This window comes from Coregonus lavaretus (genome assembly GCF_964263955.1).
Source record: "Coregonus lavaretus genome assembly, chromosome: 40".
Taxonomy (NCBI): domain Eukaryota; kingdom Metazoa; phylum Chordata; class Actinopteri; order Salmoniformes; family Salmonidae; genus Coregonus; species Coregonus lavaretus.
Genome location: NC_140027.1, coordinates 13,796,799 through 13,940,977, shown reverse-complemented (window position 1 = coordinate 13,940,977; position 144,179 = coordinate 13,796,799). Strand labels below are relative to the sequence as shown.

The 144,179-nt window shown below is 42.8% G+C and overlaps 2 protein-coding genes across 2 annotated transcripts; both read right to left on the bottom strand.

Moving 5' to 3' along the window:
• Nucleotides 1-28,100: 28,100 nt before the first annotated feature.
• Nucleotides 28,101-94,286, bottom strand: nudcd1 (NudC domain containing 1). Its single transcript, XM_084156540.1, has 10 exons — nucleotides 94,067-94,286; nucleotides 90,625-90,779; nucleotides 81,896-82,081; nucleotides 77,950-78,142; nucleotides 71,456-71,647; nucleotides 62,139-62,346; nucleotides 52,616-52,763; nucleotides 51,869-51,994; nucleotides 32,380-32,539; nucleotides 28,101-29,234 (listed from the first exon to the last, which is right to left on the bottom strand). The coding sequence occupies exons 1-10, from the start codon at nucleotides 94,179-94,181 to the stop codon at nucleotides 28,948-28,950; spliced, it is 1,770 nt and encodes a 589-aa protein (XP_084012666.1). The 5' UTR covers nucleotides 94,182-94,286; the 3' UTR covers nucleotides 28,101-28,947.
• Nucleotides 94,287-115,759: 21,473 nt separating this feature from the next.
• Nucleotides 115,760-128,161, bottom strand: LOC311113576 (T-cell differentiation antigen CD6-like). The gene is made up of 14 exons (XM_084156823.1): nucleotides 128,012-128,161; nucleotides 126,599-126,664; nucleotides 125,710-125,991; nucleotides 125,157-125,474; nucleotides 124,751-125,062; nucleotides 124,393-124,467; nucleotides 124,134-124,274; nucleotides 117,859-117,978; nucleotides 117,577-117,696; nucleotides 117,161-117,235; nucleotides 116,938-117,018; nucleotides 116,555-116,608; nucleotides 116,251-116,346; nucleotides 115,760-116,078 (listed from the first exon to the last, which is right to left on the bottom strand). Exons 1-14 carry the CDS (start codon nucleotides 128,061-128,063, stop codon nucleotides 115,942-115,944), a joined length of 1,929 nt encoding a protein of 642 aa, XP_084012949.1. The 5' UTR covers nucleotides 128,064-128,161; the 3' UTR covers nucleotides 115,760-115,941.
• Between the last annotated feature and the right edge of the window lie 16,018 nt (nucleotides 128,162-144,179).

Here is a 144,179-nt window from a genome sequence, read left to right as displayed (position 1 = left end):
ATTATGGGGTGACTTAATGGGGTTGGTGTTGTAACTCATTCCGGTTGCTAGTAGCGACTTTCTTCTCAATTTTAATTTATTTATTTTAATTTATTTTATTTCACCTTTATTTAACCAGGTAAGCCAGTTGAGAACAAGTTCTCATTTACAACTGCGACCTGGTCAATGTTCATGGCCAGCATCTGGCTCCTGGACGACAGGCTCTTGTTCTCAATCACTTGCTGGTACGGCGACACCACAGTGTTCCCCATCACCACATGACCCTGAAGTAGAGAAAAACACCAATGAAGTCAAAGCCCGTGTTCAAAAGCATCAAATCCGTGATGCATTGTGGGTAAATTATGAATGACTGACTGATCTACAAATAAAAATGAGTAGTTACTTATGATGCAAGGGGATTTTGTAGATCAATCAGTCGGCAGTCAGTCGGGCACTGTCTGCTGCAATGTCGAACAGGCCCAATGTCTGCTTTTTTTACATCCTGATACCATGCAGTATCTTGTCTGAATAAACAGTAACACCTGTGGAGCTTGGATAAGTATTTCATTTGATGAGAAAACATATTCAAGCATTGAAAAAAAAAATCAAGATGGAGTGCTGAAAAGTTTCCTACTGGCGAATCTCACACTCCAATGGTCTCACCAGTTTGGAGTCGATCTTGGCGTCTAGTCTGGCGTTGCGAATGAGGTTGACGATCCACCACTCCGTCTCCTCAGGCGCTATGTTGAGCTTGTCTACCAGCATGCTGAGAGGAGAGAGAGTGCGAGAGAGGAGAGAGAGAGTGAAAGACAAAGACAGAGAGCGAGAGAGACAGAGAGAGGCAAGTAAAAGGCTCTGCATGGTCAATCCGACATCTGCAGTGGCCATACAGCATTAAGTCAGGGCATTCATAGTTATTGCGCTTCGTGGAGCTGAGCAGAGCTATTGTGAAGGAAGATGTCAAGGAAGTGAGTTTGTGTTTATACAGAACCCCCACCTACCGTCAACCAATCATGTCAATGCGGAGCTATACAGAGCTACTGTATATAGAGCCCTCTGCATTGTTACAACATTTGGGAGGCGCATGGTGATGTGGTACGGAGCTCGATTTGGCCTCTGCAAGCCTCCGGAGGCTCAGCAATTGTGTCTCACCCTCTGTATGGAGCCTCCAGAATGTAAGCATATATTGGCTTTAAGAGAGAGACCGAGAGACAAGTAAAAGGGGGTGCAGGGTAGGCCAGGAATACATGTACCTTTACAATTAATGCACTATAGCAGGGTTCTTCAATTCCGGTCCTGGAGGGCCGAAACACTTCTGTTTTTTATTTCTACCTGGTAGTTAATTGCACTCACCTGGTGTCCCAGGTCTGAATTAGCCCCTGATTAGGAGAGGATGAAAAACAGAGGTGTTTCGGCCCTCCAGGACCGGAATTGAAGAACCCTGCACTATAGTATAGTATTTGTAACAATAAGGCCTACTTATTTGCTATAATTAATATTTTTTATAATTACTGCCCTCAGAGGAGAACTCGCAAGTAAGCATTGTACTGTGTAAACCTCTTGCATATGACAAATCAACTTTGATAGGAAATTGTCTCAGTATAAACTTTTATTACTTGAAGAGTCATTGAGACACCCTTTTCATCCTCTTATCCCAGAGTATTTACTTACCTGCTGAGAATAAGAATATAAAAGTGGTTTTGAGAGCCTCTAAGCCGTAGTGCTCAAGTGAACAGCTATCAAAGATTCTGCCTGATGCTAATGCACTGATGCATTCGACAGAAGGTCTCCAAGATGAAGAGGCGAGTGTTTTCAGTTAAGTCCTCTAGACAAGCCACCAGGAAGAAGTCAATCACCAGGACCTGCAGACAGACGTAAAAACAAAATCACTGTCAGAGGCTGACATACTCGTAAATGAACCATCACTGCCACCGGGTAGGAATTTCAGGGTTGCAGTCCTAGCAAAACAACATTCAAGATTAATGGGCAACTCCGCCACTTTTAACATTTGGGTTGTTATTATGAAGTATTTAGTGATGTCCTATACAGTTTTAGTGTAATTTTATGATTTTATGTCTATTGACTGTTTAATGTTAAGCAAAACTGGAAATTGCTTCTCTATGACGTTTTCATGTAGGATCCCTGAGATGACTAATCAAATAAATTATGTACAGTTATTTTCAGCTATCTATATAACCTGTCTGTAATTTTCAAAATGTTTGTCATTTAGCAGACGCTCTTATCCAGAGCGACTTAAAGTATTGAATGCATACATTTTTCATACTGGTCCCTCATGGGAATCAAACCCACAATCCTGCCATTGCAGGTGCCATGCACTACCAACTGAACCACACAGGTTTTCTGATCATGTTGGAATGCCCTGCTATATGTTGTCTTCGTTTAATACTGATATTGCCAACAACTTTAATGATTATATATATATTTGTTGGTTTTATAAAATATTTTTTTAGGGGGTAGATCAGCTTTAATAATGCAGATAGATTGTAACTTCCATCAATGTAATTATCTGCATCACTTCCAATCCCCCATATGTTTTTTTTCTTGCAAATATATATATATATATATATATACACACAGTGGGGAGAACAAGTATTTGATACAGTGCCGATTTTGCAGGTTTTCTTACTTACAAAGCATGTAGAGGTCTGTAATTTTTATCATAGGTACACTTCAACTGTGAGAGACGGAATCTAAAACAAAAATCCAGAAAATCACATTGTATGATTTCTAAGTAATTAATTTGCATTTTATTGCATGACATAAGTATTTGATCACCTACCAACCAGTAAGAATTCCAGCTCTCACAGACCTGTTAGTTTTTCTTTAAGAAGCCCTCCTGTTCTCTACTCATTACCTGTATTAACTGCACCTGTTTGAACTCGTTACCTGTATAAAAGACACCTGTCCACACACTCAATCAAACAGACTCCAACCTCTCCACAATGGCCAAGACCAGAGAGCTGTGTAAGGACATCAGGGATAAAATTGTAGACCTGCACAAGGCTGGGATGGGCTACAGGACAATAGGCAAGCAGCTTGGTGAGAAGGCAACAACTGTTGGCACAATTATTAGAAAATTGAAGAAGTTCAAGCTGACGGTCAATCACCCCTCGGTCTGGGGCTCCATGCAAGATCTCACCTCGTGGGGCACCAATGATCATGAGGAAGGTGAGGGATCAGCCCAGAACTACACGGCAGGACCTGGTCAATGACCTGAAGAGAGCTGGGACCACAGTCTCAAAGAAAACCATTAGTAACACACTACGCCGTCATGGATTAAAATCCTGCAGCGCACGCACGGTCCCCCTGCTCAAGCCAGCGCATGTCCAGGCCCATCTGAAGTTTGCCAATAACCATCTGGATGATCCAGAGGAGGAATGGGAGAAGGTCATGTGGTCTGATGAGACAAAAATTGAGCTTTTTGGTCTAAACTCCACTCGCCGTGTTTGGAAAAAGAAGAAGGATGAGTACAACCCCAAGAACACTATCCCAACCGAGAAGCATGGAGGTGGCAACATCATTCTTTGGGGATGCTTTTCTGCAAAGGAGATGACTGCACCGTATTGAGGGAAGGATGGATGGGGCCAAGTATCGCGAGATCTTGGCCAACAACCTCCTTCCCTCAGTAAGAGCATTGAAGATGGGTCGTGGCTGGGTCTTCCAGCATGACAACGACCCGAAACACACAGCCAGGGCAACTAAGAAGAATCTCAAGGTCCTGGAGTGGCCTAGTCAGTCTCCAGACCTGAACCCAATAGAAAATATTTAAAGGGAGCTGAAAGTCCGTATTGCCCAGCGACAGCCCAGAAACCTGAAGGATCTGGAGAAGGTCTGTATGGAGGAGTGTGCCAAAATCCCTGCTGCAGTGTGTGCAAACCTGGTCAAGACCTACAGGAAACGTATGATCTCTGTAATTGCAAACAAAGGTTTCTGTACCAAATATTAAGTTCTGCTTTTCTGATGTATCAAATACTTATGTCATGCAATAAAATGCAAATTAATTACTTAAAAATCATACAATGTGATTTTCTGGATTTTTGTTTTAGATTCCGTCTCTCACAGTTGAACTGTACCTATGATAAAAATTACAGACCTCTACATGCTTTGTAAGTAGGAAAACCTGCAAAATCGGCAGTGTATCAAATACTTGTTCTCCCCACTGTATATATACATACAATTGAAGTCGGAAGTTTACATACACTTAGGTTGGAGTCATTAAAACTCCTTTTTCAACCACTCCACACATTTCTTGTTAACAAACTATAGTTTTGGCAAGTCAGTTAGGACATCTACATTGTGCATGACAAAAGTAATTTTTCAAACAATGGTTTACAGACAGATTATTTCACTTATAATTCACTGTATCATAATTCCAATGGGTCAGAAGTTTACATACACTAAGTTGACTGTGCCTTTAAACAGCTTGGAAAATTCCAGAAAATGATGTCATGGCTTTAGAAGATTCTGATAGGCTAATTGACATAATTTGAGTCAATTGGAGGTGTACCTGTGGATGTATTTCAAGGCCTACCTTCAAACTCAGTGCCTCTTTGCTTGACATCATGGGAAAATCAAAACAATCAGCCAAGACCTCAGAAAAATAATTGTAGACCTCCAAAGTCCGGTTCATCCTTGGGAGCAATTTCCAAACGCCTGAAGGTACCACGTTCATCTGTACAAACAATAGTACGCAAGTAAAGTGCAAATAAAGTGCAAATCAATCCCAGAACAACAGGTACAAAAGTATTTATATCCACAGTAAAACAAGTCCTATATGGCCAATCAGCAAGGAAGAAGCCACTGCTCCAAAACCACCATAAAAAAATCCAGGCTACGGTTTGCAACTGCACATGGGGACAAAGATCGTACTTTTTGGAGAAATGTCCTCTGGTCTGATGAAACAAAAATAGAACTGTTTGGCCATAATGACCAATCTTATGTTTGAAGGAAAATGGGGGAGCCGAAGAACACCATCCCAACCACGAAGCACGGGGGTGGCAGCATCATGCTGTGGGGGTGCTTTGCTGCAGGAGGGACTGGTGCCCTTCACAAAATAGATGGCATCATGAGGAAGGAAAATTACGTGGATATATTGAAGCAACAACTCAAGACATCAGTCAGGAAGTTAAAGCTTGGTCGCAAATGGGTCTTCCAAATGGACAATGACCCCAAGCATACTTCCAAAGTTGTGGCAAAATGGCTTAAAGACAACAAAGTCAAGGTACTGGAGTGGCCATCACAAAGCCATGACCTCAATCCTATAGAAAATGTGTGGGCAGAACTGAAAAAGCGTGTGCGAGCAAGGAGGCCTACAAACCTGACTGAGTTACACCAGCTCTGTCAGGAGGAATGGGCCAAAATGCACCCAACTTATTGTGGGAAGCTTGTGGAAGGCTACCCAAAACGTTTGACCCAAGTTAAACAATTTAAAAGCAATGCTACAAATACTAATTGAAAAACTGTGTATGTGAACTTCTGAACCACTGGGAATGTGATGAAAGAAAGAAAAGCTGAAATAAATCATTCTCTCTACTATTATTATTCTGACATTTCACATTCTTAAAATAAAGTGGTGATCCTAACTGAGGGAATTCTTACTAGGATTAAATGTCAGGAATCGTGAAAAACTGAGTTTAAATGTATTTGTCTAAGGTGTATGTGAACTTCCGACTTCAACTGTATATGCCAATTATATGATAGTCAGACCACATTCTGTCCCCTATCAACACTTTTTAAACTTTTGGTATCAACGAGAACGACATAAGAAAGAAGTCAAGACGACTAGCTTGATTGAGTCTCCGCCATGTATATCTCACTAGATCAGGATATTTAACCCTCCATATATCTACTAGTTCTAATGTATCCATGATATTCACGATTTCGTTAAGAGCATGAGGGTGATAGTTTGTAGTGTGATTTCCTTTACGGTCCATTGAGCTATTTAAAACAGTATTATAATCTCCGACCATAATAATAGAGTATTATATTGCTTGCAGGGTTGATAATTTATTATATATATTGTCAAAAAAGTGTGGATCATCATTATTTGGTACATAAAGGTTAATGAGCCATTTCTGTTTATGGTCCAATAACATATTTAAAGTAATCCATCTACCTTGCGTATCTGTTTGGACAATTTGCACATTCGGATCGAAATTACTGTTATTTAACATCATCACCCCTTTTGAGTTTCTGCCCCCATTCCTTTTCTCACGCAACTTCATCTAGAATTGTTGAATGAGTTTCCTGTAAACAATATATATTATATTCCTTCTCTTTGAGCCATGTAAATATTGTTCTTCTTTTGTTGTTATCTGCTAAGCCATTACAATTATAACTGGCTATACTTATTTCACCACATACCATAATGAGATACAATTTCAAATCTATTTATCGTTATATGTGTTTGTAAATGTACCAATAAAAAATACCATAGTGATTGAGTGTCCATGTAGCTGTACCATGATATTTGCATTGCTACTAAGTTACCCTCCAATTGTTCTCCACTATTCCCCCCGCTAAAGCCCCTCCCCATCCCAAGTTGGGCCGTCATCCCAGTGATCGGTATACCACCCCTGTCCCCCCGGATCCCTAGGCCCTCGAGAGGCCAGGATCCATCCATCGAAAACAGCACACAGTGCCACCCACAAAACAGAAGCAGGTCAACTGCCAAAAGCATTTCCAATGCTTTCACCTCAATATATATATATATAGCTATTTATTCAAATATCTTGCACATCTTAATTTCCATCATTATCAATTAAAATGCGTAACAATGTCGGCAGTTCATTCATGGGATTGTTACCTATAACCCGGATTGCCATTGTATTACATTACATTTTTGTCAAGCAATTATTATTTTAGCAAACAATTAGTGGTTCATCCTAAATTCTCCCTAACATCCTTACCCCCTTGCAACAGATGTGGGATAGACACACATGCACATACTCTAACACATTCAACCCCTTTCCTCCACAATCAACCATACGATCAGATGCTCAACGGTTGTTACATCCCAGAGCCCAAGGAGAAAGAGAAAGGATCTGATTTACGAATGCATATACAGTTACAGCTGTTTGAGAAAGCATGCAAGATTGAGCAAAAATTGACAACAATATGAGTTTTGATTAATCTATGTAAAGTCCTAGGTGATGGAGATCAGATCCACCCTCTTCCCCTGGGACACAAACACTCTGGTCCCTCGTTGTAACCATTTTCCCCATGCATCTCCTTGCAGTCAGACCTTTGATTATTTTGCAGTCAGACCTTAAATAAAGTTGTATACTTTATTTTTTAAATGTATATCCCTCATCTGCACAACATTTTAAGCTCTCTCTCACAACCCCTGCTCACAGACACACGTTGGTTCTGGGATATGCAACCATTTCCTTTCTCGCTCACTTAACGCCACACTTTTTCTAACAAATAAACGCACACCACACCTTCCATCAGAATACATCCACACATACTGTGCCTTCTATGTCTTCTGTTTGCTATATTTTTATTTCCACTATGTTGATTGAGTACTTGTGTTCTAATTAGTGGTATTTGAACATGCATTATTTTGCATGTTATCTTTTCTTGTAATACAGTCTTATCCCTTTATAAAATACTATAAATACTATAAATGTGCTTTATTATTACAATCCCTACCATGGCTAGTATTGGGTGTTCCATTATTCAACTCTATTAGAACTTTCAGAATAGCCATTGAGTAGTCTTTGTGTCGCGGAACATTTGGTTGTCAGTTTATCGTCAACGAGAGCAACACGCTTCCCTTTTAATCAATTTCCCTTGAAGATTGGGTACAGAACTTTGCGTCGTTCTGCAATCTCCCACGGGAACTGATCGTTCATGCCTATTTTTGTGCCAGCAAGTCTTTTACCTCAGCTTTCAACTATTACTTTATCCTTAAAAAAAGCACATTTGGCAATGATTGGCATATCTCTGTCCTCTTTGTCTGAAACGGTGTACACATTCGAGTTTGATTTTCTCGACACCCCTCGAGTGGGATTTGAAGCGCTGTAAGAAAGAAGTCGTTCACAATTTTTTGGGTGACCTCTCCTTCTTTTTCTTGGATACCCGTAAGTACTAGATTTTCTCTCATCAATCTAGTTTGTATGTCTAGTAAGGCTTCTCTCAGAAAGTTGTTCTCCTTTTTAAGTTCCTTAACGTCCGTTTCTATCTTAGTGACTGTCTCTTCTAGTTTTTTTGTATCGTTCTCCATTATCGCAGCTTTTTCGTCAATCATTTCCAGACTCGCCTTCAACTCTTTTACATCGTTACTGACCACCTCTAGTATGCCCAGTTTGTCATTTATTGACATCAACAGATCGCTTTCCACACTTACCAGTCCCAGTGGTGAAAAGTATAAATCATCTGTATCAGTCGAGGAGTTGCGTTTTCTCTTGAAGATTTATTCTCCCCGTTTATCCTCAGTCATGTTTGAGTGTTGCTTCTTGTTGTAATATTTGTCAATACATTTCTCTAGCCTTATTATTTGTTTTGTGTTATTATCCAGATTGAATGTTATTACCCGCAAATATATGAAGTGCTAATATTTAGTTTAACTTACTGATATTGAATATTATGTTTTTATCTTGAGGTGATTCGCACCGCTGTGTATTCAATACGCCATCTTGTCTACCGGAAATCCAATGACTGATTGAGGAGCATTTTAATGGCAAGATTAGCAAACTTAGGCATGACATGCCAGCAACAAACGCTGACACTACACATCCAAGTAAATCTGACCAAATTATGAAAGACAAGCATTGTAATTTCAAATTCCGTAAAGTAAGTGTGGAAGAGGTGAAAAAAGTATTATTGTCAATCATCAATACAAGCCACCGGGGCCTGACAACTTGGATGGAAAATTACTGAGGATAATAGCGGACGATATTGGCACTCCTATTTGCCATATCTTCAATTTAAGCCTACTAGAAATGGTGTGCCCTCAGGCCTGGAAGGAAGTAAAAGTTATTCCCCTACCTAAGAATAGTAAAGCCCCCTTAACTGGCTCAAATAGCCAACCATTCAGCCTGTTACCAACCCTTAGTAAACTTTTGAAAAAAATAGTGTTTGACCAGATAAAATGCTATTTCACAGTAAACAAATTGACAACCGACTTTCAGGATGCTTACAGGGAAGGACATTCAACAAGCACAGCACTTACACAAATGACTGATGATTGGCACAAATAGATGATAAAAAGATTGTGGGGTCTGTTTTGTTAGACTTCAGTGCTGCTTTTGACATTATCGATCAAAATCTGTTGCTGGAAAAACATATGTGTTGTGGCTTTACACCCCCTGCTATATTGTGGATAAAGAGTTATCTGTCTAACAGGACACATAGGGTGTTCATTAATGGAAGCCTCCCCAGGGCAGCTGTCTTGGCCACTTCAATTGTTCAATCTTTACTAATGACTCAACACTATACACGTCAGCTACCACTGCGACTGAAATGACAGCAACACTTAACAAAGAGCTGAAGTGAGTTTCAGAGTGGGTGGCAAGGAAAAAGTTAGTCCTAAATATTTCAAAAACTAAAAGCATTGTATTTGGGACAAATCAATTACTACACCCAAAACCTCAACTAAATCTTGTAATGAATAATGTGGAAATTGAGCAAGTTGAGGAGACTAAATTGCTTGGAGTAACCCTGGATTGTAAACTGTCATGGTCAAAACATATTGATATAACAGTAGCTAAGATGGGGAGAAGTCTTTCTATAACAAAGCGCTGCTCTGCATTCTTAACAGCACAATCAACAAGGCAGGTCTTACAGGCCCTAGTTTTGTCGCACCTGGACTACTGTTCAGTCGTGTGGTCAGGTGCCAAAGAGGGACTTAGGAAAATTGCAATTGTCTCAGAACAGGGCAGCACGGCTGGCCCTATGATGTGCACAGAGAGCTAACATTAATAATATGCATGTCAATCTCTCCTGGCTCAAAGTGGAGGAGAGATTGACTTCATCACTACTGCTATTTGTGATAGGTATTGACATGTTGAATGATCCAAGCTGTCTGTTTGAACTACTGGCACACAGCTCGGACACCCATGCATACCCCACAAGACATGCCACCAGAGGTCTCTTCACAGTCCCCAAGTCAAGAACAGACTATGGGAGGCGCACAGTACTACATAGAGCCATGACTACATGGAACTCAATTCCACATGAAGTAACTCATGCCAGCAGTAAAATTAGATTTAAAAAACAGATACAAATACACCTTATGGAACAGCGGGGACTGTGAAGCAACACAAAGATAGACACATGCATACAAACACACAATGTACATATGGATTTTGTGTTATAGATATGTGGTAGTAAAGTAGAGGCCTGAGGGCACACACTTAATATGTTGTGAAATCTGTTATGTTAATGTAATGTTTTTAAAATATATAACTGCCTTAATTTTGCTGGACCCCAGGAAGAGTAGCTGTTGCCTTGGCAGCAGCTAATGGGGACCCATAATAAATACAAATACAAATACCATCTGTAAATATTTTAAATAGACACTCAAAACCCAACTGAATGATACTGTATTGATAGTCAGCTTACTCCAATATTTTTCTGTTATGCAAGGCTCAAACTCCCATGATTCAGCAAAGCCACTCCCACAATCCCTGTCGAAGTTGCAGCTCCGGCAGCCTTTGCGCCATTTTCAAATAGCCTATATTTTCATAGTGAATTAATTGTTGTTGGATGGTTGCTTGGACAGTCGTTAATGCTGTTATAAAAATAAATAAAAACTTATTTCAGATGCAGCAGGGTTAGCAACTTGGACTGTTGTTGAAAACAGTCGCTAAGATTAAACTTGGCTGTTGTTGCAGACACTATTATTTCAGATGTAGCAGTCGGGCTAGCTAGCATGCTAACTTATGGTTAGCATTTGTTAGCATCTGATCTCAATTTGTTTTGTGTGGTGACAATGACATGTACATATATTCCAGCATGACATTAATGCAAGCATTATAATATGATTACAACCCAAAGGTAATGTGAAATGCACTCTTAATTTATGACATAAGCTTAATCTTGGCTTGCTAGCCAGCTAAGCTAACTGCAGGCTAACTAGGCGGAGCATTGCATCATGGGAGACGAAATGCACCCTGGGAATTATAGTGTACTGTAGACGAGGTCAATGCAAAAGCTTCCAAAATGACAAAAACGAGGAATCGAGTCGTGGCTGAACGTCGACACGGATAATATATAGTTGGCTGGGTTTTCCGTGCATCGGCAGGACAGAACAGCTACGTCTGGTAAGACGAGGGGTCAAGGTGTGTTTGGTGCAATGTCTAATATTAAGGAAGTCTCGAGGTATTGCTCGCCTGAGGTACCTCATGATAAGCTGTAGACCACACTATCTACCAAGAGTATCTATCAACTATATATTTTGTAGCAGTCTATATACCACCACAAACAGATGCTGGCACTAAGACCGCACTCAACGAGCTGTATAAGGCCATAAGCAAACAAGAAAATGCTCATCCAGAAGCAGCGCTTTAATGCAGGCAAACTTAAATCCTTATTACCTAATTTCTACCAGCATGTCACATGTGCCACCAGAGGAAAAAAAAACTCTATACCACCTTTACTCCACACACAGAGACGCATACAAAGCTCTCCCTCGCCCTCCATTTGGCAGATCAATCCATAATTCTATCCTCCTGATAAACGAGGAGAATAAATCTCCAAGAGAAAACGCAACTCCTCGACTGATACAGATGATTTATACTTTTCACCACTGGGACTGGTAAGTGTGGAAAGCGATCTGTTGATGTCAATAAATGACAAACTGGGCATACTAGAGGTGGTCAGTAATGATGTAAAAGAGTTGAAGGCGAGTCTGGAAATGAGTGACGAAAAAGCTGCGATAATGGAGAACGATACAAAAAAACTAGAAGAGACAGTCACTAAGATAGAAACGGACGTTAAGGAACTTAAAAAGTTTTTTTGTTTTACTTTCTGAGAGAAGCCTTACTAGACATACAAACTAGATTGATAAGAGAAAATCTAGTACTTACGGGTATCCAAGAAAAAGAAGGAGAGGTCACCCAAAAAATTGTGAAGGACTTCTTTCTTACAGCGCTTCAAATCCCACTCAAGGGTGTCGAGAAAATCCAACTCGAAGGTGTACACCGTTTCAGACAAAGAGGACAGAGATATGCCAATCGTTGCCAAATTTGCTTTTTTTAAGGATAAAGTAAGGGTTAAAAGCCGAGGTAAAAGACTTGCTGGCACGAAAATAGGCATGAACGATCAAGCAAAAACTAAAGCAGGAAGTACCAGTGACTCGCTCAATACGGAAGCGGTCGGATGACGCGAAAGCTACGCTACAGGACTGTTTTGCTAGCACAGACTGGAATATGTTCCGGGATTCATCCAATGGCATTAAGGAGTACACCACCTCAGTCACCGGCTTCATCAATAAGTGCATCGACGACGTCATCCCCACACTGACTGTACGTACATTTCCCAACCAGAAGCCATGGATTACAGGCAACATCCGCACCGAGCTAAAGACTAGAGATGTCGCTTTCAAGGAGCGGGACAATAATCTGTATGCTTATAAGAAATCTTGCTATGCCTTCAGACAAACCATCAAACAGGCAAAGCATTATAATATATAATATAATATGCCATTTAGCAGACGCTTTTATCCAAAGCGACTTACAGTCATGCATGCATACATTTTTGTGTATGGGTGGTCCCGGGGCTCGAACCCACTACCTTGGCGTTTCAAGCGCCGTGCTCTACCAGTTGAGCTACAGAGGACCACAGGACTAAGGACTAAGATTGAATCCTACTACACCGGCTCTGACGCTCGTCGGATGTGGCTTGCAAACTATTACGAACTACAAAGGGAAACCCAGCCGTGTGCTGCCTAGTGACGTGAGCCTACCAGACAAGATAAATGCCTTTTATGCTGGCTTCGAGGCAAGCAACACTGAATCATGCATGAGAGCACCAGCTGTTCCGGACGACTGTGTGATCACGCTCTACGTAGCCGATGTGAGCAAGACCTTTAAACAGGATTACCAAGACGTGTACTCAGAACATGCTCGGACCAACTGTTAAGTGTCTTCACTGACATTTTCAACCGCTCCCTGACCGAGTCTGTAATACCTAGATGTTTCAAGCAGACCACCATAGTCCCTGTGCCCAAGAAAGCGAAGGTAACCTGCCTAAATGACTACTGCCCTGTAGCACTCACATCGGTAGCCATGAAGTGCTTTGAAAGGCTGGTCATGTCTCACATCAACACAATCATCCCGGAAACCCTAGACCCACTCTAATTCGTATAATGCCCCAACAGATCCACAGAATGCGCAATCTCAATCGCATTGAACACTGCCCTTTCCCACCTGGACAAAAGGAACACCTACAGTACCTGTCAAAAGTTTGGACACACCTTCTCATTCCAGGGTTTCTCTTTATTTTTACTATTTTCTACATTGTAGAATAATAGTGAAGACATCAAAACTATGAAATAACACATATGCAATCATGTAGTAACCAAAAAGTGTTAAACAAATCAAAATATATTTTCTATTTCAGATTCTTCAAATAACCACCCTCTTGCCTTGATGGCAGCTTTAAACACTCTCGGCATTTACTGTTAATTTACTACAGCTCAGTATTCAACACCATAGTGCCCGCAAAACTCATCACTAAGCTAAGGACCCTGGGACTAAACACCTCCCTCTCCAACTAGATCCTGGACTTCATGACGGGCCACCCCCAGGTGGTAAGGGTAGGCAACAACACATCTGCCACGCTGATCCTCAACACGGGGGCCCCTCAGGGGTGCAAGCTTAGTCCCCTCCTGTACTCCTTGTTCACCTACGACTGCGTGGCCAAGCAAGACTCCAACACCATCATTAAGTTTGCTGACGACACAAATGTGGTAGGCCTGATCACCGACAACGATGAGACAGCCTATAGGGAGGAGGTCAGAGACCTGGCAGTGTGTCTTGCTCCCTCAACGTGAGCAAGACAAAGGAGCTGATCGTGGACTACAGGAAAAGGAGAGCCGAGCACTCCCCCATTGACATTGACGGGGCTGTAGTGGAGCGGGTCGAGAGTTTCAAGTTACTTGGTGTCCACACCACCAACAAACTATCATGGTCCAAACACACCAAGACAGTCGTGAAGAGGGCACGACAACACCTTTTCCCCCTCAGGAGACTGAAAAGGTTTGGCATGGGTCTCCAGATCCTCAAAAAGTTCTACAGCTGCACCATCGAGAGCATCCTGGTATGATAACTGCTCGGCATCCAACCGTAAGGCGCTACAGAGGGTAGTGCGTACTGCCCAGTACATCACTGGGGCCAAGCTTCCTGCCATTCAGGACCTATATACTAGGCGTGTCAGAGGAAGGCCCAAAATATTGTCAAAGACTCCAGTCATCCAAGTCATAGACTCTTCTCTCTGCTACCGCATGGCAAGCTGTACCGGAGCGCTAAGTCTAGGTCCAAAAGTCTCCGTAACAGCTTCTACCCCCTTAGTTTGTAAGTCGCTCTGGATAAGAGCGTCTGCTAAATGACTTAAATGTAAATGTAAATGTAGTAATTCATCAAATGGCCACCCGGACTATTTATCACAATTCCAGTGGGTCAGAAGTTTACATACACTAAGTTGACTGTGCCTTTAAACAGCTTGGAAAATTCCAGAAAATGATGTCATGGCTTTAGAAGATTCTGATAGGCTAATTGACATAATTTGAGTCAATTGGAGGTGTACCTGTGGATGTATTTCAAGGCCTACCTTCAAACTCTGTGCCTCTTTGCTTGACATCATGGGAAAAATCAAAAGAAATCAGCCAAGACCTCAGAAAAAAAATTGTAGACCTCCAAAGTCCGGTTCATCCTTGGGAGCCATTTCCAAACACCTGAAGGTACCACGTTCATCTGTACAAACAATAGTACGCAAGTATAAACACCATGGGACCACGCAGCCGTCATACCGCTCAGGAAGGAGACGTGTTCTGTCTCTTAGAGATTAACGTACTTTGGTGCGTAAAGTGCAAATCAATCCCAGAACAACAGGTACAAAAGTATTTATATCCACAGTAAAACGAGTCCTATATCGACATAACCTGAAAGGCCGATCAGCACGGAAGAAGCCACTGCTCCAAAACACCATAAAAAATCCAGGCTACGGTTTGCAACTGCACATGGGGACAAAGATCGTACTTTTTGGAGAAATGTCCTCTGGTCTGATGAAACAAAAAAATAACTGTTTGGCCATGATGACCATCGTTAAGTTTGGAGGAAAATGGGGGACGCTTGCAAGCTGAAGAACACCATCCCAACCGCGAAGCACGGGGGTGGCAGCATCATGCTGTGGGGGTGCTTTGCTGCAGGAGGGACTGGTGCACTTCACAAAATAGATGGCATCATGAGGAAGGAAAATTACGTGGATATATTGAAGCAACAACTCAAGACATCAGTCAGGAAGTTAAAGCTTGGTCGCAAATGGTCTTCCAAATGGACAATGACCCCAAGCATACTTCAAAAGTTGTGGCAAAATGGCTTAAGGACAACAAAGTCAAGGTATTGGAGTGGCCATCACAAAGCCCTGACCTCAATCCTTTAGAAAATGTGTGGGCAGAACTGAAAAAGTGTGTGCGAGCAAGGAGGCCTACAAACCTGATTCAGTTACACCAGCTCTGTCAGGAGGAATGGGACAAAATTCACCCAACTTATTGTGGGAAGCTTGTGGAAGGCTACCCGGAACGTTTGACCCAAGTTAAACAATTGAAAGGCAATGCTACCAAATACTAATTGAGTGTATGTAAACTTCTGACCCACTGGGAATGTGATGAAATAAATAAAAGCTGAAATAAGTAATTCTCTCTACTATTATTCTGACATTTCACATTCTTAAAATAAAGTGGTGATCCTAACTGACCTAAGACAGGGAATTTTTACTAGGATTAAATGTCAGGAATTGTGAGAAATGTATTTGGCTAAGTTGTATGTAAACTTCCGACTTCAACTGCATACATAGTCACTTTACCCCTACCTACATGTACAAATGACCTCGACTAACCTGCATCCCCGTACGTTGACTCAGTACCAGTACCCCCTGTATATAGCCTCATTATTGTTATTTTATTATGTTACTTTTTATATTATTTTTTACTTTATTTAGTATATATTTTCTTAACTCTATTTCTTGAACTGCATTGTTGGTTAAGGGCTTGTAAGTAAGCATTTCACGGTAAGGTCTACTACACCTGTTGTATTCGGCGCATGTGACAAATACAATTTGATTTGATTTGATTTGGAACTACTAACAAAATGATAAAACATTCAAATGTGTATCAAATCATACAGTAGTGGATATATACTAACAGCATAAAATCTGGTTATAAAATCCACGGTTACTCCAAGCAGTTTAGTCACCTCAACTTGCTCAACTTCCACATTATTTATTACAAGATTTAGTTAAGGTTTAGGGTTTACTGAATGATCTATCCCAAATACAATGCGTTTAGTTTTTGAAATATTTAGGACTAACTTATTCCTTGCCACCCACTCTGAAACTCACTGCAGCTCTTTGTTAAGTGTAAGGGTTGGTGTGAGGTGTGACCCAGGTGCGGTGCAGGATAGACAGTAGGCAGTAGGCAGAGATGGTGAAACAAGGATACAAAATAAGTCACAAAAAAAACGTCTGACAGCCAAAATATGAAATACTACCTACGACTGAAACAAATTATGAAACAGGGAGAACACTTCTCAAGTACCTGTACATAGGTCTCCGATCAGACACTTAGTAGTACTGATGGACATAGAGAAACTAGCAGAGAAAACTGAGCAAGGGAACACAGGGAAGTGAGGGCATAAATACACAGGTGAACAGGTAGACACAGGTGACACCAATAGGATACTGATTAGTCCAGACTGTGAGTGAGGAGGTGCCTATGGTTGTCGGAGGATGACACCTAGTGGGTCGCTCCGGAACTGCGGAGCGACCCCCTCCTGTAACAGTTAATTGTTGCAGTCATTTCAGTCATTTTAGTAGCTGAGAAGTCTGTCCATAATAAAGCTATTTCTTAACAACACCATCAACAAGGCAGGTCCTACAGTCCCTAGTTTTGTTGCACCTGGACTACTGTTCAGTCATGTGGTCAGGTGCCACAAAGAGGGACTTAGGAAAATTACAATTGGCTCAGAATAGGGCAGCACAGCTGGCCCTTAAATGATAGTGTGGTGAACAGGCTGTGGCTCGCGTGGTTGTTGTCCTTGATGATCTTTTTGGCCTTCCTGTGACATCGTGTGTTGTAGGTGTCCTGGAGGGCAGGCAGTGTGCCCCCGGTGATGCGTTACCACCCTCTGGAGAGCCCTACGGTTGCGGGCGGGGCAGTTGCCGTACCAGGCGGTGATACAGCCCGACAGGATGCTCTCAATTTTGCATCTGTAAAAGTTTCTGAGGGTCTTAGGGGCCAAGCCAAATTTCCTCAGCCTCCTGAGGTTGGAGGTGCTGTTGCGCCTTCTTCACCACACCGTGTGGGTGGACCATTTCAGATTGTCAGTGATGTGTACGCCGAGGAACTTGAAGCTTTCCACCTTCTCCACTGCGGTCCCGTCGATCTGGATAGGGGTGTGCTCCCTCTGCTTTTTCCTGAAGTCCACGATCAGCTCCTTCGTTTTGTTGACGTTGAGGGAGAGGTTATTTTCCTGGCAGCACTCCACCAGGGCCCTCACCTCCTCCCTGTAGGCTGTCTCGTCGTTGTTGGTAATGATATGCATGTCAATCTCGCATGGCTCAAAGTGGAGGAGAGACTGACTTCATCACTACTTGTTTTTGTAAGAAATGTTGACAACCTGAATGCACCGAGCTGTCTGTTTAAACTACTATCACACAGCTCGGACACCCATGCATACCCCACAAGACATGCCACCAGAGGTCTCTTCACAATCCCCAAGTCCAGAACAGACTATGGGAGGTGCACAGGACTACATAGAGCCATGACTACATTAAACTCTTTTCCATATCTGGTAACTGATGCAAGCAGTAGAATCAGATTTTAAAAAATATAAAAATACACCTATGGAACAGCGGGGACTGTGAAGAGACACACAGGTACAGACACACGCATACGCACACAAACGCTAGCACACGCACTCTACATACACTTACATTGTAATATTTTTGAATTGTAGATATGTGGTGGTGTAATAATGTTATATGATGTACTGTTTTATGTGTAATGTAAGTGCCTTAATGTGTTTCAACCCCAGGAAGAGTAGCTGCTGCCTTGTCAGTAGCTAATGGGGATCCCTAATAAATAAAAATAAAATACGGAACAAACTTTGTTCCTGACCGGGACATTTGGAATGCAACTCGAGGTAATCAACCTGTGTTCAAAATCATGCTGCGGTTATAGCTGATAAGAAGCAAATTATAGTTGCATGTAGGTTTTAATAGCGCAAATTATTACACACAAAGTTATCAATGCAGGGCTGCCAACTTTTGAAGAAAGTTTGGAGTGAGATTTGCTTTATGAATTTCATTGCCCCCTGGCACAACCCCTAGATGGGGGCCAGGAAAATGGTACTGTTTGACATATTCATTTAAAATGAATACAAATCCACAGGTCAGGGGTATTCAGGATGCTTTGAACATTAAATGAACACTCAAAATTCTACGTCTTTGTTACTTTGAGATTTTTGGGGGATGAAATTTAAAGTTTGCTAATATTTGTTTTAAACAATCTCTTTAAAATAGGACTGGAAGAAAATCCTGCTTGCTCTCCAGGAGGGTTAGACACCCCTGATCTATGTGTCCCAAGTGCTGGGTGTTTTAAAATGTTCTTGTTATAACAATTCATTTCTCAAAATCACCCAGCCTTTAAGAAAATCTAGTGAATATCAATATGCAGATGGTTTATGCCTACTAGTTGAAGATTATTGCCATTATCTTACTCTACATAGACAAAGAACATGACGTGTTTATGAGTTGTGAGTCCCCCTACCATCTGCCTAGCATACTAAAATACTAAAATGTAAAAAATTATATTTGATTCCTAAAGCATTTAATATCCAATGCTTTTGTGTACGACTTATTCAAAACTGTCCATGAATTGCTGCAAAAATACATAGCCTCATATAATTCATTTTCAAAGACACAAGTAGACATATCAGATCTCAAATATGTGAATAGACTGGCAAAATTGTGAAGAAGTGAAATAACAAAAAAACAAGTGTGGGGAATAACAGGAGTGTACTTGCTGACAAGCACAGTAATTACCCTATATTTTAGCCCATTGTTAACCTCTATGGGATCGGTGTCCCGTATACGGGGTCGGTTGTGCTAACGTGTGCTAATGTGATTAGCATGACTATTGTAAGTAACAACAAACTTTCCAGGACATAGACATGTCTTACATGGGCAGAAAGCTTAAATTCTTGTTAATCCAACTGCACTGTCCAATTTACAGTAGCTATTACAGTGAAAAAATTATTTGAGGAGAGTGCACAACAACAAAAAACGTATCACAGCAACTGGTTCGATACATTCACCTCGGATCAAACCCCAGGCTGTAGTGACGCCGCAACACTGCAATGCAGTGCTTTACACTGCAGAGCAACCTAATTTTGTTGACAACATTGTACATGAAACAGCGTTATCGTGCTGCTCTTTTTACAGTTTTATATACTCCGCGGAGAACGTTCTCTCTCTCCATTCAGCTAATCTTGAGAGGCGTTTCTTTAAAAAATGCATCCAATCCCCTTGATCCCTTACATAAAACTAGACCAATCATATGCTTCAATGTGCCGCAGTTCGCAGCAAGACGGGACCAACGATAGAGGTTCCGCTCGTAATGTTAAACTGCAGGCACAGATGCTCCGATTTAAAAAACTGTTGAAGCACAGTTGTAAAGTTAACACACTAATTAGAACAATAAAAGCAGTACTTTTCAATGCGTGAGATATGAGGTGTGCCGTGTGAGTGTGAGAAGAGGGTGAAATGCTTGTCTCACGGCCAATGCGTGAGAGTTGGCAGCTCTGTTAACGTTAGCTAGCTAGCTACGTTAGCGTTTAAGCTGGCAAGATAAGATTACCACCTGCCAATGAATAATGGTGTATGTTTCTCATATCGAAAAGAATAACTGAACACAGAATGCGTCCTACAAATAGAATATCAGAGTTATAATAATAATAATAATAATATGCCATTTAGCAGACGCTTTTATCCAAAGCGACTTACAGTCATGCGTGCATAATTTTTGTGTATGGGTGGTCCCGGGGATTGAACCCACTACCTTGGCGTTACAAGCGCCGTGCTCTACCAGCTGAGCTACAGAGGACCACAGAACGTGATGACAGATATGTCATATCAGAATGAGTGCTTCATCCAATAATATGACGTGTGAGCAGGCAGCCGCTTCCCCTAACCAGCCTTTAGCCTACTCAGCTGCTTCTCTCCAGACCTGGCGCCAGGATAAAGGGGGCAGTTGAAATCGGTGAGGGGGCACAATTTTGGGGGGTTCATGTATTGGAATTATATTGAATTCTGCTTATATCACGCTAAACCACAATAAACATAAAGTTCAAATGCCGAAACTCTGAGACCATTGATTGAGTGCTTTTGAAGTCATAGGTTGGTGCGATATCTGTAGCCTATCCACGGCGCTGTATCAGCAGAATGGACAGCGCCATACACATAATCAATATAGGCCAGTGGCGTGTATTCATGAACGCCAAGGGAAGCCAGTCTTCCCCAAATATTTGATCTCTTTCGTCTCTCTGAATTTTCAGTCAATTTTCAAGAGTCTGAATCTCACCTGAGAAATCATCATAGCGAGGGAAACAACGCCCCTCTGTCTCAGTATGTGTAGCCCATGTATCTGATGCTGTCTGGAACAAAAGAGCATGCCATGTGTCCGCCGTAGCATTTGATTGATTGATGCCAGCAAGCACTTTGCTTCCCTTCATAAAAAAATATAAAATAATTTGCCAGTCAGCGTTGAGCTGAGCTCAACAGTGGGTTGTCCTGGCACAGCAAAATGCCCCCCAAGGGAGGTCAGTTTGTATTTTATTTTATTTTATTAAGATCCCCGTTAGCGGTTGCAAAAGTAGCACCTACTCTTCCTGGGGTCCACACTAAACATGAAACATGACATAATACAGAACATTAATAGACAACAGCTCAAGGCCTACATATCAATACATACAAACAAACTATCTAGGTCAAATAGGGGAGAGGCGTTGTGCCGTGAGGTGTTGCTTTATCTATTTTTTTAAACCAGGTTTGCTGTTGACTTGAGCAATATGAGATGGAACGGAGTTCCATGCAATAATGGCTCTATATAATACTGTATGCTTTCTTGAATTTGTTCTGGATTTGGGGACTGTGAAAAGACCCCTGGTGGCATGTCTGGTGGGGTAAGTGTGTGTGTCAGAGCTGTGTGTAAGTTGACTATGCAAACAATCTGGGATTTTCTTATAAAAAGAAGAAGTGAGGCGGTCAGTCTCTCCTCAACTCTTAACCAAGAGAGACTGGCATGCATAGTATTTATATCAGGCCTCTGATTACAATGAAGAGCAAGACGTGCCGCTCTGTTCTGGGCCAGCTGCAGCTTAACTAGGTATTTCCTTGCAGCATTCAACCACACGACTGGACAACAATCAAGATAAGACAAAACTAGGACTTGCTGTTTGGAGTGTGGTGTCAAAAAAGCAGAGCATCTCTTTATTACGGATTTTGCTTCACACCAATTAAATCACATCCTGAGCAAAACGTCATCATTGTCAGAAAACGTGACTGTTTCTGGTCTGCTTGTGTTGATGTCTTCCAGTAGCTAGCTTGCTAAAATCGGCCCTTTCCTAAGCCATGGATGGAGATGCGGATTTTGACTTTTGTCTTAATTCTCTGTACAGGCCAATGATTATGACGGCGATTCTTATCTAACCATTAATTCATATATTCTGCCACTGGCCTGAGACGATTGAAGTTCAATATGTAGCCTAGTAGGCTTATGTTAACTAAATAGCTAACTTATGTGGTTTATTGTTGCCCATGCAAGGAAGTTAAGCTAGCAAGCATTTAGCTAGGCAGCCTATGAAAACAAAAACTGTAGAGAGCCATAGACCGTTTTGCCAACATGAAAAATAGGAGGACGGCATTGGCGTTCAACTAGTCTAAAAGTAGGGCGAGTCCCCCTCAAAAACGTTACTTGCGCGCGCACGCACGCACACACACACACACACACACACACACACACACACACACACACACACAGACAGAAATCAGTACCATGGACAGCCACATGATATTGAGCAACATTGATTGGACTAAATAGTTTTTGATATCTTTAAGTTTGTTTTCAGTGTATTAAACTAAGCATACAGTGGGGAAAAAAAGTATTTAGTCAGCCACCAATTGTGCAAGTTCTCCCACTTAAAAAGATGAGAGAGGCCTGTAATTTTCATCATAGGTACACGTCAACTATGACAGACAAAATGAGATTTTTTTTCTCCAGAAAATCACATTGTAGGATTTTTTATGAATTTATTTGCAAATTATGGTGGAAAATAAGTATTTGGTCAATAACAAACGTTTCTCAATACTTTGTTATATACCATTTGTTGGCAATGACACAGGTCAAAAGTTTTCTGTAAGTCTTCACAAGGTTTTCACACACTGTTGCTGGTATTTTGGCCCATTCCTCCATGCAGATCTCCTCTAGAGCAGTGATGTTTTGGGGCTGTCGCTGGGCAACACGGACTTTCAACTCCCTCCAAAGATTTTCTATGGGGTTGATATCTGGAGACTGGCTTAAAAATGCTTCTTACGAAGCCACTCCTTCGTTGCCCAGGCGGTGTGTTTGGGATCATTGTCATGCTGAAAGACCCAGCCACGTTTCATCTTCAATGCCCTTGCTGATGGAAGGAGGTTTTCACTCAAAATCTCACGATACATGGCCCCATTCATTCTTTACACGGATCAGTCGTCCTGGTCCCTTTGCAGAAAAACAGCCCCAAAGCATGATGTTTCCACCCCCATGCTTCACAGTAGGTATGGTGTTCTTTGGATGCAACTCAGCATTCTTTGTCCTCCAAACACGACGAGTTGAGTTTTTACCAAAAAGTTCTATTTTGGTTTCATCTGACCATATGACATTCTCCCAATCCTCTTCTGGATCATCCAAATGCACTCTAGCAAACTTCAGACGGGCCTGGACATGTACTGGCTTAAGCAGGGGGACACGTCTGGCACTGCAGGATTTGAGTCCCTGGCGGCGTAGTGTGTTACTGATGGTAGGCTTTGTTACTTTGGTCCCAGCTCTCTGCAGGTCATTCACTAGGTCCCCCCGTGTGGTTCTGGGATTTTTGCTCACCGTTCTTGTGATCATTTTGACCCCACGGGGTGAGATCTTGCGTGGAGCCCCAGATCGAGGGAGATTATCAGTGGTCTTGTATGTCTTCCATTTCCTAATAATTGCTCCCACAGTTGATTTCTTCAACCAAGCTGCTTACCTATTGCAGATTCAGTCTTCCCAGCCTGGTGCAGGTCTACAATTTTGTTTCTGGTGTCCTTTGACAGCTCTTTGGTCTTGGCCATAGTGGAGTTTGGAGTGTGACTGTTTGAGGTTGTGGACAGGTGTCTTTTATACTGATAACAAGTTCAAACAGGTGCCATTAATACAGGTAACGAGTGGAGGACAGAGGAGCCTCTTAAAGAAGAAGTTACAGGTCTGTGAGAGCCAGAAATCTTGCTTGTTTGTAGGTGACCAAATACTTATTTTCCACCATAATTTGCAGATAAATTCATTAAAAATAATAATAATAATAATAATAATAATAATAATAATAATATGCCATTTAGCAGACGCTTTTATCCAAAGCGACTTACAGTCATGCGTGCATACATTTTTTTTGTGTTTGGGTGGTCCCGGGGATCGAACCCACTACCCTGGCGTTACAAGCGCTGTGCTCTACCAGCTGAGCTACAGAGGACCACAATGCTACAATGTGATTTTCTGGATTTATTTTCTCAATTTGTCTGTCATAGTTGACGTGTACCTATGATGAAAATTACAGGTCTCTCATCTTTTTAAGTGGGAGAACTTGCACAATTGGTGGCTGACTAAATACTTTTTTTCCCCACTGTATATACAGTTTCATTTTTGCTCATAGTACACACCTTTTTAGCTTTATCCCTCCCTGTTTAGTTTCTCCACCATTGTTTCCAATAAACACTTGACCGCTCCGCCTACTTCCTTATTTTATAATAATAATATAATAATAATAATAATATGCCATTTAGCAGACGCTTTTATCCAAAGCGACTTACAGTCATGCGTGCATACATTTTTTTTTGTGTATGGGTGGTCCCGGGGATCGAACCCACTACCTTGGCGTTACAAGCGCCGTGCTCTACCAGCTGAGCTACAGAGGACCACATAATAGTGGCGCAATCTGACTTCTCCTCCTTCTATTCATTCCGTTTTTGGAAACAATAGTGGCGCAACCAAACCTTATTATATAAAAACTGACAGAGCCATTTCCTGGCTCTGTTTTCGCTTTAATTCTTTAATTGGTTTTACTTAATTAGGCATGATCAAATAACTGAGTCTCTTCCTCCATAAGCATAATGTAATAACAGGCTCTCTGCTCTGTTTTAGGCCTCTTCCTTTTGCACCATATTTGGCTTGTCATTTCCGTCCTTGTATGAGACAGAGTGGTTAACTGTGATTAACTATGAGATTTAACGATGATTAACTATCCAACTGAAAAATCTCCAATAATACTGTCGCAAAGCTAACTAAAAAGCAGCATTCCCCAAGAGTGGTTGGCTTTCACTTCAGCAGTGAAGAATTCATGAACTTCGACGAAAAGATCATGATCATATTAAAAGGAAATGACGGACTCCTCTTTGAATCTGCGCATTTCTCCAAAGCTTAGTTGTCCTGAGTCTACACAGAACTGCCAGAAGTTTTTTTTATCCTGTAGCTCTTGACACATTCATGAAAATAGTCATGGCCTCTAAACCTTCCAGCTGCCTACTGGACCCTATTCCAACGAAACTACTGAAAGAGCTACTTCCTGTGCTTGGCTCTCCTTTGTTAAACATAATAAATGTCTTCCTATCCTCCGCATGTGTACCAAACTCACTAAAAGTGGCAGTAACAAAGCCTCTCTTGAAAAAGCCAAACCTTGACCCTGACAATGTAAAAACTAAAATCGGCCTATATCGAATCTCCCATTCCTCTGAAATTTTGTAGAAAAGCTTTTGCGCAGCAACTCACTGCCCTCCTCTAGATGTATAATGTATACAAAACGCTTCAGCCTGGTTTTAGACCCAATCATAGCACTGAGACTGCACTCGTGAAGGTGGTAAATTACCTTTTAATGGCGTCAGACCAAGGCTCTGTATCTGTCCTTGTGCTCCTAGACCTTAGTGCTGCTTTTGACACCAATGATCACCACATTCTTTTGAAGAGACTGGAAACCCTAATTGATCTACACTGACAAGTTCTTGCCTGGTTTAGATCTCATCTGTCGGAAAGATATGTTCGTTTCTGTGGATGGTTCGTCCTTTGACAAATCAATTCTAAGTTTCAAGGTTCCGTTTTAGGATCACTTGTTTTCACTATATATTCTACCTCTTGGTGATGTCATTTGGAAACACAATGTCAATGAAGCTGTTTAAAGTCTTTATCCGGTCCGGGCTTCCCACCGCCAAGGAGGCCCTTAGGAACATCAACTAAGTCATCCAAAAGCATCCTACAAATTCAATTTTCCAGGGAAGGGGGAGACCCCTTCGGGGAGGGATCCCTGCAGAGCACCGGCCAGTCGGTTATGGAGAGACGACACGGCGGCGACACTCCCATCATCAGGTGAGATCGGCGTTCAGCTACTGGAGTAGAAGAGAAAGTAGGCGGACGTGGAATCCCCAGTAGCTTGTGTAAAGTTGCTACTCGTTTGCTAAGAGTAGCCACTTCACCTCTATAGTCCTTTGTGAACAAACATTTGCAACATTGAAAATCCGGACGGTCCACATTGTCCCGGAATAAATATGTAAATATCACCCCCACGTGTGTGTGATATTTACATCCTGGTGTGATTTTCAAATACTTGCCGGAAGTCCCGCCCCCCTCATAAATAACAGATTTGATTGATAGTTTGACAGAAGCCATCCTATATAACCTTACTGATGCCGTTCTGCAAACTACTGTTGTATTGCGCCGTTATTTGCCTGTTTGCAGCCCGCCTGTTAGCTTGCACGATTCTTGCCATTATCCTTCGACCTCTCATCAACAAGCCTTTTTCGCCCACAGGACTGCATGTTTTTTGTTTGCCGCACCATTCTGTCGTGCGTGAAAAGCCCAGGAGGACGGCTGTTTCTGAGATACTGGAACCAGCGCACCTGGCAACGAAAATCATACCATGCTCAAAGTCGATTAGGTCACTCGTTTTGCCGATTCTAATGTTCAATCGAACAGTAACTGAATACCTCGAAGCCTGCTTTATATAGCAAGCCACGTGACTCACTGTCTGTAGGAGCAAACCATTTTCGTGAACAGGGTGGTGTACCTAATAAACTGAGTGTATATGGGCACATCCTACACTGCTCAAAAAAATAAAGGGAACAATTAAACAACACAATGTAACTCCAAGTCAATCACACTTCTGTGAAATCAAACTGTCCACTTAGGAAGCAACACTGATTGACAATAAATGTCACATGCTGTTGTGCAAATGGAATAGACAACAGGTGGAAATTATAGGCAATTAGCAAGACACCCCCAATAAAGGAGTGGTTCTGCAGGTGGTGACCACAGACCACTTCTCAGTTCCTATGCTTCCTGGCTGATGTTTTGGTCACTTTTGAATGCTGGCGGTGCTTTCACTCTAGTGGTAGCATGAGACGGCGTCTACAACCCACACAAGTGGCTCAGGTAGTGCAGCTCATCCAGGATGGCACATCAATGCGAGCTGTGGCAAGAAGGTTTGCTGTGTCTGTCAGCGTAGTGTCCAGAGCATGGAGGCGCTACCAGGAGACAGGCCAGTACATCAGGAGACGTGGAGGAGGCCGTAGGAGGGCAACAACCCAGCAGCAGGACCGATACCTCCGCCTTTGTGCAAGGAGGAGCAGGAGGAGCACTGCCAGAGCCCTGCAAATTGACCTCCAGCAGGCCACAAATGTGCATGTGTCTGCTCAAATGGTCAGAAACAGACTCCATGAGGGTGGTATGAGGGCCCGACGTCCACAGGTGGGGGTTGTGCTTACAGCCCAACACCGTGCAGGACGTTTGGCATTTGCCAGAGAACACCAAGATTAGCAAATTCGCCACTGGCGCCCTGTGCTCTTCACAGATGAAAGCAGGTTCACACTGAGCACGTGACAGACGTGACAGAGTCTGGAGACGCTGTGGAGAACGTTCTGCTGCCTGCAACATCCTCCAGCATGACCGGTTTGGCGGTGGGTCAGTCATGGTGTGGGGTGGCATTTCTTTGGGGGGCCGCACAGCCCTCCATGTGCTCGCCAGAGGTAGCCTGACTGCCATTAGGTACCGAGATGAGATCCTCAGACCCCTTGTTAGACCATATGCTGGTGCGGTTGGCCCTGGGTTCCTCCTAATGCAAGACAATGCTAGACCTCATGTGGCTGGAGTGTGTCAGCAGTTCCTGCAAGAGGAAGGCATTGACTCCCCAGACCTGAATCCAATTGAGCACATCTGGGACATCATGTCTCGCTCCATCCACCAACGCCACGTTGCACCAGACTGTCCAGGAGTTGGCGGATGCTTTAGTCCAGGTCTGGGAGGAGATCCCTCAGGAGACCATCCGCCACCTCATCAGGAGCATGCCCAGGCGTTGTAGGGAGGTCATACAGGCACGTGGAGGCCACACACACTACTGAGCCTCATTTTGACTTGTTTTAAGGATCAGCCTGTAGTGTGGTTTTCCACTTTAATTTTGAGTGTGACTCCAAATCCAGACCTCCATGGGTTGATACATTTGATTTCCATTTATCATTTGTGTGTGATTTTGTTGTCAGCACATTCAACTATGTAAAGAAAAAAGTATTTAATAAGATTATTTCATTCATTCAGATCTAGGATGTGTTATTTTAGTGTTCCCTTTATTTTTTTGAGCAGCATTACTGCATTATGCAAGCAATACTTTCTCAATTTAACTTTCTCTTACCCAGGCATTCAAAATAGGAAAGGAGTGAATAGAAAAGCACAGGTGGATATGATGACACATTTTGGGCATGAGCTGATTAGACAATAGGTCAAAAGGAGGGGGGTCTTTCAGTGCTTTTACATCTGATACAGGAAGTCTGAGCTCAGAGGCTCTGGATACGTGCCTACTGGGCCTGGTCAAAAGTAGTGCACTATAAAGGGAATAAATAGGGTGCCATTTGGGACTCAGCCTCTGACATCACAAGGCTTCCCACAAGCCCGCTCCTTCCTTGTTCTTGATTGATCAATTAAGGTAATTGATTAGTTATCAACTCCCCTCAGCTGGTTGACTAGGTCTTAATTGGACACAAATTGAAAGGAAATAACACATGGCCCTATTTTTGACAACAAAATTGTTTTGGTTTTATTGGAATATTTTCATCACATTCTGCTTCTATTGGTCAAGGTTTCTGAGGGCATAATTTACTGTGAGAACATGAATCATACTACATTTGAGCTCCTATACAGTGTTAACACCAGTAGGATATTCACAGAATAACATAAAAAAATATGAGGACAGATATTTGAAAGTGTAGACACACATCAAACCCCTACCACAAATTAAATTACACTTACTGTAGGTTCTAGATAAACTCCTTTTAATTTGTCGAATGGTATAGCTCTGTCTCAGGGGTAGACAGTGTGAATGGTGGATGGAAACATTCTATGGGGCGGTTTCCCGGACACAGATTAAGTTTAGTGCTGGAAAACTGGCCATAAAAGTAGTCCCAGATCTAATTGTTGATCTTCAGAACAAACAGGTTGTTAGAGGTCAGGACGAACAGTCTCTCATTGGTGGCTCTGAAGCCTAGGACAATATTGTTTGACTCCAGGCTGGCCACCTGTTGCTTAGCGACCTGGCCCACCTGACGACCCTGCATCCTGTTGAACAGGACTGTGTCCACTGGCGACGGCTGCCGGTAGATGAACACCCGGCGAAGACACTCCCCCAGAGCGGCGTAGGAGAAGTTTGGGGGGCAGGTGGCAAATTTCTTGTCACGTTTCGACGCCTGGACGTAGCCTAGGAGATCCGAAAAATGAGAAAGACAATGAGTAAGTTGAAAGGAAATGCAAAAATGTTTGGTTGCACCTCGTGTCATGTTGGTTGAGTACCTTCTACTCATCCCCAAAGACACTGAGAAATACAGGGCTTGTTGTGACAAACACCAGCCACACGTGAACTAGCATTGAACTAGCTCAAGATGGCGCTGACAGACATGGCAGCTCTGCTTCTAGCGCCTAAGCAACTTTGCAGTATTTTGTTTTTTTGTGTGTTATTTCTTACATTATTAGCCCAGAACGTCTTTTTGTGTTATTACATACAGCCGGAAATAACTTCTGGATATCAGTGCAGCGCTAACTCACCAGCATTACGACCAGGAATATGACTATCCCGAATTGGATCCTTGTTTGTACCCCCCAGGGCAATTGAACTTATCCCAGAGGCTGCTCCAAGACACCGCCGGCAGAGAAGAGGTATTCGGAGCGGACTTCTAGTCCGACTCAGGAGGCGTGCACACCATCCACCGCTTCCGAGTATATTACTCGCTAATGTTCAGTCTCTGGACAATAAAGTAGACGAGCTCAGGGCGAGGATCTCCTTTCAGGGACTGTAACATACTCTGTTTCACAGAATCATGGCTCTCTCCAGATATATTGTCCCCGTCCATACAGCCAGCTGGGTTCTCAGTACATTACGCAGACGGGAATAAAGAACTCTCCGGGAAGAAGAAAGACGGTGGTGTATGTTTCATGATTAACTACTCATGGTGTGATTGTGATAACATACAGAAACTCAAGTCCTTTTGTTCACCCGACCTAGAATACCTCACAATCAAATGCAGACCGTATTACCTCCCAAGAGAATTCTCTTCGGTTATAGTCACAGCCGTGTATATTCCTCCTCAAGCCGATACCACAACGTCCCTCAAGGAACTACACTGGACTTTGTGAAAAGTGTAAACCGCATATCCTGAGGCCGCATTTATTATAGCTGGGGTTTTAACAAAGCAAATTTGAGGAAAACGCTACTGAAGTTCTACCAACACATTTACTGTAGTACTCGCGGACCACCGCATTTACTGAAAGCGCAAACCACCGCATTTAACCATGGTAAGGTGACTGGGAATATGGTAAAATACAAACAGTGTAGTTATTCCCTCCGTAAAGCAACCAAACAGGCAAAACGTCAGTACACAGACAAAGTGGAGTCGCAATTAAACGGCTCATACTCGAGACGTATGTGGCAGGGTCTACAGACAATCACGGATTACAAAGGGAAAACCAACCATGTCGCGGACACTGACGTCTTGCTTCCGGACAAGCTATACACCTTCTTCGCACGCTTTGAGTATAACACATTAACACCGGCGCGGACCGCTCCCATGAACTGTGGGCTCTCGTTCTCCGTGGCCGACATGAGTAAGACATTTAAGCGTGTTTACCCTCGCAAGGCTGCCGGCCCAGATGGCATCCCTAGCCGCGTCCTCAGAGCATGCGCAGACCAGCTGGCGGGAGTGTTTACGGACATATTCAATCTCTCCCTATCCCAGTCTGCTGTCCCCACTTGCTTCAAGATGTCAACCATTGTTCCTGTACCCAAGAAAGCAAAGGTAACTGAACTAAATGACTATCGCCCCGTAGCACTCACTTCTGTCATCATGAAGTGCTTTGAGAGGCTAGTTAAGGATCTTATCACCTCTACCTTACCTGTCACCCTAGACCCACTTCGATTTGCATACAGCCCCAATAGATCCACAGACAATGCAATCGCCATCGCACTACACACTGCCCTATCTGGACAAGAGGAATACCTATGTAAGAATGCTGTTCATTGACTATAGGTCAGCCTTCAACACCATAGTACCCTCAAAGCTCATCATTAAGCTTGAGGCCCTGGGTCTGAACCCCGCCCTGTGCAACTGGGTCCTGGACTTCCTGACGGGCCGCCCCCAGGTGGTGAAGGAAGGAAACAACACCTCCACCTCGCTGATCCTCAACACAGGTGCCCCACAAGTCCCCTCCTGTAGTCCATGTTCACCCATGACTGTGTGGCCTCCAACTCAATCATCAAGTTTGCAGCTGGCACAACAGTAGTATGCCTGACTACCAACAATGACGAGACAGCCTACAGGGAGGAGGTGAGCGCCCTGGCGGAGTGGTGCCAGGAAAATAACCTCCCCCTCAACGTCAACAAAACGAAGAAGCTAATCGTGGACTTCAGGAAACAGCAGAGGGTGCACCCCCCTATCCACATCAAAGGGACCGCAGTGGGGAAGATGAAAAGCTTAAAGATCCATGGCGTACACATCACTGACAATCTGAAATAGTCCACCCACACAGACAGCGTGGTGAAGAAGGCGCAACAGAGCCTGTTCAACCTCAGGAGGCTGAAGAAATTCGTCTTGGCCCCTAAGACCCTCACAAACTTTTACAGATGCACAATTGAGAGCATCCTGTCGGGTTGTACCACCGCCTGGTACGGCAACTTCACCGCCCGCAACCGCAGGGCTCTCCAGAGGGTGGTGCGGTCAGCCTAACGAATCACCGGGGACATCCACAGTACCCGGTGTCACAGGAAGGCCAAAAAGATCATCAAGGACATCAACCACCCGAGCCACGGCCTGTTCACCCCGCTACCATCCAGAAGGCGAGGTCAGTACAGGTGCAGCAAAGCTGGGACCGAGAGACTGAAAAACAGCTTTTATCTCAAGGCCATCAGACCATTAAATAGCCATCACTAGCCGGCTAACACCCGGTTACTCAACTCTGCACCTTAGAGGCTGCTGCCCCATATACATAGACATGGAATCTCTGGTCACTTTAATAATGGAACACTAGTCACTTTAATAATGTTTACATACTGCTTTACTCATTTCATTCATTTCACAAAGAGGACATTGCAATAATGGCATCCTGCAATCACTCCTGACACATCCAGCAAGTATTGCTCCTAAACAAATCTTGACGTTAATGCCGATTTCAATGGTTGTTTTGTCGACATTTTCAGCAAGTTACATAGACTCATACTGAGGCAATGCCTAGCACAAAGATGCCACCTGAAAACAAATTTGTTTCCCTGACTTAGCGTTTTAAGAGGTTTGTCTGAGGTGTTGACAGAACTGCCAGTACTAGTAATTATTAACCTAAAAAGGTTCTACACGTACCGAGGGCGTTGAAGGTGGCGATGTGTTCCCACATTTCGCTGGGCTGGTCAGGACGGGGCTGCCACAGCAGGGCGTCCACATCGTGACGCAGGCAGAAACTGGGCATCTCAGATGGGTTCAAGTCCACCGTGAACAGGTACTGATGGCTCCCCAAGTTCACCTGGAGAAAGAGATATGGTAACACTTTACTAGTCCCAAATAGATGGTTTGTAGATGTAGACATTTCAACTAACTTTCCATTATCCCTAACCCTTATCCGTAACCTAAAGATATGCAGTTCTACATCTGCCATTGAGTGTTGAAGTTAGTTTCTGATGTAAGGTCTCATCCCTTCAGGTCTCTCTCCCATTATAGCTTTTAGAGCCCAGTGAATCTCGACTCAGTAAGAAAAAGAAAAAAAGAAAGTAAAATGGCTCCCTCAAACAAAACCAGAGAATATTATGGTTCCTTTTAATCAAATTGTGCATAATCATCATCCATAAATCACGTACACAACATTCCAAATCAATTGTCTATTAACTGAGGACAGAAAAACAATCTTAATAAATGGGGACAGAGAATCAAAGTATTCTAATCAGGAGAGGACATGGAACCAGGACATGGAAACAGGACATGCAACCAGTTTTTCAGAACGCATCAGGCTGCCTTCATTATTCCTCCAACAGTGGAGGGAGGAAGAGAGATGGCGAGAGAAAGAAAGAGAGAGAAAAATAAAGATTGAGTGACAGAGAGAGAGACAGAGATAGAAAGAGAGTAAAAGAGAAATTGAGAAAGACAAAGATTGAGTCCCATTTTGAATCACAATGTATACCATGACGTTGTTCTCTTCATACACAACCTTGTGCAATTATTGTATTAAAGGTCTGATCAGTGACGTCCTCATACATCCGGTGTTTCACATGTGAATCTCTTTGCCAACAAGTTGTACTGGTAGACAGTTCTCCCCTCCAAATTCCATGCTCACTTGACATCTATTGAGAATTTGTATCATAAACGGGCCTGTATGTGATTGATAGTTGGCGGTTGGTGACAGTTCCACACACTTAGGACGTCAACAATCCTCAAAGCTACAGCTCACTTTCCTCCCACTTTTCTGTCACCCCACACTACGTGACATCAGCCAATTAGGCTTTCAGAAGTCTTGTTTGTGTAAATAGAATGACAACGAAAGTTGTCAATAACAACTTTGGCCATAATTTACAGTCTGCAACGATGTGCAAACATAAGAAATTATATTAGAGTACACAACGGTAACATTTTATAATATTCAGTAATAAACCATTTGTAAGGCATTTACAAACAGTTTGCTCACCATTTAGTAATTACTCCCACATATGTAAACGTTAGTAAGCAAGTTATTCACACACTTAAAACAGCTTTTAAATGATGTATACTGAACAAAAATATAAACGCAACATGCAACAATATCAAAGATTTTACTGAGTTACATACATGTACCCAGAGGAGGATGGAAGCTAGCTGTCCTCCGGCTACACTATGGTGCTACCCTACAGAGTGCTGTTGAGGCTACTGTAGACCTTCATTTCAAAACAGTGTGTTTTAATCAATTATTTGGTGACGTGAATATATTTAGTATACTTTTATCTAAAAAGGACAACTTTTTAAATGTTTACTAATTTAAATTTCACTGAGAATGTTGGTCCTCCCCTTCCTCCTATGAGGAGCCTCCACTGCGCCATACACGTGGTCTGCGGTGTAAGGCCGGATGAACGTACTGCCAAATTCTCTAAAACGATGTTGGATGCGGCTTATGGTAGAGAAATGAACATTAAATTATCTGGCAACAGCTCCGGTGGACATTCCTGCAGTCAGCATGCCAATTGCACGTTCCCTCAAAACTTGAGACATCTGTGGCATTGTGTTGTGTGACATAACTCCACATTTTAGAGTGGCCTTTTATTGTCCCCAGCACAAGGGGCACCTGTATAATGATCATGCTGTTAAATCAGCTTCTTGATATGCCACACCTGTCAGGTGAATGGATTATCTTGGCAGGAGAAAGGCTCACTAATAGGGATGTAAACAAATTTGAGAGACATAAGCTTTTTGTGCATATGGAACATTTCTGGGATCTTTTATTTCAGCTCATCAAACCAACACTTCACATGTTGCGTTTATATTTTTGTTCAGTGTATTAGTGATTCATAAGATAATTAATTAGATGTTTAATATAGATCCTTATAAACCATTTCCTAATCATTAGTAAAAAGTACTTTTGCAGGGCCTTATCTAAAATGAGGGCTATTTATATGTATTGGGTGCTTGTTCTTTAACTATTGATATAGGTTGGAGTCATTAAAACTCGTTTTTCAACCACTCCACACATTTCTTGTTAACAAACTATAGTTTTGGCAAGTCGGTTAGGACATCTACTTTGCGCATGACACAAGTCATTTTTCCAACAATTGTTTACAGACAGATTATTTCACTTAGAATTCACTGTATCACAATTCCAGTGGGTCAGACGTTTACATACACTAAGTTGACTGTGCCTTTAAACAGCTTGGAAAATTCCAGAAAAGGATGTCATGGCTTTAGAAGCTTCTGATAGGCTAATTGACATCATTTGAGTCAATTGGAGGTGTACCTGTGGATGTATTTCAAGGCCTACCTTCAAACACAGTGCCTGTTTGCTTGACATCATGGGAAAATCAAAAGAAATCAGCCAAGACCTCAGAGAAAAAAAAACTGTAGACCTCCACAAGTCTGGTTCATCCTTGGGAGCAATTTCCAAACGCCTGAAGGTACAACGTTCATCTGTACAAACAATAGTACGCAAGTATAAACACCATGGGACCACGCAGCCGTCATACGGCTCAGGAAGGAGACGTGTTCTGTCTCCTAGAGATGAACGTACTTTGGTGCGGAAAGTGCAAATCAATCCCAGAACAACAGCAAAGGACCTTGTGAATGTGCTGGAGGAAACAGGTACAAAAGTATCTATATCCACAGTAAAACGAGTCCTATATCGACATAACCTGAAAGGCCGCTACGCAAGGAAGAAGCCGCTGCTCCAAAACCGCCATAAAAAAGCTAGACTACGGCTTGCAACTGCACATGGGGACAAAGATCGTACTTTTTGGAGAAATGTCCTCTGGTCTGATGAAACAAAAATAGAACTGTTTGGCCATAATGACCATTGTTATGTTTGGAGGAAAAAGGGGGCTGCTTGCAAGCCAAAGAACACCATCCCAACCGTGAAGCACGGGGGTTGCAGCATCATGCTGTGGGGGTGCTTTGCTGCAGGAGGGACTGGTGCACTTCACAAAATAGATGGCATCATGAGGAAGGAAAATTATGTGGATATATTGGAGCAACATCTCAAGACATCCGTCAGGAAGTTAAAGCTTGGTCGCAAATGGGTCTTCCAAATGGACAATGACCCCAAGCATACTTCCAAAGTTGTTGCAAAATGGCTTAAGGACAACAAAGTCAAGGTATTGGAGTGGCCATCACAAAGCCCTGACCTCAATCCTATAGAACATTTGTGGGCAGAACTGAAAAAGCGTGTGCGAGCAAGGAGGCCTACTAACCTGACTCAGTTACACCAGTTCTGTCAGGAGGAATGGGCCAAAATTCACCCAACGTATTGTGGGAAGATTGTGGAAGGCTACCTGAAACATTTGACCCAAGTTAAACAATTTAAAGGCAATGGTACCAAATACTAATTGAGTGTATGTAAACTTCTGAACCACTGGGAATGTGATGAAATAAATAAAAGCTGAAATAAAGAATTCTCTCTACTATTATTCTGACAATTCGCATTCTTAAAATAAAGTGGTGATCCTAACTGACATAAGATAGGGAATTTTTACTAGGATTAAATGTCAGGAATTGTGAAAAACTGAGTTTAAATGTATTTGGCTAAGGTGTATGTAAACTTCCGACTTCAACTGTATGTCAGATACTCCAGTGTGTGTAATTGGCTCTAATAGGTGTAATTTGCTCAATATTAGGAGTTGAGAAATAAAGTAGAAATCATTAGAAAGAAAATATGATCTACTGTAGGTATGTAATTTCCACATTTGTTTATTCTGTTGTTAGCAATATTCATAAAACTATTGGGGGGAAAATCTACTTTTAAAGTATTTATAAAGTATAAATAGCCTTCACTTTACATGAGTCCCTGCAAAAATTCTTAATTATTAGTAAATGGTTTATAAGGACCTAAATTAAACATCTTAAGAATTATCTTATGAACCATTAATACATACTTTAAAAGTTGTTTATAAATGTGTGAATAACTGGCATACTAGCATTTACAAATGCTGGAGTAATGATTAATACATTCGAAAACTGTAAATGCCTTATAAATGTTTTATTGCTGAACCTTATTATAAAGTGTTACCTACACAACTTGTAGAAGCAGTTCTAGGGAGAAACAAAATAGTGAGGAATACATCAACTACAGTATTTCTTAAAGAACTAGTAGATCATTTTAACATGTTATCAATTTATGACAACGTATCGGAAGCCCATCTGATTTGGGGAAAGGTTGAGGACATGGTAAGTCTCAGTCCTTAATCAAGATCTTGTCAGCCTGTTGCCAGGTGATGAGGGAGACTGACATGACAGGTCATTGTAGAAGCTGCTTACACATCATGTTGTCTCTAACCTGGGAGGGAGTGAGTAGTCTGACTGGGTCTGCTTCCCAAATGGCACCCTATTCTGTAGTGCACTATATAGGTAATTTAGGAAGAAACCTGAGAGGCGCCACCTTCCCTCCATCATCTAACCTATCCCAATAATAACACAGCAACCCTTCACCTGCTCCTCATCTGACCCTGGCTGTCACAGTAAAATCAATAAGGCAATGACTGGACCACAACCCCACTCTAAAATAAAAACAGCGGCAAAAACAGGCAGAGATCTGTAAGGCTGACGACAAGGGCATCTTAGAGCAACCTAAATAAATATGGTATGGTACTTCTTGTGTGTGACTTGACTGCTGTATACTCATTGGCACAAGAATGGTTTGGACTAGAGCAATGTTTCCCAAATCCAGTCCCCGAGTACTCCCAACAGCACACATTTTTGTTGTAGACCCGGGCAAGCACACCTGATTCAACTTGTCAGCTAATCATCAAGCCCTCAATGAGTTGAATCAATGAGTTGGTCCATGGCAACAACAAAAATGTGTGCTTTTGGGGGTACTCGAGGACTGAAGTTGGGAATCACTGGACTAGAGAATGAATCCTTCAACAGGAGTGAATTACCGTTATCATGACTTCCTGTGTAGTCAAAGCAGCATAACACCATTTACTCTACTGATCTGTGATGTTTAAACCTTTATACAGCAGTGATTGTGCATCATCACCATATCCTGTTCATTCACTAGACTGACTGACCTGTAAAACAGTACATATGCAGGGTGCCAAAAGTAACTTCACTGAAAATGAGTCGGCTTGATAATGAATAACATCTCAAAATAAATGGCCTTGGTACATTTGCCTAATTATTTTCCATACTCCCCTCTCACTCCTCTCCAGGCTACTCACTACATTACTGAAATGCAAGGTAATTGGAGTTTGTTTTGCAATCAAATAGCTACTGTTAGATTCAAACCTGTAGCGAACGGAAGAAGTGGGAAGCAAACCTGGGTCTCCGGCGTGAAAGGCAAACACCCTACACATCGCACCAATAGGGTTAACCCACTTGGTAAGAATTGTAACGTTGCTCATTTGGCAAGGATAGCTACACTGCCCCCACTGAACGGGAAGGCACATCCCCCTGCTTCGTCTTTCTTTCAAGGCCATTCACACGTCCAGCCGTGTGTTCTGATGGCCTCAAGCCGCCATCCCACTTCTGATCTATTTAAGGTCATTGGAGTTTGTTTTGCAATCAAAAAACCAAGCTGTCTAAATGGTTTTACATGCTAGATATATTGGCACGGTTTCCCAGAGACAGATTAAGCCTAGTCCTGGGAAATCTCCATCGAAAATGCTTTTTAGTCCAGGACTTAATCTGTGTCCGGGAAACGACCCCTAAAAACACTACCTTCTGTTTCCCAAAAGTGCCAGTACTGTAATTGTGTTTAACCACAATCAGAAATAAAGCTTGAGGATTCATCTGTTGGAGCCAGAAGCTTGGGGTCTTCCATTAGTGTTGATCCTGTGTGGCTCAGTATGATCCCATGTGGCTCAGTTGGTAGAGCATGGTGCTTATAACACCAGGGTCGATTCCCACGGCGGACCAGTATGAAAAAGTACAAAACATGTATGCACTCACTACTGTAAGTCGCGTCTGCTAAATAACAACAAATAAATGAAAAAAATTTAAATGACAGAAGCTACTACAGCGACCTAAACACAAGTCTTAATCTGAGTCCCAAATGGCACCCTATTCCCTATATAGTGCACTCCCTTTGACTGGAGTCCTATGTTCCCTGGTCAAAGGTAATGCACTATAAAGGGAATAGGGTGCCATTTGGGACTACAGTGAGCTGAAAACAAGTCATAGGTGCTTCCCAAATGGCACCTTATTCCCTAAATAGTGCACTACTTAGTGCTCTGGTCATAAGTAGTGTACAATAAAGGGAATAGGGTGCGATTTGGGACACAACCTTATTTACCTGGGAATCCTATCTGATTGACCACAGAGGTTTCACTGCAGATGGAAACAAAGACAGGGAAGCATTAAAAGGAGCACAGATGCCCTGGCTCAGAAATGCCGATGTCACTAATGAGACCCTAAATGCCAGCTCCTTTTCCTGCCCGAGTCATCAGTTCCCTCAGGTTGTTGCTTCTTCTCACCTTTCAATGTTTCTTTTATTAATGGATAAACTTTGCTTTGCTTGACTGCTAAGTAACCTCTTTAATCAATACTTGAACTTTCATGTGCCATAATAACAAACTTATGTCATGACTTGCCCTCATGGGTTGAGGATCAAACATGCCAGCCAGGCAAAGGTTTGAACACCCCCTTTCCTGGGGGCTAGTTTTATGACCAGTTCGTAAATACCGTGGAGACTTTCTCTTCCTTGCCATGAAGTATTGGGAAAAGGACCCCTTTGTTAACAAAGGAAGTCTTCCCGCCAAGACTCCAACATCCAAAAGTGGATAATGAAACAATATTCCTACTTAAAAGAATGTGGGAAATGGTTGGTGGGGACTTAAAGAACAATCATGTCAAATTCGTTACTATGTTGTGATGTCATTAAAGACGGTGGAACAACATAACTGTATCTCTGGGGGGTACACTTCCCAGTTATGAGGTTTGCATCTAATTGTTGTATATAACGAATGATTAAGTATAATAATACTTTTGTGAAGATAACAATGTGCTTTTAGCTTTCTAGATGAGATTATTGTTTTCCATTTTGATTTGTTCTCAGTCAGTGGCCACGCCCAGATGAGCACAAACATGATGGAACGCCCCTTTTACCCTGAGTGCATAAAAAGCCTTGTGACGAAATTCACCTCAGACCAGCAGACGTGAAGCGTGAGCTAAACGTTACAAAATTGTTTCAAACTACAACTCCATTCCCAAAGGAAGACCAAGCAGATTACGGTATAAGCCGGATGTTGCAAATGGTTGTATTTCTATTAGACCAGGAAGCGTGAAGCTGAAGCTACACGGCTTAAAATGGTTAGACCAAGAAGACAAGGAAGCCCCACGGCTTAAAATGGTTGAAACTCTACAGACCAGCCAACATGCAGCGCGAGCTGAATATGGCAAAATGGTGAAACTCTGAAACTCTCAACCTCTACACGAGGTGAAGAAGAAGACAATGCACTAGACCTTATCATCTCAGTCTGCAGCTGGCATGTATAGTCGTCTAGAGAACTTTCACTACAGACACGGGAGGAGAGGACAATCTCTCTCAGACAACCACATGCACATCTGAAGTATCCATTCTAACCACTACTACAACCAGAAACTCTAACAAGGACATTGGGATCTGTGGTAGGCAAACCAGAGTCCTACATCATCAACTCAACTATCGAGGCCAGCTACTTGTAAATGCATGTTGCATTTCTAATCCGAATGAGCGTTATTAGGGTGCATAAGTATTATGATTTCCGTGAGCGTAGTTTCCAAAGTAAACACGATAGTTTGAAACTCTGTCTCTCCCTTCCACTCTGACCATCCTTCTACCCAAGCATTCATGCTATTGTTAGTTGTTAGTTAGTTAGTTTTCATTGTATTACGTTAGTACTCAATAACCTATGTGTGTGTGTGTGTGTTTGTTTTGTGTTATCATTTAGTTAGTTAGTAAATGAATAATTAAGCCAATTTGTGAATTGCTGATTCATCAATAAGGTTAGGGTTCTTGCAGGTTCAAGGATTTAGCGACGTTCAGAATGAGACTGATATATATATATATATATACTAAGAGTTTAATTCGGGAAATGGTAACTCGTTAAACAACTTCCTCCATGGTGCCCCAAATTCCTAATGAGTTAATTGTTACATTATTAATTTAATCGAGTGACAATTAAACATAGTTAGGTGATTCGATAAATAACAGTCATACATTAAAGTAAGTCACGTCACGACACTTGTTTGCCATCTGTAAATACGAAATAAATGGTTAAATTATGAGCCTAGTTGGTTTAGCCATGGAAAAAGACAGGAACGTTCCCGCTAGTCATGATTGGCTGAGATAATGAATGGGCTGGACATGCCGAGTGATGAGTTGGTCTGCCATGTAGCAAGCTTCTGTCTATAACATGAGCTGATCAGTATGTGTAGATAATCCTTACTACCGCAGCTTTTTTGAAAGATATAACGTTAGCCATGGAGAACTGCAAAAGTGTTGCTACTGCTCTCAACAACATTGCTGCCCAGAATTTAGCAGGCGCTACTGACAAAGATCAGTGGGAAGGATGGACTACTTTCTGCACACGGTCAGTGTGAACCGGAGTGACTTGACACAACAAATGGGCCAAACGAGCTGTAGCTAGCTACAAACCAAACGGAAAAGACACGCTGCTGTGAAGCGTTCATCCATGTATATGGGTAAGAGTATAGCTACATTTTCAGATATTATACGTTTCTAATTTTGTCAAAATGATTTTCATTGCAAGTTAAAGCATACTGTTAGCTAGGTGGCAAACGTTAGCTTGCTGGCTCGCTTACTAACGTTACGTGTATGATGTGTAGTAATATTATTCGTATCTCAGAAAACTATTTGCATTGCTAATTATAGCCTAATGTTAGCTAGCTAGCTTTAGTTACCTGCAGATTCATACTACAGCATTTCATGGACATCTATTGTATTTCATGAACATGTGTACATGTTTACACAACAGTGACTCATCCACTTAGCTAGAAGTTGGGAGTAGTTATAGCAATTTCTTTCACATGACCCATCAATTTAGACAAGTGTGTCTGGTAGGGGTATGCCGACATGGCCATACTCGTATTCGTAATCGTATCCATAAATTGACAGTTGATAGTCGGATCGGACGATACTCGTGATCGGAAAAAATGGAAGTGTTTTAATATGCCTAAATAGATGATGATGAAAATATCTCACTGCAAAAAGCTGCAGATTAGGAGCAGAGCGCGGAGGGGTGGGTGTGTCCTCAATTTGCAGCGGGCAGCCAAGGTGGCTGTCACTCATTCAGAATGCGCATTAGCGTTTAATCTTTTTCCCTACCCTTTCCCCACTTGTTAGATATTATGCACATTGATAGCTTGATTGCAAACATCCTTGCCATGTGATTTATCATAGTAGCAGGCAGATGCAATCTAAATGATCAGTCCGAAAACATGCAAGGAAAAGTGATCGTGTGAAATTATGAAGCGAGTGGTAGGAGAAATACAGCGTCACTCTATCCAATCAGAGCAGCATAATCAACGTAAAGCCCGCCCTTCTCTTTACAGACAGGCAAACTAGCCAGTTGAGTTAGACCACGCACATGAATGATTCAAAAAAAGAAAAGTATGGTTTAGAAACTCTGTGCCTGATAAATGACAAACATGCTTGCTGGCACAATACTTTTATCTGGACACTTTCTATTTTTGATATTGCTACTATGCAAATATGCAAGTATCCATTTCACTGTACCGTTTACACCTTCTGTATCCTGTGCATGTGACAAATAAACTTAGATATTATTTGATATAGTGTGTGTTTACCAAAGACGGTAATGTGAAGAACAACATGACCTGCACCAAAGTCAGATTAGGATATAGGCCAAGGACTAGGTAAGAGTATTTTTACCTGGATTTGTTCTTTTTTGTAGGCTACTACTTTCATCACTTTTAGTCTTGACATCTTTGGTTGCTTACTACACTACCTTACTCACTATGTTTAGCACATGGCCTCACATGTGAATCCTTAAAGAGATGGGTGGGGCTAAAACTTAAGAGGGTGTGGACGATGCTGAATAGGTGTGGAAGCCTCTCCAACATAATCCTGGTAGAATCAGGAATTCCCCAGGGCAGCTGTCTAGGCCCTTTACTTCTTAAAATCTTTACTAATGACATGCCACTGGCTTTGAGGAAAGCCAGAGAGTCTATGTATGCAGTTGACTTAACAGTATACACGTCAGCTACTACAGTGAGTTAAATCACTGCAACAATTAAGGAGCTGCAGTTAGTTTCAGAATGGGTGGCAAGGAAAAAGTTAGTCCTAAATATTTCAAAAACTAAAAGCATTGTATTTGGGACAAATCATTCACTAAACCCTAAACCTCAACTAAATCTTGTAATAAATAATGTGGAAATTGAGCAAGTTGAGGTGACTAAACTGCTTGGAGTAACCATGGATTGTAAACTGTCATGGTCAAAAACATGTTGATACAACATTAGCTAAAATGGGAAGAAGTCTGTCCATAATAAAGCGCCACTCTGCCTTTTTAACAACACTATCAACAAGGCAGGTCCTATAGGCTCTAGTTTTGTCACACCTGGACTACTGTTCAGCCGTGTGGTCAGGTGCCACAAAGAGGGACCTCAGAAGATTACAACTGGCTTGGAACAGGGCAGCACGGCTGGCCCTTAAATGTACACGGAGAGCTAACAATAATATGCATGTACATTTCTCATGGCTCAAAGTGGAGAAGAGATTTACTTAATCACTACTTGTTTTTGTAAGAAGTGTTGACATGCTGAATGCACCAAGGTCTCTGTTTAAACTCGTACACCCATGCATACCCCACAAGACTTGCCACCAAAGGTACCTTTACAATCCCCAAGTCAAGAACATAATATGGGAGGCGCACAGTACTAAATAGAAACATGGCTACATGGAACTCTATTCCACATCAGGTAACTGATGCAAGCACTAGAATCAGATTTAAAAAACAGATAAAAATGCACCTTATGGAACAGTGGGTACTATGAAGAGACACATACATACACAGACACACGATAAAGACATGAACGCTACACACACGTACACATGGATTTTGTATTGTAGATATGTGATAATAGAGTAGAGGCCTGAGGGCACACACTTAACTTGTTATGAAATGTAATGTTATGTAATATTTTAAATTGTATATAACTGCCTTAATGTTGCTGGGCCCCAGGAAGAGTGGGGATCCTTAATAAATACAAATAAATACAAAGACAAGAAGAGTTCTCCAGTAGGTGTACCAAAACATTCAAGGGCCATTTTCTCAAAAGAGGGGTTGCAAGTTTATCAACCTTCAAAGCAGAACTACTTTCTCATTGTTCCTCAACTGCAGTGTATGATAAACATTTTCGTAGAACTGAGTCATTACCTTTATCCAATGTAAAAAACAGCATTTCATATTTTGCTAAATTAGACCAAATCGAGGCGGTGGGTCATATATACACTACCGGTCAAAAGTTTTAGAAAATCTACTCATTCAAGGGTTTTTCTTTATTTTTACATTGTAGAATAATAGTGAAGACATCAAATCTATGAAATAACACATATGGAATCATGTAGTAACCAAAAAAGTGTTAAACAAATGAAAATATATTTGATATTTGAGATCCTTCAAATAGCCACCCTTTGCCTTGATGACAGCTTTGCACACTCTTGAAATTCTATCAACCAGCATCACCTGGAATGCTTTTCCAACAGTCTTGAAAGAGTTCTCGCTTATGCTGAGCACTTGTTGGCTGCTTTTCCTTCACGCTGATGTTCGACTCGTCCCTAACCATCTAAATTTGGTTGAGGTCGGGGGATTGTTGAGGCCAGGTAATCTGATGCAGCACTCCATCACTCTCCTTCTTGGTCAAATAGCCCTTACACAGCCTGGAGGTGTGTTGGGTCATTGTCCTGTTGAAAAACAAATGATAGTCCCACTAAGCCCAAAAAAGATGGGATGGCTTATCGCTGCAGAATGCTGTGGTAGCCACGCTGGTTAAGTGTGCCTTGAATTCTAAATAAATCACAGACAGTGTCACCAGCAAAGCACCCCCACACCATAACACCTCCTTCTCCATGCTTTACGGTGGGAAATACACATGCAGAGATCATCTGTTCACCCACACCGTGTCTCACAAAGACACAGCGGTTGGAACCAAAAATCTCCAGGACACATTTACACTGGTCTAATGTCCATTGCTTGTGTTTCTTGGACCAAGCAAATCTCTTCTTCTTATTGGTGTCCTTTTGTAGTGGTTTCTTTGCAGCAATTCGACCATGAAGGCCTGATTCACATAGTGCCCTCTGAACAGTTGATGTTGAGATGTGGCTGTTACTTGAACTCTGTGAAGCATTTATTTGGGCTGCAATTTCTGAGGCTGGTAACTCTAATGAACTTATCCTCTGCAGCAGAGGTAACTCTGGGTCTTCCATTCTTGTGGTGTTCCTCATGAGAGCCAGTTTCATCATAGCGCTTGATGGTTTTTGTTACTGCACTTGAAGAAACTTTCAAAGTTCTTGAAATGTTCCATATTGACTGACCTTCATGTCTTAAAGTAATGATGGGCTGTCATTTCTCTTTGCTTATTTGAGCTGTTCTTGCCATAATATGGACTTGGTCTTTTACCAAATAGGGCTATCTTCTGTATACCATAAATTACTGGTAGTGTATATACACAGCTCTTTTATAAGGAACAACATCCTGTATCCACACCCTAAGGGTCTGACTCAGACCCTCCTTCTGAGGGACACAGACATAAGCTCCATGTCACCACTCAGGACTCAGGAGTGGATACCACGGGAGCAGACATAGAAATATAATTATTCAATTTCTATGAGAGAGCAGATTGTCGAGGAGCCTTGGTGACAAAAAAAAAGTATACCAATTTGAGGCAGAATGGAGGGGAAGGGGTGGAGGAGAGGGCTCCCTGTGGGGAGAGGTGCAAATAAACACTCCAACGTTTCCTTTTAATGTTCTCCTTGTTCTTCCTTAATAAAAACAAAGAACATAAAAATACAAGTTCATTGGTTGCGTACACAGATTTGCAGATGTTATCGCAGGTGCAGAGAAAAGCAGATGTTTCTACCTCCTTAATATGAAATAACATCTTTAATATGATATTACAAAACATCAATATAATTCATTTTTTGCTGCTTTCACTGTCTTCATTTGGCCGGTCAAATCCTAAATCCCAAGGTTTAAAATGAAAGAAAGGAAATCTGACTTTGTCTGGAGCAGACAGCAAATCCCTATAAAGAATGGCGCCGGAGGGGATGGCTGCCGTTTTACGGGCTCCTACCCAATTGTAATATTTTGTGTGTTTTTTCACATTGTTTGTAACTTATTTTGTACATAATGTTGATGCTACGGTCTCTTATGCCCGAAAAGAGCTTCTGGATATCAGAAGAGCGATTACTCACCTCGAACTGGATGAAAATATTTTTTTAATGAGTCTGACGCGAAGGATAAAATGTTGCTCCCGGACAAGGCCCAAATCCCCGTCATTCGCATGAAGATAAGGAAATACAGGGGGCGCAGATTCATCCAATGGCATTGAGGAGAATACCACCTCAGTCACCGGCTTCATCAATAAGTGCATCGACGACGTCGTCCCCACAGTGACCGTACATACACATCCCAACCAGAAGCCATGGATTGCAGGCAACATCCGCACCAAGCTCAAGGCTTCCACTTTCAACGAGCTGGACACTAATCCGTACGCTTATAAGAAATCCCGCTATGCCCTCAGACAAACAATCAAACAGGCAAAGCGTCAATACAGGACTAAGATATAATCCTACTACACCACCTCTGACGCTCGTCGGATGTGGCTGGCTTCCAAACTATTACGGACTACAAAGACATGCGTGGACCAACTGGTAACTGTCTTCACTGACATTTTCAACCTCTCCCTGACCGAGTCTGTAATACCTACATGTTTCAAGCAGACCACCATAGTCCCTGTGCCAAAGAAAGCGAAGGTAACCTGCCTAAATGACTACCGCCCCGTATCACTCACGTCGGTAGCCATGAAGTGCTTTGAAAGGCTGGTCATGGCTCACATCAACACCATCATCCCGGAAACCCTAGACCCACTCCAATTCGCATACCGCCCCAACAGATCCACAGATGACGCAATTTCAATCGCACTCCACACTGCCCTTTCCCACCTGGACAAAAGGAACTGTCTGTGATTTATTTACAATTCAAGGCACACATAACCAGCATGGCTACCATAGCATTCCGCAGCGATACGCCATCCCCTCTGGTTTGGGTTTAGTGGGACTATAATTTGTTTTCAACAGGACAATGACCCAACACACCTCCAGGCTCTGTAAGGGCTATTTTACCAAGAAGGAGAGTGATGGAGTGCTGCATCAGATGACCTGGCCTCCACAATCCCACGACCTCAACCCAATTGAGATGGTTTGGGATGAGTCGGACTGCAGAGTGAAGGAAAAGCAGCCAACAAGTGTTCAGCGTATGTGGGAACTCCTTCAAGACTGTTGGAAAAGCATTGCAGGCGAAGCTGGTTGAGAGAATGCCCAGAGTGTGTAAAGCTGTCATCAAGGCAAAGGGTGGCTATTTGAAGAATCTCAAATATATTTTGATTTGTTTAACACATTTGTGGTTACTACATGATTCCATATGTGTTATTTCATAGTTGTGATGTCTTCACTATTATTCTACAATTTAGAAAATAGTACAAATAAAGAAAAAAACCTTGAATGAGTAGGTGTTCTAAAACTTTTGACCGGTATTGTATGTGAGAATGCTGTTCATTGACTACAGCTCAGCGTTCAACACCATAGTGCCCACAAAGCTAATCACTAAGCTAAGGACCCTGGGACTAAACACGTCCTTCTGCAACTGGATGCTGGACTTCCTGACGGGCCACCGCCAGGTGGTAAGGGTAGGCAACAACATATCTGTCACGCTGATCCTCAGCACGGGGGCCCCTCAGGGGTGCGTGCTTAGTCCCCTCCTGTGCAACCTGTTCACCCACAACTGCGTGGCCAGGCACGACTCCAACACCATCATTAAGTTTGCTGACGACACAACTGTGGTAGGCCCGATCACCGACAACGATGAGACAGCCTATGGGGAGGAGGTCAGAGACCTGGTAGTGTGGTGCCAGGACAACAACCTCTCCCTCAACGTGAGCAAGACAAAGGAGATTATCGTGGACTACAGGAAAAGGAGGGACGAACACGCCCCAATTCACATTGACAGGGCTGTAGTGGAGCGGGTCGAGAGTTTCAAGTTCCTTGGTGTCCACATCACCAACAAACTATCATGGTCCAAACATACCAAAAAAGTTGTGAAGAGGGCAGGACAACGCCTTTTCCCCCTCAGGAGACTGAAAAGTTTTGGCATGGTTCCCCAGATCCTCAGAAGGTTATACAGCTACACCATCGAGAGAATCCTGACCGGTTGCATCACCGTCTGGTATGGAACTGCTCGGCATCTGACCGTAAGGCACTACAGACGGCAGTGCGTAAGACCCAGTACATCACTGGGGCCAAGATTCCTGCCATCCAGGACCTACAGTGCCTTTGGAAAGTATTCAGACCCCTTAATTTTTTCCATATTTTGTTACGTTACAGCCTTATTCTAAAATTGATTTTTTTTAAATAATAATCCCTCAGCAATCTACACACAATACCCCATAATGACAAAGCTAATTTATTAAAAATAAAAAACGGAAATATCACATAAGTATTCAGACCCTTTACTCAGTACTTTGTTAAAAGCACTTTTGGCAGCGATTACAGCATCAAGTATTCTTGGCTATGACGCTACAAGCTTGGCACACCTGTATTTGGGGAGTTTCTCCCATTCTTCTCTGCAGATCCTCTCAAGCTCTGTCATGTTGGATGGGGAGCGTTGCTGCACAGCTATTTTCAGGTCTCTCCAGAGATCTTCGATCGGGTTCAAGTCCAGGCTCTGGCTGGGCCACTCAAGGACATTCAGAGACTTGTCCCGAAGCCACTCCTGCGTTATCTTTGCTGTGTGCTTAGGGTCATTGTACTGTTGTTGGCAGGTGAACCTTTGCCCCAGTCTGAGGTCCTGAGCGCTCTGGAGAAGGTTTTCATTAAGGATCTCTCTGTACTTTGCTCCGTTCATCTTTGCCTCGATCCTGACTAGTCTCCCAGTCCAAACCGCTGAAAAATATCTCCACAGCATGATGCTGCCACCAAGATGCTTCACCGTAGGGATGGTGCCAGGTTTCCTCCAGACGTGACGCTTGGCATTCAGGCCAAATAGTTAAATCTTGGTTTCATCAGACCAGAGAATCTTGTTTCTCATGGTCTGAGAGTCTTTAGGTGCCTTTTGGCAAACTACAAGCGGGCTGTCACGTGCCTTTTACTGAGGAGTGGCTCCTGTCTGGCCACTCTACCATAAAGGCCTGATTGGAGGAGTGCTGCAGAGATGGTTGTCCTTCTGGAAGGTTCTCCCATCTCCACAGAGGAACTCTAGAGCTCTGTCAGAGTGACTATCGGGTTCTTGGTCCCCTCCCTGACCAAGGCCCTTCTCCCCCGATTGCTCAGTTTGGCCGGGCGGCCAGCTCTAGAAAGAGTCTGGGTGGTTCCAAACTTCTTCCATTTAAGAATGATGGAGGCCACAGTGTTCTTGGGGACCTTCAATGCTGCAGACATTTTTTGGAACCCTTCCCCAGATCTGTGGCGAGACATAATCCTGTCTCGGAGCTCAATTTCGAGTCTCATAGCAAAGGGTCTGAATACTTATGTAAATAAGCTATTTCTGTGTTTTATATTTAATAAATGTGCCACATTTTCTAAAAACCTGTTTTTGCTTCGTCATTATGGGGTATTGTGTGTAGATTGATGAGGATTTTAAAAAATGTAATCCATTTTAGAATAAGGCTGTAACGTAACAAAATGTGGAAAAAGTCAAGGGGTCTGAATAATTTCAGAATGCACTGTATATAGTAGGCGGTGTCAGAGGAAGGCCCAAAAAATTGTCAAAGACTCCAGTCACCCAAGTCACAAAATGTTCTCTCTGCTACCGCATGGCAAGCGGTACCGGAGCGCCAAGTCTAGGTCCAAAAGGCTCCTGAACAGTTTCTACCCCACAAAACATAAGACTGCTGAACAATTAATAAAATGGCCACCCGGACTGTTTGCATTGACCCCCCCCCCCCCTTGTTTTTTATACTGCAGCTACTCAATGTTTATTATCTATGCACTTTACCCCTACCTACATGTACAAATTACCTCGACTAACCTGTATCCCCGCACATTGACTCAGTACCGGTACCGGTATATAGCCTCATTACAGTTATTTTATTGTGTTACTTTTTTTTTTTTTTACTTTAGTTTATTTAGTAAATATTTTCTTAACTCTATTTTCTTCAAAATTCAAAAGGCACTCGCACATCTGAGCTATCTTTTTTGAGGAAGGCCTTGAAGCCGATACGTAAAGCTTATTAAAGAGCAGTGATACTACCAATAGCAGTGTGCTGGTTTATTCTTCTTTTAAAAAAAAAACTGCATTGTTGGTTAAGGGCTTGTAAGTAAACATTTCACGATAAGGTCTACTACACCTGTTGTATTCGGCGCATGTGACAAATACAATTTGATTTGATTTTCTCAATATTCCTTTTCAATAGGTATTATTACCTACCTTTCGGCTCCTAACAGCTATGTGGAAGGACATATTTTGCCCATGCACATACTTAGCCTGATAGAGCTTTTAATAATAGAAATGTATAGTATACCACTACAGATTTACTATTTTATAGAGTAACCGTTTCAAAACCCAAAAGTCAACATCAATCTTAGCTATGATAAAATAACAAAAACAGAAAAGCTCCATTTAAAATTATTCTATTAGACGAAATGATAAGGTTAGCATTTTTAGAAGTGACTACTCCTGTAAGACACATAGGTCTCAGCTGAGACATAAATCCAGAAAAAAAGTCTAAAAAAACAACTACATTAAAAGCAGGAATCTACCAGCAGCTTGTTAAGCTAATACAGAAGTGCCACCACATGTTCAAAAGTGGTGTGGCAAAATTATTACGTGTCTTTTCTGGGCCTGGAGTTTTTCCTTATCTCATGACCTGGTCAGGTAAAACTCGGGGTCCTATTCGTAGGCTATGACAGGGTCCAACGTAAACTTTTTTTCTCAATGGCCCAACCGGGCAAGTTGGCCAAAAATCTACTGTCGCAAACAACATTTCTACAGGCCCGGACATGGTGTAGTTTTTTAAATGCATGTGTTTCATATAATTTAGCAACGTAAGTCATTACTCCATTCTTCAAAATTGCATTGTATTAATTGTATTAATTTTTGTTTCTAAATAAATAAATACATTTCATCTCTCAAAATAGGATGCTGCCCCTTTAAGACAATTCCATTCCAAAAGAGATATCGACCTGGCTGCAGTAGGCTAGCCAATGCTAAAGTGTAAAGAGTAAGTGACTATCAACAGTGGCCAGCATATTGCTAGTATGTTCTCTATTGAAGGTTTACTTTTGTAAATCACTTTCCCTAAAATAAATAAGATCAGCAAGTAGATTGATTGGTGCTTATTTTTTGCTCAGGACAGCTCACAGGTGCTGTGTGAACGTAGCTATCAATTTCTGTACTGCTTGAGAAGTTGTGACTCGAAGTAGCATAGTGGTGCTTGAATGAACGGCCAATCATATTGCTCAAATACAAATAGCACGACTTTTCTGTGTGTAGTCTTCAATGGTTTTCAATGGTAGACTGCGACAGAGCAGGTAAATGTTGAACTGCAACACAAAAATGCACTGAGAAGTAAATGGCAATTGAAAATTACTGTGGCAAATGCTTTCTCGCCACGTTTTCCGGTGGCTCTGAGCCAATGCCAAGTGTATTCAATTGGTTCTACTCACACAGTAGCCAGAGAGACATTCTAGCCATCCTAATTGAGCCTAATGGATTGTTCTCTTTTAATTTCAAATAAAGAACCCCAAGACATTTGTGTGGTCAATTCCATGTTCATTAAATCAAGACGAGCTTCGCTGGCAATGCAAATGGAGAAGGTGTGTGTGTTTAAGTTCTACTGTGCCGCTGTGGGGCCTCTCAGGGGAGAGGGGCTGATGTGGATACAACCGATTGGTGCTCACTGACAACAATGAAGGAGGTGGTGCAGTAAAGGAGGGTGGAGAAAAGGGTCTTACCACGTGAGTGGGCTTGAGCGAGTCTCCATCGAAGCGCGTCAGGTTGGAGCTGTCCTCTGGGAAGCCATCGCAGTCCTCCAGCTCCTGGGCGTTGCACGGGGGCTTGTCCTTGTCTGGGTTGGCATTCTGAACACAGAGAGATGGAAGCAGAGAGAGTGGGTAGAGTTAACAGTCAAAGACGAGTGAGAGGATGCATTGAATTCATTCATTAGAAGCCAATGATGATGGGAACGCTAAATCTCTAAATGAGCAGTGAGTGGTTAAACAAGTTGGGACTGAAAATATCATTCAAAATAGGAAGCGGAGACTGAGGCAGCTCAAGAGAACTGGACATGATGGTGTGAGGGAGAAGTAGAGCTGCTTTGAGAAACTGAAGAGGGAGGGGTGAGAGTGAGAAGGAGAGGACCTGAAGGCAGGAGAAAGGGGCCATAAGAGGCTAAAAGTGAGGGCTCAGAGACGGGGTTGGAGGGGGGTCGATGGAGGGGTTAGAGGCACAGAAAGTAACATCAAGATTGGCGGTAAAAAGGAGAATAGAGAGATGGACAGCAAATGAGGGGTTCATAAAGAAGGAAAAATGAAGACAGGGTGTTGAGGAGAGAAGCAGAGAGAGCACAGGATTGGATTCCTCATCATCAGTAACCCAAGGTCATGTTCATTAGAGCACACCATGCATTTTTCTTTGGTTTCGTGACTAATGAACACCACCCAACATGTAAAGACAAGGCTCAGAGTGTCAGTGAGTCTCACCATGTCCTCAGTAGTGAGGAATGTCAGTCTTTCGTGGAGCAAGGCCGTCTGCTCATCACTCATCAGAAACTCTCCTTTCCCGTCTCCTCCAGTCAGCAGCTCTGGCCACATGGGCCCCTCGCTCCTCTTCTGGAGAGTAATCTCCAGGCTAGGAACACACACAGGGACAGACAGGGCAGTATGACTATACTGGCTGAGGGGAGGACTGTGAGCTCTAGTTCTCTGTGGCAGACGTGAGTAAGACATTTAAGCGTGTTAACCCTCGCAAAGCTGCCAGCCCAGACGGCATCCCAAGCCACGTCCTCAAAGCATGTGCCCAACAGCTGGCTGGTGTGTTTACGGACATCAATCTCTCCCTGTTGTCCCCACTTGCTTCAAGATGTCCACCATTGTTCCTCTACCCAAGAATGACTATCGCCCCGTAGCACTCACTTCGGTCATCATGAAGTGCTTTGAGGAGCTAGTTAAGGATCATATCACCTCCACCTTACCTGACACCCTAGACCCACTACAATTTGCATATCGCCCCCCAACAGATCCACGGATGATGCAATCGCCATCACACTGCCCTATCCCATCTGGACAAGAGGAATACCTATGCAAGAATGCTGTTCATCAAATACAGCTCAGCCTTCAACACCACAGTGCCCTCCAAACTCATCATTAAGCTCAGGGACCTGGGTCTGAACCCCGCCCTGTGCAACTGTGTCCTGGACCCCAGGTGTTGAAGGTAGGCAAAAACACCTACGCCACGCTGATCCTCAACACGGAGGCCGCTCAGAGACAGACAACAAGGGTGCGCGCTCAGAGACAGACTACAGGGAGGAGGTGAGGGCCCTGGCGGAGTGGTGCCAGGAAAATAACCTCTCCCTCAACGTTAATAAAACAAAGGAGCTGATCGTGGACTTCAGGAGAGAGCATGACCCAATCCACATTGATGGTGCCGCAGTGGACAGGGTGAAAAGCTTCAAGTTCCTCGGCGTTCACATCACTGACAACCTGAAATGGTCCATCCACACAGACAGTGTGGTGAAGAAGGCGCAACAGCGCCTCTTCAATCTCAGGAGGCAGAAGAAATGTGTCTTGGCCCCTAAGAACTTCATAAACTTCTACAGATGCACCATTGAGAGCACCTGTTGGGCTGTTTCACCGGCCGGGACGGCAATTGCAACATCCGTAACCGCAGTACTTGGTACTCTATCCTGAACCTTAGAGACTGCTGCCCTATGTACAGTGGCTTGCGAAAGTATTCACCCCCCTTGGCATTTTTCCTATTTTGTTGCCTTACAACCTGGAATTAAAATTGATTTTTTTTAGGGGTTTGTATCATTTGATTTACACAACATGCCTACCACTTTGAAGATGCAAAATATTTTGTATTGTGAAACAAACAAGAAATAAGACAAGTGATGGCCAAAAAGCTCAATTTTAGTCTCATCTGACCAGAGTACCTTCTTCCATATGTTTGGGGAGTCTCCCACATGCCTTTTGGCAAACACCAAACGTGTTTGCTTATTTTTTTATTTAAGCAATGGCTTTTTTCTGGCCACTCTTCCATAAAGCCCAGCTCTGTGGAGTGTGCGGCTTAAAGTGGTCCTATGGACAGATACTCCAATCTCAGCTGTGGAGTTTTGCAGCTCCTTCAGGGTTATCTTTGGTCTCTTTGTTGCCTCTCTGATTAATGCCCTCCTTGCTTGGCCTGTAAGTTTTGATGGGCGGTCCTCTCTTGAATATTTTTTTATAACCCAACCCTGATCTGTACTTCTCCACAACATTGTCCCTGACAAGTTTGGAGAGCTCCTTGGTCTTCATGGTGCCGCTTGCTTAGTGGTGCCCCTTGCTTAGTGTTGTTGCAAACTCTGGGGCCTTTCAGAACAGGTGTATATATACTGAGATCATGTGACACTTAAATAAAGTCCACCTGTGTTTAATCTAACTAATTATGTGACTTCTGAAGGTAATTGGTTGCACCAGATCTTATTTAGGGGCTACATAGCAAAGGGGGTGAATACGTATGCGCGCACCACTTTTCCGTTATTTATTTTTTAGAATTTTTTGAAACAAGTTATTTATTTCATTTCACTTAACCAAATTTGACTATTTTGTGTATGTCCATTACATGAAATCCAAATAAAAATTTAAATTACAGGTTGAAATGCAACACAATAGGAAAATCGCCAAGGGGGACGAATACTTTTGCAAGACACTGTACAAAGTCATTGAACACTGGCCAATTTAATAAATGTTTACATACTGTTTTACCCACTTCATATGGATTCGGAAAGTATTCAGACCTCTTCACTTTTTCCACATTTTGATACGTTACAGCCTTATTCTAAAATGGATAAAATAAAATCCTCATCAATCTACACACAATACCCCATAATGAAAAAGGAAACTGTTTTTTAGAAATGTTCGCAAATGTATTAAAAATAAAAACCTGAAATACCTTATTTACATAAGTATTCAGACCCTTTGCTATGAGACTCGAAATTGAGCTCAGGTGCATCCTGTTTCCACTGATCATCCTTGAGATGTTTCTACAACTTGATTGGTGTCCACCTATGGTAACTTCAATTGATTGGACATGATTTGGAAAGGCACATACCTGTCTATATAAGGTCCCACAGTTGACAGTGCATGTCAAAAACCAAGCCATGAGGTCGAAGGAATTGTCCGTAGAGCTCCAAGACAGGATTGTGTCGAGGCACAGATCTGGGGAAGGGTATCAAAACATTTCTGCAGCATTGAAAGGCCCCCAAGAACATAGTGGCCTCAATCATTCTTAAATGGAAGAAGCTTGGAACCATCAAGACTCTTCCTACAGCTGGCCGCCCGGCCAAATTAAACAATTGGGGGAGAAGGGCCTTGGTCAGGGAGATGACCAAGAACAAGATGGTCCAGAGTTCCTCTGTGGAGATGGGAGAACCTTCCAGAAGGACAACCATCTCTGCAGTACTCCACCAATCAGACCTTTATGGTAGAATGGCCAGACGGAAGTCACTCCTCAGTAAAAAGGCAAATGACAGCCCGTTTGGAGTTTGCCAAAAGGCACCTAAAGGACTCTCAGACCATGAGAAACAACATTCTCTGGTCTGATGAAACTAAGATTGAACCCTTTGGCCTGAATGCCAAGGGTCATGTCTGGAGGAAACCTTGCACCATACCTACGATGAAGCATGGTGGTGGCAGGGATGTTTTTCAGCGACAGGGACTGGGAGACTAGTCAGGATCGAGGCAAAGATGAACGGAGCAAAGTACAGAGTGATCCTTGATGAAAACCTCAGGACGCTTGGGGCGAAAGTTCATCTTCCAACAGGACAACGACCCAAAGCACACAGCCAAGACAACGCAGGAGTGGCTTCGGGACAAGTCTCTGAATGTCCTTGAGTGGCCCAGCCAGAGCCTGGACTTGAACCCAATCGAACATCTCTGGAGAGACCTGAAAATAGCTGTGCAGCAATGCTCCCCATCCAACCTGACAGAGCTTGAGAGGATCTGCAGAGAAGAATAGGATAAACTCCCCAAATACAGGTGTGCCAAGCTTGTAGAGTCATACCCAAGAAGACTCAAGGCTGTAATCGCTGCCAAAGGTGCTTCAACAAAGTACTGAGTAAAGGGTCTGAATACTTATGTAAATGTAACAGTTCAGTTTCTTATTTTTAATACATTAGCAAACATTTCTAAAAAACTATTTAATCAATTTTAGAATAAGGATGTAACCTAACAAAATGTGGAAAAAGTCAAGTAGTCTGAATAATTTCCAAAGGATCACCATTCATGTAAATATATATTTTATAAAATCAATATGTTTAGATTTTTTTTTACATTATTTCTCAAGATGTAAAAATGCTTTTGGTGTAAACTTAAACGACTAAAACCAGATATAAAGTTTGTAGAAAAGATAAATGGCCCTATATTTTATTCATAATATCATCTTTGAGAACTAACAATCACCTAAATAAAATCTAGACAGCCAGGGAAACTGAAAATTCCCAAAGACAATAATTTGGCAGTATTGACTTTGTTATTATGTTTGAGGAAAATAACCATGGCAAACTGCATAAACTTTAAGGAATTTAAAACGGCAACATTTTCTCTCAGCTCCATGGCAGAATTTGTAGTATCGCAGGAAATTACACGGAAAAAAAATATAAACGCAACATGTTTGTATTTATTAAGGAACCCCATTAGCTGCTGCCAAGGCAGGAGCTACTCTTCCTGGGGTCCAGAAACATTAAGGCAGTTATATAGAATTTAAATGGCATTACATTTCATAACACTTTATAACACTTTCAGGCCACTACGCCATTATCACATATTTACAATACAACATCCATGTGTATGTGTGTGTAGACTACGTGTCTTACAGTTGAAGTCGGAAGATTACATACACCTTAGCCAAATACATTTAAACTCAGTTTTTCACAATTCCTGACATTTATCCTTGTAAAAATGCCCTGTCTTAGGTCAGTTAGGATCACCACTTTATTTTAAGAATGTGAAATGACAGAATAATAGTAGAGAGAATTATTTATTTCAGCTTTTATTTCTTTCATCACATTCCCAGTGGGTCAGAAGTTTCCATACACTCAATTAGTATTTGGTAGCATTGCCTTTAAATTGTTTAACTTGGGTCAAACATTTCGGGTAGCCTTCCACAAGCTTCCCACAATAAGTTGGGTGAATTTTGGCCCATTCCTCCTGACAGAACTGGTGTAACTGAGTCAGGTTTGTAAGCCTCCTTGCTCGCACATGCTTTTTCAGTTCTGCCCACACATTTTCTATAGGATTGAGGTCAGGGCTTTGTGATATCCACTCCAATACCTTGACTTTGTTGTCCTTAAGCCATTTTGCAAGTATGCTTGGGGTCATTTCCCATTTGGAAGACCCATTTGCGACCAAGCTTTAACATCCTGACTCATGTCTTGAGATGTTGCATCAAAATATCCACATAGTTTTCCTTCCTCATGATGCCATCTATTTTGTGAAGTGCACCAGTCCCTCCTGCAGCAAAGCACTCCCACAGCATGATGCTGCCACCCCCGTGCTTCACGGTTGGGATGGTGTTCTTCGGCTTGCAAGCCTTCCCCTTTTTCCTCCAAACATAACAATGGTCATTATGGCCAAACAGTTCTATTTTTGTTTCATCAGACCAGAGGACATTTCTCCAAAAAGTACGATCTTTGTCCCCAGTTGCAAACCGTAGTCTGGCTTTTTTATGGCGGTTTTGGAGCAGTGGCTTCTTCCTTGCGGAGCGGCCTTTCAGGTTATGTCGATATAGGACTTGTTTTACTGTGGATAAAGATACTTTTGTACCTGTTTCCTCCAACATCTTCACAAGGTCCTTTACTGTTGTTCTGGGATTGATTTGCACTTTCCGCACCAAAGTACGTTAATCTCTAGGAGACAGAACGCGTCTCCTTCCTGAGCGGTATGACGGCTGTGTGGTCCCATGGTGTTTATACTTGTGTACTATTGTTTGTACAGATGAAGCATGGTGGTGGCAGCATCATGCTGTGGGGATGTATTTCAGCGGCAGCGACTGGGAGACTAGTCAGGATCGAGGGAAAGATGAACAGAGCAAAGTACAGAGAAATCCTTGATGAAAACCTGCTCCAGAGCGCTCAGGACCTCAGACTGGGGCCAAGGTTCACCTTCCAATAGGACAATGACCCTAAGCCCACAGCCAAGACAACGCAGGAGTGGCTTCGGGATAAGTCTCTGAATGTCCTTGAGCGGCCCAGCCAGAGACCGGACTTGAACCCAATCGAACATCTCTGGAGACACCTGAAAATAGCTGTGCAGCAACACTCCCCATCCAACCTGACAGAGCTTGAGAGGATCTGCAGAGAAGAATGGGAGAAACTCTTTAAATACAGGTATGCCAAGCTTGTAGAGTCATACCCAAGAAGACTCAAGGCTGTAATCGATGCCAAAGGTGCTTCAACAAAGTACTGAGTAAAGGGTCTGAATACTTTTCAGACCCTTTCAGTTAATTTCAGTTTTATACATTTTTTATTAGCAAACATTTCTAAAAACCAGTTTTTGCTTTGTCATTATGGGGTATTGTGTGTAGATTGATGAGGGGAAAAATGATTTAATAAATTTTTGAATAAGGCTGTAACCTAACAAAATGTGGAAAAAGGGTCTGAATACTTCCAAATGAGTGTTCTTCCTATTTCCACTCAGTGCAACAACAAGCACTGCAGCAGTAATAAATGAGCTTGTGTATCTATAGGCTTGTGTTGTTATTATTAGCGGCTTGGGTCTTTTTTAATATCGTGGAATATTTCACTTTCTCTGTTCATAGGAGTAACATCATGAATTTGTGCATGAGGCAGAAATAATGCGGTGCGACTCCAGTTTCGCCATCAGCTGGAAGACATGTCCCTTTTTGGTCAGTGTCAGTGGAGGAAAGGGGGAGCAGAGGGATTTTGAGAAGTGGATCCGCAGGGTGCTGCTCTCTCTCACCATCAGATGCTGGCACCATCAGCCCAGTAAAATAAAAAGCTAATGATTTAAATGTATGCTGACTCAGCTGTGCTTCGCAAGTAATACAATAATGGATCTATTCCCGGTGTGATCATATAGCCTAACTCGAATTTTCAAATACCACATTTTTTTTATTGCCCGCACAATAATGCACGGGCAGGGCAATTTTGCTGTAGGCAGAACGCATCAGAGTAGGATTCTATTGCATTGACACGCACTACTCCGCCACTACTTTACACAGACCGGTGCGGCATACACAATCAGAGCTGCAGTAGGGTTATATACAAATAGAACACTGTCATATATGGATCTGTGCCATTTACTTTGAACTGGACTGTGTTTACAGCATGAACGGTCGTGAGGAGAAGCGCTTGTGTTGAGATCAGACAAAGAGCTGCATGTGCACATTTTGTTCATATCCTTTGCTAGTTAGTGAGTTATTAGCCCAGTTATAGATAATTTGTGGTCAGCAATAGGGGAGTGACTGCTTCCTACAAGAGCACAAAACGTATACATTTCTAGACATCTTTGAAAAGTGAGTCAGATAAAGAGCTTTTTTTAGTCTTAAAAGGGCAGTGTTATATTTTGAGACAGGCTTGAATAAGCTAAGTAGCCAATAGGCAGAGGGTAGCATAATTTGTCTGAGTCTCTGTAATAATGGTATGGGAATAATAATGCATTTTATTTTGTAAAGTGGTTTCCTGCATCAAACAATACAACAACATTTTCAGTCACCTCCTTGTCTGAAGGACAAATGGATAAACAGGTTAATGTCAAGCCCTGCATGTTTGTTTTCAAAAGTCTCATGGAATGTAGGCCTACATTGAACACCACACATTGGCTGCTACTGTAGGCTGAATGATAGCGGTTCTATTTCCATGTTAAAATGTTATGGGATGCATTTTCTCAATTTTTTTATGATAGGCCACTCTGGTAGACCTACATTATGATCATATAGCCACAGCAGCCTACATGGCCACAGTTAAAACTGTAACTTAAAGCGGGTACAGACTCAGTGTTCACAGTAAACGCGCACTGGAAGTTGCACAGAATTTTCACAACGTTCAAGTTTGCTCAGTGCCGAAGTTATTTTGAGGGAACATTGGTTATACAGTGGGGAGAACAAGTATTTGATACACTGCCGATTTTGCAGGTTTTCCTACTTACAAAGCATGTAGAGGTCTGTAATTTTTATCATAAGTACACTTCAACTATGAGAGATGGAATCCAAAACAAAAATACAGAAAATCACATTGTATGATTTTTAAGTAATTAATTTGCATTTTATTGCATGACATAAGTATTTGATACATCAGAAAAGCAGAACTTAATATTTGGTACAGAAACCTTTGTTTGCAATTACAGAGATCATACGTTTCCTGTAGGTCTTGACCAGGTTTGCACACACTGCAGCAGGGATTTTGGCCCACTCCTCCATACAGACCTTCTCCAGATGCTTCAGGTTTCGGGGCTGTCGCTGGGCAATACGGACTTTCAGCTCCCTCCAAAGATGTTCTATTGGGTTCAGGTCTGGAGACTAGCTAGGCCACTCCAGGACCTTGAGATGCTTCTTACGGAGCCACTCCTTAGTTGCCCTGGCTGTGTGTTTCAGGTCGTTGACATGCTGGAAGAACCAGCCACGACCCATCTTCAATGCTCTTACTGAGGGAAGGAGGTTGTTGGCCAAGATCTCGCGATACATGGCCCCATCCCCTCAATACGGTGCAGTCGTCCTGTCCCCTTTGCAGAAAAGCATCCCCAAAGAATGATGTTTCCACCTCCATGCTTCACGGTTGGGATGGTGTTCTTGGGGTTGTACTCATCCTTCTTCTTCCTCCAAACACGGCGAGTGGAGTTTAGACCAAAAAGCTCTATTTTTGTCTCATCAGACCACATTACCTTCTCCCATTCCTCCTCTGGATCATCCAGATGGTCATTGGCAAACTTCAGACGGGCCTGGACATGCGCTGGCTTGAGCAGGGGGACCTTGCGTGCGCTGCAGGATTTTAATCCATGACGGCGTAGTGTGTTACTAATGGTTTTCTGTAGCCCATCCCAGCCTTGTGCAGGTCTACAATTTTATCCCCGATGTCCTTACACAGCACTCTGGTCTTGGCCATTGTGGAGAGGTTGGAGTCTGTTTGATTGAGTGTGTCTTTTATACAGGTAACGAGTTCAAACAGGTGCAGTTAATACAGGTAATGAGTGGAGAACAGGAGGGCTTCTTAAAGAAAAACTAACAGGTCTGTGAGAGACGGAATTCTTACTGGTTGGTAGGTGATCAAATACTTATGTCATGCAATAAAATGCAAATTAATTACTTAAAAATCATACAATGTGATTTTCTGGATTTTTGTTTTAGATTCTGTCTCTCACAGTTGAAGTGTACCTATGAGAACAATTACAGACCTCTACATGCTTTGTAAGTAGGAAAACCTGCAAAATCGGCAGTGTATCAAATACTTGTTCTCCCCACTGTATGTACATACCTACCTCAACTACCTTGTACCCCTGCACATTGACATGGTACTGGTACCCCGTGTACACAGACAAGTTATCATTACTCATTGTGTATTTATTATTACTTTTATTATTATGTGTTATTACTTTTCTATTATTGCTCTATTTTCATATTCTCTGCATTGTTGGGAAGAGCCCGTAAGTAAGCATTTCACTGTTAGTCTACACTGGTTGTTTAGGTAGCCTGTGACGAATAAAATAAAATGTTATTTGAATCCCAAAAAGCCAAGTCCACGGTGTCTAACAAATAGGGGGGGGGGGGGAAATAACTCATGAGTCATAATATAGTTTCTTGTTTGTTTGTAAATAGTGGCAACGCTCTGATATTGTCAAAAAGGTGAATTCACCATGAAAGGAAATCTGACTCATGACTCTGGGCTGAGTAAAAGCAGATGTGTGCCTGCATCCGAAATTGCACCCTATTCCCTAAGTAGTGCACTACTTTCAACCAGGTCTCTGGGCATCAGTATCTCTGAACCTTTCAGGGCGGGCTGGCCAGGCCACTAACCTTTTCTCGTCTTTGATGATCCAGGCACTGGCTTCGGGGTCCACAGGGGCGTGCAGCTGACCCTCCAGCAGGGGGGCAAAACCCTGCACACCCACACTCACACTTTCCATGGAGAGCTTGAAGAGCACGTCGTCTTTGGTGATGCCTTCAGGCATACGCACAGATACTGTTATATCCTCTATTGTCTGCTGCCAGAAGTAGATGGGATCTGAATGGCATGCGGGAGATATAAAAATAAAATGTATGTCAATGTTGAGGACATTCAGATTTCTATAGATTCTTATATATAAATAAAACATGTAATACAAAAGCATGAACTGTATCAAATTACTATAAAAACATTAATATGAGTTTAAGTCTGAAGATGGAAATGAGGATCCTAAAACTATGATAATGATGGTCATGTTCCAGTTTGAGGGGGGGAGGGGGATTCTCCCATGAGCTCTGAGGCTCTTACCACATAATCTAATAGCCTAATGGGCGACCGTCCGCACCACACCAAACTAGCGTGAGACAACACACGTGAGAGCAAAAATTACAAGATTATGTTGTAATACTGTTATTGCATCAAATGGTTGTTTTCTGCAATAGACTAGGGTTCTTAGAACTCTCATGTGTCTGTTAACACTGATAGTAGATTTATGATGGTTTGGTGATAAAACCTACAGCATGCATTCCATAGAATGAATTGGTGTTTGTGTATAATGACGTACCAGGGAGAGATGGCTCGGGCAGTAAAAACCCAACAGCAGTGGTGTAAAAAGTACTCAATTGTCATACTTGAGTAAAAGTAAAGATACCTTAATAGAAAATTACTCAGTAAAAGTGAAAGTCACCAAGTTCGAGTTCAAACAGGTGCAGTTAATACAGGTAATGAGTGGAGAACAGGAGGGCTTCTTAAAGAAAAACTAACAGTCAAATGTACTTAAGTATCAAAAGTAAAATTAAGAAACGTAAGAGCCGTAAATCCAAAAAGCAAAACAGCCAGACCTTTTATTTGGTTTGAGTTTTTCTGAAAGGTAATAGTCTTACAGATACAAAAAGAATGTGGATCCTCAAATAGGCAACACTTCAAAATACATCTCTTACAGACAAAACAGAATTATGCCTTAATAATGAAGGAATATAGCCAGGAAACGTAAGCACTTAAATTAACAAAACGCATAAGGCATCCGTGTCCTGGGATTGCTAGCGTTAAGCTGTCATTACTTGAAGTTGAAGAATTTACAGTTCAGTAAAAGCTGGTTTTCAAAGTTTCTGGAATCCAGCCTTGCTCTCCTGGGGCTGAAAACAAGTCCTGCAATGCTGAACAGCCTTTCACATGCAGCTGATGCAGGTAAGGGTGTGTTTAGCCTCAGAGACAGCTTACAGACTGCCGGGAAGGACTTGAGCAACTCCATATGATCAGCTGAACAGGCCAGGTATCCGTCCAGCTTTTTGGAGCTTTCTTGTGCTCGAGTTTGTCTTCATGGCAGAGAAGAAGTCCTCCTCATCTGATGAACTGGTGCCATCACCTAGCTGCAGCAAGAGTTCCAGGTGGTCCTTGATGTAGTCCACTCCTGAAATACTAGGAAGATAACAATAGAAATCATGCCGTTATGAGCCTACATTAATCCATCCCCCATCTATATAAACCAAGCAACAGGGCTAAGTAGGCTACCCATTAGACTGAACCACAAAGGCAGGATTGTAGTTTAAATGGGTGGTTCTCAAATCTATGAAGTGTCAAAATGTACACTATACACAGTTGTTTATGAATAATAAAATACTGTTAATTAACACTGCAACAGATTTAGACAACATTCAAGACCTTAAATTATGACAAAATAATACATAATCCTTACTTACATTGGAACCTCGAAGTCTGTGCAGAGAACTCTGATGGCCGCTTCTCCTTTGTCTTTGACAATCCTCAGGAGTCTTTCTATAGCCATGAACCAGGAGTTCCAACTTGTAGCATCTTCAACCGTTTTGGCTGCAAGTGTGGATCTTCTGCATTTGTTCCAAAGTGATTGGCAAATGTTGAACGGGACACTTATTTGTAAGCCTCACTGGATGTTGCCTTCAGGGCATCGACTGTAGATACCAAGTCAAATCAAATCAAATTGTATTGTATTGGTCACATGCACCGAATACAACAGGTGCAGACATTACAGTGAAATGCTTACTTACAGGCCTTAACCAACAATGCATTTATTTTTAACAAAAAAAGTAAAAACAACAACAAAAAAAGTGTTGAGAAAAAAGAGCAGAAGTAAAATAAAATAACAGTAGGGAGGCTATATATACAGGTGGGTACCGGTGCAGAGTCAATGTGTGGGGGCACCGGCTAGTTGAGGTAGTTGAAGTAATATGTACATGTGGGTAGAGTTAAAGTGACTATGCATAAATAATTAACAGAGTAGCAGCAGCGTAAAAAGGATGGGGTGGGGGGGCAGTGCAAATAGTCCGGGTAGCCATGATTAGCTGTTCAGGAGTCTTATGGCTTGGGGGTAGAAGCTGATGAGAAGTCTTTTGGACCTAGACTTGGCACTCCGGTACCGCTTGCCGTGCGGTAGCAGAGAGAACAGTCTATGACTAGGGTGGCTGGAGTCTTTGACAATTTTGAGGGCCTTCCTCTGACACCGCCTGGTATAGAGGTCCTGGATGGCAGGAAGCTTGGCCCCAGTGATGTACTGGGCCGTACGCACTACCCTCTGTAGTGCCTTGCGGTCGGAGGCCAAGCAGTTGCCATACCAGGCGGTGATGCAACCAGTCAGGATGCTCTCGATGGTGCAGCTGTAGAATCTTTTGAGGATCTGAGGACCCATGCCTAATCTTTTCAGTCTCCTGAGGGGGAATAGGCTTTGTCGTGCCCTCTTCACGACTGTCTTGGTGTGTTTGGACCATGATAGTTCGTTGGTGATGTGGACACCAAGGAACTTGAAGCTCTCAACCTGTTCCACTACAGCCCCGTCGATGAGAAAGGGGGCGTGCTCAGTCCTCTTTTTTTTCCTGTAGACCACAATCATCTCCTTTGTCTTGGTCACGTTGAGGGAGAGGTTGTTGTCCTGGCACCACATGGCCAGGTCTCTGACCTCCTCCCTATAGGCTGTCTCATCATTGTCGGTGATCAGGCCTACCACTGTTGTGTCGTCGGCAAACTTAATGATGGTGTTGGAGTCGTGCCTGGCCATGCAGTCATGGGTGAACAGAGAGTACAGGAGGGGACTGAGCACGCACCCCTGAGGGGCCCCCGTGTTGAGGATCAGTGTGGCAGATGTGTTGTTACCTACCCTTACCACCTGGGGGTGGCCCGTCAGGAAGTCCAGGATCCAGTTGCAGAGGGAGGTGTTTAGTCCCAGGATCCTTAGCTTAGTGATGAGCTTAGAGGGCACTATGGTGTTGAATGCTGAGCTGTAGTCAATGAATAGCATTCTCACGTAGGTGTTCCTCTTGTCCAGGTGGGAAAGGGCAGTGTGGAGTGCAATAGAGATTGCATCATCTGTGGATCTGTTGGGGCGGTATGCAAATTGGAGTGGGTCTAGGGTTTCTGGGATAATGCTGTTGATGTGAGCCATGACCAGCCTTTCAAAGCACTTCATGGCTACAGACGTCAGTGCTACGGGTCGGTAGTCATTTAGGCAGGTTATCTTAGAGTCCTTGGGCACGGGGACTATGGTGGTCTGCTTGAAACATGTTGATATTACAGACTCAGTCAGGGACATGTTGAAAATGTCAGTGAAGACACTTGCCAGTTGGTCAGCACATGCTCGGAGTACACGTCCTGGTAATCCGTCTGGCCCTGCGGCCTTGTGAATGTTGACCTGCTTAAAAGTCTTACTCACATCGGCTACGGAGAGCGTGATCACATAGTCATCCGGAACAGCTGGTGCTCTCATGCATGCTTCAGTGTTGCTTGCCTCGAAGCGAGCATAGAAGTGGTTTAGCTCGTCTGGTAGGCTTGTGTCACTGGGCAGCTCGCGGCTGTGCTTCCCTTTGTAGTCTGTAATAGTTTTCAAGCCCTGCCACATCCGACGAGCGTCAGAGCCAGTGTAGTACGATTCAATCTTAGTCCTGTATTGACTCTTTGCCTGTTTGATGGCTCGTCGGAGGGCATAGCGGGATTTCTTATAAGCGTCCGGGTTAGAGTCCCGTTCCTTGAAAGCGGCAGCTCTACCCTTTAGCTCAGTGCGGATGTTTCCTGTAATCCATGGCTTCTGGTTGGGGTATGTACGTACGGTCACTGTGGGGACGACATCATCGATGCACTTATTGATGAAGCCAGTGACTGATGTGGTGTACTCCTCAATGCTGTCTGAAGAATCACGGAACATGTTCCAGTCTGTGCTAGCAAAACATTCCTGTAGCTTAGCATCTGCGTCATCTGACCACTTTTTTATTAACCGAGTCACTGGTGCTTCCTGCTTTAGTTTTTGCTTATAAGCAGGAATCAGGAGGATAGAGTTATGGTCAGATTTGCCAAATGGAGGGCGAGGGAGAGCTTTGTATGCGTCTCTGTGTGTGGAGTAAAGGTGGTCTAGAGTTTGGAAATTAATTAGAAATTAGGTAGAACGGATTTAAGTTTCCCTGCATTAAAGTCCCCGGCCACTAGGAGCGCTGCATCTGGATGAGCGTTTTCCTGTTAATTTATGGCCTTGTACAACTCATTCAGTGCAATCTTAATGCCAGCATTGGTTTGTGGTGGTAAATAGACAGCTATGAAAAATATAGATGAAAACTCTCTTGGTAAATAGTGTGGTCTACAGCTTATCATAAGATACTCTACCTCAGGCGAGCAAAACCTCGAGACTTCCTTAGTACTTGATTTTCTGCACCAGCTGTTGTTTACAAATATACACAGACCGCCACCCCTTGTCTTACCGGAGTCAGCCGTTCTATCCTGCCGATGTAGCGTATAGCCCGCTAGCTGTATGTTATCCATGTTGTCGTTCAGCCACGACTCGTGAAACATAAGATATTACAGTTTTTAATGTCATGTTGGTAGGATAACCGTAATCTTAGGTCATCCAATTTGTTATCCAATGATTGAAGATTGGCTAATAGGATTGATGGAAGAGGCAGTTTACTCGCTCGCCGTCGGATCCTTACAAGGCACCCCAATCTACGTCCACGATATCTCCGTCTCTTCCTCACGCGAATGACGGGGATTTGGGCCTTGTCGGGTGTCTGTATGATATGCTTCGCGGCCGCCTCGTTGAAGAAAAAATCTTCGTCCAATACGAGGTGAGTAATCGCTGTCCTGATATCCAGAAGCTCTTTTTGGTTATAAGAGACGATGGCAGAAACATTATGTACAAAATAAATTACAAATAACACGGAAAAACACACATAATAGTACAATTGGTTAGAGGGCTGTAAAACGGCAGCCATCTTCTCCGGCGCTGTCAATGATGTTGAAGTTGAGTAGATGGCAAGCACAGCGCTGGTGCTTTGGCAGCTGGTACTCCAAACCATCATCTTCATTCAGGACCGTTGCCACATCAACCAACTCCACTTCTTCACTCTCCTCTTGTTCCTCTTCACCATCTTCCTGTCCTGGCTGAGCTGCTTCACCACCCACTGCCTCGTTTTTTTCATCTTCTCCAAGAACTTGGAAAGCTTTCAAGAAGTTAGAGCCATTGTCTGTTGTTGTTCTCACAATCTTACCCCGGATTTCAAACTCAGAATGGATGTCATTTAGGGCGCCTGCCAACACATCAAACGGTGTGCGATCCTCTCAACCGTTTACAGGCCAGGGCTGCAAAGCATCTGTTGAGACTGTCAGGGTCTATCCAGTGGGCTGTAACACCAATGAAGCTACGTCTTCTTGCAGACCAGCAGTCGGTGGTGGTGGCGATGTGGTCAACTCCTCTCATGGCCTCAGTCACCTTCTTAATTTCCGTGGAGGCTTCATCAATCCTGGAGCGCAGTGTAGGCCTTGATAAGATCTTTGAGTTAGGCTGCAGATCCTGGACAAACTCTCTGAACGGTTCTTGTTCTACAACAGTGAATGGTTGGAGCACTTGGACCACATACTTCTTTGTCGATTAATTTTTTTGTGACACTGTCTTCAGTAATGTGCTCTGCTTGATGGTGGAGGGAGTCTTAGGGGCATGTTCTCTTCAGTGTGTTTTCCATCAGTTCTCCATACTTCTTAAGATGGTGTACATGCTTTCTCTGAAATAAGAAGAAAAGGAAAAGAGAAAGACAGTTACTTAGCTACATAACTACCATCACCAAATACTTAAGATATAGGATCCTAATTTTAAAGCTATAAACAACATTAGTTAAGTGAGAGTTTGTGACCACCATTTAATATTACAATGAGAAAAAAACTGTTAATTGATCTAGCTGTTAGGTTAACGTTATGTCAATAACTTAAGTCTACAGTAATTAGCTAGGTAAGAACAATTTTATCAACTAACATAAGGAATATGGCTAGCTAACACCCGAAAGCTAACATTAGTTAGCTAGCTAGCTTGACCAGGTATTTAAAGAAATTGTCTTTGGCTAGACTAACGTTAGCTGACTAAAATGTGCCCAGATTCGTAAACTACTAGTTGTTAACAAGCTAGCTAGTTAGCTCGTGTCAGTTTAGTTAGATTGCATTAGCTAACAAAGCTTCCGAATCTGGGCACATTTTAGCCAGCTAAAGTAGGTTCCTACTAGCTGGTGAACTATTTAGGTATATAGGATGAGCTAGCATCAACTAACACTGCTTGTTGCATTAGCAAATGTGGGCTAGCTAGTTTAGCTAATGTTAGCTAGCATGCTAAGCTAACGTTATTCTAGCAAGCTAACAGTAGGCTTACCTCAATGTGTTTTTTTAGGTTCGAAGGGGAGTTCTTCAACGTTAGTTTTTCCTGAACTTTTGGTAAACATAACATACGTTTCATCCGGTACGATGAATACTTCATTCCGAGAAAATAAAGCATGTCTTTTAGATACAGCCAAGGGTGTTCGTCCTTATCAGGAGGTGGTGGTAGAGCGATGCTGGACATGATTGTGCGAGTGGATAACTGTTTTGCAAGTAACAGAATCCCGGTGGTTGGGTTTGCACTTTAGGACCCTTGGATTTGCCAAAACTGATGATTGGATCAACTCTGCATGTCGTCGCCTGCTGTATTGCAAAACAAGTTCACCCATGAGTGTGCCGACTCGCCGATGTTGCTTGCATCTTTTTTCCAACATGATTTGGTTTTTTTCTTCCAGCTTCAGTTTGATTAAATTTTGTAGCGAGTAACGAAGGTGTCAGGGGAAATGTATCGGAGTAAAAGTATATATATATATTTTTTTTTAGTGTAGTAAAAGTAAAACTCGACAGAATTATAAATAGTAAAGTACAGATACCAAAAAAAACTACTTAAGTACAGTAACGAAGTATTTCTACTTCGTTACTTTACACAACTGCCCAACAGCACAGTCACTGCTATTCACCCTGATAAAACTCACAGGGTCATTGGCTCATAAGGTTCTCTTTATTCACCTGTTCCTGGCTGGTTCCAACTGACAAACTCAATCCACTGCCAGAGAGGCAGTCAACATAATTGTCAGGAGGCTGCCAAATTTTATTTCACCAAGAGACAGAGGAACAACCTCAGCGCCAAATAATTATGGGGAGATGGAAAGGAGAGGAGTCCATTGTGGATTGAGTCATCATATACCCACCCACACCATTATCATATTTGCTGGCAAAACCTTATTATAGAATTTGTACCAATTCGCCTGGAGGCGATCTGCAGCATTGACACAAGTTCATTATCTCCCTTTCCTGTTGATCTAGTCAACTCAGGCAAAATCTCGGTCTGGCTGGGCTTTAAGAAAATAATGAGGAGAGCGCTCTCTCTCTCTCCCTCCCTCTTCTTGCTCCTTTTCCCCCTCTCTCACTCCCCCTCTCGCTCTCCTTCTCCCTCTCTCGCTCTCCCTCTCTCTCCTTCTCCCGCTCTCCTTCTCCCTCTCTCCTTGCTCCTAGTACCTGAATACCATGGTCTCTCTCATTTGCATGTATTTTACAGCAAAGACTGAACCAGGGGCCTTATTTATCAACCGTGCATACATTTCTTTAAAAATTCTGGTGTACGTGGAGATTCTAGGATTTGTGTGCGCCACAAATTATTGGGATTTACCAAAATGTCACACTGTTCACCTTTTATGGTAACAAAAACACCCTCATTTGCAACATGATTTGGAAAAGTTGGAACTGGGACATTTCCATTTCTAAAGGAAATTGGAATAGCAACTTTAAATCACATTTCTGTAGAGGTGTGGGGAGAATGTTTTAAACTACAAAAAGTCACTACACAAATTATAGCGACTGCCAAACACTGGCCGCACATTCTGCATGATTGATTGTCTATTCAAACAATTTAAAACAAAATGCTACAGCCCACACTACGCAAAATCTAAATTGTTGTTCAATATTTTGTTTGTCAATAGATGATTGTGTTTCTATCTCCTTTCTTGGTATAGGCTCAGAGATTAAGTAGGCTATTATGGCGCCATCCTATCTCACAGCAATACTGCAGCCTATCCATATATACTGTCTAGGCTACCGGTCTATTACTTTCGAGCATGCTTGGCTATTGAATGAGCGATGGATAAATGATAGCCTAATATCAGTTGTGGAGGGGGAATAAACCAGTCATGTCAGAAAATATGATTATGATTTAGGCCCATATAATAAAACTCAAAGAAACATATTAGGCTACATGCTGCTATGCAATCTCCTTACCAACGGCAAATGCATCTGGTTTATCATTAGCATATGTTTTTATTAGCCTACCATTAGGCCTATTATAATTCCCGAGCAGCAAAAACCTAAATTTCCCCCAAAATAACGATATTTGCTTACAATACAATTCTTCAACTACTAGAAGTTGTGGTCAGAGATTTGCGTGGAGATACACGCAATTTCCCGCCAAGTTCAAAATTGATAAATACCAACCTTGGAGGGAAAACTGGCACACGCAAGATTTAGAACCTTTGATAAATGAGGCCCCTGGTCCATGAATCATGATTTCAAACACCAAAGGGCCACAAAACTCAAGACACTGGGATGACAATGTATTTAGAATACAAAAAATCACTGAATTTAGTCTAATGTTGTCTGTCACCTATTTCATGATGTTATTTCCCTGGCAACCGATGCTTATCATATACGCACGCACGCACGTCCAATCTCAAATACAAATTGTGATCAATCGCAAACCCTGTTACAGCACCTTTTGATGTTCTATCCAATCCTGAGCAGTTGAAAAAATAGCAAACTTAAACAGTTTCTTCATTTGTTATATTTTCTATGCAGCTTTGACCTATGACCTGTAGCATTGACCTACCAGCACTCGACTCCACCTCCATGGCCTCTGCCGCAGGCTGCTCCAGCAGTGCCCCGTCCACGTGTGTGAAAACAAAGGGTTTCTCCGAGGCCACCATTAGCCCTTTCCCATGGGGCTCCACCGCTGCATAGTGGGGCACTGACTTCCCCCTCAGCTCCCTCCTCTTCCTTACCTTGTACTTCTTCTCCTGACCTGAAAATGGCCGATACAGCACACACAGAATACATGTTCAAGCATTATTAGAGTGATTTGATTGCAATTTACAGGTTTAATTCTCCTACCTGGCAATTTGGCACATATCAGACTCAAAATAAAAATATATTCTCTCTGCAACTTCTCGAGTCTGGCCCGAGTCACATGACTTGGGCTCGAGTCTGGCCTGGGTCACATGACTTGGGCTCGAGTCTGGCCCGAGTCACACATTTGATGACTTGAGACTTGACTTAATAGAAAAGAAAATAACTTGAGACCTGATTTCTTCAAGACTCAGGACTCGTCTTTGACTTGAGACTGATGACAAATTTGGCCAGGTTTTGTAACATTTTGTCAATCATTTTGTGGCACAGAATCTCTGTGGATTACTCTCCATGCAGCCAAAGACAGTAGCCGCAGCATCGTACTTGCAAAAAAAACGTGCAACCGATTGGCTAGTGAAATGACCAGCAAACTGTCAATCAACACAGATCATGTGAGCTAGTGAATAGATTGCTGCAAACGGCTAATTGTATGGAGAGGGGATTTCCATAAATATATATGCAGCTCCAAACTTTTTGGGTGAACAACAAATATTAACTGTTTACTTTGCAAACTCAGCAGCAATGAGGCATGAAGTAACAATTACCAGCATAGGCCTACTTGTCTTTTGGTATGTCAAATTTGCTTGAAAAAGCTTGCATTTGGAATTTGTTGTTAAAAATTAATTATTACATAATCAAAATAGGTTGTAGACAAAATAATGTAAAGGGCAATCTGATAGCCTCAATATATAGACAAAGATTTGTAGTTGAAAAAGTTATTGCATGTATAGATTTTTTTTTTTTACTTGACATGAGACTTGACTTGAAAAGACTTGTGACTTGACTCAACTCTTATGCAATTTCACTATTGCATTACACTTTGTTACTGGTTTTTCCTTTTATTTCCATTTTCCTTTATTTTTCTATTTGTTTTTGATGTGTCCATTTTGTTTAAATGTATGTTACTGTTGTCTTAGACCTATAAGGCCCTATGTAAAAAGGGGAGGTCACAATTCTGTTTGTACACTTGTTTACATGGATATGCTTCTTAATAAAAATGTATTTTAAACAAGCCATTACACTTCGTCATTATGGCATTTTATTATTATTATTATTCAGGTTATTACTTATGAATAAATAAATATAAATAAATATGAATCTACAAATGAAGAAATGGATCTGTTGCTTTTTCGTATTGACACAACATTAACGCATGACAAGATTATTATTAATATTATTAAATAAAATGTATATGCCTACTTTGTCCATGTTCTTCAAAGAGAGGACGCCGTAATGAGATTAATAATGTATCCTAAGCAAGTGAAAATAGGACTTTTACAAGATTAAATCATGACGTTTGATTCTTATTAAAGAGATGGATTCCAAACAGGCTACTTTAGGAAATGTTCTTAATGGACATATAGGCCTATCGAGAGAATCAGCAAACTCTCACACGCACAACACCGTAAAAGGACCCGTCAATCAAAGCCACAAGCGTAGGTAAGAAACAAGAGTAAATATTTATCCTTTCGTTAAAACGTATTAAAAAAACCTAGGCCTACCTTAGGCTTTCCGAAAGTAAGCTATAGTCTAACATAATGAATTGACAAGCAAAGTATGAAGGGGAGAAAGATAGCTATGCGATAGTATGAAGATGAAATTGACAATCATTCAAATATATACAAATACAGTGGGGAGAACAAGTATTTGATACACTGCCGATTTTGCAGGTTTTCCTACTTCAAAGCATGTAGAGGTCTGTACTTTTTATCATAGGTACACTTCAACTGTGAGAGACGGAATCTAAAACAAAAATCCAGAAAATCACATTGTATGATTTTTAAGTAATTCATTTGCATTTTATTGCATGACATAAGTATTTGATACATCAGAAAAGCAGAACTTAATATTTGGTACAGAAACCTTTGTTTGCAATTACAGAGATCATACATTTCCTGTAGGTCTTGACCAGGTTTGCACACACTGCAGCAGGGATTTTGGCCCACTCCTCCATACAGACCTTCTCCAGATCCTTCAGGTTTCGGGGTTGTTGCTGGGCAATACGGACTTTCAGCTCCCTCCGAAGATTTTCTATTGGGTTTAGGTCAGGAGACTGGCTAGGCCACTCCAGGACCTTGAGATGCTTCTTACGGAGCCACTCCTTAGTTGCCCTGGCTGTGTGTTTCGGGTCGTTGTCATGCTGGAAGACCCAGCCACAACCCATCTTCAATGCTCTTACTGAGGGAAGGAGGTTGTTGGCCAAGATCTTGCGATACATGGCCCCATCCATCCTCCCCTCAATACGGTGCAGTCGTCCTGTCCCCTTTGCAGAAAAGCATCCCCAAAGAATGATGTTTCCACCTCCATGCTTCACGGTTGGGATGGTGTTCTTGGGGTTGTACTCATCCTTCTTCTTCCTCCAAACACGGCGAGTGGAGTTTAGACCAAAAAGCTCTATTTTTGTCTCATCAGACCACATGACCTTCTCCCATCCCTCCTCTGGATAATCCAGATGGTCATTGGCAAACTTCAGACGGGCCTGGACATGCGCTGGCTTGAGCAGGGGGACCTTGGGTGCGCTGCAGGATTTTAATCCATGACGGCGTAGTGTGTTACTAATGGTTTTCTTTGAGACTGTGGTCCCAGCTCTCTTCAGGTCATTGACCAGGTCCTGCCGTGTAGTTCTGGGCTGATCCCTCACCTTCCTCATGATCATTGATGCCCCACGAGGTGAGATCTTGCATGGAGCCCCAGACCGAGGGTGATTGACCGTCATCTTGAACTTCTTCCATTTTCTTCCAGTTGTTGCCTTCTCACCAAGCTGCTTGCCTATTGTCCTGTAGCCCATCCCAGCCTTGTGCAGGTCTACAATTTTATCCCTGATGTCCTTACACAGCTCTCTGGTCTTAGCCATTGTGGAGAGGTTGGAGTCTGTTTGATTGCGTGTGTGGACAGGTGTCTTTTATACAGGTAACGAGTTCAAACAGGTGCAGTTAATACAGGTAATGAGTGGAGAACAGGAGGGCTTCTTAAAGAAAAACTAACAGGTCTGTGAGAGCCGGAATTCTTACTGGTTGGTAGGTGATCAAATACTTATGTCATGCAATAAAATGCAAATTAATTACTTAAAAATCATACAATGTGATTTTCTGGATTTTTGTTTTAGATTCCGTCTCTCACAGTTGAAGTGTACCTATGATAAAAATTACAGACCTCTACATGCTTTGTAAGTAGGAAAACCTGCAAAATCGGCAGTGTATCAAATACTTGTTCTCCCCACTGTACATAGCCTACTTATCAACGTTGATTAGTCTTTAAATTAAGAAAAGATTCCATATCAAATTATACCATGCCAGGTTGGAGAAGATTGGCGGATTGTCCATTTGACACAACATTAGCCCATTATAGGCCTCAGAGCTAGAACAACTTTGTATATTCAGACACATCCAACCTTTAAAAGACGACCGATATAAACCTCCACTCTGCTCACCCAAAGTCATGTTTATTACAGCTGTTTTAATAGAACATGGCACCGTTGAGGGTAGAGTTGTAACGATACATGTATCACAATGGAGGCTGCTGAGGACGACATAATAATGGCCGGAACGGAGCAAATGGAATGATACCATTCCGCTCCAGCCATTACCACAAGCCTGTCCTCCACAATTAAGGTGCCACCATCCTCCTGTGGTGTTTCATGACGATACTGAAATACTTCATTTTCCATGGCAAAAGGAAGTTTCCAAGTAATTAAAGTTCACTATGGGCCCTGGTCAAAATAAGTGCACTATATAGTGAATAGAGTGCCATTTGGGATGCATCCCATGTCTAATTTTCTCATTCTGCTCTACCCTCCTTTTAATCATTACTACAAGGTAGCTTTGTTTCAGGGCGAATGCCCAGAGTTTATGACAATTCTCCTTGGCAACATTTATTTTGGAAGACAGATCTACAGCTGAGACATCAGAATTAGAGCAAATTAAAGTCAATTAACGCACATTTCGCTTTCCCAAACACTAACTAAATGTTGTTTCTGTAGGCTAGCCTTTGATAACAGAAATGATGGCCTTTGATAATAGAAATTATGTGCATGAAGGTAGTAAAAATGCCACAAATGCTCACTTCCTAATTCATACCTACCTGTTAATCAGCTAGCCCTCATCAACTTATGCACTGTCACTGAGAAACGAAAGAAGCAATGAAGCGATCTATCTTCATATGAATAAGATGTTTAATTGAACTGAGGAACAAAATTATCCTGAATAACTTAGTTACTATTCCCAACTCCCTCATCATTGATATCAGAATGAGGTAGTTCATATACAATGGTATAATGGTCCTCTGCAGCTCAGCTGGTAGAGCACGGCGCTTGTAACGCCAAGGTAGTGGGTTCGATCCCCGGGACCACCCATACACAAAAAATAATGTATGCACGCATGACTGTAAGTCGCTTTGGATAAAAGCGTCTGCTAAATGGCATATTATTATTATTATTACAGTGCCTTGCAAAAGTATTCATCCCCCTTGGCATTTTTCCTATTTTGCTGCATTACAACCTGTAATTTAAATTAATTTTTATTTGTCATGTAATGGACATCCACAAAATAATCCAAATTGGTGAAGTGAAATTAAAAAAATAACTTGTTAAAAAAAAATCTAAAAAATAAAGAACGGAAAAGCCGTGCGTGCATATCTATTCACCCCCTTTGCTATGAAGCCCCTAAATAAGATCTGGTGCAACCAATTACCTTCAGAAGTCACATAATTAGTTAAATAAAGTCCACCTGTGTGCAATCTAAGTGTCACATGATGTCACATGATCTCAGTATATATACACACACCTGTTCTGAAAGGCCCCAGAGTGCAATACCACTAAGCAAGGGGCACCACCAAGCAAGTGGCACCATGAAGACCAAGGAGCTCTCTAAACAGGTCAGGGACAAAGTTGTGGAGAAGTACAGATCAGGGTTGGGTTCTAAAAAAATATCTGAAACTTTGAACATCCCACAGAGCACCATTAAATCCATTATTAAAAAATGGCACCACAACAAACCTGCCAAGAGAGGGCCACCCACCAAAACGCACGGACCAGGCAAGAAGGGCATTAATCAGAGAGGCAACAAAGAGACCAAAGATAACCCTGAAGGAGCTGCAAAGCTCCACAGCGGAAATTGGAGTATCTGTCTATAGGACCACTTTAAACCGAGCTGGGCTTTATGGAAGAGTGGCCAGAAAAAGAGTGGCCAGAAAAAAAGCCATTGCTTAAAGAAAAAAATAAGCAAACACGTTTGGTGTTCGCCAAAAGGCATGTGGGAGACTCCCCAAACATATGGAAGAAGGTACTCTGGTCAGATGAGACTAAAATTGAGCTTTTTGGCCATCAAGGAAAACGCTATGTCTGGCACAAACCCAACATCTCTCATCATCCCGAGAACACCATCCCCACAGTGAAGCATGATGGTGGCAGCATCATGCTGTGGGGATGTTTTTAATCGTCAGGGACTGGGAAACTGGTCAGAATTGAAGGAATGATGGATGGCGCTAAATACAGGGAAATTCTTGAGGGAAACCTGTTTCAGTCTTCCAGAGATTTGAGAGAGGGACAGCGGTTCACCTTCCAGCAGGACAATGACACTAAGCATACTGCTAAAGCAACACTCAAGTGGTTTAAGGGGAAACATTTAAATGTATTGGAATGGCCTAGTCAAAGCTCAGACCTCAATCCAATTGAGAATCTGTGGAATGACTTAAAGACTGCTGTACACCAGCGGAACCCATCCAACTTGAAGGAGCTGGAGCAGTTTTGCCTTGAAGAATGGGCAAAAATCCCAGTGGCTAGATGTGCCAAGCTTATAGAGACATACCCCAAGAGACTTGCAACTGTAATTGCTGCAAAAGGTGGCTCTACAATGTATTGACTTTGGGGGGGTGAATAGTTACGCACACTCAAGTTCTGTTTTTTTGTCTTATTTCTTGTTTGTTTCACAAGAACAAATATTTTGCATCTTCAAAGTGGTAGGCATGTTGTGTAAATCAAATGATACAAACCCCTCCAAAAAATCTATTTTAATTCCAGGTTATTAGGCAACAAAATAGGAAAAATGCCAAGGGGGGTGAATACTTTCGCAAGCCACTGTACATACACTATACCAGCATCCATACAGCAGAGTTAGGTTTTGTCATCCCCTAGTGTTATGAGCAGTATATGGAATATAGGATGCCATTTGGGATAAAGACACAGTGCCCCACCCCACTCACCCTGTTCTGCAGCGTTAGAGACTGTGATCCATTCCAGAGAAACAGAGTAGCCACTTCCCTTGGCATCAGAGTCCGATGACGGGTCTTTCTGGATGCGGAGGAGCAGGACCTCCATGGAGTGGACCCCGTCCTGGACGTGAGATATGCTGTGGAGGATGGTGAAGGGCTCCCCCATCTCCTCACTGAACAAGGGCTGACACACACACACACACACACACACACACACACACGACCAACAAGTCTATTTAGTTCACAGAGACAGAAATGTGTTCTAAGTTTAGATCAATCCATGCACAGTGGGTATGAAATGTAGTATTTATAACACATCTATAAGAAGATATACATTCAGTGGCCAGTTTATCTAGTTAAGGGTCAGACCCCAATTTGCCATCAGAACAGCCTGAATTCATCGGGGCATGGAAACGTTGCTCAATTGTTATCAAGGGACTTGATACCAGCCTGTACCGTTGACACCAGGCAGGATGGCACCATGGTCACATGCTGCTTACGCCAAATCTTGAGTCTGCCATCAGCATGATGCAACGGGAACCGGGACTCTTCAGACCAGGCAATGTTTTTCCACTCCTCAATTGTCCAGTGTTGGTGATCGCGTGCCCACTGGAGCCGCTACTTCTTGTTTTTAGCTGATAGAGGAGTGGAACCCGTTGTGGTCGTCTGCTGCAATAGCCCATCCGTGACAAGGACCGAAGAGTTGTGCGTTCCGAGATGCCATTCTGCACACCACTGTTGTACTGCGTCGTTATTTGCCGGTTTGTGGCCCACCTGTTTTCTTGCACGATTCTTGCCATTCTCCTTCGACCACTCCTCAACGAGCTGTTTTCGCCCACAGGACTGCCGCTGACTGGATGTTTTTTGTTTGTCGTAAACCCTAGACACTATTGTATGTGAAAAGTCCAGGAAGCCGGCCGTTTCTGAGATACTGGAACCGGCGCCTGGTACCGACGATCATACTACGCTCAAAGTCACTTGGGTCACTCGTTTTGCCTATTCTAACGTTAAATCGAACAGTAACAGAACGCCTCGATGCTTGTCTGCCTGCTATATATAGCAAGCCACAGCCACGTGACTCCCGAGTGGCGCAGTGGTCTAAGGCACTGCATCGCAGTGCTAGCTGTGCCACTAGAGATCCTGGTTCGCATCCAGGCTCTGTCGTTGCCGGCCGCGACCGGGAGACCCATGGGGCGGCGCACAATTGGCCCAGCGTCGTTCAGTGTAGGGGAGGGAATGGCCGGCAGGGATGTAGCTCAGTTGGTAGAGCAAGGCGTTTGCAACGCCAGGGTTGTGGGTTCGATTCCCACGGGGGGCCAGTATGAAAAATAATGTATGCACTCACTAACTGTAAGTCGCTCTGGATAAGAGCGTCTGCTAAATGACTAAAATGTAAAAATGTAATGTCTGTAGGAGCGAATCATTTGTTGTGAACGGGGTAGATGCGTAGATGCGATAGTGTTAGTGAAGTTTTAGTAAAGCTTCATATAACAAGCTACATTGTGCATTTACAGTGGGGAAAAAAGTATTTAGTCAGCCACCAATTGTGCAAGTTCTCCCACTTAAAAAGATGAGAGAGGCCTGTAATTTTCATCATAGGTACACGTCAACAATGACAGACAAATTGAGGAAAAAAAATCCAGAAAATCACATTGTAGGATATTTAATGAATTTATTTGCAAAATAAGTATTTGGTCACCTACAAACAAGCAAGATTTCTGGCTCTCACAGACCTGTAACTTCTTCTTTAAGAGGCTCCTCTGTCCTCCACTCGTTACCTGTATTAATGGCACCTGTTTGAACTTGTTATCAGCATAAAAGACACCTGTCCACAACCTCAAACAGTCACACTCCAAACTCCACTATGGCCAAGACCAAAGAGCTGTCAAAGGACACCAGAAACAAAATTGTAGACCTGCACCAGGCTGGGAAGACTGAATCTGCAATAGGTAAGCAGTTTGGTTTGAAGAAATCAACTGTGGGAGCAATTATTAGGAAATGGAAGACATACAAGACCACTGATAATCTCCCTCGATCTGGGGCTCCACGCAAGATCTCACCCCGTGGGGTCAAAATGATCACAACAACGGTGAGCAAAAATCACAGAACCACACGGGGGGACTTAGTGAATGACCTGCAGAGAGCTGGGACCAAAGTAACAAAGCCTACCATCAGTAACACACTACGCTGCCAGGGAATCAAATCCTGCAGTGCCAGACGTGTCCCCCTGCTTAAGCCAGTACATGTCCAGGCCCGTCTGAAGTTTGCTAGAGTGCATTTGGATGATCCAGAAGAGGATGGGGAGAATGTCATATGGTCAGATGAAACCAAAATAGAACCTTTTGGTAAAAACTCAACTCGTCGTGTTTGGAGGACAAAGAATGCTGAGTTGCATCCGAAGAACACCATACCTACTGTGAAGCATGTGGGTGGAAACATCATGCTTTGGGGCTGTTTTTCTGCAAAGGGACCAGGACGACTGATCCGTGTAAAGGAAAGAATGAATGGGGCCATGTATCGTGAGATTTTGAGTGAAAACCTCCTTCCATCAGCAAGGGCATTGAAGATGAAACGTGGCTGGGTCTTTCAGCATGACAATGATCCCAAACACACCGCCCGGGCAACGAAGGAGTGGCTTCGTAAGAAGCATTTCAAGGTCCTGGAGTAGCCTAGCCAGTCTCCAGATCTCAACCCCATAGAAAATCTTTGGAGGGAGTTGAAAGTCTGTGTTGCCCAGCGACAGCCCCAAAACATCACTGCTCTAGAGGAGATCTGCATGGAGGAATGGGCCAAAATACCAGCAACAGTGTGTGAAAACCTTGTGAAGACTTACAGAAAACGTTTGACCTGTGTCATTGCCAACAAAGGGTATATAACAAAGTATTGAGAAACTTTTGTTATTGACCAAATACTTATTTTCCACCATATTTTGCAAATAAATTCATTAAAAATCCTACAATGTGATTTTCTGGATTTTTTTTCCTCAATTTGTCTGTCATTGTTGACGTGTACCTATGATGAAAATTACAGGCCTCTCTCATCTTTTTAAGTGGGAGAACTTGCACAATTGGTGGCTGACTAAATACTTTTTTTCCCCACTGTATACCATCAATAATCATGTCAAATACATTATAAATCTTTTATAAATAATGCTGTATAATGTTTATTTAATGTGAATTCCCTGTCGCTGGGTAGCCTATGTTATTAATGCTTCATGACGATAGAGTTAATGTAAAGCTTTACCCACATTTCTAACTGGCTGGGCTTGTGATTAAGTAGAGGTTGGTAATATCTTTCAAGCTCATCTACACGCTAAACCTGATCTTCAGAATGGTAAATAAAGGGGGACTGACTAGATAAAACAGGCCTAGATGAATATATTCCAAAGGGTTTATGGTAGGTTAATTTGACAAACATTTCTATCAAAGTACCCATTTCATCAGATATCTTTCATTTAACCAGGTAAGTAACATTGAGAGTGGTGCAGTGGCGCAGTGGTCTAAGGCACTGCATCGTGCCACTAGAGATCCTGGTTCGAATCCAGGCTCTGTCGTAGCCGGCCGCGACCGGGAGACCCATGGGGCGGCGCACAATTGGCCCAGCGTCGTCCAGGGTAGGGGAGGGAATGGCCGGCGGGGATGTAGCACAGTTGGTAGAGCATGGCGTTTGCAACTCCAGGGTTGTGGGTTTGATTCCCACGGGGGGCCAGTATGAAAAAATAATAATGTATGCACTAACTGTAAGTCGATCTGGATAAGAGCGTCTGCTAAATAACTAAAATGTAAATGTAAGTGAGATAGAATTGCCTACCTTTATAAAAATGGGATGTCAAAATCAAAAACCAGGAAAAAAACTAAAAAGAAAGTGGCTGCTATGTTGTCGGTCAATATCTGAACATTGATTATGACTGAGAGTTTATTGCATGTCCAAGTCTTACCTCCCACTTCAGACTGGAATTATCCCTCCTCATGCTGGTTCTAAGGAGGTAGAGTCTGCCCGCACCATCGGAGAGGGATGCCCAGGTGGCAGAGGTGAGGCTGAGAGAGACACAGATGCGCTCCTCACACGCGCTGGGGTCAGAGGGAATGCGGAAGACCTCTCTGGGCTTCCCCAGTGCCGTGTCCTGTCAACACAATACAAAGACCTGTCAGTCTCCTGCTGTCAACGGAGGATCTCCACGGAACCTCATCTCTGTTATGAATTCTGTTTATGAATGAAATAATATTTGGACTAAAGTTTTGTTTTACCCTCTACTGCACATCGTTGCCCTCAGGCAACAGAACACTTTTTGGACCCATTATAACTTCCTACACGTGACAATACCACTCAGGGACCATTGGGAAGACAACCCTGGTCTCAATTGGGCAACCCTGAATAAATAAAAGTAATTACAAATACAGTTAAATTTAGCTCAGGTGCATCCTGTTTCCATTGATCATCCTTGAAATGTTTCTACAACTTGATTGGAGTCCACCTGTGGTGAATTATATTGATTGGACATGATTTGGAAAGGCACACACGTCTATATAAAAGGTCCCACAGTTGACAGTGCATGTCAGAGCAAAAACCAAACCATGAGGTCGAAGGAATTGTCCATAGAGCTCAGAGACAGGATTGTGTCGCAGCACAGATCTGGGGAAGGACACCAACACATTTCTACAGCATTGAAGGTCCCCAAGAACACAGTGGCCTCCATCATTCTTAAATGGAAAACCCACCAAGACTCTTCCTAGAGCTAGCCGCCCGGCCAAACTGAGCAATCGGGGGAGAAGGGCCTTGGTCAGGGAGGTGACCAAGAACCCGATGTTCACTCTGACAGAGCTCTAGAGTTCCTCTGTGGAGATAACCTTCCAGAAGGACAACCATCCCTGCAACACTCCACCAATCAGGCCTTTATGGTAGAGTGGCCAGACGGAGGCCACTTCTCAGTAAAAGGCACATGACAGCCTGCTTGGAGGTTGCCAAAAAGATTCTCTAGTCTGATGAAACCAAGATTGAACTCTTTGGCATGAATGCCAAGCGTCACATCTGGAGGAAACCTGGCACCATCCCTACGATGAAGAACGGTGGTGGCAACGTCATGTTGTGGGGATGTTTTTCAGCGGCAGGGACTGGGAGACTAGTCAGGATCGAAGGAAAGATGAACGGAGCAAAGTACAGAGAGATCCTTGATGAAAACCTGCTCCAGAACGCTCAGGACCTCAGACTGGGGCGAAGGTTCACCTTCCAACAGGTCAACGACCCTAAGCACACAGCCAAGACAACGCAGGAGTGGCTTCGGGACAAGTCTCTGAATGTCCTCAAGTGGCCCAGCCAGAGGCCGGACATGAACCTGATCGAACATCTCTTGAGACCTGAAAATATCTGTGCAGCAACGCTCCCCGTCCAACCTGACAGAGCTTGAGAGGATCTGCAGAGAAGAATGGGAGAAACTCCCCAAATATAAGTGTGCCAAGCTTGTAGCGTCATACCCACGAAAACTGAATGCTGTAATCGTTGCCAAAGGTGCTTCAACAAAATACTGAGTAAAGGGTCTGAAAACGTATGTAAATGTCAAGCTGCCTCACAGGTCCTCAACTGGCAGCTTCATTAAATAGTACTCGCAAAACACCAGTCTCAACATCAACAGTGAAGAGGCGACTCCGGGATCCTGACCTAGGCAGAGTTGCAAAGAAAAAGTCCAGTGTCTGTGTTCTTTTGCCCATCTTAATCTTTTCTTTTTATTGGCCAGTCTGAGATATGGCATTTTCTTTGCAACTCTGCCTAGAAGGTCAGCATCCCGGAGTCGCCTCTTCACTATTGACGTTGAGACTGGTGTTTTGCGAGTACTATTTAATGAAGCTGCCAGTTGAGGACCTGTGAGGCATCTGTTTCTCAAACTAGACATTAATGTATTTGTCCTCTTGCTCAGTTGTGCACCGGGGCCTCCCAATCCTCTTTCTATTCTGGTTAGAGCCTGTTTGCGCTGTTGTGTGAAGGGAGTAGTACACAGCGTTGTACGAGATCTTGAGTTTCTTGGAATAGCCTTAATTTCTCAGAACAAGAATAGACTGACGAGTTTCAGAAGAAAGTTATTTGTTTCTGGTCATTTTTAGCCTGTAATCGAACCTACAATTGCTGATGCTCCAGATACTCAACTAGTCTCAAGAAGGCCAGTTTTTTTGCTTCTTTAAATCAGCACAACAGTTTTCAGCTGTGCTAACATAATTGCAAAACTGTCTTCTAATGATCAATTAGCCTTTTAAAATGATAAACTTGGATTAGCAAACCCAACGTGCCATTGGAACACAGGACTGATGGTTGCTGATAATGGGCCTCTGGTACGCCTATGTAGATATTCAAAAAATAATAATTATCAGCCGTTTCCAGCTACAATAGGCATTTACAACATTAACAATGTCAACACTGTATTTCCGATCAATTTGATGTTATTTTAATGGACAAATGTTTTTATTTTCTTTCGAAAACAAGGACATATCTAAGTGACCCCAAACTTTTGAACGGTAGTGTATATATATATATATTCATTCCTTACTTAGATGTGGGTATTGGGTATATGTTGTGAAATTGTTAGATATTACTGCACTGTCGGAGCTAGCAGCACAAGCATTTCACTACACCCGCAATAACATCTACTAAACACGTGTATGTGGCCAATAACATTTGATTTGATTTATTCTGACCTCTTAACTTTTTCCACATTGTTACATTACAGCCTTATTCTAAAATGTATTAAATTATTAGTTTTTCTCTCATCAATCTACACACAATACCCCATAATGACAAAGTGAAAAGAGGTTTTTAGAAATGTTTGCAAAATGTATTAAAAATAAAAAACAGAAATACCTTATTTACCCCAACTTATTCCTTGCCATCCATTCTGAAACTAACTGTAGCATTTTGTTAAGTGTTGCAGTGATTAAACCCTAGTGCATTACCCAAACTCGGTCCTGGGGACCCCAAGGGGTGCACGTTTTGGTTTTTGCCCTAGTACTACACAGCTAATTCAAATAATCAAAGCTTGATGAGTTCATTATTTGAATCAGCTGTGTAGTGCAAAAACCAAAACGTCCCCAGGACTGAGTTTGGGAAACGCTGGACTAGTGTGTCCTACAGACTAATCTTGCTGCTGCTGATGATGATCTTGACACTAGCTTTAATAGTACAGATCATGTAGACCCATTGGATGAAAGTTTCAGCCGGGAACAAGCTCAACATCATCTGACTCTGAAGAGGAAAAGACTGCACGCTGCTGGCAAGAGCCAAAGTGTATAGTCTATGAGTCCAAGGTCATGGATCTCATGATGTTCTGCCAGACCAGCTGCCATTGCCCAACACGAGGTTCACCAGCTGAAGAACATTCAGGACCCTGCCAAGAACATTCAGCCAACAAAACATCCAATATAGAATGCCTGTATGCTCACAACTGCACTGTGGTATAGATATTGCTAGCTCTTGTACATATGTATTTAATGGAGTTTGATAAAATGTTTTATATAATATTTTCTACAAGTGTACTGACAAGTGACCAGTTGCATCAGAAACAAATAAAGTGTTGACTTCAACTTCTGGATCAATTCATATTTGAAAGTAAATAGCTACAATCTTAATGCAAAAAAAATAATTATGCAGGGAGTTCAAATACAAAATGTTGGCAAGTAAAGATGTTTCAATAAAATAGTAGATTAGTCAGTCAATGTAGCAAATAAGTAGACATGGCTTGTATTCAATACAAAGTTTATTTGCTCTGGAGACCGAGGGGAGTTTACACAGCACTATGCAGGAACAGTTAAATAAAGGCTAAATAAATCAATTGTGGCAATGTATGACATACAGCAGAAGAATATACTACTAACACCTATAATAAATACTACAGTTCTACAAAGGGAATACTTGCATATGGTGTGGGTGAGGTGTTCGTAGTCACTTTGATACAAGGGGAGATTGTTGTTATGAGACCTTTCACATCTCCTCGAGTCATCAACTTCTTTGTATCCAACATTCTGTCCATCGTGTGAGGGATAAATTGCTTGAATGGCCCCAATAACACATGCAGGCAAGGGGATTCGGTGTCCTCTGCCTAGCTTCTTCCCACATAGACCAAACTCCAAAAAGAATATGTAGGCCACCAAGTGGTATTGTCTAAGAGAATGACAAAAAAACAACACTATTAGTCTTTCATGGGCAATTGTTGTGTACTGTCTGTATTGCTACTGTAGCAGCACAATGCAGTATATTACACATCTCACAGACACACGTTAGCTAGCTAGAACACACAGGTATAAGCTATGACTAATATGCATCGAAGCAAAAGTCATTCCTTTACTCTTTGTCATCATCAAAACATTTCTACAGTTTTGCTCCTAATGAGATGCACTGAGGCTAGCTAGGTTATCTAGCTATAACATTAGGCTACTCACCACCTTCCGGAGACACTTGAAACCCCACCTCTTTAAGGAATACCTGGGATAGGATAAAGTAATCCTTCTACCCCCCCCAAAAAAAATAACATATTGTAAAGTGGTTATCCCACTGGCTATAAGGTGAATGCACCAATTTGTAAGTCGCTCTGGATAAGAGCGTCTGCTAAATGACGTAAATGTAAATGTAATGTAAATGCTACAATACATTTTGGGTATAGCAAACAAAGCTAGCTAGCTCAACTTGGCTTGTAGTGGTACTAGCAAGCCACGTTATGGCCAATTCTATCACAAAATTATACTGTACTGAACGACACTGCCTTGTGTAAAAAACAACAACAGCAAGCTACCGACAGCCAAACAACTTACTGTAATTTTCCCTCCGGTCCAGCTGGTTTAGGTTGCCGCTGCCAGTTGATCTTGGAGGTTCTGAAGAACGTCTCCAGCACCCCTCTATCCATATGTGCGTTGAAACTTTCATTGTCGGTCACACACATGATCCATGGTCTGCAGTGACCCTCTCCAAAAAGAACTGTCCGCGATCAAATTCATTGCAGCACAGACATTCCTCTTCTGTCGGCATGGCTGGACAGCACCCACATAGGCACCACCAGTCTGAGTCTGACCATGGCTCCCCGTCGCTGCATGCTGGTCACGAAATTCTTGATTCTGTATTCCGGCTCAAATTAATAGGGCTGTATGTCCCTATGTAAAAGAATATCAAATACGGTTTTGTCGTCCAGCTGTTCTTGGAAAGAGGAAGCATCAGAAGCAGCCATTGTAATTATTTAGCAATCTTCGCTAGACAGTGTACGGTAACATAGTTCCCGTGAACCTGTAGAAACTAGTACGGCCTCCATTTTTAGTAAAAGCCTCCCTTGGAGGGAACGAACACAACTGGACAAGGAATTAGGGCTCCCATCAGCTGTAGTCTTTACAAAGCCAGGGAAAAATGAGTCAACCTAGATATCCTGCAATGTCGTGGCAGATAGGAACATCGTTGAGACAAGTCCAATGGCTCTATTAAACAAGGACAACCATATTTACTCAATGCTAGCGTGATCGTACAACTGGCTAAACAAAGGCCACAATAATTGCTACAAAACATGACTCCATTCATTTTTAGACCAGACAGCATGCTCAATCAACCAATGACGTCACGGGTTGAACTCTCCCGGCGCAAAAATTGTAGAATTCCACTATGGTGCATAATTATTTCTGAAAAACCTTTCATCACTCATAATTATGTATGGTGACTGGAAAAACACCCTAAATAGTGTCTAGCGGTAAAGTTCCCCTTTCATAAACATTTGGTCATTTTCTTAACCTTAAACTTAAATGATCTAAAAACGCATAAACTGATTTTTTTCATATTTGCATTAGTTGTAGCTTAGACCCTATTTGACATCTGATGTTTTTTGTGTTGTGCCCTCCATCGGTTAAGACAACATGCTCTTAAATAGGGTGGGTGTCATGTTTTGGCTGATAAATGTACTAAAATGGGAATCAAATTTAAAAAATTACTTTCAAATGGTACCACAAATATGGTTGGAGGTCCACACATCAGAGAATGTTGACTTGAATGGGAATATCTGTTGTTTGAAAGTATACTGTCAATCCTCCATAGGAAATCATAGAAATATAGATATCAGAATAGACATGACCATTTAAGTTGACATTCGACAGTGGCTGGACCGGCAGCCATCTTTGTGGTAGTAATTAGAAGTAAAAATGTCAATTCAATTTAAATTTAAATGGTGTACCACCTAAATTGCAGGGGTTTGAAGGGATAGGTAAATTCTATTAATTCTATTTCTATGACTGAAATGAGACCCACCCTGTATTCAATAGCATGTTGTGTCTCAACCGATGGCGGGTACAACACAAAAACCTCAGATGATGTAAAGTAGGGTTTAAGCTACAACATACGTGAATTAGTTTACACTTTTTTAATGTAATTGATGTTAAAGGTTCAAACGTTTCATATATTTTTTTATACAAATAAAAAAATCAAGACATTTTAAAATAGGTTCAACCCTGTTTGTAAGCTTTTAAATGATATCAAACTCAACTGTATACCTTTTCCAGTGATGAAGACATGGATCTCATGGTATGGTGGGGTATGCAAAATGGGTCAACTTTGAGCAGCTTAATCTACTGAATGCTTTCAGGTACAAAAACTCACTTTCTGACCACTTCTTCCATGGGAAAACATGTATGGAAAGTGTTGTTTAAATCAAAAGGGATACTGTCAAAAGGTGATTGAATTCAAAATGATTTACCCAAATCAAATTGTATTGGTCGCGTACACATACTTAGCAGATGTTATCGCAGGTGTAGCGAAATGCTTATGTTCCTAGCTCCAACAGTGCAGTAATAACTAACAATACACACAAATCCCAAAAATAAAAACAAAGAAATTAAAAAATATAGAAATATTAGAATGAGCAATGTCAGAGTCCGGAATATAAATATATACAGTGCATTCGTAGTATTCAGACCATAATTTTATTTTTTTAAGTATTCAGACCCCTTCACTTTTTCTACATTTTGTTATGTTACAGCCTTATTCTAAAATGGATTAAATAGTTTTCTCCTCATCAATCTACACACAATACCCCATAATGATAAAGCAAAAACTGAAATAAAAGTATTCAGACCCTTTACTCAGTACTTTGTTGAAGCACCTCTGGCAGCGACTACAGCCTCAAGTCTTCTTGGGGTTTGACGCTTCAAGCTTGGCACACCTGTATTTGGGGAGTTTCTCCCATTCTTCTCTGCAGAGCCTCTCAAGCTCTGTCAGGTTGGATGGGGAGCGTCTCTCCAGAGATGTTTGATCGGGTTCAAGGCCGGTCTCTGGCTGGGCCACTCAAGGACATTCAGAGACTTGTCCCGAAGCCACGCCTGCGTTGTCTTGGCTGTGTGCTTAGGGTAATTGTCCTGTTGGAAGGTGAACCTTCGCCCCAGTCTGAGGTCCTGAGCGCTCTGGAGCAGGTTTTAGTCAAGGATCTCTCTGTACTTTGCTCCGTTCATCTTTCCCTCGATCCTGACTAGTCTCCCAGTCCCTGCCGCTGAAAATCATCCCCACAGCTTGATGCTGCCACCAATGTGCTTCACCGTAGGGATGGTGCCAGGTTTCCTCCAGATGTGATGCTGGCATTCAGGCCAAAGAGTTCAATCTTGGTTTCGTCAGACCAGGTGCCTTTTGGTAAACTCCAAGTGGGTCTGTAATGTGCCTTTTACTGAGGAGTGGCTTCCGTCTGGCCACTCTACCATAAAGGCCTGATTGGTGGAGTGATGCAGAGATGGTTGTCCTTCTGGAAGGTTCTCCCATCACCACAGAGGAGCTCTTGAGCTCTGTCAGAGTGACCATCGGGTTTTTGGTCACCTCCCTGACCAAGGCCCTTCTCCCCTGATTGCTCAGTTTGGCTGGGCGGACAGCTCTAGGAAGAGTCTTGGTGGTTCTAAACTTCTTCCATTTAAGAATGATGGAGGCCACTTTGTTCTTGGGGACCTTCAATGCTGTAGACATTTTTTGGTACCCTTCCCCAGATCTGTGTCTCGAAACAATCTTGTCTCGGAGCTCTAAGGACAATTCCTTTGACCTCATGGCTTGGTTTCTGCTCTGACATGCACTGTCAACTGTGGGACCTTATATAGACAGGTGTGTGCCTTTCCAAATCATGTCCAATCAATTGGGCATATACATTTGCTAAAATTTCTTACAACCCGTTTTCGCTTTGTCATTTTGGGGTATTGTGTGTAGATTGATGAGGAAAAACATTTATTTAATCAATTTTAGAATAAGGCTGTAACGTAACAAAATGTGGAAAAAGTAATGAGGTCTGTGTAGTCATGTGTATGATGGTGTGTGTATAGATAGACATGCGCAGTATTTGAATATAAAAGGTGTGGACAGCAGTAGTTATATAGGATAGGCCTTGACTAGAATACAGTATATACATATGAAGTAGGTTACCCATGTGCTGTTTTACCAGTGCATTGAATGAACAAGTCAGAATTTTAGTATCAGATAGACTTTGCTCCACTAATAATAATTCTCAAAAGCTATGCATTATGGAAGCATCAATTTCAAGCTAGATGGAGGTATACCTGAAGCAATGTCCTTTGAGAGGTGTTGGGCTCTTGGTGTAACCAAAGAAAAAAACATCCACTGTGGAGCAGCATTAACTTTTCAGAAGAAATGTACAAGATACCCATCAAGCATTTTGAGAGACTTACTTACCAGGGTGACCGTAAGATTCAGCACTCGCCCTTTGCAGTCAACAAAGAAAACACTGTCCTCATACCAGGGGTCTATGTGCAGGTAGTTGTACATGCCAAAAGCACGCACATGGTCCAGGGTGTATTGACTGTCCTTCAGTTTCACCTCCGCCACAGCTATATAGAGGAGGTAATGTAAAAGTGTGAAATGTCATTTTTTTTAAAGAGGGTGCCACACCATTGACTAATATTATCTAGGCTAATGTTTTTATGGCATAACCTATAAGGTACAATCATTCTGCATAGCTGATATTGCAACTTAAATGTGAAGCAAGAATACTTTTTCTGCATAAAATTCTTCTTTATTGGGTATAAGGAATAAGTTATGGCAAATAGTCTGAGCAATCTGAAGTGAATAATCCCCAAAAATGAATCTACAGCCCAGATTTGTTTCAGCAATATTTTGCCACTGACTTAAAGGGATAGTGTGGTCCTCTGTAGGTCAATTGGTAGAGCATGGCGCTTGTAACGCCAGAGTAGTGGGTTCGATCCCCGGGACCATCCATACGTAGAAATGTATGCGCACAGTCGCTTTGGATGAAAGCGTCTGCTAAATGGCATAATATTATTATTATAGTTCGGGATTTTGGCAATGAGGCCCTATATTCACTTCCCCAGAGTTATATGAACTCGTGGATACCATTTTTATGTCTCTGCGTTCAGTTTGAAGGAAGTTGCTAACTCCCTTTAGCGCCTATTGACGATAGTATCTTCTGGCCGGGGGAGTTTTGTTAAGAGCCCCGACGCTTGCTTTAAACATTAAAACGCATCGCTTGCAGCATGGTTTTGGAAACATAAGAACACATCTTTCATATCAACGAGAAATAATAATTTAATGAATAAAAAGGTTAAATTACTAAACACCTTAATAGGGATAGGGTTCCCGCACAGTCATATTTCCATGTTACAGTGATTGCTTATGCAAAACAGACAGAAGACAGATGACTACCTGTGCTAATTTGGTATCTGCGTCTCTGAACACCTGTGTGTAAACAGAAGACAGACGCCACAAACGTGTTGTCACAGAAAGAAATACTGTCGATTGTAACTGTTAAAACCGGTTAAAACTGTGTACAGTAAGTGTATATTTTGCATTTGTGCAATTATTTATTTAATTATCAGTTAACGTTACCTTGTTGAATTATTAAGCCTGTTTTTGTTTTTTCATTGGCTTTGGCCAATGAGCCATGGCGGAGTTAGAGCCTACAGACGCCATTGCTCTCTGTTGGCACGCGAAACTACCTTTAACTTCCTTAATACCGGACTCAGATACATACAAATGGTATCCACGAGTTCATCTGACTCTGGGGAGATGACATTAGATAAAGGGCTTCATTATCAAAATCCTGGACTATCCCTTTAACATTGACTAATGATTTTCAAAGACCATGTCATTAGTATTGCACTTGCAGTTATTGCAATACTTTATATAGTCAAACATTAGAAATAAAATAGCTAGCTACAAAGCTGCCAACTCTCTCGCATTGGCCGTGAGACATGCATTTGACCCTTTTCTTATACTCTCACGACATACCTCATTTCTCAAGCATTGAAAAGTACTGTTTCTATTTGTCTAATTCGTCCATTGTACTGTATAGTCAGCATGTTAACTTTTCAACTGTGCTCCAAATCGTTTAGAAATTGCAGCATCTGCGCCTGCAATTTAACATCACAAGAGGAACTTCTATCATTGTCCTGTCTTGCCGCAGCACTGTGAACCGCGGCACACTGAAGCATTATGATTGGTCTAGTTATGTAAGGAATCATGTTTTAAAGAAATTAGAGTGGAGCGCTAGAACGTTCTCCGCTGCAGTAGCACGGTAGCACTGTTTTATGTACAATGTTATAGACAAAATTAGGTTACTTTTACTCCCGTCCCTATTGCAGAATGCAGCCTTTTGACAGCATGTACTAAAGTCGACTTAATCCACACTTGCATTAGTCCCCTCGTTTAGGGATTGGCATTTAGGCTGTAAAAAGGAAGCAGACAAACCTACAGTATGTTTTAGCAGGGAAGTTTGGTAGGGTGACCTGATTTGTAACTATGAACATTATTTTGTCAAAGATTGTGAACACAAAAGTGTACATTTGATTCTAGAGGGGTGACAATAAATAGAAAAATAATTTGGTTAGGGTGTAGGGGCAGATATGTCATCAGGAGATTTTATTATCTATTTACTTTATTTAGTCTGATCAGTGGAAAAATTTGCATTCTTAACAATGGGTTAAAATATAGGGTAATTACTGTGCTTGTCGGCAAGAACACTGCTGTTATTCCCCACACTTAATTAATTATTCCACTTCCCAATTTTGACAGTGTAATCACATACTAGAAATCTCATATGCCTACTTGTGTCTTTGAAAATGAATTATGAGGCTATGTATTTTGCAGTCATTCATTGAATAAGTCATACAAATAAGCATTTGATATTAAATGCTCCAAGAATCAAATATAATTTGATATTTTAGTATTATGCACATTCTAGGCAACTCATAAAGCATAATATTTTGACTAGGTAGAGAAAGATGACAGCAAGGATCTTCAACTAGTAGGTATCAACCACCTGCATATTGATATTCATTAGATTTTTCTTCAAGGTTTGGTGATTTTGAGAAATTAATTGTTACAACAAGAACATTTTTTCAAACACCCAGCACTTGGGAAACAGATCAGGGGTGGTGGCCAACTCTCCTGTAGAGCAAGCAGGATTTTCTTCCAGCCCTATTTTAAAGAGAGAGTTCACCCAAATTACAAAATGTTTGTGTCCTTATCTTGAAATCATTCTATGGACAAGACGACTGCAATCTATGATTTGGTTACCCACTGCCATCAAACATTAATATTTCCTGTGCAGAGCCTTGGTGTATTGGTAACACTCCCTGGCACGTTGCATAAAACTTTCCACCTGAGAACAGGGATCAATCTCTGCTTCCAACCTTCCCACTGTTTTTAGTATTTGCCTTTCTCCCTATTTAATGTAATTACTGTCTGAATAGTGTCAAACCACCTAAAGAAAATGTTTGAAAAGATATTAGCATACTTTAAATTTCATCCCCCCAAAAATCGCAAAGTAACAAAGTCATCCAATTGTGAGTGTTCATTTAATGTTGAAAGCACCCTGAATACACCTGACCTGTGATTTTTATTAAAACAAATTCCACCCTGGTCATGGGCCTATAGGCCTAAGCCATGTCAAAATGCGTAGAATTGCAGGAAATTAGCTTTAAAACAGTAAAAATGTCCACCCTCTATGGGTCGTGCTAGGGGGAAATGAAATTCACATAGCAAATCTCACTTAATGCTTTCTTCAAAGGTTGTCAGCCCTCTAGCTAAGTCAACAAAATAATGGCAATTATAGCATGCTATACCTAAGGATAATACGTCGTGGCGGGCAGTTTCTCACCAGCATCTAGCTCTACGTTGTAAGTTGGTATGGGATCCAGAGACAGTCTGTAACTCTCAAAGCTGGGATCCAAAAGCTGTCTGTTGACCTTCAATGAATAATTTGATGCAGCCATGTTTCAGAATGATTGATAAATGGACAATTTGTTTAAAAACAAAATATATAGGAGCTTGCACACAACTTCATGTGCTTCCTGTAAGTATCAGTCGGAATATTTTACGGACGGACATATAGGGAGGTATGCGAAATGGAGTTATTGCAGGACGTGAAAAATTATAAAAAATAATGAACTGATTAATATAAAAATATTCAATAAAATCAGTCTGTTGAGTTGTATACACTTTTTATAGATCATGACTGATTAAAAATAACCTGCGTGGTGGAACAATCTCATAGGCAGAACCTTCGATCTTTGGTGTTCTTCGCCGGAAGGTTTATGTGTAGGGACTGCTTGCTTCTTCGATCTTTAATAGCGTCACGGCAGGAACTTTAGCTCCCAGCATCAGTATTAAGACTTCCGGTTTTCCGATTTTTCAAAATAAAAGTCCGAGGCAAATTATTTTTTTGTATGATACGATATCAATGTTTTTTTGCAGCTTTGCATAGTCATAGTGCCCTAAAGAGAATGACAACTTTACATGAGATAAATAATATTTTAAAGGTGGACCACATTGAAAAATTGCTATGTTTTTAATATGTAATTGTATGTTATGTAATATGAGTGGTTCTGTGCTTAAATGTGTTTCTTGGTTCTTACAGATCCTATCACAGTTTTAGTTTGTTTCCAGTTTGCTTGAGATGTATTCCTGGATGATTATATGGCTCTAGTGGTTTGTAGCCTCATGTGTCTTATCAAGAAAGAAGAAAAGCACGAGAAAGTAAGCTATATACAGGGTCCTTGCCAGTACCAAATGTACAATGTGTAGGGATACTGGTTTGGTTAAGGTAGAAACAGTTGAAGTCGGAAGTTTACAGACACTTAGGTTGGAGTCATTAAAACTAGTTTTTCAACCACTCCACAAATTTCTTGTTAACAAACTATAGTTTTGGCAAGTCGGTTAGGACATCTACTTTGTGCATGACACAAGTAATTTGTCCAACAATTGTTTACAGACAGATTATTTCACTTATAATTCACTGTATCACAATTCCAGTGTGTCAGAAGTTTACATACACTAAGTTGACTGTGCCTTTAAACAGCTTGGAAAATTCAGGAAAATTATGTCATGGCTTTAGAAGCTTCTGATAGGCTAATTGACATAATTTGAGTCAATTGGAGGTGTACCTGTGGATGTATTTCAAGGCCTACCTTCAAATTCAGTGCCTCTTTGCTTGACATCATGGGAAAATCAAAAGAAATCAGCCAAGACCTCAGAAAAAACATTGTAGACCTCCACAAGTCTGGTTCATCCTTGGGAGCAATTTCCAAACGCCTGAAGGTACCACGTTCATCTGTACAAACAATAGTACGCAAGTATAAACACCATGGGACCACGCAGCCGTCATACCGTTCAGGAAGGAGACGCATTCTGTCTCCTAGAGATGAACGTACTTTGGTGCGAAAAGTGCAAATCAATCCCAGAACAACAGCAAAGGACCTTGTGAAGATGCTGGAGGAAACAGGTACAAAAGTATCTATATCCACAGTAAAACCAGTCGTATATCGACATAACTTGAAAGGCCGCTCAGCAAGGAAGAAGCCACTGCTCCAAAACCGCCATAAAAAAGCCAGACTACGGTTTGCAACTGCACATGGGGACAAAGATCGTACTTTTTGGAGAAATGTCCTTTGGTCTGATGAAACAGAAATATAACTGTTTGGCCATAATGACCATCGTTATGTTTGGAGGAAAAAGGGGGATGCTTGCAAGCCGAAGAACACCAACCCAACCATGAAGCACGGGGGTGACAGCATCATGCTGTGGGGGTGCTTTGCTGCAGGAGGGACTGGTGCACTTCACAAAATAGATGGCATCATGAGGAAGGAACATTATGTGGATATATTGAAGCAACATCTCAAGACATGAGTCAGGAAGTTAAAGCTTGGTCGCAAATGGGTCTTCCAAATGGACAATGACCCCAAGCATACTTCCAAAGTTGTGGCAAAATGGCTTAAGGACAACAAAGTCAAGGTATTGGAGTGGCCATCACAAAGCCCTGACCTCAATCCTATAGAAAATGTGTGGGCAGAACTGAAAAAGCGTGTGCGAGCAAGGAGGCCTACAAACCTGACTCAGTTACACCAGCTCTGTTGGGAGGAATGGGCCAAAATTCACCGAAATTATTGTGGGAAGCTTGTGAAAGGCTACCTGAAAGGTTTGACCCAAGTTAAACAATTTAAAGTTTAATGCTACCAAATACTAATTGAGTGTATGTAAACTTCTGACCCACTGCTAAAGCTAACTCTCTCTCCTCTGCTCTCGTCCTTCTAGACCTATCTGCTGCCTTTGATACTGTGAACCATCAGATCCTCCTCTCCACCCTCTCCAAACTCTCCGAGTTGGGCATCTCCGGCGCGGCTCACTCTTGGATTGCGTCCTACCTGACAGGTCGCTCCTACCAGGTGGCGTGGCGAGAATCTGTCTCCGCACCACGTGCTCTCACCACTGGTGTCCCCCAGGGCTCAGTTCTAGGCCCTCTCCTTTTCTCGCTATACACCAAGTCACTTGGCTCTGTCATATCCTCACATGGCCTCTCCTATCATTGCTACGCAGACAACACACAATTAATCTTCTCCTTTCCCCCTTCTGATAATCAGGTGGCGAATCCCATCTCTGCATGTCTGGCAGACATATCAGTGTGGATGACGGATCACCACCTCAAGCTGAACCTCGGCAAGATGGAGCTGCTCTTCCTCCCGAGGAAGGTTTGCCCGTTCCATGATCTCGCCATCACGGTTGACAACTCTGTTGTGTCCTCCTCCCAGAGTGCAAAGAGCCTTTGCGTGACCCTGGACAACACCCTGTCGTTCTCCGCTAACATCAAGGCGGTGACCCGATCCTGTAGGTTCATGCTCTACAACATTCGCAGAGTACGACCCTGCCTTACACAGGAAGCGGCACAGGTCCTAATCCAGGCACTTGTCATCTCCCGTCTGGATTACTGCAACTCGCTGTTGGCTGGGCTCCCTGTCTGTGCCATTAAACCCCTACAACTCATCCAGAACGCTGCAGCCCGTCTGGTGTTCAACCTTCCCAAGTTCTCTCACGTCACCCCGCTCCTCCGCACACTCCACTGGCTTCCAGTTGAAGCTTGCATCTGCTACAAGACCATGGTGCTTGCCTACGGAGCTGTGAGGGGAATGGCACCTCCGTACCTTCAGGCTCTGATCAGTCCCTACACCCAAACGAGGGCATTGCATTCATCCACCTCTGGCCTGCTGGCTGCCCTACCTCTGCGGAAGCACAGTTCCCGCTCAGCCCAGTCAAAACTGTTCGCTGCTCTGGCACCCCAATGGTGGAACAAGCTCCCTCACGACACCAGGACAGCGGAGTCACTCACCACCTTCCGGAGACACTTGAAACCCCACCTCTTTAAGGAATACCTGGGATAGGATAAAGTAATCCTTCTACCCCCCCTTACACCACCCCCCCCCCCCAAAAAAAACTATTGTAAAGTGGTTGCCCCACTGGCTATCATAAGGTGAATGCACCAATTTGTAAGTCGCTCTGGATAAGAGCGTCTGCTAAATGACTTAAATGTAAATGTAAATGTGATGAAAGAAATAAAAGCTGAAATAAATCATTCTCTCTACTATTATTATAATAAAGTGGTGATCCTAACTGACCTAAGACAGGCAATTTTTACTTGGATTAAATGTTAGGAATTGCGAAACACTGAGTTTAAATGTATTTGGCTAAGGTGTATGTAAACTTTCGATTTCAACAGTAGCTGTACCATGATATTTGCATTGCTACTAAGTAACCCTCCAATTGTTCTCCACTATTTGTTTTAGCTGTTAGTGATAGTTCCCTAACTGCTAATACATTTGTGTTTACATCATTAAGCCTTTATGTAGGGCGGCAGGTAGCTTAGTGGTTAAGAGCATTGTGCCAGTAACCGAAAGGTTGCTGGTTCTAATCCCCGAGGCGACTAGGTGAAAAATCTGTCGATGTGCCCTTGAGCAAGGCACTTAACCCTAATTGCTCCAGTAAGTCGCTCCGGATAAGAGCGTCTGCTAAAATGTAAATGTAAAAATGTTATGAATGACCAAAGGTGTCTGACTTTATATTAATTACAAATCATACAATGTTTTATTAATGACCAAAGGTGTCTGATTTCAAACTAGGTTTTACAGGATACTTCAGAAAGGGTCAATACATAGGTTATTAACGTTCTGCTGATTTATGAAGGTTCTCTCATGATCCACAGGTTACACAAACACGCACAGGGTGTGAAAGGTATTTAAATGGGATGATGGACCTGCAAAGTTTACGTTTCTGTGTGTCTGTGTCAGAACCAAGATGATTTAGAGCAGTCCAACCTGAGACTACCGCACCAGGTATTCCTCTTCTGTTCCAATGCTTAGGCTTGATTACAATCTGTTACAATGGTGCCAACATTTTGTGGTTGATCTTTCAGCAAGGGAGTGGGTGAATGTGTCAAAGACATGACTTGGCCCAGCACCGTGCGGTATGGCTCGTTTTTGTTGTGTGCATGTTGGTGTATGAGGAACATGTAACTTGGTTCCAGAAGTGCCCCTTTTATTCTCTGTACCCAACGCACTAGAATACCAGTTCTTAAAGCCTTTAGCCATATCCTTATTCTATTCCTCCTCTGTTCCTCTGGTGATGTAGAGGTTAACCCAGGCCCTGTAGCCCCCAGTATCACTCCTACTCCCCAGGCGCTATCATTTGTTGACTTCTGTAACCGTAAAAGTCTTGGTTTCTTGCATGTTAACATCAGAAGCCTCCTCCCCAAGTTTGAGTTATTTATTGCGTTAGCACACTCTGCCAACCCTGATGTTCTAGCAGTGTCTGAATCCTGGCTTAGGAAGGCCACCAAAAATGCAGAAATGTCCCTCCCGAATTACAACATTTTCAGTCTAGATAGAACTGCCAAAGGGGGGGGGAGTTGCAATCTACTGTAGAGATAGCCTGCAGAGCTCTATCATACTATAGATCTGTGCCCAAACAGTTTGAGCTTCTACTTCTAAAAATCCACCTTTCCAGAAATAAGTCTCTCACTGTTGCCGCTTGCTACAGACCCCCCTCAGCCCCCAGTTGTGCCCTGGACATCATATGTGAATTGCTTGCCCCCCATCTATCCTCAGAGTTCGTACTGCTTGGTGACCTAAACTGGGATATGCTTAACACCCCGGCCGTCCTACAATCGAAACTAGATGCCCTCAATCTCACACAAATGATCAAGGAACCTACCAGGTACAACCCTAAATCCGTAAACATGGGCACCCTCATAGATATCATCCTGACTAATTTACCCTCTAAATACACCTCCGCTGTCTTCAACCAGGATCTCAGCGATCACTGCCTCATTGCCTGTGTTCGTAATGGGTCTGCGGTAAAACGACCACCCCTCATCACTGTCAAACGCTCCCTAAAACACTTCAGCGAGCAGGCCTTTCTAATTGACCTGGCTCGGGTATCCTGGATGGATATTGACCTCATTCCGTCAGTAGAGGATGCCTGAATGTTCTTCAAAAGTGTTTTCCTCTCCATCTTAAATAAGCATGCCCCATTCAAAAAATTCAGAACTAAGAACAGATATAGCCCCTTGTTCACCCCAGACTTGACTGCCCTTGACCAGCACAAAAACATCCTGTGGCGTACTGCATTAGTATCGAACAGCCCCCACGATATGCAACTTTTCAGGGATGTCAGGAACCAATATACACAATCAGTTAGGAAAGCAAAGGCTAGTTTTTCAAACATAAATTTGCATCCTGTAGCACTAACTCCAAAAGGTTTTGTACACTGTAAAGTCCATGGAGAATAAAAGCACCTCCTCCCAGCTACCCACTGCACTTAGGCTAGGAAACACTGTCACCACCGATAAATCTACGATAATCAAGTATTTCAATAAGCATTTTGCTACGGCTGGCCATGCTTTCCACCTGGCAACCCCTACCCCGACCCTCCGCTGCAACTTGTCCATGCCCATGTCTACTTCTCAGATAGAGTTCAATGTGTCAAATTGGAGGGCCTGTTGTCTGGACCTCTGGCAGTCTCTATGGAGGTGCCACAGGGTTCAATGCTCGGGCCGACTCTATTCTCTGTGTATATCAATAATGTCGCTTTTGCTGCTGGTGACTCTCAGATCCACCTCTACGCAGACGACACCATTTTGTATACATCTGGCCGTTCATTGGACACTGTGTTAACAAACCTCCAAACGAGCTTCAATGCCATACACCACTCCTTCTGTAGCCTCCAACTGCTCTTAAATGCTAGTAAAACTAAATGTATGCTCTTCAATCGAACGCTGCTTGCACCCGCCCGCCCGACTAGAATCACTACTCTCGGCGGGTCTGACATAGAATATGTGGACAACTACAAATACCTAGGTGTCTGGTTAGACCGTAAACTCTCCTTCCAGAGTCACATTAAGCATATCCAATCCAAAGTTAAATCTAGAATCGGCTTCTTATTTCGCAACAAAGCCTCCTTCACTTATGCTGCTAAACATGCCCTCGTAAAACTGACTATCCTACCGATCCTTGACTTCGGCGATGTCATTTACAAAATAGCTTCCAACACTCTACTCAGCAAATTGGATGTAGTCTATCACAGTGCCATCCGTTTTGTCACCAAAGCCCCATGTACTACCCACCATTGTGACCTGTACACTCTCGTTGGCTGGCCCTCACTACATATTCATCGCCAAACCCACTGGCTCCAGGTCATCTATAAATCACTTCTAGGCAAATCCCCGCCTTATCTTAGCTCATTGATCACCATAGCAACACCCACCCGTAGTATGCTCTCCAGCAGGTATATCTCACTGGTCATCCCCAAATCCAACACCTCCTTTGGCCGCCATTCCTTCCCGTTCTCTGCTGCCAATGACTGGAACGAACTGCAAAAATCTCTGAAGCTGGAGACACTTATCTCCCTCACTATCTTTAAGCATCAGTTGTCAGAGCAGCTTACCGATCACTGCACCTGTACACAGCCCATCTGTAATTAGCCCAACCAACTACCTCATCTCCATATTGTTATCTACATTTGTCACGAGTGTCAGTGTAATGCGGTGGATCGAAGTCAGGCGCAGGACACAGAAACTCGTATGAAAACGTACTTTACTGTAGAAGTAAAGAAACCAATACAGAACACCTCCACACAGGGAGGAACAAACCCGCTCACCAACGACACACGAAACGAAAAGCAAACATACACAAAACACATTGGGAGCCACTGGGTTAAATAGAGTAATCACATAATGGGCAACATGTGTGTAACAATAGACAACAGGTGCAACATAGAAACATAGAACATAGATCGGCAGTAGCTAGTATTCCGGTGACGACAAACGCCGAAGCCTGCCCGAGCAAGGAGGAGGGGCAGCCTCGGCAGAAACCGTGACAACATTGTTATTTATTTTGCTCATTTGCACCCCAGTATCTCTATTTGCACATCATCTTCTGCACATCTATCACTCCAGTGTTAATACTAAATTCTAATTATTTTGCACTATGGCCTATTTATTGCCTTACCTCCATAACTTACTACATTTGCACACACAGTATATAGATTTTCTATTGTGTTATTGACTGTACATTTTGTTTATTCCATATGTAACTCTGTGTTGTTGTTGTTTTTATTGCACTGCTTTGCTTTATCTTGGCCAGGTCGCAGTTGTTAATGAGAACTTGTTCTCAACTGGCTTAGCTGGTTAAATAAAGGTGGAAAAAGGTAAACACTTTCAATTTCTTTAGGTTGGGGGCTTTCATCAAGGTAAGTGTTTCTTGGTGTAACGTCGTCCCCAGGCTATTGCACACACAGCACATATAAACCTGGGATATCAACCATTCAAAGTTGGCCTTAGAGGGAGTGACTATCGAATTCTATAGGAGTGACCTTACTGAGTAAAGTAGTTGTCATCGTCACTACTTAACACAGTCAAAAAGTCATCATTATTGCAAAACCCTGCCCATTTCCACAATGTATCTTCTTAAAATGTTATTTTAAGCCTAATCCTAACTAAGGCCAAGTTTGATGCTTTGGTCCATCAGACCTTCTGCACATTTGGGCGGAAGTGTCTGGGAATGAGTTTAAGTGTAATGTGACTAACATGACATCACTTTAGAGCATATGCCATCCTTCAGCACGTCACACTTTATAAAGCACATGTTTATATCATATTCGACATAGTGGGTTATGTCACATTTGACATGGGTGATTATGTCACACAGTAATGCCACATTTATGAACCCTTTAGCATGACCTACAGTCATAGATGCTTTGTAACACATTTATGTAGCCTTTATAAGCTGAATGTCATTTAAAGCGGAACCCTACCGGTCGTGAACCTCCACTCTTCTTACTATTAGTGAGAACTGTCCCAGGCAGCTGGCCTTTGGCACTCCGGCTGGACTGTCACTTTTACTTCACAGAGACCCTGTATCGCCCATTGATGGCTGCTTTATCGCGCTGAGTTGCATTGACACTCAAAGGGAAGTATTTTTACAACCTCCAAAAACCACTGACCAAGTTTAAAAGATACCTTAATTCTGCTGTTGACCTTATTATGGCTAAATGAATGTGTCTTGTAGAGGAGACTGAGCCTGTTAGCTCTAGCAAGGTGCCATAATAAGGTTAATGAGCTAAACGCTGCACTGAGAGACTAACTTTCAAGTTGGGCTTTATTTCTCCATACTGACTAATAAATGTGTCTTGTAAAAAACCTACAAAGCAGCTTGGTTCATTCTCTGGATCCTCTCTTTGACCAAAGAGTATCACATTAATCCAATTGTCACAAGAATCACTTATTAGAGCCATCATCACATTGAATATTTCCTTCCATGGCGGAGCATGAGCAACATTCTAAACTCTATACTTGCATTTTATGTAAGAATCCATCTTGAAAATTCTCCTTAATGTTTGGTACAGTAGTCACAGGAAATTAGGTCTTCACTGTGAGTGTGCAGCGTGTCTATGGATGCACTGACCCTTGTCAACCCAGACAGGTCCAGTGAAGTTAAAAGGTGAATTGGATCAGGGCCCTCAGTTAGCCGCTTAGCCAATAACCTCCCGATGAGGGCTTAGCGGCAGCAGTAAAAGCAACCTAATGAGTAACAGGTAATCAACACTATTCCCCCAGCCTCGCTAATGTCGCCAACAGCCACCGAAGACAGATAGCATGTGCTACCACCATTTACAACGTGCAGAGAAACGACAGTGTTTTGACTGTTGCTTTGTGCACAGAACAATACATGGAAAGCCACACAATGTTAGACTGTACTGTAATGCACCTAATTAGAGATAATGAAAGAAAGAAATGTTGGTGAATTTACTTACAGCGTTAGTACGTGAGGCTTTGACTCATAGGCCTTAGTTAGTATGTATGATTAATGACATGAAGCTGAAGTTGGTGCCTTGCTTTCTGGAATTTTACCTAAACTAATGACTTCATACTCACTCATTGGCTACACTCCATTCCCACTCCATATTCCTGAAAAGGGATTCTGGGTGCCAATACTGAGATGCCAGATTCAGAGGACCATTGTAAACAACACGATTCATCTGATTGTAGTATTACAGTTGAATAGTATTTTGGCCCTGTGTGGCTCAGTTGGTAGGGCAAGGTGCTTGCAACACTCTGAAGGCCAAAGTGTTTATATGCGGGAGCACATTCGATTGGAGAACTATCTAATGAGTGGACATGTAGTTCATCTGAAACATTTTACAGGAGTTTAAAAACAACATGTATTTCGTTTTGCCTGTATTAAGCACAAGTTTTAAATCAGCAAGGGATTCCAGCATAGCTATAAAATCTGACTGTAGTTTTGACACAGCCAGATCAATAGTCGGGACAATAGCGTATGTGTCAAGGGTGCTGAAGGTGGGTGTGGTGCAGGAATCAAGCGCAGGACGCAGAAACTAAGTCCAAAAGACTTTAGTGAAATATTCACGTAGTACACGAGCCCAACAAGCCCGGAGGCGAAATAAAGGCGCACACAGGCGTCAAACAAAAGGCGCACTAACATGTGCGAAAAACCTCTTCAAACAACGGAGGGAAACACGTAGCACAGAACACCAAACAGAAGCGTAATCACACACAACACCTGACACACACAACGAGAACTAAATAGGACACTAATGAAGACTAACTAGAAACAGGTGTGCAACATCAAGACCAAACCAAACGAACATGAAACATACAACGGTGGCAGCTAGTACTCCGGGGACGACGACCGCCGAAACCTGCCCGAGCAAGGAGGAGGAGCAGCCTCGGCCGAAACCGTGACAGTACCCCCCCCTTGACGCGCGGCTCCAGCCGTGCGCCGACCCCGGCCTCGGGGACGACCAGGAGGACGCCGAGCAGGGCGCGTGGGATGGCCCCGGTGGAACTCCGACAGGAGAGACGGGTCTAGGATGTCCCTCCGCGGCACCCAGCACCGCTCCTCCGGGCCGTACCCCTCCCACTCCACGAGATACTGGAGACCCCCCATCCGGCGTCTTGAGTCCAAGATGGACCGAACGGTGTACGCTGGAGCCCCCTCGATGTCCAGTGGGGGCGGAGGAGTCTCTCCTATCTCACCTTCCTGGAGTGGACCAGCTACCACTGGCCTGAGAAGAGACACATGGAACGAGGGGTTAATATTATTATATTCAATAGGCAGATGTAACCTATAACACACCTCGTTCAGTCTTCTCAGGACTTTAAAAGGCCCCACAAACCGCCGACCCAGCTTCCGGCAGGGCAGGCGGAGGGGCAGGTTTCTGGTTGAGAGCCAGACTCGATCTGGTTGAGAGCCAGACTCGCCTCATCCAATCATCCACCGCAGGGGCCTCGATCTGGCTCTGCTGCCAAGGTGCCAGAACTGGCTGGTAACCTAACACACATTGGAAGGGGGTTAGGTTGGTAGAGGAGTGGCGGAGAGAGTTCTGGGCCATCTCGGCCCAGGGAATATACCGAGCCCACTCCTCCGGCCGGTCCTGGCAATACGACCTCAGAAACCTACCCACATCCTGGTTGACTCGTTCTACCTGCCCATTGCTCTCCGGGTGGTACCCCGAGGTAAGGCTCACCGAGACCCCCAAACGCTCCATGAACGCTCTCCAGACTCGGGAGGTAAACTGGGGGCCTCGATCAGACACTATATCCTTGGGTACCCCGTAATGCCGGAAGACGTGGGTAAATAGTGCCTCTGCGGTCTGTAGGGCAGTAGGAAGACCCGACATAGGGAGAAGACGACAGGCCTTAGAGAACCGGTCCACAACGACCAGGATGGTGGTATTCCCCTGAGAGAGGGGAAGGTCTGTCACAAAATCCACTGAGAGGTGGGACCATGGTCGTTGTGGAACGGGCAGGGGTTGTAACTTACCCCTGGGCAGGTGTCTGGGCGCCTTACACTGGGCGCACACCGAGCAGGAGGAGACATAAACCCTCACATCCCTGGCTAACGTAGGCCACCAGTATTTAGTGCTAAGACAATGCACTGTCCGGCCAATACCCGGATGTCCAGAGGAGGGTGACGTGTGAGCCCAGTAAATGAGTCAATCCCGAACCTCGAGCGGAACGTACTTCCGACCCACAGGACACTGTGGAGGGCTAGGGTCGGCACACAACGCCCGCTCGATTTCAGCATCGACCTCCCACACAACCGGTGCCACAAGACAAGACGCCGGTAGTATGGGAGTAGGCTCAATGGACCTCTCCTCCGTGTCATACCGCCGGGACAGCGCATCTGCCTCACCGTTCTGGGACCCAGGGATGTACGTGATTTTAAATACGAACCTGGCGAGAAACATACTCCATCGAGCCTGGCGAGGGTTCAGTCTCCTCGCTGCCCGGATGTACTCCAGGTTCCGATGGTCAGTCAAAATGAGGAAAGGGTGTTGAGCCCCCTCAAGCCAATGCCTCCACACCTTAAGGGCCTGAACTACAGCTAACAGCTCCCTGTCCCCGACGTCATAATTTCGCTCCGCCGGGCTGAGCTTTTTACAGTAAAAAGCACAGGGGCGGAGTTTAGGTGGCGTGCCGGACCGTTGAGAGAGTACGGCCCCGATACCGGCCTCAGACGCATCCACCTCGACCTGAAAGGGTAAGGCGGGATCCGGATGCGCCAGCACCGGAGCCGACGTAAACAGGTCCTTCAGTCTCCCAAAGGCCCTGTCCGCCTCAGCTGACCACTGCAGGCGCACCGGACCCCCTTTCAGAAGGGACGTGATGGGAGCTGCCACCTGTCCAAAACCCCGGATAAACCTCCGGTAGTAATTCGCAAAGCCCAAGAACTGCTGCACCTCTTTGACAGTGGTTGGGGTTTGCCAATTACGCACGGCTGACACACGGTCCACCTCCATTCTCACCCCTGACGCGGACAACCGATAACCCAAAAAGGAGACCGACTCCTGGAAAAACAGACATTTCTCTGCCTTGACATACAGGTCGTGCTCCAACAGCCTCCTCAATACACGACGCACCAGGGCTATATGCTCGGCTCGGGTAGACGAGTACACTAGAATGTCATCAATGTACACGACCACCCCTTGCCCCTGCATATCCCGGAAAATCTCATCCACGAAGGATTGGAAGACTGATGGAGCATTCATCAACCCATATGGCATGACGAGATACTCGAAATGACCCGACGTGGTACTAAACACTGTTTTCCATTCGTCGCCCTCCCTAATGCGCACCAAGTTATACGCGCTCCTGAGATCCAGTTTTGTGAAGAACCGCGCTCCGTGCAATGACTCCATCATGGTCGCAATCAGAGGGAGTGGATAACTGTATTTCACAGTAATCTGATTGAGACCACGGTAATCAATGCACGGGCGCAACCCTCCATCTTTTTTCTTCACAAAAAAGAAGCTTGAGGATGCGGGAGAAGTGGAGGGCCGTATGTATCCCTGTCTCAAAGATTCGGCTATGTAAGTCTCCATAGCTTTTCTCTCCTCTTGAGACAAAGGATACACGTGGCTCCGTGGGAGCGCTGCTCCTGCCTGGAGATCAATCGCACAATCCCCCTGTCTATGAGGAGGCAACTGCGTCGCCCTAGCTTTACTAAACACGATAGCCAAATCCCCATATTCAGGCGGAATGTGCAGTGCGGGCACTTGGTTTGGACTCTCCACCGAAGTCGCCCCCACGGAAACACCCAGACATCGCCCCTCACACTGAGCAGACCACCCATTGAGAGCTCTCTGTTGCCACGAAATGGCAGGGTTATGGGTACTTAACCAGGGAATTCCCAGCACCACCGGGTACGCAGGAGAGTCGATCAGATATAGCTGTATAGTCTCCTCATGACCCCCCTGCGCACACATCCTAAGTGGCGCTGTGATTTCCCTAATCAACCCCGACCCCAACGGGCGGCTATCTAAAGCATGAACGGGAAAAGGCTTGTCAACAGGCAGGAGAGGAATCCCTAAATCTAAACAAAACTTCCGATCAACAAAATTCCCAGCTGCGCCTGAATCTACTAGCGCCTTATGCTGGGAATGAGGTGCAACCTGTGGAAAACAAACAGGTATACAAAAGTGTACAACAGAGAGCTCTGGGTAAGTGGGGCTTCTACTCACCTGGGAAGGCTCCCCAGTGCGTGGCCTGTTGTCTCCTCCCTCTGGGAACCCTCCCCAGCACCTGGCCGCAGTGTGCCCTCCACGACCGCAATTGGTGCAGGGGACAGGCCCCCTCTGGCTCCTCCTCCTCCTTTCTCTAGCGCCAGCACCCCCGAGCTCCATAGGGCTCGGCTTGGAGGTGCTGGAGGGTGGAATGGACGGACCCCACTCGGAACGTCCACGGGTGGCCAGCAGGGTGTCCAGACGGATGGACATGTCGACCAACTGGTCGAAGGTGAAATTGGTGTCCCTGCAGGCCAACTCACATTGAACGTCTTCCCGTAGGCTACATCGAAAATGGTCGATGAGGGCCCGTTCATTCCACCCTGCGTCTGCCGCTAGAGTCCGGAACTCCAGCGCGAACGCCTGTGCGCTCCTCCTCCCCTGTCTCAGGTAGAATACACGCTCCCCCGCCGCTTTGCCCTCAGGTGGATGGTCGAACACGGCCTTGAAGCGACGGGAGAACTCTGCGTAGGAGATGGTGGTGGCGTCTATCCTCCTCCACTCAGCATTGGCCCATTCCAACGCCTTGCCCGTGAGACAGGAGATGAGGGCGGAAACGCTCTCGTGTCCCGAGGGCACCGGGTGTACAGTGGCCAGGTAGAGCTCTACCTGCAGGAGGAACCCCTGACACCCGGCAGCTGTGCCGTCATACGCCCTCGGGAGCGAGAGCCGAATCCCACTGGGTTCCGGACCTGGGACTGGTGGACCGGCCGATGGGGGTGGCAAGGTAGGTGGAGGTGTGGGTACCCCTCTGGACTCCCATCGGTGCAGGGTGTTGATGACATCCTGTAGAGCGGTCCCCAGTTGTCTGATCTGGTCATCCTGGCCGCGGTCATGCTCCTCCAGCGACTCAGGTGTGGCTGTTGCTCCTGCTGATTCCATTAATTATGGTGTGTGATTCTGTCAAGTGTGCTGAAGGTGGGTGTGGTGCAGGAATCAAGCGCAGGACGCAGAAACTAAGTCCAAAAGACTTTAGTGAAATATTCACGTAGTACACGAGCCCAACAAGCCCGGAGGCGAAATAAAGGCGCACACAGGTGTCAAACAAAAGGCGCACTAACATGTGCGAAAAACCTCTTCAAACAACGGAGGGAAACACGTAGCACAGAACACCAAACAGAAGCGTAATCACACACAACACCTGACACACACAACGAGAACTAAATAGGACACTAATGAAGACTAACTAGAAACAGGTGTACAACATCAAGACCAAACCAAACGAACATGAAACATACAACGGTGGCAGCTAGTACTCCGGGGACGACGACCGCCGAAACCTGCCCGAGCAAGGAGGAGGAGGAGCAGCCTCGGCCGAAACCGTGACAGTATGTAATAGTATCATCCACATATAGATTTTTAACAGATTGACTAACAGTGTCTATATAAATAGTGAAGAGAACAGGTCCCAAAATCAACCCCTTTGGTACACCGTTATGTACTTCAAGAAATTCAGACTTATCCCCATCAATCACAATGGCCTGAGTTCTATCACTAAGATAACCATGAACAGGCGTCAGAGCTCAGGCCTATCGAGGACAAATTATTCAAAAACATAGCATGATCAACAGTATCAAAAGCTTTTGACAGGTCCAAAAACACAGCAGTATATTTCATTTTAGTGTCTAAATGCATCAATAATTGCATTTTTTTCCCCGTAATGTGTGCTGGTATGGCTGAAATGCCAGGGCTGAATTTTTGTCCCAGTCCACACCTCCAGAATTAAGATCATGTTCTTCATTAGAAACAAAGTGCCTACTCGCACTATAGTCGGATGCCACTGTCCAATCAAAATTAGATATAGCATATAGAAATAAATATATGTAGATATAGTCGCAAATTACAGAAAAAGGGCTCTCCCTTTCCCACATCCAATGCCAGCACAAAACCAAATATTTTAAGACATTGTACAGAACAGCCTTGTCTCATAAACTAGACTTAACATAGTAAATAAAAACCCGGTAAACTGAAATTACATTTACATTTTAGTCATTTAGCAGACGCTCTTATCCAGAGCGACTTACAGTTAGTGAGTGCATACATTTTCATACTGGCCCCCCGTGGGAATCGAACCCACAATCCTGGCGTTGCAAACGCCATGCTCCACCAACTGAGCTACAGTTACGTTTGGTGCGGTACATAAGACAGAAAGTTAAAGTGGCACTCCAGTCTCCTTTTCACCTCATTTAACACCTGATTTACTTAACAAAAGGCACATCTCAATAGGTGGTCCAGGTACATACAGTATGTGATGTCATGGGCCTTTCCTCTTTTGTTCTTGATTGCTCCTCTTTTGTGCCTCAAGCAAGGGGGAGGCCGATGACATCACGGATTCCCATCAGACCAACTCCTTGAATGCCCTATTCATTGAAGTAAGCAGTTGAAAACAACCTTTAGTGTTTGTACGTTACTGTATTTATACTTGGGATATTACTTTTGAACAGTAAAAGTTCAAAAATCGTTGGAGGACGTCTTTAAGGCAAAATCGAAAAGAGGGTATAACGCGAACGTCTATAATAATAATATGCCATTTAGCAGCCTAGCAACTCAAAGGTTGCATGTTCGAATCTCATCACAGACGAGTGTTTTAGCTAATTAGCAACATTGCAACTTCAGAAAGTATTCATACTCCTTGACTTATTCCACATTTTGTTGTGTTACAGCCTAAATTCAAAATTGATTAAATGTCGTCTTGGTAAGCAACTCCAGTGTAGATTTGGAGTTGTGTTTTAGGTTATTGTCTTGCTGAAAGGTGAACTCATCTCCCAGTGTCTGGTGGAAAGCAGACTGAACCAGGTTTTCCTCTAGGATTTGGTCTGTGCTTAGGTCCATTCCGTTAGTTTTTTATCCTGGAAAAACTCCCCAGTCCTTAATGATTACAAGCATACCCATAACATGATGCAGCCACCACTATGCTTGAAAATATGGAGAGTGGTACTCAGTAATGTCTTGCATTGGATTTGCCCCAAACATACAACTTTGTATTCAGGACAAAACGTTTATTGCTTTGACACATTTTTTTGCAGTATTACGTTAGTGCCTTGTTCAAACAGGATGCTTGTTTTGAATAATGTTTTATTCTGTACAGGCTTCCTTCTTTTTTGGGGTAACTACAATGTTGTTGATCCATCCTCACAGCCATTCAAACTCTGTAACTGTTTTAAAGTTACCATTGGCCTCATGGTGAAATCACTGAGTGGTTTCCTTCCTCTCTGGCAACTGAGTTAGGAAGGACACCTATATCTTTGTAGTGACTGGGTGTATTGATACACCATCCAAAGTGTAATTAATAACTTCACCAAGCTTAAAGGAATATTCAATGTTTTTTTCCATCTACCAATAGGTGTCCTTCTTTGCAAGGCATTGGAAAACCTCCCTGGTCTTTGTGGTTGAATCTGTGTTCGAAATTCACCTTAAAGATAATTATATGTGTGGTGTACTGAGATTAGGTATTCATTCAAAAATCTTGTTAAACACTATTATTGCAATCTATTAGTGCACTCCAACCCCTCCCCCTCCCTCTCGGCGGACTACTTTGTCAAACATTTTAAAAAGAAGGTTGACCACATCCGCTCCTCATTCACTCAGCCTATTGAGTCCACTTGTCCCACTCACACAGAACTACCCTACGCCTTGACCTCTTTCTCCCCTTTCTCTCCAGATGAAATCCTGCGACTAGTGAGGTCTAGCCTGCCGACAACCTACCCGCTCGACCCCAACCCCTCCTCCCTTCTCCAGATCTCTGGAGACCTTCTCCCATTCCTCACTTCCATTGTCAACGCATCCCTGACCACCTCTGACTTCAAAATGGCCTGAGTCGCTCCTCTCCTCAAGAAACCAACACTCAACTCCTCTGACGTTTAAAACTACAGACCGGTACCCCTTCTTTCTTTTCTTTCCAAAACACTTGAGCGTGCTGTGTCTGAAAAACTCTCTCGCTATCGCTCTCAGAATTATATTTTTGACCCTAACCAGTCTGGCTTCAAGACGGGTCACTCAACCGAGACTGCTCTTCTCTGTGTCACAGAGGCTCTCCACACTGCCAAAGCTAAATCCCTATCCTCTGTTCTCATCCTCCTAGATCGATCCGCTGCCTTCAACACCGTGAACCATCAAATCCTCCTCTCCACCCTCTCAGGGCTGGGCGTCTCAGGCTCTGCACACTCTTGGATTGCATCGTACCTGGCAGTCCGCTCCTACCAGGTGACGTGGAGAGGATCTGTGTCTTCACCAAGTACTCTCACTCCTGGTGTCCCCCAGGGCTCGGTTGTAGGCCCTCTCCTTTTCTCTCTATACACTAATTTACACGGCTCCATCATATCCTCACATGGTCTCTCCTATCATTGCTATGAAGATGACACTCAACTACTTTTCTCCTTCCCCCCTTCTGACACCCAGGTGGCGACGCGCATCTCTGCGTGCCTGGCAGATATCTCAGCTTGGATGTCGGCTCACCACCTCAATCAACCTCCACAAGATGGAGCTGCTCTTCCTCCCGGGGAAGGCATGCCCGCTCAAAGACCTCTCCATCACGGTTGACAAATCCACAGTGTCCCCCAAAGAACCTTGGCGTGACCCTGCACAGCACCCTGTCATTCTCTGCAAACATCAAAGCAGTGACTCACTCCTGCAAGTTCATGCTCTACAACATCCGTAGAGTACAACCCTACCTCACACAGGAAGCGGTGCAGGTCCTAATCGAGGCGCTTGTCAGAACACTGCAGCCTGCATGGTGTTCAACCTTCCCAAGTTCTCCCATGTCACTGCGCTCCTCTGCACACTCAACTGGCTTTCAGTCGAAGCTCGCATCCACTACAAGACCATAGTACTTGCCTACGGAGCAGCAAGAGGAACTGCCCCTCCCTACCTTCAGGCAATGCTTAAACCCTACACCCCAACCTGAGTACTCCGTACTGCCACCTCTGGTCTCTTGGCCCTCCCACCCCTGATATATAATGCAATCCTGTATATTATAGGCTATTCTGTGAATCTCTGAGCATTGTCCAGACAAATCTCTATAGCAATAAAGTGCAGAAGATGTCCAAACTGATGCATAGCTTTCTGTGAGCATGACACTATCCAATTTAATGTACAATACGAAGGACTATGCACTTTTAGATTGACACTTTATTTCTCCATAGTATTTGCTTTTCCTGCATGCTTCTTTCCAGGCCTATACATGCCAGTTTCTTTAGAGAGCGCAAAATATTTGCCTTTTCAATCATGAACATTATCATAAAGTCAAAGTATGTGAACATCCATGCGTAAAGATCAACCCTGTTTAAATAAATGCATTGCACCATTCGTAGATGCACTTTGCAGCCTACTCTGTAACTTAACCTGCACTGTAAAGGGGTTGCCATGAATTTGACAGTATACAGGCAGCGTGGTGGTGAGTAAAATTCTGTATTTCATATTACAGTACACTTACTGTAATATAAATACGGTATCAACACAAGTACTGTGTAATGACAGTACTGTAAAATTGACTGTATCATATTGTAAATATTGTGAATGAATGGATGAATGAAATTAATTGAGGAGAGGGGTTTGAATCGTTACTGTAATTAAAAGGGATGTGGTGCAAGCAGGTTGGCTGCTAGGTAAAGGGTTTACACATTACAGCATATTAATTAACATTTTGTCACCACTCCAATCTGTCCCCTATACATTTTCAATTTCACTATAACCATATAGGAGTTAAATTGCATTCTCACTCATGGGTGCAACAAATATAGCCTCTTACAAGGCATGCAAAAAAATATGTTAATGAGACAGAAACAACAATACCATGTACCCACAAGTGGTCAAAAGATACGGTACTGTATTCTGTGGGGTGGAATTACAGTACCATTCGAAACACAACAATTTTTCCACAATGCACCATCATTTACAGTCTGCTGCAGTAACAAGTATTAGAGTTTTATTTTTTTACTGTTGATAATACCTAAAATTACTGTATAAATAAACATGTTCTCTTACAGTGTGTTTCTGCTTCTACTGTGTGCATAAGGTGTCACAATCGTCGGGAAGAGAGGACCAATGCGCAGCGTGGAATGTGAACATACTTATTTATTGAACGAACAAAACAACAAACGATACGAAACGTGAAGTCCTTGGTTACAATACACACCATACGGAACAAGAAACCACACCAAACGAATGCCTAACAGCTACCTAAGTATGGCTCCCAATCAGAGACAACGAGCTACAGCCGTCTCTGATTGGGAGCCACCCTGGCCAACATAGAAATGCAAAAACTAGACCCACAACCTACAACGCAAAACATAGAAACTAACACCCTGGCTCAACATACGAGAGTCCCCAGAGCCAGGGCGTGACATAAGTGTCATTTGTTTTTATACTGTGCATTATTGTATTTTGTACACACATCCAGATACTCAGCTCGTTTGTGAGGTGACTTTTTTAGGGATGACTATTTATTTGTACGGCTGTGGACAGATTGAGGTTATTGGGATAGTAGCCTATTACGCCCTGTCTTAAATCATTAGGGTTAGAGTTAAGGTACTGTTTTTCTGTCGATTAATACAGTTTGTGGGGGAGGTTCGAGGCATTTTGGATTAATTTGCATAAAGGGAGGGACCAGGGAATCTGGTCATAATACGGAAGCAGTGGGCCGCTAGAGACACATTTTATTACCATGTGTAGATGCAATAAATCTTGATCAGATAGTGATCGGATCATCTTGATCGGATGACAACGTTACCACATGTTAATGCAAGGTGTAACCATGGCTTTAGTGTAGTGGTAGGTGGGCTGTTACACATGCCAGATTCTCTGACTTGAAAGAGATTGGATTTCATATGGAGAAAATGTGTTTATCTGGATACAAAACTATTTAAGATGAGTGAAATTAGTCAGGGGCTATAGCTCTAATTGTAGACACATTCATACCGTAAATCTTAGCCTTGAATTATTTTACCTTCCTGCTTATTTTACCTCATGCACTCTATACTATTGGTCATCTACCATGGCACATATCCTCCTTGTAAGGAGAGCTCTTTATCCTAAGGATACTTGTGTAAACAGTACTTTATACTACAGTTGAAGTCGGAAGTTTACATACACCTTAGCCAAATACATTTAAACTCAGTTTTTCACAATTCCTGACATTTAATCCTAGTAAAAATTCCCTGTCTTGGGTCAGTTAGGATCACCACTTTATTTTAAGAATGTGAAATGTCAGAATAATAGTAGAGAGAATTATTTATTTCAGCTTTTATTTATTTCATCACATTCCCAGTGGGTCAGAAGTTTACATACACTCAATTAGTATTTGGCAGCATTGCCTTTAAATAGTTTAACGTGGGTCAAACGGTTTGGGTAGCCTTCCACAAGCTTCCCAGAATAAGTTGGGTGAATTTTGGCCCATTCCTCATTTTTTTTACATTTAAGTCATTTAGCAGACGCTCTTATCCAGAGCGACTTACAGTTAGTGAGTGCATACATAATTTTTTTTATTTTTCATACTGGCCCCCCGCGCGATGAGCCAAATAAAGCCACCCCGGCCAAACCCTCCCCTAACCCGGACAACGCTAGGCCAATTGTGCGCCGTCCTATGGGACTCCAGGCCACGGCCGGTTGTGGCACAGCCCGGGAATGAACCCGGGTCTGTAGTAACACCTCTAGTACTGCGCTGCAGTGCGTTAGACAGCTGCGCCACTCGGGAGGCCCCTCCTAACTTTACTGATCAAAGAAAATAATAATAATTTTGTTTTGTTTGTTGTTGGACATAGGACTGTAAAAATTGTGATTTTAAGTTAGGAAATCTGTTCCAAAGCACTCCCACGCATAATAGAGAGTTATATGTGACTGTGTACAAATGTAAGCAAGGTTTCTAGTTGATGATCCCTGCTGTAAGGGTTTCCTCTGTAGGCTACATCAGCAATCATTGTATGTTACCAACTGCACAAATATCATAACTGCATATTAAACCATTTTTATTTATTTATTATCACACCCAAAAACACAAAATACTAAACAACATACATACTATTTGTATGCTATACAATAATACATACTTTCAAACATTTCAAACAATTAGCTAGCTACTATTTTATATTAACAGAAATATTGACATATAAAACGTAGGTCCATCCAGCTCATTCAGTAGCCTTGCTCTGGATTTGAGTCCAGGTAGTTAGCGATGTCATCATAGACACCCTCTGAGGAGGACTGGTTGGGGTCAGGAGAGTACAGGTGGCCCTCCTCCTCATACTCGTCACTTTTGCCATCAGCCACTCCTGGTGACAAACCATGATAAACAGAATACAGGGTGTCAGAAAATAGAGTAACATCCCAAATCCCTTATTGCCAAAATAGAGTAGATAGAGAAAATGAGAGGAAAGGAGAAAGGAGAAAAGAGATAAGAAGAGAAGAGAGGAGAAGAGAAGAGAAGGGAAGCAGCTTGTTTACCCTGGTCATGTGACTGGGTTTGATCAGGGTTCCCTGAAGGCATCAGGTGGTTATTTGCATTGTGGGTAACTGGAGGTTGCCATGGATCCATTCTCCCTGGTAGAGAAAAGTAAATGCACAGCATGAATAGAAATGGAACTTAGGGCTATTGCAACATTAGCACAGTGACTTGTTTGCAGTACTGTCTGCACCTACTGTATCCATAGGGACTGGAGTTTTCCTGGTCAGGTCCCATAAAGTCAGGAAAAACTCAGGGCTGTACCCATGGCCATACCTGATGTTAGTAGATTCTCCACATCTTTACCTGTGTTTTCATAGCATTCCTCAGAGGAGGTGCTGGAAGAATCAAAGGAGTCCACTGAAACAGAGGTCAACACAAATCACAATTAGATTGTTATGGGTCATGTCTCTTCATTTTCTCTGAATTGTACATTGTTGAGTTCAAAGGTTGACCCTCTGGGGAGGTGACTGATGAGCAACCCCAGTTGCTGGGGGGGGGGGGGGGGGACATGGTTTCCGGGAGGGGGGAGGGGAGATAGAAACATGTTGGCTTGGTGGGGTCGGGTGAATGGGATGGGAGGTTGGGGTTGGAGGCCCACTTTTTATTTATTTAACCCCCCTATCAAAAACATTACTAAATAAATCAAAACGTCGTCAAAAAAAAACAAACAGAAGAGTGACCCTCACCACTTGGGGGTCCTATATTGCATCCTGGAGCTTGGTCACAAATGCCTCCTATGAAAACGTTATGGTTGTCACCTGCATGTGCTACAGACGTCACAATGTTGGGAATAACAAACTTTTCAAACTTATTAGCTATCAAATGTTGTGAATTTGTGTCTGTCATGGAGGAAAGGCATTGAGATTGTTCTTGGCCGTTACTGGAGTGCACCACTAAATATGGACTCACCTTCCTCAGATAGACTGTCCAGAGCTGTAGCCCTCATAAAAGGGTTCCTGGTATCTTGTTTGTATCGTATAGAATCTGAATTACAAGTGAGAGTTGAGATATATTAGCTACACAACAGCGGAGGCTGCTGAAGGGAGGACGGCTCATAATCATGGCTGGACAGGGCAAATGGAATGGCATCAAACACATAAAAACCATGTATTTGATACCATTCCACTCATTCTGCTCCAGCCATTACCACGAGCCCGTCCTCCCCAATTAAGGTGCCACCAACCTCCTGTGCTACACAAATATGAGTAGTGTAGTCCAAAATGATTGTGTATTTTGGCGTCTTGATTAGCCCTTCTGAACTGTAATGCTTAGTTAAAGTATGTATTAATTAAATGGGATTTGGGAGAAAAAAAGACACTGCTTACTCTGAAAGGTGGTCATATGGACAGCTGCCTCAGCGTTTAGATCACACTGGTCATAGTCTGTATCCACTGAGGTGCTGTCCACACTACTCTGGGTCCACTGATACCTGGGATTTGCCGGGACTTTGCAAAGCAAAACAAAAGAGAGATTAAACAATCTTTACAGAGAGTTTACAGAGAGAAATCAAAACAGATTTGATAATATGTGACAATGTGGGTCTTGATGAAGTAGGAGCTCTGTACAGAGGAAAACAGGGTCAAAGAGGCATGTTCTAATTCACTAACCTTCATTTTCTGTTGGGCTGCTGGTTGTGACCTTGATGAGATTCACAGAGTCCTGGTAGTCTTTGTCATGATGCTCAGTGGGTGTCTGCAGGTTAGCATGTCTCTGCTGGACTAAGAGAGCTATGGACAGTAAAAACACGTTGTAATATTAATACAGTATCAGGTTCTAACCAATCCAAAATGATCTATATTAGACTATATGGGTGATTCTACAGAAGTGGTGCAAATTGCAGTCCCACCTAAGGCTATTGCGGTGACCGTATTACCGTCACACCGGTGGTCACGAGTCATGAAGGCAGTCAAATTCCACGTGACCGTTTAGTTACGGTAATTAGGCTTCTCCAAGCTCTGATGCTGCTGATGGTCATTAGTAGGCCTACCAAACTTGCTAACTGCCTGGTACTCCGCACTCTATTGTCCCTCTAATCACTCTGACATCAATGCAAATGTGTTTCGAAAATCTAATCAAACACTTCACGAGAGCCCATGAGCTCATGTTGCGCATCATTTCAATAGGCTATACAATTGCGCGAGAAAACAAGAGTGATGGACTCTATTAAAAATAGGAGGATCATTTTTCTATAGGCTAGGCCTACTATATTTATTTCTCAACTTTCCTATTATTAAGCACATTGCTTATATTTACAACAGGAGTATAGCCGGCTGGCATGAAAATAAACTACGGGGAAAAGCGTCCTCCATTCGCTATTTAAGTGCATAGATTAGATTTATTTTTTCCGGCTGACACTGTTTCGATATAGGTGCATGATAATGGTCCATTCTAAATCCCAAAACCGTACTTTACTTATTTCTTTATATATTATACTGAACAAAAATATACAATAAAATCTTTGAAATTGTTGTATGTTGCGTTTATATTTTTGTTCAGTATAATATATAAAGACATATGTAAAGTACAGTTTTGGGACTAAAATATATGTTTGCTGTCCAACTGAAAGAAATATGTTAGCTATGGAGATTTTTAAAGATCAAAATAAGTCAACATTTTCCTAACCAAAACAGTCACAATCGAAACAATTGACACCATAGAGATATATAGAGGTCTCATCTTTGTATCTGTGCCATTATGGCGTCTGTGACAGCACGGGCAGCGCCATTGAGGATATATCCATTTTAAACTGAGCTACAGAGTATCACAATGAGGGTAGTGGACAAGTTCACACTTCAGGAAAAAGTGTAGATTATTGAGATGCATAGCCAGCAGGGAGGATCCAACCCTCCAAGAGCCCAAACATTGACATCTTTATGGGCAAAACATAGACATCTATAATGTTCTTTACTGTACTGTAGTGTGCTCTACTGTACTCTATTGTACTGTGCTCTAATGCACTGTACCCTACTCTACTGTACCCTACTCTACTGTACCCTACTCTACTGTGCTCTAGTGTACTGTACCCTACTCTACTGTATCCTACTCTACTGTGCTCTAGTGTACTGTACCCTACTCTACTGTATCCTACTCTACTGTGCTCTAGTGTACTGTACCCTACTCTACTGTATCCTACTCTACTGTGCTCTAGTGTACTGTACCCTACTCTACTGTATCCTACTCTACTGTGCTCTAGTGTACTGTACCCTACTCTACTGTATCCTACTCTACTGTGCTCTAGTGTACTGTACCCTACTCTACTGTATCCTACTCTACTGTGCTCTAGTGTACTGTACCCTACTCTACTGTACCCTACTCTACTGTGCTCTAGTGTACTGTACCCTACTCTACTGTATCCTACTCTACTGTGCTCTAGTGTACTGTACCCTACTCTACTGTACCCTACTCTACTGTGCTCTAGTGTACTGTACCCTACTCTACTGTATCCTACTCTACTGTGCTCTAGTGTACTGTACTCGAGTTTCCTTGAGTTTCTTACAATTGAAGAAAGGGCTGATGGACTCTTGATCTAGTGGTCTTGGTCTTGAGACCCCTCAGGACCACATAAATTAGGTACTTAACTTGTCATGGTCTGAACTCACTGGGTTTGGGTCTGTGTTTGGATCTTGGGACCAATGTCCTGGTATAAATCTTGGTCTTGGCTCCTGGATATTACCTTATTCTTTGGTTTACAAACCATAGGCAACCCAATTTGAACATTAAAATGCTCTCTGATCATTGGCTGATCACTCCCAACCCATAGGAATCCTCACCCAGTTGGCTACTTTTAAATGGTGGAAGCCCCCTCAATATCTATACTAAAATGAGTTATATCCATCTAGAGTACTCCAGTTATCTCTATGATTGACACTTCATACCGAAACACCTGTTATTGAGCCAAAATAAAGATAGGTAAAGTGATCATTTAAGCATCAAACCACTTCATTAATCAGAATTCAATCAATCAAATCAACAAGTTTTAGATTCAAAAATCATGTTTTTACTATTTTGTTAATTTGGTATGCAAATAACATTTCTGAAATGAATATGTTCTGTGCATGATTATCCCTTTAATGAACTTTTTCACTGTTTCGGTAGTGCCAAATTTAGTGTGTGTGGGAGGGTGGGGGTAAGGAACTCGTTTCAGGAAACTAGGCGTATGTCGCGCGTCACTACTTCACAGGTGCGCCATTTGAACGTAAACTTTTAAAAAACGAATCAGAATGCGTTATTGAGCAGAAATGCCCTCTGGAACATGTGAACTTTCATGTGCCTTAATATCAAACTTGTATGCTATCTGTAAATACGAATACAATTGTTAAATTATGAGCCTAGTTGGTTTAGCACTGGGAAAAGACAGCAACCTTCCCGCTAGCCATGATTGGCTGAGATAATGAGTGGGCTGGATATGCCAAGAGATGAGTTCGGATCGGTCTGCCATGTAGCACGCTTCTGTCAATAATATGAGCTGTTCAGTACGTGTAGGTCATCTTTTTTAACGCGGCTTTTTTGAACGATATCACGTAGTAGAACTCCATAAGTGTTGCTCTCCACTTTCTGGAGGACTGAGTTTTGAAATCAGTGGAATTAGAGTATGATAGCTAAGGAAATTGAGAAAATTCTGTCGATAGACGTAGCTGGTAAATTCGCTCTGGCTATCTACTCCGATTTCAGAGCACTCTCGTCTGAGTGTGCCAGAGCGCAGAATAACTGACGAATTTACGAACGCTCAACACCCATTGATTATGGCCGGTGTCAGTAAATGTTGGCAAAAAAGCATAATACATTTTTTGCCAGCAGCACAGTTGCAGTCACCAACGCTCTGGATAACATAAAAACAGCCTAACCAGCTCTGCTAAGGCGAGTAAAATGGTCAGAGTGAGCTGTTCTCTCATTTGTGTCTGGAAGTAGCTAGCAAGCCAGTTAGCTTGGGTGCTTGACTGCTGTTCTTAGGTCAGAACGCTCTGATCAATCCTCCTCCTCGGCGAAAGAGTCCAGTGTTCACTCTGAACGCTCCAAGCACACTCTGGCACTCTAGATTACATTTACGAACACATCCATAGTATAAACCAGCCTTTAGTCTTGAAATCTTTGGTTGTTTAGTACATAGCCTCACATCCTTGAAGAGATGGGTGGGGCTAAAGCTTAAGAGGGTGTGAACGATGCTGAATGGGTGTAGACAAAGAAGAGCTCTCCAGTAGGTACCAAAACATTCAAGATTTTCTCAAAAGTGAGGTTAAAATTTTATCAACTTTCAAAGCAGAATTACTTTCCCATTGTTCCTCAAATATAGTGTATGATATACCACTTTCTATTTCTGAGTAACTACACAATTTCAAATTATTTTGCTACATAAGACCAAATCGAGCCAGTCGGTCACATATATCAAATATGCAATACAAACAACCGCGACCGCGACTCGTCAGTGAAGACCACTTTTTGCCAGTCCTGTCTGGTCCAGCGACGGTGGGTTTGTGCACATAGGCGACATTGTTGCCGGTGATGTCTGGTGAGGACCTGCCTTACAACAGGCCTACAAGCACTCAGTCCAGCCTCTCTCAGCCTATTGCGGACAGTCTGAGCACTGATGGAGGGATTGTGCGTTCCTGGTGTAACTCGGGCAGTTGTTGTTGCCATCCTGTACCTGTCCCGCAGGTGTGATGTTCGGATATACCGATCCTGTGCAGGTGTTGTTACACATGGTCTGCCACTGCGCGGACAATCAGCTGTCCGTCCTGTCTCCCTGTAGCGCTGTCTTAGGCGTCTCACTGTACGGACATTGCAATTTATTGCCCTGGCCATATCTGCAGTCCTCATGCCTCCTTGCAGCATGCCTAAGGCACGTTCTCGCAGATGAGCAGGGACCCTGGGCATCTTTCTTTTGGTGTTTTTTAGAGTCAGTAGAAAGGCCTCTTTAGTGTCCTAAGTTTTCATAACTGTGACCTTAATTGCCTACCATCTGTAAGCTGTTAGTGTCTTAACGACCGTTCCACAGGTGCATGTTCATTAATTGTTTATGGTTCATTGAACAAGCATGTGAAACAGTATTTAAACCCTTTACAATGAAGATCTGTGAAGTTATTTGGATTTTTACAAATTATCTTTGAAAGACAGGGTCCTGAAAAAGGGACATTTCTTTTTTTGCTGAGTTTATGTCTTTCTGACATATGTTGGAAGAAATGTGCTCTGAAGATTTTGTAAAAATAGGATACAAAAATATATTTTTTCCTTCCCCCAATTTGCACCACGTCTGTAGAATGACCCATATACAAAACTCTATTACAATATGAACTGCCAGATACATGGACCTATGATGCATGGAGATTTTGAAATTCAGTCACTGAATGCACAGTCAAAAGTTTGGACACACCGACTCATTCAAGTTTTGTTTTTTTTACATTGTAGAATAATAGTGAAGACATCAAAACTATGAAATTACACATATGAAATCATGTAGTAACCAAAAAAGTGTTAAACAAATCAAAATATATGTTATATTTGAGATTCTTCAAATAGCCACCCTTTGCCTTGATGACAGCTTTGCAAACTCTTGGCATTCTCTCAACCAGCTTCATAAGGTAGTCACCTGGAATGCATTTTAATAAACAGGTGTGCCTTCTTAAAAGTTCATTTGTGGAATCTATTTCCTTAATGCATTTGAGCCAATCAGTTGTGTTGTGACAAGGTATACAGAAGATAGCCCTATTTGGTAAAATACCAAGTCCATATTATGGCAAGAATAGCTCAAATAAGCAAAGAGAAACAACAGTCCATCATTACTTTAAGACATGAAGGTCAGTCAATACGGAAAATGTCAAGAACTTTGAAAGTTTCTTCAAGTGCAGTCGCAAAAACCATCAAGTGCTATGATGAAACTGGCTCTCATGAGGATCGCCACAGGAAAGGAAGTCCCAGAGTTACCTCTGCTGCTGAGTTATCAGCCTCAGAAATTGCAGCCCAAATAAATGCTTCACAGAGTTCAAGTAACAGACACATCTCAACATCAACTGTTCAGAGGAGACTGTGTGAATCAGGCCTTCATGGTCGAATTGCTGCAAAGAAACCACTACTAAAGAACACCAATAAGAAGAAGAGACTTGCTTGGGCCAAGAAACACGAGCAATGGACATTAGACCGGTGGAAATGTGTCCTTTGGTCGGGAGTCCAAATTTGAGATTTTTGGTTCCAACCGCCGTGTCTTTGTGAGACGCGGTGTGGGTGAATGGATGTTCTAGGCATTTGTATTTCCCACCGTAAAGCATGGAGGAGGAGGTGTTAGTGTGTGGGGGTGCTTTGCTGGTGACACTGTCAGTGACACACTTAACCAGCATGGCTACCACAGCATTCTACAGCGATGCCATCCCATCTGGTTTGGGCTTAGTGGGACTATCATTTGTTTTTCAACAGGACAATGACACCTCCAGGCTGTGTAAGGGCTATTTTACCAAGAAGGAGAGTAATGGAGTGCTGCATCAGATGACCAGGTCTCCACAATCCCCAGACCTCAACCCAATTGAGATGGTTTGGGATGAGTCGGACCGCAGAGTGAAGAAAAAGCAGCCAACAAGTGCTCAGCATATGTGGGAACTCCTTCAAAACTGTTGGAGAAGCATTCCAGGTGAAGCTGGTTGGGAGAATACCAAGAGTGTGCAAAGCTGTCATCAAGGCAAATGGTGGCTATTTGAAGAATCTCAAATATGAAATATATTTAGATTTGTTTAACACTTTTTTGGTTACTACATGATTCCATATGTGTTAATTCATAGTTTTGATGTCTTCACTATTATTATACAATGTAAAAAATAGACAAAATAAAGAAAAAGCCTTGATTGAGTAGGTGTGTCCAAACTTTTGACTGGTAGTGTATGTGGCAGTTGGGACCAACCATTTCTCCTCCTGTAGTGGCAGCAAAGCAGAGCGTTTGTGACCAGAGCCGTGAGCAGAAGGAAGGATAGGGAGATGCACCCCAGCAGCTCTAGGGACATGGCGAATGGGAAGCCATAATTTGCTACACTGGCTGTAGTCACTGGGAAGGAAACAAAATACAGGAACAAATAACATTTTACACACATTTAATCTTGATCTTTTACATTCTCAAAAGTCTGAATAGTTTTGTCAATCTTAAAATTCAGACTCAGGTTGACCTTTTTCACCTGGGGTCCTGCTCAATACTGTTGCAGCTGCTTCTGTTGTAACTGGAAGATATCGCCCACGTGATCCTGTGAGAAAAAGTACAGTACAGTAGAAAATATTTGAAAAACCTTAATTGTGCTCACTGTGTACATCAGGGTTCTTCAATTCCAGTCCTGGAGGGCCGAAACACTTCTGTTTTTTATTTCTACCTGGTAGTTAATTGCACTCACCTGGTGTCCCAGGTCTGAATTAGCCCCTGATTAGAAGGATGAAAAACAGAGGTGTTTCGGCCCTCCAGGACCGGAATTGAAGAACCATGGTGTACATTAATCAAACATTTATATCATTGGCACAAATAATCTCACTTACCACTACAAATAAGTCCAGCCGCTTCAGAGTCAGTGCACAATATTGTAATGTTGGCAAATTCCTTACACTGCCAAAGGTCTGTGTGATGTGGATCGCATCTGTAGTACCACAGGGTCCCATTGTTGTGAGTGAAAGGGGGTTTGAAAGCTACAAAATGAACTGGCTCCCCACAGCCCAACATGGAACACACCATGGAGGCTTCCTCCTTCCCCCAGCAGTTATCACACACTGTCCCCCATGATCCATTACGGTGGATCTCCACTTTACCAGAACAGTGGTCCACCCCTCCAGTCAGCCTCACTGCCTTCAGCTCTGTAAAATAGGCAGAGAGAACAGGGACCATAAAGATCACAATCTACATTATATCCTTTTATTGTAGTGTGTAGGAAACATCAGTGACAGTTACCTGAACATACCACCCCAGCATCCTCCTTGTGCCCACAGTCATGGCTTTTATCTGACGCTGGGCACTGCCACAGGTTGCCCTCTTTGCCAGTACATTTCAGCTCATCCAGATAGATGGGATCCTTGCCCTGAGGGAAGGCACCACCCTGCCCTGTCACACTTATGGCATAGCCACAGCCAAGCTGGGCACATACCACATCAGCATCCCTCATGTCCCACTCATCGTCACACACCGTGCCCCACTGCTGCCCCTCTCTCCACAGCTCCACACGTCCAGCGCAGCGGTGCTCGCCTCCAGCCAGCCTCACAGCCTGGTGCCCTACAACCACAGACACAGGGACTGTATATGAGTTTCAACCCCTAGAGTTAGGGTTAGTGTGCAACTAATGTGATTCAACTTGAAAAACTATGTGATGTAACGCATATGGTACATTTGTAGAATGTAACAGACTGTATATATGATCAACAATATCAAGTATCCTATTATAATTTTTAACTTATTTTGTGAAATGAGAGCATATGATGAAATGTGTGTCTTTTAAACCGTGTCTTACCACAAACGACATCGGACACCTTTGTGCAATTCATCCTCACAACGTGGGAGCAGTTCTGAAGACGATATTCACGGTAGGTGCAGTTTGTGAGGCAGATACTGTTGGGTGGTGCGCTGGTCTCATTAAGACTGTAGACTCCACCACAGCCAAGAGCCATACATATCTGATGGGCTACTTGGTCTCTGGACTCTGCAGTGAATGTGACTGAAGTCCATATCTCATCTCTAAAGATCATGGGACTCCAGGAGCATGCATTGGATCGTTGAGTTATGTAGGGCTCAGCTGTGAATGAGAATGAGACATTTTAAGTGAATGAAGACATTAACTATTCTACGATATCACTAAATTAAAAAAATTGCCATGGTATAAGAGTGAATTATTACTTATGTAGGCTGTATTTGTAACATAATGGATGGTCATACTTTATAGAGAGAAAATGTTATGGGTACTGATGTGCAGAATGCAGGAAAATCCAAGATCTTGATGAGTGGGTGAAATAGTTTTGCAACATAGCACTGTAATTTCAGTTAAAGCCTATCAAACTCTTGGTTGGAATGCACCTGCAAAGTTCAATTAAACGCAGCAGCAAACCCCTAACCTAACCACCTCCACATCCTGTGTGACATACTTTTGACGCTGAACAAAAACATTCATATGGAGAGTACACGATGGGGTTTAACCAAGCAGAAGTGGTTTCAAACACTGCACCAAATGCTTGATTAATGCTCTGAGACCTGGATAATTTGGGGTGGTCTGATCATGATACATGAGAGTCTGTGAGCGATGGAGTAAAATTAAATGTGAAACTCAAAGCCAGCAGTGATGATTGGAGATCATTTGTCTGTGTGGGTGGCTTTGTCAGAAAAGATAAAGAAATACAGAAACTCACTTTGATTGTTATCAAGCTCCGATTGTGATGCATTTTTTCCAGTTTGAGCAGAGGAATTGTTATATGCTGAAAGAAAGTTGAAAATGGCACATCCCTTTAGATCACAGATATAGCAATGAGATGTGACATCATTTTATTGGTCTCAATGTTATTGTGACTCCCTTTGACCACTAGGACTTCCCACATGCAAGACTTTCAAACTAACCACTTGACCAAGCACCATCCTTTGTTGGTATCTGGCGTGAGATGCATGTGAAATGTGGTAAGATGTCTTGAGCCATAAAGCCCTGTGTCCAAACCACCTGCTTATTGTACAAAGTAGTTAGTGGTAGTAGTTTATTACATTATAAAAAATAAAAAAAAATCAGGGTAATCCAGCTAGCACATTTGGTTCCTTGGAAGTTGTGGGAATGTATGTTTTTGGTTTCCCATTGGTTCTGAGAACGAAGCCATACATTTCTGACCGGGATTTTTTTTTTTTAAGAACGGAAGTGAATATTTTGGCTGTTCTGGGAACATACATTTTTAGGTTGCAGGGAGGGTCTGAGAACGCCTTACTACGGTTCCCTGCAAGTTTTCCCAGGAAGTTTTATTAACGTTCTGAGAACAAGAATTATAGGTTATTTGAAGGTAATTAAATAAAGTTCTAGGAACATGTTTCGATGACTTTTAATAATACTGCTAGCTTAGTTTGGGTTAAGTCCAAGCACAGATAGAAATTCATTTGCTCAGGCATTAATCAAGCAAACGTTTCTTTTTTTTATTGTGGCACAACATCAGTGAAATTCAAACCTATGATCTTATGTTATCTATCCATGTAATTAGTCCACTGTGCCACCAGGATGGAGCTAGCATGCCATGTTTTTTAACTCGTACAAAGCTGTTAAGTTTAGTATTTTCAAACAGACCCCATTTCAATAGAACCGTGAGGAAACCTGCAGAAAACATTATGCTGCAGTACTGAAATTCCCACAGACAAAACATATGGTTCTGAGAGCGTTATATGCTAGCTGGGTATCCTGCACCATTCCCAGAAAGTTTTGGGAAGGTTGTATTCAAAATAACCATAGGACAACCACGTTCTCACCAAGCTCTAAGAAATATATGGTTCTCAGAACTTTATGTGCGAGCTGGGATAATTCCTTCAATGTTACTGTTATTCAAATAGTTAATATTTGTGCCTTTTTTGCCTTATGTAAAATGTGTAATACATAAAATCCAAAGGTGTTTCAAATCGTTGAACTTATTAGCCGAGGACTGGTTAGCATCTGACTAATACCCTTCACATTAATAAACTAATGTTTATCTTCACTTATCGATGTGATAGAATCAATTTTACTGTTACTGTAAACTTTAAACAAGAAAATCAAAGATAATAGATCACAAATTATTGTGTAGAGTGGTATCTGTTACCTTGACACAGATGAAGCGCTTGGAGGATTAAAATGAGTTTCACCAACTTCATAGCGTATTTATCTATTCAGACACACTATTGGAAAATAAAAATGTACGTTTCCCTTGATATCTAGCTCTGATCACTGCATAACCCCAAACCCTAACTGTGTAAAATGTAATCCTGAGCTCTCTTTTCTGTGCCTGCACAATGTGCGGTTTCCTCTCTTGTTCCTCTGGCATAGGCCTTCACTTCACATTTCCTCTATAATGTCACATAGCTAGTGTGTGCTCACACACGCCTACTCACAATATATGAAATAAGTTAAGAAACAATGAAAACCTGATTGGGTCTGTCACTAAAAGACAGAAGACCAGTCCCAGTTCATTATTAGAACATTGTCTAATATTTAAAATATAATTTTCAATTCATTCTTTTATTTTGTTTAATTAACCTACATTTACTTGGTTAAAATTGTATTGACCCTGCCAACAGTCATAGTTGTTTGTCATTAGAAATGTAATGTGGCTGGAAATGAATGTAGAGAATTAATTATTCAAAAAATGTATATTGTGGTAATCAAAGACAGTACAGTAGCCTACAGTTAGGTAGCAAATGTTGTTTTGGATATTGTGACACACACCCTAAACTCAAAACATGCCGAATAATGTCTGGCTGGAGGCGGGGTGGGCCACATAGGATCATGTAACCAAATATTGCAAGCTTTGATATTGGTAAAATATTGAATACAAGTAGTCAGTTGACAGCACTACATTCACAAATAAACAGCATTAGGATATATATTATAAAATATATATATATATATATATATATATTTTTTATTTTTATTTTTTTTTTATTTATTACTTTCCAAACCCACCATCCCCTCCCTAATTGGAGTAAACTAGTGAACAACAATGCTTAGGCCTCTACTTCATGCTTATACATACTATATACATTTTATGGACACAGTCTATAATTATATTTTGTTTGTTTTTACTCCTGAACTTCCTCCGATCATTTTCGCATGTCTTACACTAGTTACAGTGGGGAGAACAAGTATTTGATACACTGCCGATTGTGCAGGTTTTCCTACTTACAAAGCATGTAGAGGTCTGTAATTTTATCATAGGTACACTTCAACTGTGAGAGACGTAATCTAAAACAAAAATCCAGATAATCACATTGTATGATTTTTAAATAATTAATTTGCATTTTATTGCATGACATAAGTATTTGATCACCTACCAACCAGTAAGAATTCCGGCTCTCACAGACCTGTTAGTTTTTCTTTAAGAAGCCCTCCTGTTCTCCACTCATTACCTTTATTAACTGCACCTGTTTGAACTCGTTACCTGTATAAAAGAGACCTGTCCACACACTCAAACAGACTCCAACCTCTCCACAATGGCCAAGACCCGAGAGCTGTGTAAAGACATCAGGGATAAAATTGTAGACCTGCACAAGGCTGGGATGGGCTACAGGACAATAGGCAAGCAGCTTGGTGAGAAGGCAACAACTGTTGGCGCAATTATTAGAAAATGGAAGAAGTTCAAGATGACGGTCAATCACCCTCAGTCTGGGGCTCCATGCAAGATCTCACCTCGTGGAGCATCAATGATCATGAGGAAGGTGAGGGATCAGCACAGAACTACACGGCAGGACCTGGTCAATGACCTGAAGAGAGCTGGGACCACAGTCTCAAAGAAAACCATTAGTAACACACTACGCCGTCATGGATTAAAATCCTGCAGCGCACGCAAGGTCACCCTGCTCAAGCCAGCGCATGTCCAGGCCCATCTGAAGTTTGCCAATGACCATCTGGATGATCCAGAGGAGGAATGGGAGAAGGTCATGTGGTCTGATGAGACAAAAATAGAGCTTTTTTGGTCTAAACTCCACTCGCCGTGTTTGGAGGAAGAAGAAGGATGAGTACAACCCCAAGAACCCCATCCCAACCGTGAAGCATGGAGGTGGAAACATCATTCTTTGGGGATGCTTTTCTGCAAAGAGGACAGTACAACTGCACCATGTATCGTGAGATCTTGGCCAACAACCTCCTTCCCTCAGTAAGAGCATTGAAGATGGGTCGTGGCTGGGTCTTCCAGCATGATAACGACCCGAAACACACAGCCAGGGCAACTAAGGAGTGGCTCCGTAAGAAGCATCTCAAGGCCCTGGAGTGGCCTAGCTAGTCTCCAGACCTGAACCCAATAGAAAATCTTTGGAGGGAGCTGAAAGTCCGTATTGCCCAGCGACAGCCCCGAAACCTGAAGGATCTGGAGAAGGTCTGTATGGAGGAGTGGGCCAAAATCCCTGCTGCAGTGTGTGCAAACCTGGTCAAGAACTACATGAAACGTATGATCTCTGTAATTGCAAACACAGGTTTCTGTACCAAATATTAGGTTCTGCTTTTCTGATGTATCAAATACTTATGTCATGCAATAAAATGCAAATTAATTACTTAAAAATCATACAATGTGATTTTCTGGATTTATTTTTTTGATTCTGTTTCTCACGGTTGATGTGTACCTATGATAAATATTACAGACCTCTACATGCTTTGTAAGTAGGAAAACCTGCAAAATCGGCAGTGTATCAAATACTTGTTCTCCCCACTGTATCTTGTTGTTATTAGTTGTTGTTATTAGTCCCATCCTTCAGCTACATTCAACCTCCCATCTATCTCTTAACACCATCCATATTGAATTTCTATTTGCCATATATTTTTCAACTGTACTGTGATGTTTTACAAAAGTTGTGAACCTTTCTATTCTCATAGTTTCTACAGTTTGTGAATTGAAAATAAACATCTTTGCTAAAAGTATTATTATATTATTGATCGATTGACTATGACTTTTCAGATCACCCAGTAGTGCTATCTGCAGGGTCAGCTCCATGCAAATATTGCAATCCTTCAGCCATTCCTGGACCTGTGTTCAGAAACAAGCTGCAAATGGACAGTACCAAAACGAATGATCTAATGATTCTGTCTCTTCACAGCCAAAAAAAGATTGTATCCTCCATACAAATAACATTCTATTGGTAGCAAGAATTTTATATAATAATTTAAATTGAAAAATTCTAAGTTTTGAATCCGGCGTCGTTTTGCGTATCAGTTCATAAACACTATGCCATGGAATCGGTACGTCAAAAATCTCTTCCCAACTATTTTGCAATCTATATGGGATGGCTGTCAATCTTTTGGTCCTTAAATGAAACTGGTAAACTTTTTTATTTATCACAATAATTGGTTTTCTTTAACCAATTATGTTCTTTAATGCAAGGCCGACAGACAAGTTCCTTACTTTTTCCTCCTTCCACATTCCTCTTCCATTTTTGTGCAATTATTTGGTTGTAATTTTGGGTAGAGCAGACATTTCCATATGTTTGTTAGCTGCTTGTGCGACATAACTCCACCATTCCTACCGATAATATCATTTACGAAGATTCTACTTTTTTTTTTTTTAAGAACTTTTTTTTATCAATTAGTATATTGGAGTTTAACCACAATTTTGTTGCAATATTTGTTCTGTCATTTCTGGAGGATTAAATTGAAATTGCAACCAACGTTCTATGGCTTGTTTTAGAAATAGTGATATTTGGGAGATTATTTCCTTTTCAAACACCTGAAAGTGAGGGGTTGTAATCTGAATAAAGGGAAAAAGTCCCTTCTTGAACATTGGGTGAGACAATCTTACTAGTTTGCTAGAGAACCAGTTCGGATTTAAGTATAATTTTTGTATGACTGAAGCTTTTAGTGATAGGTCTAATGCTTTAATATTTAATAATTTCTGTCCTCCTAATTCATATTCATTATATAAATAGGCCCGTTTAATTTTGTCTGGCTTGCCGTTCCAAATAAAATGGGATATTTTTTTCTCATATAATTTAGAAAACTGTTCAATAGGCATAGGCAAGACCATAAGCAAATAGGTAAACTGGGATAATACTAAAGAGTTAATCAGGGTGATTTTTCCACAAATTGACAGGCACCCACCTTTCCATGGTAGCAAGATCTTATCTATTTTTGATAACTTTCTATTACATTTTTTTGGAGTGAGATCATTTACTTCATTTGGGATATGTATTCCGAGTATATCCACATCACCATCAGACCATTTTATTGGTAAACTACATGGTAATGTAAAAATTGTATTTTTTAGTGATCCAATACGTAATATAGTACATTTATCATAATTTGGTTGTAATCCAGAGAGGTTAGAACATGTATCTAGATCCTCTATGTGGCTGTGGAGGGATTCAAGTTGTGGATTTAAAAGAAAACATGAATCATCAGCGTACAATGACACCTTTGTTTTTAAACCCTGGATTTCTAATCCCTTGATATTACAGCTTTGCACATTCTTGGCATTCTCTCAACCAGCTTCATGAGGTAGTCACCTGGAATGTGTTTCAATTAACAGGTGTGCCTTGTTAAAAGTTAATTTGTGGAATGTCTTTCCTACTTAATGCGTTTGAGCCAATCAGTTGTGTTGTGACAAGGTAGGGGTGGTATACAGAAGATAGCCCTATTTGGTATTATGGCAAGAACAGCTCAAATAAGCAAAGATAAATTACAGTCCATCATTACTTTAAGACATGAAGGTCAGTCAAACCGGAAAATTGCTTGGGCCAAGAGACTTGCTTGGGCCAAGAAACACGAGCAATGGACATTAGACCTCTGCCCTCCCTAAATCGTGGCATTGAACGGTGTAACATTTATTGACAATTTTGATACCTTCTGGAAACAAAGCTTGTATTATAAGGAGGATGGGATCTACCCAAATCATTTGGGTTCCTGGATCCTTTCACAACATTATAAGGCTGCGTTGAGACAATGACTTATCAATGACCCATGTCCAGCTCATTTAATCCCTACCATTGTGTTGCTGAGTTGACATAATGATTCAGCAAATGTACATTATCCTAGGGGCGTTGGTAGACACAATGTAAATAACCTAATATATGTCCCTCTTACTGCACGGAATGCCTCTGATGATCCTACAGCTATTGTATGCAGTAATCATATGCCTATGAACCAGAGTAATACTGTTAGCACTGAGGTGGTGTGCCCTAGTAGGAAGTCCACTGTGTGAAGCTCACCCTGCACTAATAAAATAACCTGAGTATGTCTACCTCTGCTAATCTTCCCAGTAAAGCAAGAAAAATAATCAAGCATCCCAGAAAAGTGTTAAAAATAGCCCACGTTAACATTTCTAGTTTAAGAAACAAGGCACAAGGCTCATGATATCAATAATTTTCTATTAACAGATGACATTCATATTCTCTGAAACTCACTTAGATAATACCTTTGATGATACAGTGGTAGAAATACAAGGTTATAACATTTACAGAAAAGACAGAAATGCCAAAATTTCGGTGTTGCGGTCTATATTCAGAACTACATTCCTGTAAAGCTTAGAGAGGATCTCATGCTAAATACTGTTGAAGTAATATGGCTAAAGGTTCACCTGCCTCACCTAAAGCCCATTCTGGTGGGAAGCTGCTATAGACCACCAAGTGCTAACAGTCAGTATCTGGATAACATGTGTGAAATGCTTGATAATATACAGTGGCTTGTGAAAGTATTCACCCCCCTTGGCATTTTTCCTATTTTGTTGCCTTACAACCTGGAATTAAAATTGATTTTTTGGGGGTTTGTATCATTTGATTTACACAACATGCCTATCACTTTGAAAATGCAAAATATTTTTTTGTGTGAAACAAACTGCCATTAATGTGCATAACTATTCACCCCCCCAAAGTCAATACTTTGTAGAGCCACCTTTTGCAGCAATCACAGCTGAAAGTCTCTTGGGGTATGTCTCTGTAAGCTTGGCACATCAAGCCACTGGGATTTTTGCCCATTCTTCATGGCAAAACTGCTCCAGCTCCTTCAAGTTGGATGGGTTCCGCTGGTGAACAGCAATCTTTAAGTCATACCACAGATTCTCAATTGGATTGAGGTCTGGGCTTTGACTAGGCCATTCCAAGACATTTAAATGTTTCCCCTTAAACCACTCGAGTGTTGCTTTAGCAGTATGCTTAGGGTCATTGTCCTGCTGGAAGGTGAACCTCCGCCCCAGTCTCAAATCTCTGGAAGACTGAAACAGGTTTCCCTCAAGAATTTCCCTGTATTTAGCGCCATCCATCATTCTGACCAGTTTCCCAGTCCCTGCCAATGAAAAACATCCCCACCGCATGATGCTGCCACCACCATGCTTCACTGTGGGGATGGTGTTCTCGGGGTGATGAGAGGTGTTGGGTTTGCGCCTGTCACGGATTCTGCCGAGGCTGCTCCTCCTCCTTGCTCAGGCAGGCTTCGGCGTTCGTCGTCCCCGGAGTACTAGCTACTGCCGATCGATGTTTCGGTGTTTGTCTTGTTCTGTCTTGAGTGGTTACACCTGTTCGCTATTATGTTTGATTGTAGTCCCTATATTTACCCATGTCTCTCATTTGGTATTGTGTGTTATTGTTTTGTGTCTAGGCTGTATCGGCATTGCTGTTTTGTCGTATACGTGTATTTGTTTTCCTCCCTGTTAGGAGGTTTTGTTTTGTATGTTCTTTACTATTAGTAAAGTACGTCTGCTAGTATCTCTGTGTCCTGCGCTTGACTTCACTCACCGCATACACGTCGCCCCTTGACAGCGCCAGACACAGCGTTTTCCTTGATGGCCAAAAAGCTCAATTTTAGTCTCATCTGACCAGAGTACCTTCTTCCATATGTTTGGGGAGTCTCCCACCCCATCTTTAGGCTCTTTGTTGCATCTCTGATTAATGCCCTCCTTGCCTGGTCCGTGGGTTTTGGTGGGCGGCCCTCTCTTGGCAGGTTTGTTGTGGTGCCATATTCTTTCAATTTTTTAATAATGGATTTAATGGTGCTCCGTGGGATGTTCAAAGTTTCAGATACTTCTCCACAACTTTGTCCCTGACCTGTTTGGAGAGCTCCTTGGTCTTCATGGTGCTGCTTGTTTGGTGGTGCCCCTTGCTTAGTGGTGTTGCAGACTCTGGGGCCTTTCAGAACAGGTGTATATATACTGAGATCATGTGACACTTAGATTGCACACAGGTGGACTTTTTTAACTAATTATGTGACTTCTGGGGGTAATTGGTTGCACCAGATCTTATTTAGGGGCTTCATAGCAAAGGGGGTGATTACATATGCACGCACCACTTGTCCGTTATTTATTTTTTAGAATTTTTTGAAATAAGTTATTTTTTTCATTTCACTTCACCAATTTTGACTATTTTGTGTATGTCCATTACATGAAATCCAAATAAAAATCAATTTAAATTGCAGGTTGTAATGCAACACAATAGGAAAAATGCCAAGAGGGATAAATACTTTTGCAAGGCACTGTACGTACGGTCACTGTAGGGACGACGTCGTCGATGCACTTATTGATGAAGCCGGTGACTGAGGTGGTATACTCCTCAATGCCATTTGATGAATCCCGGAACATTTTCCAGTCTGTGCTAGCAAAACAGTCCTGTAGCTTAGCATCCGCGTCATCTAACCACTTCCGCATTGAGCGAGCCACTGGTACTTCCTGCTTTAGTTTTTGCTTGTAAGCAGGAATCAGGAGGATAGCATTATGGCCAGATTTTCCAAATGGAGGGCGAGGGAGAGCTTTGTACGTGCCTCTGTGTGTGGAGTAAAGGTGGTCTAGAGTTTTTTTTCCTTCTGGTTGCACATGTGACATGCTGGTAGAAATGAGGTAAAACGGATTTAAGTTTGCCTGCATTAAAGTCCCCGGCCACTAGCACCGAGCATTTTCTTCTTTGCTTATGGCCTTATACAGCTCGTTGAGTGCGGTCTTAGTGCCAGCGTCCGTTTGTGGTGGTAAATAGACGGCTATGAAAGATATAGATGAAAACTCTCTTGGTAGATAGTGTGGTCTACAGCTTATCATGAGGTACTCTACCTCAGGCGAGCAATACCTCGAGACTACTTCGAGCGCCAGCTGTTATTGACAAATAGACACACACCCCCACCCCTCGTCTTACTGGAGTAGCTGTTCTGTCCTGCCGATGCACGGAAAACCTAACCAACAGTATATTATCCGTGTTGTCATTCAGCCACGACTCGGTGAAACACAAGATATTACAGTTTTTAATGTCCTGTTGGTAGGAAATTCTCGAACGGAGCTCATCCAGTTTATTCTCTAGCACGTTGGCTAATACAACGGATGGTAGAGGCGGGTTACCCACTCGCCGACGAATTCTCACAAGGCACTCTGATCTCCGCCCTCTGTATTTCCCTAATTTCTTAATGCGAATGACTGGGATTTGGGCCTTGTCTGGGAGCAACATTATATCCTTTGCGACAGCCTCATTAAAGAAAATGTTTTGTCCAGTTTGAGATGAGTAATCACTGTTCTTCTATCCAGAAGCTCTTTTTGGTCATAAGAGACTGTAGCATCGACATTATGTACAAAATAAGTTACAAACAATGTGGAAAAACACACAAAATAGCACAATTGGTTAGGAGCCTGTAAAACGGCAGCCATCCCCTCCAGCACTATTCTTTGATACAGTGGGGGAAAAAAGTATTTAGTCAGCCATCAATTGTGCAAGTTCTCCCACTTAAAAAGATGAGAGAGGCCTGTAATTTTCATCATAGGTACACGTCAACTATGACAGACAAATCACATTGTAGGATTTTTTATGAATTTATTTGCAAATTATGGTGGAAAATAAGTATTTGGTCACCTACAAACAAGCAAGATTTCTGGCTCTCACAGACCTGTAACTTCTTCTTTAAGAGGCTCCTCCAAAATTCCAAAATTGTAGACCTGCACCAGGCTGGCAAGACTGAATCTGCAATAGGTAAGCAGCTTGGTTTGAAGAAATCAACTCTGGGAGCAATTATTAGGAAATGAAAGACATACAAGACCACTGATAATCTCCCTCGATCTGGGGCTCCACGCAAGATCTCACCCCGTGGGGTCAAAATGATCACAAGAACGGTGAGCAAAAATCCCAAAACCACGCGGGGGGACCTAGTGAATGCCCTGCAGAGAGCTGGGACCAAAGTAACAAAGCCTACCATCAGTAACACACTACGCCGCCAGGGACTCAAATCCTGCAGTGCCAGACGTGTCCCCCTGCTTAAGCCAGTACATTTCCAGGCCCGTCTGAAGTTTGCTGGAGTGCATTTGGATGATCCCGAAGAGGATTGGGAGAATGTCATATGGTCAGATGAAACCAAAATAGAACTTTTTGGTAAAAACTCAACTCGTCGTGTTTGGAGGACAAAGAATGCTGAGTTGCATCCAAAGAACACCATACCTACTGTGAAGCATGGGGGTGGAAACATCATGCTTTGGGGCTGTTTTTCTGCAAAGGGACCAGGACGACTGATCCGTGTAAAGGAAAGAATGAATGGGGCCATGTATCGTGAGATTTTGAGTGAAAACCTCCTTCCATCAGCAAGGGCATTGAAGATGAAACGTGGCTGGGTCTTTCAGCATGACAATGATCCCAAACACACCGCCCGGGCAATGAAGGAGTGGCTTCGTAAGAAGCATTTCAAGGTCCTGGAGTGGCCTAGCCAGTCTCCAGATCTCAACCCCATAGAAAATCTTTGGAGGGAGTTGAAAGTCTGTGTTGGCCAGCGACAGCCCCAAAACATCACTGCTCTAGAGGAGATCTGCATGGAGGATTGGGCCAAAATACCAGCAACAGTGTGTGAAAACCTTGTGAAGACTTACAGAAAACGTTTGACCTGTGTCATTGCCAACAAAGGGTATATAACAAAGTATTGAGAAACCAATTACTTATTTTCCACCATAATTTGCAAATAAATTAATAAAAAATCCTACAATGTGATTTTCTGGATTTTTTTTCCTCATTTTGTCTGTCATAGTTGACGTGTACCTATGATGAAAATTACAGGCCTCTCTCATCTTTTTAAGTGGGAGAACCTGCACAATTGGTGGCTGACTAAATACTTTTTTTTCCCACTGTTTATTACTAACAACATTACTAACAACAGCGAAATTAGCAATGTGACACAGTACAATGGACTGGGAATAGAACGTTCGGAAGGCGAGGTGGTGCTCAATAGAACTATACTGAACAAAAATATAAACGCAACATGTAAAGTGTTGGTCTCATGTGCTGATATAAAATATCCCAGAAATGTTCCATGCGCACAAAATGCTTATTTCTCTCCAATTTTGTGCAGAAATGTGTTTACATCCCGGTTAGTGAGCATTTCTCCTTTGCCAAGATAATCCATCCACCGGACAGGTGTGGCATATCAAGAAGCATTATCATTACACAGGTGCACCTTGTGCTGGGGACAATAAAAGGCCACTTTAAAAATCTGCAGTTTTGTCACACAACATGCCACATATGTCTCAAGTTTTGAGGGAGCGTGTAATTGGCATGCTTACTGCAGGAATGTCCACAAGAGCTGTTTCCAGATAATGTATTGTTCATTTCTCTTCCATAAGCAGCCTCCAACGTCGTTGGATTTGGCAGTACGGCCAACCGGCATCTTCACCTGCGGGATCGTCTGAAGCCACCCGGACAGTTGATGAAACTGAGGATTAGTTCTGTCTTTAATTAAAGCACTTTTGTGGGGGAAAACGAATTATGATTGGCTGGGTGGGCCTATGCCCTCCAAGCCCCACCCATGGCTGCGCCTGTCGTAGTAAATATATAATGTTATAGCTTGGTCTGACTAAAATCTTGTGCATGACCCATTTTGTGTTGGGCCTTTGTATTCAATATAATGGACAAAAAGAGTCCTATCTTGTCAGCCTTGTCAGCAGGTGGCTATGGACAACACCCACGCCATAGGTCTCTCAGTTCTTCCAACTCACGAGTTCTTGCTCTGAGGACACACACACACACACACACACACACACACATCATCACTGATAAACACACACACACACACACACACACACCACTGATAAACACACACACACACACACACACACACACACACACACACACACACACACACACACACCACTGTTAAACACACACAAACACACACACACACAAAAAAACCCTTCTCTTAGGCTGAACATCTGAAGACAGAGAACCCGACTCAGAGCCAATGCAACAGTGACACTGGCCTGGAGGTGACCTCGCCCAACTCATCAGGACCAATCAGAAGATCAGAACTACTAGATTCAACCTACTTCATTTTATTGTATAAAATGTCAGCACACAATGTTTCGGGGCTCTCTCAGATATCTCCCTACGAGATTGACGAACGGGTCCGTGCACGCGATTCCAGATATCTTTACCTCTGAATAAACTGCCTTTATTATACCATATCCACCCTGTCCAAAGTCTCTACTTGGTCTCAGTTCTCCAGTAAACTTGTTTTATCAACAAAATTGGTAGCAGAGGATGGTTTTCTAACTCTGAATTCGGTCCATAAAAGTTGATAGAGAAAAGAGACAAGTAAGAGACGGATCAGAAAGGACGGGTGACCTGTTCGCAGGAGCAGCCGGGAATCCAGCTCGCCTCAGGAAACTGATCTAGACGGCCGTCAATACAAAGGTAAGCAGAACCTGTTAAAACAAAATCTGCATATTGTATTATAGGATAAACCAAAATTAAGATCAGTAGTACTGAGTGTGAGTATGGATTACTGTTAAATTTATAACATATCTATTATGACTCAAAAGGCACATATGTAAAGATATCTGAAATCTTAGGCTTTTTACTGTTGAAATGTGACTCTCTAGAGAGGAGTCTAGTTACAGTGGTTCACAAGAGAAGGACCGACTTTTATTTTCTGTTGAATTGTGACTCTCTAGTGAGGAGTCTATTTACAGAGGTTTGGTTCACTAGAAATGGACCCTTTTATTTTTACTGTTGATATCTGAAATCTTAGGTTTTTACTGTTGAAATGTGACTCTCTAGAGAGGAGTCTAGTTACAGTTCACAAGAGAAGGACCGACTTTTATTTTCTGTTGAATTGTGACTCTCTAGTGAGGAGTCTATTTACAGAGGTTTGGTTCACTAGAAATGGACCCTTTTATTTGATCCACAAGAGAAGGATCTGGTGACTTGATAAAAAGATTCAGATAGTCGGGTTGAGTTAATTCCGTGAGAATCCAAGTCCAGAAAAGGTTCTCCCGACTAGACACCAGTTGAATGGTTTAAACGATTGGGAGTCTCCTTGAGGAGAATCAATAAAATAAAATAAAAATACAAGTTCAGATAGTCGGGCAATGGTTGACTTGGCACTCAACTAGATGTACTGTGAGGAACTCAAACTGAATTCATGTGTTGATGTTGATATGTAAATGCAAAATGTAAAAGTTGAAATGTTAACCTGAATGTTGTGTAAGATTGGCCGTTTCATGAGACTAACTAGTTGATAACTTTTAAGAGGACCACCGAGTCTTATTTGGCCTGTTCTGCAGCCGCTGCGCTGAAAGTTGACTTGTACTTTTTCCCTCTTGTGGTGTTGGTATTTCCTTAGTTCCTAAAAATAAATTGATAATTATTTTGGAAGCGCTCGAGTTTGTTAATATATTGTTCCAAAAGGGCGATTTTGATACCTTTTGGGAAAATATATAATAACTCGAATACCTGAAAAACAATAATAACTTTTGCAAAATAATTCCTAGGATTAAATTGATAATTATTTTAGGAGCGCTCGAGTTTGTTAATATATTGTTCCAAAAGGGCGATTCTGATACCTTTTGGGAAAATATATAATAACTCGAATAACTGAAAAACAATAATACCTTTTGCAAAATAATTCCTAATAATAAATTATTGAAAATTCTTTGTGTACGAGGGTGGGGCACCTGAGATAAGTCGGTGTTGGCACCAAGAATACATTGCTGGCCTCGGCCAGTGACGGGCTAAGTACACTAAGATAGTCGGACCTTACCCGAAATTCTATATACATATATATATATATACTGAAATAGCCATGGCCGTCACTACTATCCCTGATAGGTTGTTTCCACATTTAAAAGGTCCTATTTTAGATAGGTTGTGTGGTAGGTGTGTTTTGACGTATGAGTGGATAAGATTTGACCCATCATTAGGTGGGGGAGAATCACCGAAATTGACCAGAGGTACTAAATTCTCGGAGATGCCAGCTATCTCTGTAATTTCACATTTAAAACGATCCATTTAAATGGTTGTGTGAAAGGTGCAGTTAACCTGAGACAAAAATCTCTAAGGGATCCAGTTGCTTCTGTGACTTCACATAATGAAGTGCCTAAATAAGGCTGTGTGAAGGGTGGCAGTCGAACTGAGAATGTGTTCTAGGACGCTTTGATAGCCTGAATACATTAAGCATTGTAATTCCAATTGGCTTTTTGGGTTGTGTGTTTTTATGTATTATAACGCGTTAATGGGTGATGGGAAGTTATAGTGAAACTTATGAAACTGAATACCAATCTGTAGAATTGAGGGAATTGACGGAATTTTCTGCAGCACTCTCTTCTCAGGTGCAGAAGGCCCAAGAGGGGGAGCTGTCGGGAAACACGCCACCACTGAAGGTAAAAGTGGGAGACTGGGTGAGGGTGAAAGTCCACAAAAGAAAGTGGCTGGAACCCAGGTGGACTGGACCGTACGAAGTGAAGGAGGTTACTTCACACTCAGTCCAGGTCAGAGGTAAATCAGGAGCACCCTGGCACCATCTAACACATTGCACTCCAGCCCCCACTCCTTCCAGACTATTGTCTGAAGTAAGAGCTGATTTGAGCAGCGAGAACCAATCCTGACAACACAATGAAGAAACCCTTATGGGAACAACAATCTCACCCAGGGTGAAGAAGAACTTTTTCCCCCTGGGAGAGATTGGGAGTGTCTGAATGTTCGTATGTATGTTTTCTGATAGGAATTGGACTCCTGCTGGGCACTCCTTATGAGGGGTTGTTGTGTGAAGCTATTTTGAATTACTTTAAATGTACTTGTAATATAGAAGAGGTGGCTAAGGGATTTTTAACAGTACCAACCATGGGGGGGGGGGGGGGCAAATCCTCACAAGAGGTCCCAGAATTTACTGGGGACGAGAAATGCTTGATGTAATTAAAATGGAATCCAGGGATAGAAGAAATCTCCATTATATAACCAGGTGGAGGGAGAGGTATGGTTTTGAGGGACGTCTGGACGCAGATAAACTCGAATCCATGCTTAAACAGATACATAAGGTGTGTAAAGGAGAAATAAGCAGTGAGAGAGAGAGAGAGAGTAAGAGGGGGCCAGTACCCACTGATAGCCTTACCTAATCTATTGGCGGGGAATGAAAGGGGCCCCAGCAACCTTAGATGTATACAGTAATAATAATAATATGCCATTTAGCAGACAGGCCATGAACACAGAGGACGTGGCTGTCACGGTTTCGGCCGAGGCTGCTCCTCTTCCTTGTTCGGGCAGGCTTCGGCGGTCGTCGTCTCCGGAGTACTAGCTTTCACCGTTCTATGTTTCATGTTCATTTGGTTTTGTCTGTTCATAACACCTGTCCCTTATTTGTGTCTTAATTGTTTCCCTATTTAGTTTCGTGTGTTTGGGTCAGGTGTTATGCGTGATTGTTTATTGTCAGCCTGCCTCTGAGAAGTTTATTGTATCTCTCGTTGTTGTTACCCGAGAGCTCGCACTACGTGCGCTTTTCTTGTTTAGACGCACTGTGTTTTTGTGCGTAATTGTTTGCGCCACCCGGTTGGGTTGGCGACTCATTGTTCACGTGTTTTTTGAACATTACTAAAGACGGTTGAAGTCATCCTGTTCCTGCGCTTGATTCCTTCCACGCATCTTACACACCACTCTGACAGAATCACGCATCATCATGGAATCAGCAGGAGAGACCACACCGACAGCCGAGATGGCTGAACGTCTTCGTGGTCAGGAGGACCGCATCAATCAGGTCTGTCACGCCCTGGAGGGGGTGATGAATACCCTGCACCGATGGGAGACCAGCGGGGTTCCCACACCTCCACGAACCGACCCAGCTCCATCGGTCAGCCCTCCTGTCTCATCTCCGGAACCAAGTGGGATTCGGCTCTCGCTCCCGAGGGCGTACGACGGCTCCACTGCCGGGTGTCAAGGGTTCCTGCTGCAGGTGGAGCTCTACCTCGCCACCGTACACCCGGCGCCCTCGGGACACGAGAGCGTCTCAGCCCTCATCTCCTGTCTCACCGGCAAGGCGTTGGAGTGGGCCAACGCCGAGTGGAGGAGAATGGACGCCGCTACCACGAACTATGCGGAGTTCTCCCGCCGCTTCCGTGCTGTGTTCGACCATCCACCAGAGGGGAAGGCGGCGGGGGAGCGGCTATTCTACCTCCGACAGGGGATGAGGAGCGCCCAGGACTTTGCCTTGGAGTTTCGGACAATAGCGGCTGATGCAGGGTGGAATGAGCGGGCCCATATCGACCATTTCCGCTGCAGCCTCCGGGAGGACGTCCAGCGAGAGTTGGCGTGCAGGGACACTTCGTTGACTTTCGACCAGCTTGTCGACATGGCCATCCGGCTGGATACCCTGCTCGCCACCCGTGGGCGTCCCGGGAGGGGGGGTTCGCCCATTCCACTCTCCAGCACCTCCGAGCCGAGCCCTATGGAGCTCGGAGGTGCTGGCGCTAGGGAACGGAGGAGGAGGAGCCCGAGGGGACCCGGCCCTTGCACCAACTGTGGTCGTGGAGGGCACACCGCGGCTAGGTGTTGGGGCGGGTTCTCCAGTGAGGGAGAAGGCAGGTCACGCATTGGGGGGTCCACCCAGGTGAGTAGGCGCCCTGCTTACCCAGAGCTTTCTGTCATGCACCTAACCTTGCCTGTTTGTTTCCCACAGGTTGCACCTCGTTCCCAGCATAAGGCGCTGGTAGATTCAGGCGCAGCTGGGAATTTTCTAGATCGCCAGTTTTGTTTAGAGTTAGGGATCCCTCTCCTTCCAGTGGATAAGCCTTTCCCCGTCCATGCCCTAGATAGCCGTCCGTTAGGGTCTGGGTTGATTAGGGAAGTCACAGCACCCCTTCAGATGATGGCGCAGGAGGGTCATGAGGAGAGAATTCAGCTCTATCTGATTGACTCTCCTGCGTATCCGGTAGTGCTGGGTCTTCCCTGGTTGATGACTCATGACCCTATTATTAGGTGGCGAGAGAAAGCTCTTAAAGGGTGGTCTGCTCAATGTGAGGGGCGGTGTCTGGGTGTTTCCATAGGGGTGACCTCGGTGGAGAGTCCGAATCTAAAGCCAGCACT

What these genes read in the sequence shown, in the direction of transcription:
- nudcd1 (XM_084156540.1), bottom strand. Translation starts at nt 94,181, where the DNA reads ATGGCTGCATCAAATTATTCATTGAAGGTCAACAGACAGCTTTTGGAT. An exon ending in CAACGTAGAGCTAGATGCTG is followed by an intron (nt 90,780 to 94,066) that starts GTGAGAAACTGC and finishes TCCTCTATATAG; the next exon opens with CTGTGGCGGAGGTGAAACTG. An exon ending in CGCCACCTTCAACGCCCTCG is followed by an intron (nt 29,235 to 32,379) that starts GTACGTGTAGAA and finishes CGGATCTCCTAG; the next exon opens with GCTACGTCCAGGCGTCGAAA.
- LOC311113576 (XM_084156823.1), bottom strand. Translation starts at nt 128,063, where the DNA reads ATGAAGTTGGTGAAACTCATTTTAATCCTCCAAGCGCTTCATCTGTGT. An exon ending in AGCGCTTCATCTGTGTCAAG is followed by an intron (nt 126,665 to 128,011) that starts GTAACAGATACC and finishes ACTTTCTTTCAG; the next exon opens with CATATAACAATTCCTCTGCT. An exon ending in CCATATGACCACCTTTCAGA is followed by an intron (nt 117,236 to 117,576) that starts GTAAGCAGTGTC and finishes CTTGTAATTCAG; the next exon opens with ATTCTATACGATACAAACAA.